The sequence below is a fragment of the Felis catus genome, chromosome B1 (genome assembly GCF_018350175.1).
Source record: "Felis catus isolate Fca126 chromosome B1, F.catus_Fca126_mat1.0, whole genome shotgun sequence".
NCBI classification, from domain to species: domain Eukaryota; kingdom Metazoa; phylum Chordata; class Mammalia; order Carnivora; family Felidae; genus Felis; species Felis catus.
The window spans coordinates 27,915,084-28,059,262 of record NC_058371.1 but is presented as its reverse complement, the minus strand read 5'-3'; the positions used below and the strand labels follow the sequence as shown (position 1 = coordinate 28,059,262).

General features: G+C 42.4%; 3 protein-coding genes, 1 long non-coding RNA gene and 2 pseudogenes across 6 annotated transcripts; 3 read left to right on the top strand and 3 right to left on the bottom strand.

Annotated features, from left to right (window-relative positions):
- Positions 1-524: 524 nt before the first annotated feature.
- On the top strand, positions 525-3,145 carry LOC123384803. Its single transcript, XR_006596400.1, has 2 exons — positions 525-646; positions 1,992-3,145. It is a non-coding gene; the product is annotated as an uncharacterized LOC123384803 (long non-coding RNA).
- A 57,145-nt stretch (positions 3,146-60,290) lies between these two features.
- LOC109499343 lies at positions 60,291-61,069 on the bottom strand (annotated as a pseudogene).
- Positions 61,070-65,182: 4,113 nt separating this feature from the next.
- LOC101093930 lies at positions 65,183-66,025 on the top strand (annotated as a pseudogene).
- Positions 66,026-70,822: 4,797 nt separating this feature from the next.
- On the bottom strand, positions 70,823-96,187 carry DCTN6 (dynactin subunit 6). Of its 3 annotated transcripts, XM_003984648.5 has the most exons (7): positions 96,042-96,187; positions 87,478-87,542; positions 77,982-78,087; positions 76,278-76,366; positions 74,960-75,007; positions 73,806-73,948; positions 70,923-71,395 (listed from the first exon to the last, which is right to left on the bottom strand). In XM_003984648.5, the coding sequence occupies exons 1-7, from the start codon at positions 96,062-96,064 to the stop codon at positions 71,297-71,299; spliced, it is 573 nt and encodes a 190-aa protein (XP_003984697.1). In that variant the 5' UTR covers positions 96,065-96,187; the 3' UTR covers positions 70,923-71,296. The 3 variants fall into 3 exon arrangements, with proteins under 3 accessions (XP_044911253.1, XP_003984697.1, XP_023108200.1); XM_023252432.2 differs by lacking the exons at positions 87,478-87,542; positions 96,042-96,187 and adding an exon at positions 84,952-85,124; XM_045055318.1 differs by lacking the exons at positions 76,278-76,366; positions 77,982-78,087; positions 96,042-96,187 and adding an exon at positions 95,478-95,986 and having other exon boundaries at positions 70,823-71,395.
- A 118-nt stretch (positions 96,188-96,305) lies between these two features.
- On the top strand, positions 96,306-108,080 carry MBOAT4 (membrane bound O-acyltransferase domain containing 4). The gene is made up of 3 exons (XM_003984661.4): positions 96,306-98,840; positions 102,389-102,613; positions 105,744-108,080. Exons 1-3 carry the CDS (start codon positions 98,722-98,724, stop codon positions 106,705-106,707), a joined length of 1,308 nt encoding a protein of 435 aa, XP_003984710.2. The 5' UTR covers positions 96,306-98,721; the 3' UTR covers positions 106,708-108,080.
- A 21,925-nt stretch (positions 108,081-130,005) lies between these two features.
- Positions 130,006-142,674, bottom strand: LEPROTL1 (leptin receptor overlapping transcript like 1). The gene is made up of 4 exons (XM_023252431.2): positions 142,520-142,674; positions 135,146-135,221; positions 133,256-133,442; positions 130,006-132,295 (listed from the first exon to the last, which is right to left on the bottom strand). Exons 1-4 carry the CDS (start codon positions 142,533-142,535, stop codon positions 132,179-132,181), a joined length of 396 nt encoding a protein of 131 aa, XP_023108199.1. The 5' UTR covers positions 142,536-142,674; the 3' UTR covers positions 130,006-132,178.
- Positions 142,675-144,179: the final 1,505 nt, after the last annotated feature.

The window sequence follows — 144,179 nt, the reverse complement described above, 5'->3', positions numbered from 1 at the left end:
CTCAGTCAGTTAAGCGTCCTACTCTTGGTTTCAGCTCACGTGATCTCATGGTTCGTGAGTTTGAGCCTCATGTTGGGCTCTGCGCTGAGAGTGTGGAGCCTGCTTGGGATTCTCTCTCCCCCTCTCTCTGCCCCTTCCCCACTCGCACTGTCTCTCTCTCTCTCTCTCGAAATAAATAAATAAACTTAAAACAAAAAAAGGATATCTATAGATGTTTCTAGAAGGGGGGGAGGGAGAGAGTAGGACACGTGAAGGCCATCCTAGACAGTGGTAGACAGGAAGGATTGGGAAAGGTGGACAGGCAGAATGGTGTGGACTTGCACAGGGCTCGCTGAGAGTCGATGAGGGAAGACAGAGTCAGGAAAGAGAGAGAAGGAGGGACAAGGAGAGGCACTTCACGGCCTGTCAGCTTGGAATGGGGAAGGCCGGAGACAGGAGGTATGTGTTGGAATGCAGCACAGGGCGGGGAGGACGGTGTCAGCCTGTAGATAAAGTCAGCTTTTGATTAAGGTGAGGTAATGAAAGGAGCATCTGAAACAAAGATGAAGGATCTGGGATGGTTGATTTCCGAGAGCTGGCTGGTCTCCCCGGGCGCCCTGAGGAGAGCTCAGGCCGAGCTGTGGAGGAACAAGAATGCAGAACGAAGGTGAGCTTGGTCGACAACAGTCCACCGTGAGTTTAACAAAGGGAGAGGTGGCTCAAGACTCACACTGATGACAAGGAAGCAGATACAGGAAGATGTATTCTCCCGAAATTCTTTTCAAGATTGTTTTCACTAGTGGGTACATATTCTCCCTCCCACCCTTGAGACCTTTATTTGCTTAGCAAATCCAAGCGTGTGCGTACCTGTGCCCGTGTGTGTGCGTCCGCGGGCATACGTGTGCATGTGTGTGCGTGTGTGCACAAGATAACAACGGCTTACTGCACCTTTGCTATGTTTGGAGATGGGGGCCGGTGTCTCCTTTGTGATCCCTGCAGTAGACAGTTGAGTGTAAAAGATTCCAGAGCAAAGAGATGCTTCCCTGACTCTCTTATTCAGCCTGCTGGAAAAGAAACAAAAAACCAAAGTAATGTCAGTTCTGACTGAGAGCTGAAAGTGGAAGCAAAGGTTATCTAAGGACCACCTTAGGAGATAAGCTCAAGTTCCCTTCATGGCATATTCTTTCCAAAGTCTCATGATCTGAAGATTTCTTGCTCCTTTTGTCTTCTCCCTACAGCGGGGGAGAAGGGAGAAGGTGACGGTCCCTCTTCTGGCCCCTTGCTGGGAAGGACACCAATACGAAAATAGAGGGGGACAGACCTTTTTTTTTAATGTTTATTCATTTTTGAGAAACAGAGAGAGACAACATAAGTGGGGGAGGGACAGAGAGAGACGGAGGCACAGAATCTGAAGCAGGCTCCAGGTTCTGAGCTGTCAGCGCAGAGACCAATGTGGGGCTCGAACTCACGAACTGCCAGATCATGACCTGAGCACAAGTTGGACACTTAACTGACTGAGCCCCCCCAGGCGCCCATGGACAGACCTTTTTGAACACCCAGCAGTGCCTTGTGATTTGAAGCCTCAGGAAAGCAGCTAAAACAGTAGGGAAGCAAATTAATGCAGTGAGAGGAGCAAAGGCATAAGAATGTAAGTGAGCCCCATAAAGGCTGTGTTTGCAAAGTATGTAGGGCTGTACTCACAGATGTGTGTGTGTGTGTGTGTGTGTGTGTGTGTGTGTGTATGCTCATGTGCATATGTGTGTGAACAATCCTCTGCAATAAAACACATGGTCAGGAAAAATGTCTGCTTTCTTTCATAAACAGAACCAATGTGCCCGGCATAAAAGGGAAGAGCATTTTATTAGGACCTCTTCTGAGAGTACAAAAACCTCTCTCCAAAGATAAGGAAGGGGTTTTCCTTTTTCGTGAAATATAACTGGTCTCCGGATCCAGCTGTCCCTTCACTTTGCCCTGGTCCCAACAGCTTTTCTTTCTGTTGTTATTTTTAACAGAGAACACAAGTTTCCAGTTGACAGAGTCCACGGTCAGCTCCTTCACTGAACATTGCACAAGTGACACAGGCCTCTGGCTGCCCCTGTAAATAAACAGGGCAGGGGACACCGGAGTGTCCCAGCACGTCCCTCCAAATGCCCCTGCTGGAGGCGCGGCCCTTCCTGGAGCCCCACTAGGGAGGCAAGACGCGGTGGGGCCCCTGTGCCTGAGGCGGCCCGGGTGCGGTCAGCAGAGACCTCTGTCCAGACCAGCACTCCTTCGGAATCTGTCCTGTGTTAGTCAGGAATGTTCTTCAGATAAGGAACTGAGCAGAATGCAGGCCCTCAATCAAAGTTATCCAAGGACAGCAGGGATCTTTATCATGTGGCAGGCAAGGGCAGGCATGCTTCTGAGACTCCTCAGCGAGAAACCCGAAAACGACGATGACACAGAACGCACAGACTGAATTGCGGAAGAATGTGGCCAGGGTACTTTCTCCAGGATACCTTTGACCTGGAACTGCAAACAACCGCTTATTTCCTTGCCTCGCTCCTCCTATAAGAATGACCCCAAGGGACTGCAGATTACTTAAAGTTATATTTAGCAAGTCATGGAGGCGACTAGTTAGCTCCAGTCAACTAGCCTTCCTTCAGAGGCCTGGATTCCTTCATCTTCTCCCTCTGCCTCCCCTCCTAGTCCTTCCTGCTGGCTGACCCTTAACCCCTTCGTGGCTTGAGGAATCCCCTGCTGGCCCCAAACATCCAGAACAAGTGCCCAGGTCCCCATACTTCTCTCTTGGCAGCCTGAAATTCCGCTCGACAGAGTTCTCTCTTGGAGCCCGAGTATTTTTTGCCATCCAGTGTTTCCTAATAAAATGATGCAAGGACCCTTGGGAAGAGACATGACTCAAGCTTTTATCAGCTCCCAGACGGAAGAATGGGCACAAGTCATGGCTTTGGAGGAGAGAAGACTGGCTGGAGACTGAAGAAGATGACTTCTGGCAAAAACGAGAAGACTGATGACTCCCCAGGATCCACTTTAGTGGAGCAGAAGGGATGAAAAAGAGCATAAACCCACAAGGACAAAGTGAGTGGAAGAGGGCCCAGAGGACAGAGTACATGACTTGGTCTCAGCTGTGAATAAAGGTCACAATCGGGGAAACCCTGAACATCGATGTAATCGAAATCTGTGACAGGGAGGAGGGGACACGGGCGGGAGGCAGTGGGGGTGAAGCCCCGGGTCTACATCTGCCATCTTAGAAAGGCATAGTCCACGGAAACACAGAGAGATGATCTCTGAGCAGGCCTGCATTTTAGAAACTCAGAATAAATGGGGGGGGGGGGGGGCTGAAAAGAGGGGGATTAGAAGCCAAAGGAATGCAGCAAGGACTCTCGCTTTCCTTTCAAATTCTAGAGGTGTTGGGGCGTGGGGCTGGCTCAACCGGTGGAGCATGTGACTTGCGATTTCAGGGTCAGGAGTTTGAGCCCCAGGTTGAGTGTAGAGATTACTTAAATAAGTAAGCATTTTTAAAAGTCTCAGATTCTAGCGGTGTTTAGTTTTTAGACCATGTGATGTGTTTCTTTTTCCATGAGAAAAATTAAAATGTAGAAACGTGACAGAAATGAGATGGAGTAAGAGGGAATGCCTGGGATTTCAAGTTCCTCCCCAGGGCTGGCTGGGCTGGCGTGTTCCTGACCCTGAGCCACGCAGAGACTGACTCCACCACACCCTTGAGAGGAGGGCAGGAGGCCCTGCCAGTGCTTTTCCGAAGTGTGACTTAGAATTCTCCGGAGTCCTTGTTTGGCTTGAAAGGGGGCAAAACTGGGGTGAACCCGGAGGACTGGAAAGCTGCAGGTCTGCGGGGCGGGAGAGAGAGAAAGAGGAACTTGCAAAAGTCCAGTTCCAGCCGAAGAATTTGCATCTTCTTTGCTTCCCAGGGATTTCTGTTTTCCAAGTTCGCTGAGGCCACAAACCAGGCCCACCCTGGCCTTCGGTGCCGGCTCCCGCGCTGCGACTGCACTTGGGGACTCAGTAGCACCTGCAGGGGGCACCGTGGGGAGGATGTGCCGGGGAGGGCGGGGCCTGGGCCGGCAGGGCCCAGGGGCTCCGAGCCTCTTCCAGAACCCCACGGGCCCCTGTGCTCCGGTGTCTGGGGAGCTTGGCCTGGGTGGGCGAGCAGGTCGTTGACTCTGCAAACCCAGCTCCCCGCTATAGCCCTCCCAATGCTTCTCCTTAAAGCTAAGAAGTGCAGTAAATAAACCCCGGGACCTGGCTGCCAGGATCCCCAGGCTGTAACTCACAAGCTACCACCCCTCAGCATCATCCCCCTGGCAGGAATGATGCCTAGGGGGAAAACAAATTGCAACACTGTGCATGGGTAGGACTTGCAAAATGCATCAAATGAGATAGTATAAGGAACTCAGCAAAGCCCCCCAATATCCAGCACTAAAGAATATCTTAGTTATGACTATAATTATTAGCACCTACTTTGGCCGCGAAATGTGCTAGAAAAGGTGATACTTTTACGCTGTATTCTCTTACCGCAATACACACTTTTCATCTTCTAACTAATTTTTAAAAGCTTAATAAATCCATTGTTTGATTATAAACAAATCCCTGGATTCCAGACCTTTCAGCTTTGTAATGCATGAGAAATGAAAGGGCCTATGTTGCCCAAACAAGCTGAAAGGAGAGTTGATAACCTTCTGGAACCACCTCTCTTTGTCCTACAGCTGACTAGACCTTCTGACTACCAGTCCTTGAAGACGATGTAATATTCTACTGAGCGAACCTGTCACTTTTTTTTATAATCATTCCCCAAGTGCTGAACATTTAGATTGTTTCTTACTTTTCAAAGTATTTATGATGCTGGATGAACATTTTTGTTCAAAAGGCTTTTTTCCCCCATATTTAAGATTATTTCCTGTGTTAGAGTCACTACAGGGAAATATTTAAGGGGAATGAAGAGTGTAAAGGGCTCTTGCATTTTATTCCCTAGGTGTTGTACTAATTTATAGTCTTACTGAGACTATTCCCATTTTATTGAACTCTTGCTAACATCAAATACTATCATTTTAATATTTAATATTTAGTATGTTAAAAATATTTATTTATTTGTTTGTTTGTTTATTTATTTATTTATAAATGCTTATTTATTTTAGAGAGAGAGAGGGACACAGCATGAGTGGGGGAGGGGCAGAGAGGGAGACACAGAATCTGAAGTAGGCTCCAGGCTCTGAGCTGTCAGCACAGACCCTGATGCGGGGCTCAAACTCAAGAATTGTGAGATCATGACGTGAGCTGAAGTCTCACACTTAACCGACTGAGCAACCCAGGTGCCCCCATTTCAAAAATAATTTAATTATTTTTAAAAGAAAATGGCATTTTCTTTTAATAATATTTCTTAGATTACTAGTGAGATTGAACATTTTCTTTTATGCCTGCTAATTCATTTTGAATCTTCTGTTCATATTCTTAAAGCAATTGTGCCTCGTTGGGACCAAATATGATAAATATAAATATTGATTATCCAGATCCTAAAACATCATACTGTTAATTACTTGACTTTTATTTTTTTATTTTTATTTTTTGCATTATTTTCCTACTTTGCCTCAACAAGCCCTTATGGCTTATTGGTCACAATTTTTAAAATTATGAAACAGTTCATGTATACAAAGGTATATGTTATCCATGTGAAGGGTTAAACATTAATTTTCAAATGAGATAATTAGGGGTGCCTGGGTGGCTCTTCGGTTAAGCATTGGAGTCTTCATTTTGGCTCAGGTCATGATCTCACAGTTCAAGAGTTTGGGCCCCACCTGGGGTTCTCTGCTGTCAGCGCAGAGCCTGCTTCAGATCCTCTGTCTCTCTCGCTCTCTGCCCCTCCCCCACTCTCGAAAAATAAACATTAAAAAAAATAAAATAAGATAATTAAAGTATTAAATAAAATACTTGTAAAAACATTAGACTTTCACTTATTGCTATGATGGAACCAGAGTTCAGAGTTCCCATCCTACCTTAACCAGTTAAAAACATGGGGGAAAATATATAGAAAAAAGCAAACCAGTTTTCGGGCACTAGACAGCAGACAGTGTCTTGACAGTGACCCCTGAGAGAATGCAAATGAATGAGATGAGCCCTAAAATCACCCTCTGTTACCTGGAGAATTTCCAGGCCAAACCATAGGGAGAAGGAATCTAAGCACAACCTGAGCTGAGGAGTCAGAACTGAGAATTTGGGGAGGCCAAGGCAGCTAGAATTTGTAGGGTGGAGGACTGTAGAGGACAGAGTTGCCTAGAGAGGGCGCTCTAGAACCTGCCATTGGTACTTTGGATTTCTGCTGCATGCCATTCACTGCAGGACACTAAATGAAGCTGGAGGAAGGTGTTGGGGGGAGTTCTTTTTGTTATTCTTTTTTCTTTTTTTCAAGATCTGCTTTATTAGTTTTTAAATGTTTATTTATTTTTGAGGAGGGGGAGGGGCAGAGAGAGAGGGAGACAAAGGATCTGAAGCAGGCTCTGTGCTAACAGCAGAGAACCCCAGGTGGGGCTCGAAATCATGATGACCGGAAATGATGAGCGGAAATCAGACGCTTAACTCACTGAGCCACCCAGGGGCCCTTCTTTTATTCTTGCAACTTCTTCCAAGTTTGAAATTGTTTCAAATTTCAAAATAGAAAGGTGTTTTAAGTGAAAGGATGTTAAATGGTGTATCATGCTAACATTTACCAAGAGAAAGGGGGAGTGTCTGTATTAATATCACACAAAGTAGATTTCAGAGCAAAGACTTGCCAGAGATAAAGAGTATCTTTTTATAATAGCAGTGGAGTCAATTCAACAAGAGCACATAACAATCCCAAGCATTTATGCCCCATGGATATTTATTTCCAGTATCTTTATATTATAAATATGGTGACAAAATTCACCATATGTGCAATAAGGCAATTTATTATAGGTAAATTTTGTGTCTCTCCTGAATCTCCATTCTCTGTGATATCAAGAGTCAGAATACTCAGCTGTAGACATTTTCAGTCATTTCAGGTTAAACTTGGCCATTTTGTATTTTCCTCACTCTCTACCTCTACAGAGATGATTCAAGTTTCAGGGCTTGATGTGGTGGCAGCAGTTGGTCCTTCATCATGGGCTCACCCAGGTCACTCCTGAGGTGCCGTTTCCCATCTGGTCTTGTTATCACATCTGTCTTCCGGGCATGCATCCTTGACATCCATATCTTAAGATGGTCTCTGGTTGTTTGTCCATGCACTCTATACTCTCATTGTAACGAACATGGGCTATTAGAACTGGAGAAAAATTGGAAGGTTACCTCGGCTGTTTCTGTCTAAGCCTACTCTGTTGGTTCACGGGGTTCCAGTAGAAAGTGGGGCATAAAATCTGTCCACTCTTGGACTCCAATAATGTATACGGAATTCTATTGTTGAGTGAGCATCAAAGAGGGAACAGGGTGCCAAGACCAAATTAAGAGGTGAGCAGCATCTTATTCTCTTATGGTCTCTTTAACTCTCTTCCTCTAGCCTGGGAATTCTTGTCTGGCCCTCCCAGGGAGCGATATAGTCCAGCTCTTTGTCTGCTCTCTTTCTAGTCAATTGTTTATGGCACAAATTTTAGATTCTTTCATAGTTTTGACACTTAAAAACTAAGTTTTTGAAACGAAAAACTCCTTTATGTCTCAAAATGTCCATTAAAAATTAGGTTTCCATTCTTTCCAAATACTTCAGGGGTAGATCACTGTTTAGTTTTCTTAGTGGCTTAAACCAATACGTGTTTATTTTCTTAATCAGAAGTTGAATGCAGGTCTCACTCGGCTAAAGTCAAGGTGTTGGTAGGGGTGTGTTTCTTCTGGAGGCTCTAGGGGACCATCTTGCCTTTGGCATCTTCTAGAGCAGCCCACATCCATTGGCATGTGGCCCCTTTCTCCCCCCAAAGTTACCGGCACAGAGCTGAGTCCTGCTCATGCCGCCATCTCTCTGGTTCTCTCTTCTGCCTCCCTCTTCCATTTATCAGGATCTTGGTGATTACATCGGGTGCAGCACGATAGTGTCATCTCAAGATCAACTCATTGGCAAACGTAATTCCATTTGAAACTTCATTTCCCCTTTGTCATATAACCTAGTATGTTTATAGGTTCCACGAACTAGGGCATGGACATCTTAAGGGGGGGGGGACATTATTATGCTCACCACAGGCAGGCCTAGCTTCAGCCAATTAACCCGATCCATTCCTCTGGCTACAGTCTTTGGTGTATAGTTACAGGCACACAGCCTTATCCTGGTATACAGTCATTGGTATAGCCATAGATGTATAGCCTGATCCAGTCCAATTAGACTGAATGTCAACTCTAGCTAAGAATGCTGGGACAGGAGGACTCTCCCTCTTCTTCTAGACCTGGCCTGCCCAGTACAGTAGCCAGTAGCTACTTGGGCACTTGAAAGGCAAGCAGTGTGACTGAGATGTTCTGTTAAGTGTAGAATACACACGGAGCATTCAAGGCTTAGTACAGAAGAAAACATATGTAAGATATGCTATCAATAATTTTTTTAAGTTTATTTATTTATTTTGAAAGACAGAGAGACTGTGCACACACTCCCCTGCGCGAGCAGGGGAGGGGCAGAGAAAGAGGGAGTGAGAGAGAATCCAAGCAGGCTCTGCACTGACAGTGTGGAGCTTGAACCCACAAACTAGGAGATCATGACCTGAGCCAAAACCAAGAGCCAGCTGCTTCACCGGCTGAGCCACCCAGATGCCCCTGTTATGAATCAGTTTTTTTTTAATTTTTTTCAATGTTTTTATTTATTTTTGGGACAGAGAGAGACAGAGCATGAACGGGGGAGGGGCAGAGAGAGAGGGAGACACAGAATCGGAAACAGGCTCCAGGCTCCGAGCCATCAGCCCAGAGCCTGACGCGGGGCTCGAACTCACGGACCACGAGATCGTGACCTGGCTGAAGTCGGACGCTTAACCGACTGCGCCACCCAGGCGCCCCTATCAATCACTTTTAAATGATTTCATGTTGAGATAATATTTTGTAGATATTAGGTTAAACAGAATATATTATTGGAATTAATTTCACTCTTTCCTTCTTGTTTTTTTAAACATGACTACCAGAAACTTAAATCACACACTATGGCTTGCGTTATATTTCTACTGGGCAAGGCTGTACTAGACGGTGTTGAGATTAGAAGTGAAGGCTGGGACTACCATAGCAATTTTTGTCTGTATGTGGGAAGTCAGCTTTGGATGAAGCTGCAAGTGAAGCAGGCAGAGCCGAGAGAGAAAGAAATTGGCTACTTGATAACATCACTGGGCCACTGGTTCAACCAACCGCGAGCCATCCAACCATAATCTTTCCTCTCTAAGGTCCCCACAGACTTTCTATCCCCTCCTCCTCAGCCCTACAAGTCAACACTCGCCCTTCCACTCAGAGACTGCCTGTGTTAATGTTTATTCTTCCTAACTGAAGCCAACATTCTATTCCGGAATGTGTAACTCAAATTGAGTTGAAGTCAAAAAGTACAACAATCTTACATCATCCTGTGAGCAGCGTCCAGGATGTGTTTGCTCGCAAGACAGAGCAGCGGGGAGGGGTGACTTCCCACTTCCTTCTTCTGGCACCTTCTTGATTTTACAGTCCCTCCGCTCATCTTCAAGACTTTGGAGGATTTGATCCCTCTCCTCAAACGGCCATTGCCAACTCATTCTCACGGCATATAGCTGCCAGCTCCTTGAAGATGAAGCCCCGTGGCTTCCCTTGTCATTTTGCACTTCCTGGCCTTTTTGACCCCTTCAGCTTTGGTCTGTTCTGCAACTTCCACTGTGTAGGATTCTTTTCAATGCTATAGGACTGAGCAAGTTCATGGTAAGCACCAGCAGCTCAAGTCGTTCTGTAAGCCTCCTGTTATTGCTGTCTCCTTCCGTTCCAATGGCCTTAAAGCTGTGTCTGTCTGCCCCTAAGCAAACTCTAGGATGCCTTAGAAAACTGTAGACAAGTTTTCAAAATTAGAATAAAGCTTTGCCAATAACAATACAGAAATCTCATAGGCGTAAGGTGAGAATGTCACAATAACAGAAACAGCATGAGGCTGAAAGCAAAAGCCCACCGGAGCAGCCATGTGCTCTTGCTTCAAAAGTCGTCCAAGCCTGGCAAGCTTTGTTTCCCCAAACATAACGCAAAATTTTCTGTGTCTCTAATGTTGTATTGTGCACCAGACTAACATTGACCCAGTTTACCTTTATTTCTAGGGAGGCTTTTGTTATGGGGGTGAGGGCAGGGAGGAATCACAGATCTGAGATAAGGATATTCTAGGATATTTTCTATGTAATTGCATGCTATTTTTTGCCAAAAAAAAATTAAATAGCTTTTTAACAATTCAGAGGTTATTTCATTTATGAATAGATGTAAGATTAAAATTATTCAAAGACCTTATAAAGACTCTATGACTAAAACAGGCTGTATTAGAAGTTAGAAGTGGGATTTTGCCATTGTTTGATTGCATTATGGCCAGGGGCACAGGACTTCCTCAAGCCTGTGGCTCACACCTCCAAGGGGCTGATCTGCTGGGAAGAAAAGTCGAATGGGAAACAAAGCATGACTTGGTAATCGTTGGCCAAGTCCTCCATACTCCCAAATTGGGTCGCGTTGGTGAACGTGGGTTGGAGAATGTGGCTGAGGCCAGGATGACACAGTGGGACTTTCTGTTCTCTGCCCTCTTGCCCCTAAGATGGCCTCAACAGAGCTGCCTTAAGCTAACAGACCCACCCCAGTGCAGGGAGAGAGGAGCAAGGACAGAGAGACTTAGCCAGACTTGACCACTCAGGGAAACTGAAATTGACCCTTTCTTCTGCTTATTATCTCAGCAGGCAGGAGGCAGAAAGGGCCTAACACTGCCTGGAGGAGGAAGCTGCTTCAGAGAATGCTTACCACAAGGGAGCAGAACGTGTGAGGGGGAGTGCCATGGTGCCATAAATGACAACTTTTAAAATGCCTCATGATGAATCATCAAATTTACCCTCCCTCTGCATAAAGCAGAGCTGGGGAGGGGCACAGAGAGGGGCCAAAATGTGAGTTGGGGGGAGTCTGCTCTCTGAAAGTCAATACTTAGCATGGAACCTCATACCTAGGAGTAAACTAGCAGCTATTTGCTACTTGTTTGTGGAATGAGTATCTTTATTCTTATTTATTATGGAGTTATCCACTTGTACCTTCATGCAATGCTTCATTGAGTGTGTGTAATTAAAAATACTTTTTTTAATGTTTTATTTATTTTTGAGTGAGTGCATGAGCAGGGGCGGGGCAAAGAGAGAGGGAGGGACAGAGGATCTGAAGTGGGTTCTGTCCTGACAACAGTGAGCCCAATACAGGGCTTGAATTCCCGAACTGTGAGATCATGGCCTGAGCTGAAGTCAGACACTCAACTGACTAAGCCACCCAGGAGCCCCTGTAATTCTTTTTAGATACTTTTTTTTTTTTTAATTTTTAGAGACAGAGTGCACGAGGGGGCAGAAGGGAGAGAGAAAGAGAATCTTAAGCAGGCTCCATATGGAGCCTGAGGCAGGGCTCAATCCCACAACCCTGGGATCATGACCTGAGCCAAAATCAAGAGTTGGACGCTCAACTCACTGAGCCACCCACGTGCCCCAAGCATTTGTAACTTTTAAGCTATAATATCTAGCTCCTCCCTTCAAAGAGGTTGTAATCTAATTGAGACGATACGTAAACACAAAAAATTTTATTTGTAAAGACTGACTTAAATGCTGAAGAGAATAATATAAGACATAAAGCAGCCAACGGCTGCTCTCCGGTAAGTTTTAAGGTCAATACTTACTGAAGCCTTTCCAAAGAAGGATGACCACTGAGTGAAGCTGGCCAGGGAGAGGCCGGGGGAAATGAGATTTCAGCTGGACCTTATAAGACAGTAGTTACAAGTCAGAAAGGAGAAGGGAAGTTGGGAGAATGTTCCAGGAAAGTATAGGGAGGACCAAGGTAGATTCCAGAGACTGTGAGTAAAATCATTTGACCAGAGCAGAGAGTTCTTCAGAAGAACTGTGGAAGGTTGGATTGACAGGTTATGTTGGCATCACATTTTGAAGGAGTTTACATGCCAGGCTAAGGGATTTGGACTTTATTTCTAGGCAATCAGAAGCCATTCAAGGCTTCTAAGCAGAGTTACAACAAGATCAAAGGGGAGTTAAAACCAAGCCTTTGGAAAATAAGGCTTAAAAGTAATGATATAGTAGTGTTAGGATCGTGGGTATGTTTTTCTTCTCTATTAACATTCTGCAATGATTTAGTTTTTATCATTCAAAATTATAATCAAGTCTTTTCTTGCTAAAAAGTAGAAGTAATTTTCTTCTTGGTCTCTCTATGCCGTGTCTCCTCTTTGAGAGCCTTCTTGGTTTTAAGCATTTGTTTTCAATTTGCAATAAGTTGAGGTGTCAGACTAACTTGCTGTCCCTCTTGTGATTCCTGTCCAATAGAGTGTGGGCATCCCCTTACCATAGGCATAATATCTCCACTTCACTTAGCTAGAGAGTCCCTTGCCATGGGAGATCATGAGTTGCTCCTACAAACACCTAATCAGAAAACTTTGTTTCTCTTCTTCCATAATCTCATCAGCAGAAAGGAGTAGATATTTCTAAGTCAGTTCATTTCCCCACCAAATACAGAGAGGACTCACTGGCTTTTTACTGGACTCCTGTCCCGGCATGTAGTACAAGGGTCTCTTCTAAGAAGTTATGCTGGGGGGCATCTGGGTGGCTCAGTTGGTTGAGCATCAGACTCTTGATTTCAGCTCAAGTCACGATCTCAGGGTCGTGGGACCCAGCCCTGTGTTGGGTGAGGAGCCTGCTTAAGATTCTCTCTCCCTCTCTCTCTCTCTCTCTGTCCCTTTCCCACTCGTGTGTGTACACGCGCGCGCTCTCTCTCTCTCTCTCTCAATAAATACATAAATAAATAAATAACCAGATAAATAAAAATCAGATGCTATGCTGGGAAGGTATCCATGCTGCCAACCACAGAGCTAACGGTGTGGTCGTGTGGTGGCTTTGCGACGTCAGCCTGGCTGAGCTGCCCTACGTACTCACTACTCTCCTTCCCGTATGTTTCTAGCTGGGGTTGGCCACAAAAGGGATCTGCGCAAGAACTGGAAGATGGGAGTGGAGCAGTAGCCATGTCTGCTCTCGGAAGGTCCAGGCAAGCCAGTCCCTCTCACGGCACACGCCAGTTTTTGTGGATCCAGTGGCTCCACTGTAGGGAGGGAAGCAGACTGGCAAATGCCGCAGCTCCCATGGGCTCTCTTTCTCAGCTCTTCCACATCCTAGACCTAGGCCAGGTCCCAGTGTGGCACCATTGCCAGAGCACCGGCCTCTCCTACAGGTCCTCCATGGTGACAGAGTCAGGGGCTTGGAGCCAGGGTTCCGGTGAGAGGCAGATATGCTTTCAGTTGCCCCTCCTGTCTGCCATTTTGCACTCGTCTTTTCTTCCCACCGCTCTGCCTAGCACTTGGCCCCAGGCACAGGAGGAACAGCTGGACTGAGACTGTTTCACCCGCTCTCTCAGTTGAGTTAAATCTCTACAATAAATCCCTTATTTGATGTCACTCCTAGTGGTTCTGCTTCTCGAGTTAGTGCTACCTCGTACATGAGGTTTTCCCCCAAACCAGTCATGATACCCCTAGATTATATGGAGACACTTAGTATGGTAAAAAGAGCACAAGTTGGGAAGTCAGATAAGTGTCACAATTTCATCTTTTCAACCAACTTGCTGTGTGACTTTAGTAATGTCACTTAACCCTCCAAATCTTGGTCTCATCGCTGTTTTTTTTTCCTATTTTTTTTTTAATGTTTATTTATTTTTGAGAGAGTGAGAGAGACAGACTGTGAGCAGGGAAGGGGCAGAGAGAGGGAGACACAGAATCCAAAGCAGGCTTCAGGCTCTGCGCTGTCAGCACAGAGGCCAACGCAGGGTTTGAACTCACAACCTGAGCCGAAGTTGGGTCGGAAGTTAACCGACTGAGCCACCCAGGTGGCCCCTCATCACTGGTTTCAAGGGGGTTTTGACTAGGTGGTCTCTAAAGAGGTTCCCAAGTTTAAACATACAAGTGAACATATGATATCAAAGTTTATTTTTAAGAGTTTCTGAACTCCTTAAAAGCAGTTGTGAAAATTACACTGTAACAGAACTATTACTGACTGGTTAATTCCAAATTTTATGATGATTCTTCTGCTACTCAGTTATGGTAAACACTTTCTGGGGCACATGCAAAATTCACAATTCCTCATTCTTTGGGAACTGCCCCTGGTGCATTAGGGTAGGTCCCGGGCAGCCATGTTACTATTATATGACCGCCTCCTCCCCTTGGCTGTTACTAACTAGAGCAGAGGTGGACACCTGGCCCAAGGTGGACCTCAGGTTCTCCCTCCTGGAATTGAGAATTGGGAGCAGAAAACTGCTGGTCAGCCTCTGTTGGTGCCCCAACCCCCAGAAACACTGGGGTGGCCATGTTCCCATATTCCTCCACGAGGTCCAGAGAGGCAGGAAAAATGTGTCTGAGTTGAGAAAGACAAAGAAAAGAGGCAAAGAAAAGAGGTATAGAGAAAGAGTCCTATTGGTTTCTGGTCCTAGCCTGGCTGCATTCCTGCCCTCGGTTCCTTGAGACAACCTGTGGTTTTATTTTTTCCTCCTTTCTGTTTATGCCGGCTCAGGTTCATCTTTATTAGCTGTCCTCAAAGAACTTTAACTGATAAGCCAGTAGGAATATCTGGGGTGTTTTTTTTTATAGAAATTAGTTTAAAACTGCTTATTGATTCTTATTATGCTTCTTCATTCAAAGCAGAAACTTTGGTTTTGAAAAATTACACAGCCCTGTTAGAAAATGGACATTTTTGAACTGCTAATGACATGTATCTGATAGCAACAGTAAAAACGACTTCCTTAGCATCAGCCTCTTGCTCTGTGGCAAACAGTCATTAACCCTCCAACTGAACATTCTCCTACAAACACATAATGAATCACTAACGGTCTCATATTGGAGCACTGGGCTTGGCACATAAAGGTAGGGTTCAGGTCCCAGTACTGCCATTCACTACCTGTGTGCTCTTGGGTAAGGGCTTAAGGTCTCTGGCCCTCAAATATTCCATCTACTGCATAGAAACAATCCCTTCTTTACAATGTTGCCGGGTCATTTAAATGAACTGCTACATGCCAAAACACTATAAATCATAAAGCTCTTTACTAATGTGAATTTGGAATACTGAATATTTGAACAACTGTGTTGACATATAGCAGAAAACACAAGCAAGAGAAGGAAGACAAAGGAAATACTGTCAGACAATGGGCTTTCAAGTGGAGTGCCAAAACCTCAATGGAAAATTCCCTTCTCCACCCAGTTTAGCTAAAATAAGAGTGACTGTAATAACAGAAATTAACTCCTTCTTCATGTTTACACTAAGGTAGAGAAGTAATGTTGTTCTTTCCTACAATCCAATCATGCAAACATGGGTATAAACAGAAATTCTAGCATACAGACTCAAAGACGTGTTTCTAGAGTTTTAGCTCAATGAGAGGTGACACATCATCTATATATACAAACACTTCTATGAATGTACATAACACCCTATATATGGTATACACATATTTACATGGATGGCGAAGATTCCAGAGTGAGAGGCTAACTGGGATAACCACTGGGAACCCAGACATGTTCAGGCACGCCTGAAGGGCCAGGATGTGAGACCACCCAGGATCTATTTACGTGAGGACCTGAGATGAGGTACACAAGGGACAATGATGGGACATGCTGGACACAGAGTAGACCCCCAAGAATAGGATCACCTGCCTTTGGGAAACAGAAATCTGTGAAGCCCTCCTTGCCCCAGACCAATGTGTCCATAGAGGAAGAGGGGCCATAGGTGCAAGCCTGTTGGCCCTAGAACTGCAGTTTAGGGTGCCAGGGACAGCCAGTTCCCTACAGTGTGCTGCACTGGTGTCACCCAGATGTCCTCAGTATCCCTCTCTTGTGACCAAGAACTAAGAAGACAGCTAGAACCATAGAGTCTGTGTGGGCCAAGTAAGAGTGTAAGAAAATACCGGTGAAGTCATTTCCTCCTCACTTCAACATGGTGCCTGTTTATTAAAAGCCAATAAGGTAGGGGCGCCAGGCTGGCTCAGTCGGAAGAGTCATGTGACTCTTGATCTTGGGGTTGTGAGTTCGAGCCCCACGTTGGGTGTAGAGATTGCATAAATAAATAAAATTTGAAAAAATAAATAAATACAATACAATAGAAGCCAAAAAGGCCTATGGAAACAAGAGATGATGAGGGGCGGCACCTGCCCTTTGTTCTCTGGCCCGCCGACCCCACCAGCTCACGTCCACCTATCTCCCTCCACTCTGCATCTGGCCATGCCCATGGCAACGCCCTCCCCACCCAAGGGTGAGGCTGCTGGTACTAACAAACCCCTCTGCCTCAATTCAAATGCAGAGGTTTGCATTCACTGTGCCATAGCAACCTGGCGCACCGTGACTCCTCGCCATGGTGATGTGGTCTTAACAGGGCAGACAGCGTGATCCTTTAATGCATAAATCATGTCACTTCTCTTCTCAAAACTCTCTAACGGCCTCTTGTCACACTCAGAGGAGAGTCCCTCCTGTCCTCATCTCCACTGACTTCTTCTTTCAGAGGGGATCCAGGTTTTGTGGGGCCTGAAGCTTATACAGTTTGGAGGGCTTTTTAAGAGATATCATACAAAATTATGTCTGGGCATGAATATTTATTTACAATGAGAAAACCAATCACAACAGATTAAAAATCTTCCCAACTCAGGGCTCCTGGGTGGCTCAGTCAGTTAAGCAACTGACTCTTGATCTCGGCTCAGATCACGATCTTGCGGTTCATGGCATCGAGCCCAGCATCAGGCTCTGTACTGACACTGTAGAGATGATCTCTCTCTCTCTACACTGCTGCTCTGCTGCTCCCCGACTCGTGCTTGCTCTCTCTCTCTCTGTCAAAATAAATAATTTTTAAAAATCTTCCCAGCTCAATTTTCCCTTACCTAGATCTCTAAAAAGCTGAATGTCAAGTATCCAACACTATCCAGCTTGGGGGGGAAGTGTGATGGAGGGGAAACAGAGGAAGACGGAGTCAGCAGTCATAATTAAGTGCAGTTGAAATATCTTATTTTTGTAAATTTTACAAAACGTGTGACCATGTGAACGCACCGCTAGGCTTCTCTCAGGGCTTGGAGGGGACCCAGGCAAGTGAGGGGCCCTGCCTGGGCCCTTTGCTGCTCTAGCCATGTTGGCCTCCTTTGTGTGAAATCAGCAAGTCGTTCCCTTTTCAAGCCTTTGCCCTTGCCGTTGGCTCAGCCTGAGATACCTGAATGCTTTCCTTGCTCATCTACATCAGGTCTCCGCTCAAATGCCATGCGTCAGAGGGTCCTTTGCAGACATTCTATATGAAAAATAACCCCCAATCCATTTCCATCCCTCTGCCCTGCTTTATTCCTCTCCCTGCACACATTAGCTCCAGATATGCTATCTAGTCCTCTGCTGGCTGTCTCCCCCCACTAGAATGTGAGAGCAGAGACTGTTTGCTTCACTGCTTTATCCCCAGCACCCACCACAGTGCCTCGATAATGGTAAAGGATCAGTAAATCCTTGCTGAATCGATAAATATATATATTTTAAGATTTTATTTTTTTTAAGTAATGTCTACACCCAACGTGGGGCTCAAACTCACAACCCTGAGATCAAGAGTCACATGCTCTACCCACTGAGCCAGCCAGGCGCTCCTGAATCAGTAAATATTTTGATAATTACAAGTATTACATTGCAAGTACTTGTTGACAGGCCTCTATTAGCCAGTATGATTCTTGAGAGCAAGGGACTTATCATCCCTGCATTTATTTATTCAACAAAGGTTTCTGAGCGCTCTTTGTGTATTATCAGTCTCCTAGAGCTGCCATAACAAAATATCACAGACAAGGTGGCTTAAACAACAGAAATTTATTTTCTCACATTTCTGGAGTCTGGAATTCCAAGATCAAGGTGCTGTGAGGCTGGGTTTCTGTTGAAACCTCTCCTTCCAGTTTGCAAATGGTGCCTTTTCACTGTGTGCTCACGTAGCCTTTCCTCTGTGTGCACCCATGTGAGAGATCTCTGTCTCTCACTGTGTCTCCTCTTCTTACAAGGATACCAGTCCCATCAGATCAGGGCCCCATCCTCATGACTTCGTTTATGACTCACCCTTAATTACCTTCCTAGAGATCCTGTCTCCAAATACAGTCACTTTGGGGGTTAGGGCTTCAACATGAATTTTGAAGGCACACAATTTACCCTGTAACACCATGTCAGGTGCTGGGGATGCAGTATGACCAAACCAGTCCTGACTCCAACCCCCATGGAATCTGTGGCACATACTCCAAAGAGTAGAACCTGATAAAAACGCTCAAGATGGGGATATGCTGAAGAGAGAGTCAGAAAGGACTACAGGAAGCAGGAGACACCCATAACAGCAGCAATAATATTAGCAACATTGATTTCATACTTCTATGCGCCAAGGACCATTGCAAATAAGAAACAACAGGTAGATACTATCATCCTCACTTTACAGCTGAGTTAGAGAGGATGTACCCCTTGCCAAGTTCGTACAACCAGTACATGGCAGACATGGGATTCAAACTCAGGCAGTCTGCTCCCACAGCCACTGTGCGATAGAAGGTTTGAGAACTGCCCCATTCCCCTCACCTTACAGACGAAGACCACATGACAGTAACAGCTATGTGGCAAGCTGATGTCAGGATTAGTGACAATGTCTGTAAAATTACAGATTATTACACTGATGACTCCCAGTGAGTCAGGATCCCTGGTAATCATGGTATTCATGCCTTTGGGTAGTCTCCTCCCATATTGGCTCTGGGCTTGGCCTTCTGACTTGCTTGGCCGATGAGACACAATGACACAAGCAGAGGCTTGATAAACACATTGGGGTTTACCCTATTGGAATCCCGATGCCATGTAAAGAAGTTTATCCTAGGGAAAAAGAGAGGTTGCAGTCTTCTAGGTATCCCTGCCAGGTGGGGCTATCTTAGACCTTCCAGCTCTAGCCAACCCACCAGCTAAATGCAGCTTCCTTTTTTTGTTTTTAAACCAAATCTTTATTTATTTTTAAAGTAAGTTCTATGCCTAATGTGGGGATTAAATTCACAACCTCAAGATCAAGAATCGTATGTCTACTGACTGAGCCAGTCAAGCGCCCCTAAATGCAGCTTCTTGAGTTAGCCCGAGCAAGACCAGCAGTAGAACCATCCAGCCAAACCACAAAATCATGAGAAATAATAAATGGTTTTGTTTTAAGCCACTAAGTTTTGGGATAGCTTGTTAAGCAGTGATACATATGGATACATTAATTCCTATTACTATGATCTGTTTTTACTTAGAATACTTCTGATACCAAATGTGTGGGCTCCCCCCCCTCATCAACCAGTTCTTTAGCTCTCTAGACACCGAGTTCTCTAAAATTTAATTCAATTCTGACACCAACTACCCAGAATTAGTACAGACCCCATAGGTTAAGGGCTCAGTCCCACAAGACTGCCCCAACTGCAGAGCCAATTGTAAATCCAGACCTCCCATTAATTGACTGATCAGCTGCAAAATTGGGGGTTTGTGGGGGATAGTTCCCACAACCTTGTTCTCAGTCTTAGTAATTTGCTAAATGGCTCACAGGACTGAGGAAAAATGGTTTATTACTATTACCAGTTTATTATAAAGGATACAACTCATAAATAGCCAATGGAAGAAATTCACTGGGAATGGAGTTGGAGGGCAGTTGGAGGGCAGCATCCATGCTGTCTCTAGTAAGGCCACCCTCCCAGCACCTTGTTGTGCTCACCAACCCAGAACTCCCCTAGCCTTGTAATTTAGGGGTTTTATGGAGGTTCTATCACATAGGCATGATTGATTAAGTCATGGCGATTAACTCAGTCTCCCCAGAAGTCAGAACTTTCAGCACCAAACCCTGTAATCACATGGTTGGTCCCTCTGGCAACCACCCCCAGCCTAAAGTTATCTAGGGCCAAGAGTCACCTCATCAGCATAAACCCAGGCATGGCCAAAGAGGCTTATTATGAAAAAGAAAGATATTTCTCTTACTTCTATCACTCAGGAAATTCCAAGGGTTTTTGAAACTCTTGAGCCAGGAACCAGGAACAAAGATCAAATATATATATATATATATTTCTCATTATATCACAATGTCACACTCCTCTTTTAAAAATACGTATGTGTGTCTCTGAGGTAAGCATTATGCTAGGCTTTAGGGATACTATGGTGAACAAGAACAAAATGGGCTGTTCTTTCACATTTGAATGAAGAAGACAAATTAAAACAACAACAACAACAATTAAAATCACTGTACATTGTTCTGTGTACTATGATGAACAAAATTTAGGAGGTAAGGTAGAGAATAACAGCAAATGAGATCTGCATTTGATAAGGTGACCAGTGAAAATCTCCCTGAGATGAAAGTTAAGTGGAAACTTAAAAAATGAGAAGAAAGAGGGGCCTGGGTGGCTCAGTCAGTTAAGTGTCCGACTTCAGCTCAGGTCATGATCTCGAAGTTCGTGAGTTCCAGCCCCGCATCAGGCTCTGTGCTGACAGCTCAGAGCCTGGAGCCTGCTTTGGATTCTGTTTCTCCCTCTCTCTCTGTTCCTCCCCCACTTGTACTTTGTCTCTCTCTCTCTCAAAAAAAAAAACATAAAAGAAAAAATTTTTAAATGAGAAGAAAGTAGCCATGTAGAGTTATATAACAGATCCTCAATAAGTGATATTTATTAATAGACATATAAAATTATCAATGGATATTTATTAATTATGCAATTGGTACATAGTAAAAGCTCAATATATATTAGTTCTCTGCCCTTCCCCTTCCTCTGTGTCACCATTATTATCACTCAGGGTCCAATCAAGAAAACAGAAATCACATGAGGTATATCAACAGTGAGGATTTAATATAGAGAATTTGTTATAGGTGTTGGAAGGCTGAACGAGCAAGAAGAAATACTGAGGTCATCTAGAGGGTTTCAGGAAGCAACTAACACTTCCTAGTGCTAAAATAACTAAAGGGAAGGGGTTGGGAGATACCAGAACCCAGATGTGTGGAGGAGTGGCTCATGGAGAGAGAGCGTCACTCAGGTGCTATTGATATCTCTGAGGGGGGCTTGATGAGGTTGGTTCTCAAGGAGCATCCAGTTAGATAGAGGCTGGAGCCAACAGCTGTTCCTGAAGCCAGTGCTGTTGTTGGGGGGAGGGGGGGGTTGACTGGAAGGCAAGTCATCAAGTTATCACAAGAAGGAAGACCCTTTCCCTAGTTCTACAACCTCCAAGTCTCCCCCTAAGCGCCCACTATTGGCAGGGCCAAGCAGGAAGCCAGGAAGCAAGACACACTATTAAAGGGACATTGCAGAGTCCAGACCCAGGATGATAGAGAGGAGTATTCAAGGGTGGATTTGGAGCTGAGAAACAACAGGCGAAGGACTAAGGTTGTCCAAGTTGGTCCTACCTTCCTCATGTGTTTTTTCCAGCATGTGATCCAGTATAGCATTTGTCCCGATTATCTGTTATTATTTTTTAAGAGAGGATTTTTATTTTTGAAAATAGTTTCTGAACATAACTGTTATTTATGTGTATCAATAAAACTGTGACTAGGTATGTATATGTAATATAATACCTAGAGCAACCACTAAAAAGCTAATTAAGAGATACACTAAAAAAACACAATAATAAATAGGTGGAATTCTAAAAAATGTTCAAGGAAAGGAAGATACAAAATTAAAATGGAAACATGAACAAATATTGTTAAAATGTCTATACTACTCAAAGCAACCTACACATTAATGCAATCCCTATCAAAATACCAGCAGCAATCCTAAAATTTGTACGGAACTACAATAGACTCCAAATAGCCAAAGCAATCTTGAAAAAGAAAAACAAAACTGGAGGTATCACAATTGCAGATTTCAAGTTATATTTCAAATCTGCAGTAATCAAAACAGTATGGTGCTGATACAAAAACAGATAAATAGCCCAATGGAACAGAAGAGAGAGCCCAGAAATAAACTCATGATTATATGATCAATTAATCTTTGAGAAATAAGGCAAGAATATACAATTGGAAAAAGACCCTCTCTTCAACAAATGATGCTGGGACAACTGGACAGCTGCATGTAAAAGAATGAAATTGGACCACTTTCTTACACCATACACAAAAATAAAATGGATTAAAGACCTAATGTGAGACCTGAAACCATAAAAATCGTAGAAGAGAGAACAGGCAGTAATTTCTCTGACATCAGCCCTAGCAATGTTTCTAGATACATCTCCTGAGGCAAGAGAAACAAAAGCAAAAATAAACTATTGGGACTATATCAAAATAAAAGTCTTCTGCATAGCAAAGGAAACAATCAACAAAACTAAAAGACAACCTACTGAACGGGAAAAGATATTTATGAATGACATATCTGATAAAGGGTTAGTATCCAAAATATATAAGAATGCATACAACTCAACACCAAAAGAACAAATAATCCAATTAAAAATGGGCAGAAGATATGAACAGACATTTCTCCAAAGAAGACATATAGATGCCCAACAGACACATGAAAAGATGCTCAACATCACTCATCATCCGGGAAATGCAAATCAAAACTACAGTGAGATATCACCTCATACCTGTCAGAATAGCTAAAACCAACAAGAAATAACGAGTGTTGGCAAGGATGTGGAGAAAAAGGAATTTTCATACACTGTTGGTGGGAATGCCAACTGACGCAGCGATTGTGGAAAACAGTTTGAAGGTTCTTCAAAAAGTTAAAAATAGGATGGCCATATGACAATAATTCCACTACTGAGTATTTACCCAAAGAATACAAAAACACAAAATTCAAAAAGACATGTGCACCCCTATGTTTACTACAAAATTATTTACAACAGCCAATTTATGGAAGCAGCCTAAGTATCCATGACAACATGGGTGGATCTAGAGATATAATGCTAAATGAAATAAGTCTGTTGGAGAAAGACAAGTACTATGTGAGTTCACTCATATGTGGAATTTAAGAAGCAAAACAAACAAACAAAGGAAAAAAGAGACAAACCAAAAATCAGACTCTTAGCTATGGAGAACAAACAGATGGTTACCAGAGGGGAGGTAGGTGGGGGGATGGGTGAAAGAGGAGATGGGGACTAAGAGTACACTCACCATGATGAGCATGGAGTAATGTGTAGGGTTGTTGAATCACTATATTGTACACCTGAGACTAACATGACACTGTATGTTAACTATACTGGAATTTAAATTAAAAAGATTATGGTGAATAAAGAAGCCAGTCACAAAATCATATATTGTATGATTCCATTTTTATGAAATGTCCAGAACAGGTAAATCTACTGAAACCAAAGAAGAGTATTGCTCTTCGGGGACTAGGGGGAGAAAGGAGACTGGAGAGTGACCGCCAGTGAGTATGAGATTTCTTTTTGGAGTAATGACAATGATCTGAAATTCAACAGTGATGATACGTGAATTTTATGGTATATAAATTACAACTCAATAAAGCTGTTTTTTTTTAAAAGAAAGCAGGAGTAGCTATGTTAATATTGGATAAGGAAGACTTCAGAGCAAAATAATAACCAGAGACAGAGAAGAACAGAAAGAAGAAAGAAAGAAAAGAATAGAAAAAGGAGGAAGAAGAAAGAAACAAACAAACAAAGAAAAAGAAATTGTAAAAACTTCTAAACGCAATTGTTTTTTATATGTACTGATGTGGTAAAACTAATTTACCATTAAAAATAATTATTTAAAATAGTTTTAAGGTTTTTTTGGTCTTCTACATTCTCAAAATTATTTGGGTTAGTTTCATTAATTTTCTTTATTGTTTGTTCTTTATTACTCTTATTTATGTTCTAATCTTCTAATCTTTATTGTTTCCTTCCATCTTCCTTTGTGTGTAATTTGCTCTGGGTCTTGTTTTGTTTTTTGTATTTCTTAAGGTGGAAGTTTAGGTTATTGGTTTTAGCTCTTTCTTTTTTTTTATTTAAAAAAATTTTTTTAATGTTTATTCATTTTTTGAAAGAGAGACAGTGCATAAATGGGGGAGAGGCACAGAGAGAGGGAGACACAGAATCCGAAGCAGGCTCCAGGCTCTGAGCTGTCAGCACAGAGCCCGACGCTGGTCTCGAGCTCACAAGCTGTGACATCATGACTGAGCCGAAGTCAGATGCTTAACCAACTGAGCCAAGTAGGTGCCCCATCTTTTCTCTTTAAAAAAAGAAAAATTTTTTTAACGTTTATTTATTTTTTTGAGAGAGAAAGAGACAGTGTGAGCCGGGAAGGGGCAGAGAGAGAGAGGGAGACACAGAATCCGAAGCAGGCTCCAGGCTCCGAGTTGTCAGCACAGAGCCTGTCACAGGGCTTGAACTCATGAACTGTGAGATCATGACCTGAGCCGAAGTTGGACGCCCAACCGACTGAGCCACCCAGGTGCCCCTCTCTTTTTTAATATAGGCGCTTACAGATTTTCCTCTAGACACTGGTTCAGCTTCATCCCATAAGTTTTGGTATGTCGCATCTTTGTTTTCATTCATCTCAAAGTATTTTTTAACTTTTGATTCCTTCTTTGATCCATTGGTTATTTAGGAGTGTGTTGTTTAATTTCTATGTATTTTTGCATGTTCCAAATTTCTTTCTGTTATTAATTTCTAATTTCATTCCATTTAATCAGAGAACACAAAGGTATATGGGTACCTTTACTGGTGTTGTTTCTATCTTGTGCAGATTGGAGTTACTGTCTAGTGTCCTTTCATTTCAACTTGAAGAGCCTTCTTGAGCATCTCTCTCTTTCCCTCTTTTTTAAGTTTACTTATTTATTTAGAGGGAGAGAGAGAGCATGAGCGGGGGCGGGCCAGAGAGAGGGAGTGAGAGAATCCCAAGCAGGCTCTGTGCTCTCAGCACAGAGCATGAGAACCCACAATGCATGAGATTATGATCTGAACCGAAACTAAGAGTTGGATGCCTAACCGACAGAGCGACCCAGGCACCCCTCCGTCTTTTTTTTTTTTTAAAGATTTTATTTAGAAGTAATCTCTACACCCAATGTGGAGCTCAAACCCACCACCCCAAGGTCAAGAATTGCATGCCTCACCCACTGAACCAACCAGGTACCCCAAGCATCTCTCTTAAGGCAGGTTTGCTAACAATGAATTCTTTTATTCACTTTTGAAAAAATTCTGAATGTCTTAATTTCTCCTTCCTTTTTAAAGGATAGCTGTGCTGAATATAGAATTCTTTGTTGACAGTCTTTTTTCCCCCAAGTACTTTGAATATGTCACTCCACTGTCTTCTGGTCTCCATGGTTTCTGATAAGAAATCATCTATTAATCTTTTTTTTATTTAAAAAAAATTTTTTTTAATGTTTATTCATTTTAGAGACAGAGACAGAGCATGAATGGGGGAAGGTCAGAGAGAGAGGGAGACACAGAATCGGAAACAGGCTCCAGGCTCTGAGCCATCAGCCCAGAGACCGATGTGGGGCTCGAACTCACGGACTGCGAGATCATGACCTGAGCTGATGGTCGCCCAACTGACTGAGCCACCCAGGTGCCCCAAAATCATCTATTAATCTTACTGAGGATTCCTTGTATGTGATAAGCCAGTTCTCTGGTGCTACTTTCAAGATTCTTTCTTTGATTTTTAGCTTTCAATTTGATTTTAGCATTCAATTATTATATGTCTAGGTGGTGATCTCTTTGTGTTTATATCACTTGGGGGTTGGTAAGGTTCTTGAATTTATAGATTAATGTTTTCCATCAAAGTTGGCAAAATTTTTGGTCATTACTTTAAATATTCTTTATGCCTCTTTCTGTCTCTCACCTCGCACCTTGGGATTTCCACTATGTGTATGTTGGTTAAAAAAATTTTTTTTAATGTTTATTTATTTTTGATAATTAGAGAGAGACAGAAAACAAGCAGAAGTTCAGAGAGAGAGGGAGACACAGACTTCGAAGCAGGTCCCAGGCTCTGAGCTGTCAGCACATAGCCCAATGTGGGGCTTAAACTCACAGACTGGGAGATCATGACCTGAGCCAAAGTCGGCCCCTTAACTGAGCCAACCAGGTGCCCCTATGTTAGTTTACTTGGTGGTAGCCCACAGATTTGTGAGGCTCTGTCCATTTTTCTTTTCTTTTTTTTTTTCTTTCTATTCCTCGGATTGGATGATCTCAATTCACCTACCCTCAAGGTTGCTAATTCTTCTACCTGCTCAAATCTACTGTTGTGCTTCCTGGTGGATTTTTTATTTCAGTTGCTGTACTTTTAAACTTCAGAATTTCTATTTGGTTTTTTATAATTTCTATATCTTAAGTTGCTATTGCCCATTCAGTTGCAGGGAGTATGGCCGGAGTCACCAAAGATGAGTCCGCAAACAAAATGCAGTTAAGTGAAGGTCCTCACACTCAGTCGGAATGAGGCCCCGACTCCAGAATGCAGCTTCTTTTTATTAGGATAATTGCTAAAGACTACGTGCATAAAGTCAGCTAAGCAAGTGTGTTAATCAGTCTAATGGTTTAGCTTTTCAAGGTTGAATTTTGAGTTAATGGTTTCTATAACACCAGGAAGTGTTAGGTGCGAAGGAGGATCCAGCCCTGGACAAATGTTAATGGCTCTAGATGGTCGTTACAAGCCTCAGCCTCGGTCAGCTGTGTAAACATGTCCTAAGGCCTTGCACCTTCTCCAGCCCTTCCCTTTTGAGGTCTTTTCCTTTGACGCTTCTCTCCTGCATCTCCCACACATACGGTGAGACATTGTTTTCACAGTTTTCGTTAGTTGGTTAGACATAGTTTCCTTTTTTTTTTTTTGAACGTATTTATAATAGCTGATTTAAAATCTTTGTCTAGTAAGTCCAGTGTCTACACTTCCTCAGGGACCGTTTTTATGAACTGCTTTTCTTTCTGTGTATGAGCCATATTTTTGTTTCTTTCATACGTCCTAATGTTTTGTTGAAAACTAGACATTTTAAAGAATATAATCAGCAACTCTAGCTATCACGCTCCCCCTCCCTAACATTTAGTTCTGTTGCAGTTTCTGTGTTGCTATTTGTTTTAGTGATTTTCTGAAATTAATTTTGCAAAGTCTCTATTTTTTGTCATGTGTGGCCCCTGACTTCTTTGCTCACTTAGCTTAGTGGTCAGGGGCGATTGGGTAGATATTAAATTCTCTAAACCAATATGTCTACCAGCCTGTGCTGAGGGGTTCTGTGTGCATGTTTGGGCTCACCATCAATGCTTCAGGAGTTTACAACTCTGCTTTAGCCTTCATTACCTGCTTGCAAAGAGCCTCAAGTTCAAAGTGAGAGATTAGAGCCTTCTTGGACATCTTGAAGATATGCACACAGCCCTGCATGTGCTTTTGGCCTTCTAGAGTCCTGTGAATATGTCAGAGCTTTTTTAATCTCCCTGTGGACATCTCATTCCACAGCTTTGCCTTTTAAGTTTTTGGTCAGCCTCTTGTGTGCCTCAACTGTTATCACCACTTCAGGCAGCTGTGATATTAAACAACCACTGCTAATTATTTTTGACAAATGCTCTGAATGGGAGAGCTCTGACTTCCAGGGAGCTGCCAGACAAGTCAAAGACAATTCTCTGGGAATGTGGCTTTTAGGAGGTCTCCAAACCCATTCTGCCCCATCCTCTTGTTATCAGGCTGCTGGTTTCCACAATTAAAAGTTACAAAAAAACAAACAAACAAACAAACAAAACCACACACAACAAAATAAAACAAAACACAACCAGTTACAAAGCTCTTTTTCAAGACTACTGCAGGGCTGTAAAGAAGGGATGGGCCTAGAGTGAGTTAAAATGCCATAAATTTCACTGTTATTACCAAGATTCAAATGTTTTTCTTGAATAAATGCTCTTAGGATTGTTGCAAGGTTTTGTTTCATTTCCAAACTGTGACGAAGTTTATTTTGACAATCCCCCCCGCCCCCCCCAGTGTTCTTGTTGCTTTTATGGGAAAGTAGATTTTCAGAGGTCCTTATTGCACCATTCCAAAAGCTGACTGGCATCATACCACTTTTTATGACCACTGTCATAAATCAAGTAACATCACTTTGTTGAGACAGTCACAGAGGCTTGCCCAGTTTTAAGTGAAATGTAATAAATTCTGTCACTTGATAGGGTAATGTCAAGGCTCTGGAAGAGCATGTGGGACTGGAAATGAGCCTTTTTTGGAAAATGTAATCTGCTATCCTTACTATTTTGGGAAATCAAGTCACCAATGGCAGTTCTGCACGTATTCAGGTCACCAGTTCAACACACTTGAATCAGTCTATACTTGTACTGTCACACTTATGGAGAGGATTTTTCCTTTGTTTAGCCACCCAGGCACCCCTGGGAGATGCTTTTTCTAAGTGTAAGCCTTCAATTACTCTTCTGGAATCGTAGTGGCCAATAATTTTTATGTCAAACTACTTTTCATAAATTATTTTCCTCTTATTTCCCTTTATATTGCAATAAGGGTATTACATTATTATTCTGCATTAAACTGATGGTTAAACTAAAAACTTTTCTTAAATTTTTTTTTTTTAACGTTTATTTATTTTTGAGACAGAGAGAGACAGAGCATGAACAGGGGAGGGTCAGAGAGAGAGGGAGACACAGAACTGAAACAGGCTCCAGGCTCTGAGCTGTCAGCATAGAGCCCGACGCGGGGCTCGAACTCACGGACCATGAGATCATGACCTGAGCCGAAGTCGGACGCTTAACCGACCGAGCCACCCAGGCGCCCCTAAACTAAAAACTTTTTAATTGAGGTATTCTTATGGTAAAGCATGCATATCTTCAGTGTTTAGCTCAGTGAATTTTTTTTTTAAGCAACAGTGCTCATTTAATATTTCTTGCAGTTTCTACCAGTCAAGAATTCATGAGCAGCTTGTTTGGTGTCTCTGTGTTCCTCATGAGGTTGTAGTCAGCAGTCACTTGGGACTTCAGTCATTTGCAAGATTCAGTGGGGCTAGGGGATTCACTTTTTTTTTTTTTAGCTTTATTGGGGTGTAATTGGTATACAAAAAACTGGACATAATGCATACAATTTGGTAATAGGATCACTTCTAACAGTCACTCCTAGCTGTGCTTTTGTTTGTGTCTTTAACAGCACTAAGAACCCTGTTTATAATTAGCCAAGCAGTAGCCCCTACTTCTGAGCTAAGTCCAAGCCTCATTTGCTTGCTTCTCTGGACGTTTTTATTTATTTATTTTTTTAAATTTTTCTTGTAACATTTATTTATTTTTGAGACAGAGAGAGACAGAGCATGAACAGGGGAGGGGCAGAGAGAGAGGGAGACACAGAATCTGAAACAGGCTCCAGGCTCTGAGCTGTCAGCACAGAGCCTGACGCGGGGCTCGAACTCACAGACCGTGAGATCATGACCTGAGCCAAAGTCGGACGCTTAACCGACCAAGCCACCCAGGCGCCCCTCTCTGGACGTTTTTAAATAGACAGGGATGTGTTAATGGCAGAGTACATTATCTGTCACTGTTGGGCGGGCAACATGGAAATGGGAATTAAAAAAGAAATTATATTTTTATTTTACTCTTAAACAACCAAATTACTCATCAATGGTATGAATGTACCTGTTGGGCACCACACCGTTTCTCAAACCATAGACTCAAATCAAACATTTCCAACCACATTTCCTGTTCCACGTTGACTTTTGCACAGTACTTGCTTTTCTAAAATTTATGTATGTATTTATTTATTTAGAGGGAGAGAAAGAGACAGTGTGTGTGTGTGTGTGTGTGTGTGTGTGTGTGTGTGTGTGTGTGAGCGGGGTTGATGAGTAGAGGAAGAGGGGGAGAGAATCTTAAGCATGCTCTCTGCTCAGCGTGGAGCTGATTCAGGGCTGGACTCAGGGCTTGACTTGGAGCTTGACTCAGGGCTTGATCTCACAACCCTGAGATCATGACTGGAGCCAAAATCAAGAGTCAGATGCTCAACCAACTGAGTGATCCATGCACCCCACTTGTTTTTTATTTTTAAATAAAAGAAGACACTAATGAACACTTTGTTTTCAATTTTGTACCATTACTAACAATACCCCACGAATGCCTCCTACACATATCCTTGTTCCTGCATGGCACTGTTTCTCAATAGTGTATTAGAACAGGAACTGCCGGCTCATAGGGCATTTACATTTCCAGTCTTACTAGGTGATACTGAATTGTTCTCCACAGTCAGTGTACTAACTTAAGCTCCTACAAGTGTCTAAGAATTTCCCTTCTCTCCACATCTTTGCCTGATTTCATATTATTAAACTTCTCAATTTTTGCCAATCTGATGTATATGAAACATACCTCATTTTTTAATGTTTTACTTTATTTTATTTTAAATAAACATTTTTATTAAAAAAATGTTTCTTTTTTATTTATTTTTGAGAGAGAGAGAGCGAGAGAGCAGGGGAAGGGCAGAGAAAGAGGGAGACACAGGCTCTGAAGCAGGCTCTTGCTGTCAGTGCAGAGCCCAATATGGGGCTCGAACCCATGATCTGTGAGATAATAACCTGAGCCGAAATCAGAAGCCCAAACAACTGAGCCACTCAGGCACCCCACATTTAATTTTTTAAAAGGACTTCCCTTTTTTAAAACTTTTATTTATATATTTTGAGAGAGAGAGAGAGAGAGAGAGAGAGAGAGAGAGAGAGAGAGAGAGAGAGAGAATCCTAAGCAGGTCTCACACTGTCAGCACAGAGCCAGATGTGGAGCTCGAACCCATGAACCGTGAGATTATGACCTGAGCTGAAACCCAGAGTCAGACGCTTAACCGACGGAGCCACTCAGGTGCCCCTGATACCTCATTTTTTAAAATCATGGCAAATACATGTAAAATGAAATTTCCCTGAACGCCATTTTTAACTGAAAATTTTATGGAGATAATTATAGACTCACATAAAGTTGTAAAAAATAACAGAGGGATCCCTTGCTCGATGAATTTTTATGTATGAATATAGCCATGGTACCACCACCCATATTAATATACAGAACATTTTCAACACCCCAGAAGGTTCCTTTATAACCCCTCCCAGTCAATACCCCAGCAAAGGTAAGTTACATTGATTTAAAATTGTATTTCATGACAGTAATAAATACAGAGTACTTATTATAAAAAAGGGAAGCTGGATCTGGTAAGGTTGAGAGCCACTGTGTCTATTGAGACCTCCTACAGCTGCTAGGTTAGAGGTATCAGAAGATGTTTTCCACCCCTCGCTTATTCCCACAGCCTGCCCCTGGCACTGCCCAGACAGGCGTCGCATTCAAATGGAACAATTACACATTTTTTAATAATAACTGATGATGGTCTTAGAACTGTCCCCACCCTGCTGGTTCGTATACACATAGCCTGTTGTGTTTTTACTGGGAGAGTCACGAGAGAAGGAGCGTGGTGGCCAGACGATGCCATCTTGGAGCACCAAGCAGTAGGCAGACACCTTGCGACTGCAGCCAGAGTGATGAGCCCAGGGCCAGGCCATGTTCTTTTTATTACGCCTTATGGGGGTTGGTCACTCTTAGTTGCAGGGAGAAGAGGGAAACTAAGAGTTTCTGAATACATAAGGCACATATTATGCACGGGGAGCCCGACTGGCCACTTCGTGTAGATTTTCATATGTAGATTCTCACAACCACCCCAGAGGGTAGATGTTGCTGCTCCCTTTCTCTGGATGAGAAAGTGGAGCATTACTTCGAAATCACCCAGACACGGATGTACATCCTAGCTCTGTTAGTCAACCAACCAGGCATGCAACCTCGGGCGGTCCCTCATCCCTTCTATGAGAGACGGCCCTTTCACACCTACAAATTGCTTCCCATCTGAAATCCAATAACCTACGTGAGGGGCTTTTACTCAGTGAAATAAACATACGTAATATTATCAATCACTCAAAAAGTCTCTGAAATACATCTTGCTGGAGGCCTAGCAAGGGAGTTTTGGCTTTTGGACTCAATAGGTGAGCAGAATCCTCGGCTCCAGAAACGAAAGGCTCCACAGATTGAGGCAGTGTGGGACCAAACTCAGTCCTGTCCTCTGTTTTGCCCTCCTCTTCACCAGCACAACCTGAACTACAAAGATAGACCTTCTCTGTTACACAGAACTGCCTACCTGGCAACCCTCCCTTGGTGGCCCATTGCAACGGGGGGGTGGGAAAGGCTGGGAGGAGGCTACTGCAAATCGGCTTATTAACATTCCAGGTTTAGCACAGCACAGCTGCACGGGCCTGGGTGCTCCCTGCCTGTGTGGGTTCACTTGTCCAGCTCTGCGTAGGTATCCCTGATGGGGAGAGGGCGTGGCCACAGTACATGTTCAAAGGCAAACCAGAGCGAACCGGTAAAATAAGCTTCTGGGCCTCCTTTCTTCTGTTAATGACTCTCCCTTCCTCCTCCTCTCTACCCACACTCCCTGGGTGTCCCTGGCGTCCTCAGGCCTCTTCTGAGACAGAACACCTGAGTCAAAGGACAATGTCCAGGGGCGCCTGGGTGGCTCAATTGGTTAAATGTCCGACTCTTGATTCTGGCTCAGGTCATGATCTCGCGGTTTGTGAGATCAAGCCCTGTGTTGGGCTCAGTGCTGACATTGCAGAGCCTGCTTGGGAGTCTCTTTCTCCCTCTCTCTCCATCCCTTCCCCTGCTTGTGCACATGCCCTCTCTCTCAAAATAAATAAACAAACACACACACACAAAGAATGTGTTCACCTTATTCCAGGGGTAAGTCTGGAATGAGTCTGGTAACTCATTCCCTCAGGTCCTGCTCAGCCCTCCACTGGTCTGTGTCACTCTTTCCTCTGTGCCCTCAGAGCCTTAATTACAGTGCTAACCTCACAGAGCATTCTTCGTCTCTCCCACGATTTGAAAAAACTGGCCCTTAACCAGGGCCTCAAACTTTTTCATATTGCCCCATTCAAATCACTGATAAAGTCACCCTCCAGGCACATTTAGCCTACCTGCTATGAGGCATGCCTGAGTTTCAGCTTATATGCTCCTCTCCTCACTGGCACCTTTATGCAGTGCACAACTTGTATAACTGTACAGAGAAGCCCCTGCCATCAGCTGCTGTTTTATTCGCCTCTGCGTTGCCCGTTGCCTACCATTCTGCCTGATATCAATGAATGTTTGTTGATTGAATGCACATGTACACGCATAAAAGGATGGATGAATCACATCTTCTCTGTAACTCTAGTGACTCACGGGCTAATAGGCAGCTGCCTATACCACCTAGATATAGCATAAGCCAAGACCACTGCGATCGCACACACACACAAGGATATGGGGTATCATTAAGGAAAGATTTGCGTTATTTATAGGTAAACCCACATTTTATGCAAAGGGGCTTAGAATCTACTAACCATTCCAGTTACAACCAGACATCAGCAATAGGCTAAGCCCTTTGTTTTTTTTTTTCCTTTTTTTTTTTTTTTTAATTTTTTTTTTTCAACGTTTATTTATTTTTAGGACAGAGAGAGACAGAGCATGAATGGGGGAGGGGCAGAGAGAGAGGGAGACACAGAATCGGAAACAGGCTCCAGGCTCTGAGCTGTCAGCCCAGAGCCCGACGCGGGGCTCAAACTCACGGACCACGAGATCGTGACCTGGCTGAAGTCGGACGCTTAACCGACTGCGCCACCCAGGCACCCCTAGGCTAAGCCCTTTGAAGGAGACTAATGAGTGTAAGATATGCCCCTGCCTTCACTGGTGGTTAACGCAGCTGAGGAAGAAAAGAACCACACAGGAAATGGAGCTGTCAATACAGGACATTAATCAACGAATCGCACAAACTAATGGAAGATTGCACCTGTGACAGCCGGAACTTGCAGGACGGTTACATACGTGAGTAATTACGGGCACAGACCCAGCCAGAGTTTAGGGCAGACTTTCCTGAGGAAGTAACATGTGAACACCCTCAAGGGTTCAACAGGTGAAACTGGCAGGGAAAGGGGTGTGACTCATGCCAGTGTTCTCTCCTGGAGGGCATCATGGCAGGTATGGAGTAATAAGAAGGGCTGGGGTGTCTGGGAGGAGTGTGGCATGTGAGGAGGCTGGAGAAGGAGGAGGCAGACCATGAAGATCCCTGCGGGCATTTAGGGAGGTGGCTGCTCTCTGTCCTAAGAGCGACAGGAAGCTAATGGAGAGTTGGAAGCAGGAGGGTGCCAAGCTCAGATTTGTGTTTGGAAACTCTCACTTTTGCTGTGTGTGCTGTTAAGAGTAAGGCAACAGGCACAAATGGAATCGTTTATGCTAAGCCAGTTAGGACTGAACCCCCGTTTCAGCTGTCCCGGGAATCACCTGGTCAGCATAGTTAGGTAATGTGCCTGATAGGCCCCTGCCATCGCCTAAAGGAAAGGAACTTCACAGATACCAACCAGCTCTTTCCTACCTGCTCCCTTCTGCCCACAAAAGACTTTGACTTTGCTCACTTTCTCTCTGCTGGTTGGAGGCTGCTCAATTAGAATCGATTTTTGCTCAAATAAACGCTTAAAAAGTTTTAATGTGCCTCCGTTTATCTTTTAACAGTTCTGGGGGCAGGAGGAGACCCCGAGAGCCCCCCAGAAGCAAAGAGCAACCAGATGTAGGTACCTGCTCAGCCCCTGGAGCTCTCTGCTGTGTCGCTGCCTCTGGAGGTGGCCGGGAAGTCCCTCGGCGTCCTGGCCCTGCAGGTCTGGCGTCGTGAGCTTTCAGACTTCATTTGAGCAGTTCTCTCTCCAGACTGGGTCCAGAAACGCACCAGAGTCAAACCAGGTCACACTTAGAAACCGGGCTGGGTCCGGGAACGGACTGGGTCTGACCTGGAAACTGGACTGGATCCAAATTAGAAACCGGCCTGGGTCTGGGATCAGGCTGGATTGGACCTAGAAGCCAGAATGGGTTTGGGGTCAGACTGGGTCCAACTTAAACACAATTTTCTTTTAAGGCTGAACAAGGAGGCAAACCTTATGAAGGATAATCTGGAACTAGTGGCCACTCTGGAGAACTTTCAACCTAAATGAGCTTATTCACTTACGAGGTGGCCTAGAGAAAAAGGGGTCTCAGCCAAGCACTCACCATAACAGGAAGAGGGGAAATTATTTTTCCTCCTCTACAGTTTCTGGCGATCAGGATGAGACCCGCAGGGGCCCCACACTCACTGCAGAGCCTGCAGATGGGATCCTGGGAAAACCTGCAGAGCCTGCAGAGGGTGAGAATTCTTACCGGAAGTCAGCTCTCCCAGATCTCTAGCTGCAGTGCCTGCTTGACACGGGAAGGTAGATTTTCACAGGATCCTTCCCTTTCCAAATTCAGATTGGCGGGCAAAAAACATCTATAAGGATTCAGTCTTTGAATTGTGACACGTGGATTTGCTTTGGGGCACCTACTGATGGTTGATCTTTTTCTTTTCAGGGACAGCTATTGCCTTCTTGTCGGTCTCCTTTTGTGTCCTGAGAACTTGGCTTGGCAGGTGAGGAGGCCCGAAGATAGGGCAGACAGAAATGTGGGTTGTAGTCCATGTGAAGCTGGGTGCTATCAACAGTTGGCAGCTCTCAGAGACATTGCCTAAGGCTTTCTTCTGCTTATCTTTGGGAGTGGCTCTGGATCCTGGGAGTGTAGTATCTTTGGTACTCTTTTTGGGTGCCCCACAGCATCTGCTCTGCAGGGAAAAATCCAAGTTCCTTAGTTTGGAGTGTAAGGCTCAGCATCATCTGATTCGACTCCATTTCTCCAATTGCTCCCCTGCCTTTCTTCCCCCGTATTATACACACCTGCTCCCCATAATGAGTGTGTGAATATACCTGACCTCGCCATGGCTACAGGCCTCTACACATGCTGTTCACATTTTGGAATGTTCTTCCTGTTTTCCCACCTGACCAGCTTCTACTCATGACTCAAGAAACTCATGCCACCTGAAACATCACATTCTCATGCGAAAAATAAACTTGAAAGTCGACTAAATTTCATATCGCTGGAATTTTATCAACTCGGCTGCCATTGTGATGATACTTGTCATCTCTGATGGGCAGTAAAATATGTCCCAGAATATGAACTGACACAGTAAACTGCTACAGGACATTCTCTTCCCCACAAGTTTCTGTGAACTGGCATCTCTCTACCCTGACAGTGCAATTACAATTGAGAGCGACGCTATAAGATACAAAACTATTTCATGGATCAATTAAAAATAAAGTTAGGCTGTGAGGGAAAAAAAAAGAGATGCTTTCTAGCCAGATTGTTAGTTGCAACTTATTATTACCTGGCCACAGTGCCGCCTAGCTAAGGACTACATTTCCCAGCCGTCCTTGCAGCTAAATGCAACCACATGACTAGGCCCACGCTCTAGAATGTAAACAAAAGGGTAGGTGCACCGGCTGTGTTTCTTGCTTGAAAGGAAATTGCTCACTCTCCCCTTTTTCTCTTCCTCTTTCCCAGGCTGAAGAGTGGATGTGGTTGTGACCCAGCTTTGACCATGCAACCAAGGACAACATCCTATGGATGATATGTAACCAGATGGGAAGAAGCCAGGTCTCCAGCTGACCTGATAGAACTGAGCGGCCCCTGCAGTCTGGACTACTCACCTCTGACAATGGTCTCTTGTGTGAAAAATAAAGTGAATCTTCTTTAAGCTGCTGTGTGTGCCTGTGTAGATGTCTCTTTGCTTTAGCGTAGCAGCTTAGCCTGTTCCTAGGCGGACTAGGCAACGGGCTTCTCCAGAGCAGAGATGAAAGCTCATCTTTTCGTCTCCACACCCAGCATTGCACTTTATTGAAAAAATATTCAGGATACCTCTCTGATTAAGTGGGTGCTTGAATTAGTAAGAACTAAGGCCATAAAAAGTGAGTTGGATCAAATCGGAAAGGCCGGGGATGTCCCAGCTAGGAGCTGGGATTTTACACCTGCCGCGTTTTGGTTCTGTGGAAAGTTGGAAGGCAGGGAAAAAGAACTTTGCATATCCAGGCTTCTCTGATTGTTGTTAGCTGGCTGCACCTGCTGGCAAATTGCAACACTGTTGCTGAACTTGGCCTGTAGCTCCTCAGACAAGTGAAAAGAAGGAGGAAGCAGCAGTTAAATACTGCAAGTTACAAACAGGAGATGCTCACCACATGGGATAAATGACAACAGTTTGGAATTCCTCTGGGCCCAGCACGGGGATGGGTGCTATAGAGCGGATCCGGCAAACTTTAGACGTGGTTCCGGTGTGGGAGTTGTAGGTTTTGTGTTTTTTTTGCAGCCATGTTTCTGTCCTTTGATCTTGATAAACTGTAAAATGCCTCTCCCACCCTTTACCTCTTCCTGTGATTCTTTCTTGTCCATTTGCACCACTTACAGTTTTCTCCTTTCTACCAAAGGAGTTAGTCACCATGGCAATGTTAAGTGATTGGAATCAACTTGTGACTTTGAGTTAAAAAAAAAAAAAAAAAAGGCCGCGTTTGGCAGGGAGGGGCGGTAAACCACAACCATACAAACCAATCCAAACCAAACCAAATCCAAAACCCCAACCTATCATGAAAAATCAGCAGTCTTCCCAAATGAGATGGTGTAGCAGGACTCTGGCTGGGCCCACTGGGGAGATTTTTCTCAGTTCTCAAAAATTTTTCTGATGTTTATTTATTTTTGAGAGAGAGTGCACACGTGCGCGGGGGAGGGGCAAGAAGTGGGGGGGGACACAGAATTCGAAGCAGGCTGCAGGTTCTGAGATGTCAGCACAGAGCCGGATGCAGGGCTCAAACCCATGAACGGTGAGATCATGACCTGAGCTGAAGTCGGATGCTTAACCGACAGAGCCACCCAGGCGCCCCCCACCCCAGTCCTCAGTTTTAAGAGAAGACATTCTATTCCTAAAACCCAGTCTGCTCACACCTAAGGGCCCTGTGTGCCCCCTGCAATGATTGTTTGCCCTTTAGCTTGGGCTTCCAGGAGACAGAAAATTCTGGTCCCCTTCTTGCGTCTGTATAGGAGTGTGCTTTTCTCTGTGCCTATACTATACCTGAGCTATTAATCTTTCTTTGTGCTTTTGTAAGCAACCTCCAGTCTCTAATACAGCTTATGACTAAACATTAGAATGAATGACCCAGGGAAAAACCATAGAAAGGGGTGCTCCAAATGAGTGCTGGCCCTTAGTGAAGGGTCTGTACACAGGGTCTGTCACCCTTTCCTTAGATCTCTTGCCTGGGTCTGGAAATGACAAAAGGACTATTTTTTGAGTTGGCTGTCAAAGTATCTGGTGACCTCTCCTGGTAGCTAGCCACACCGCCACCCTACAGGGCACCAGCACCCCTACTGCAGACGTCACACCAGCAGGAAGCCCGACTGTGTGAATGTCTAAAATAAAGGCACCCGGCACCCTGGAATCCACTGCATGGCTTGTGCAGAACTTTTTGGGGGTGGGGGGACGTCTGCAGTGAATTAAGTTATGAATAGCAGGCGGATGCAGCAGGAAGGGGCCAGAGTTTTCTGCCAAAATGTTGACGTGTGGGGGCGCCTGGGTGGCTCAGTCGGTTAAGCGTCCGACTTCGGCTCAGGTCACGATCTCATGGTCCGTGAGTTCGAGCCCCGCGTGGGGCTCTGTGCTGACAGTTCAGAGCCTGGAGTCTGCTTCGGATTCTGTGTCTCCCTCTCTCTCTCTGCTCCTCCCCCGTTCATGCTCTGTCTCTCTCTGTCTCAAAAATAAATAAACATTAAAAACAAAACAAAATGTTGACATGTGTTGTGATCACCTCACACCTCTGTGCACTGAAAGGTAATTTTCTGATTCCCTGCTTCCAACTGCTAGACAGGGAAGCAGACGGAGCTGCTGTCACTTGTTTGTGAGGCCAGGCTTTCCGACGTGGGCTTAAGGCTAGAATGGAGTCTTCCAAGGAAACATCCGGCTCCTTTTGCAGACTCCGGGGCTGTTACACCTCGGCGGGCAGGGCTCACAGACTCATGCAGAAGGGAAGCTGCTCTAGCAGATCGGCCGGGCCTCCAGTGTGCCGCTGGCTCTGTGAATTCCACTCGTGGCCTTGTCCCTCACCTCCCTCTCAGCTGCAGCCAGAGGCCCAGCACTGCATGTTGGCAATGCCCTGATGCAGGGGACTGCAGCAGAACCCTACCTAAATATTTAGAACTGACCAATCATGAGAATGATCAATTACTGCCTGAGGCAAGGTGTGTTATCTCTGCCCTGAGGCCAAGTGAGCAGTGAGGTTGGGAGGGACAGCTGGGGCTCTGGGGTTGAGTACGAGCCCCCATTAGTTTGCCAAGGGTGCAGAGCAATGCTGCCAAGCTGAGGGGCTGTGGCTGTGCCTGGATGGGGCTCGGTAGCTCCCGCCTCACCCTGATGGAGACTCAGAGGGTTGGGCTGGTGGTGGGGAGAATCAGACCCAAGTGTGAGGCTGCTGGTGTAGTGTATGCGCATGTACGTGTGCGTGTTAGAAAGATGTGTTTACTCCTAGCCCCGGGAAACTTTCCTGTGCCTTGTTGTTGGGGGAGGGGACTGAGAGGAGGGAAGTTTATTTAAGCAGTGAGACTCAAACATCAAAAAATGAGGAGGGAGGATTATTTCCCAGCATCTATGTTACCTCGAGGAATGTCCATCACAGAAGTTGATCCCTGGGGAGGGGTGCATGTAAGCATGTGGGGTGCACTGAGGAGGGCTTGACCACCCAAGGGAGGGAAAGAGAGTTCCTATAAATAGGGCTGAAGTAAACTGCCCAGGAAAGCTGAGTACTACCCAAGACAGGGCTTAGGACACACTGGATGGCCATGGAGAAGTGAGGGGGAAAGAAAGAAGATGAAGTGTCAAGGTCAAGACAGCTGACCCTCTATTCCCAGATCTCACCACATGTCCTAAGACTTGGGCCTGCTCTCCTCTAAGCAGAATGAAAGAGATTGAATATGGACTGTATGTTGGATAATATTATTGTATCAATGTCCAATGTCTTGGCCATGACAATGGTTTTGTGATAATGTAGAATGTCTTTGTTCTAAGGAGCACATGCTGAAGTATTTAGGGATGAAGTTTTCTGATACCTGCAATTTTCAAGGGGTTCAGTAAAAAAGAAAGGACAGGAAATAGAAAGTATTCAAGCAAATATGGCAAGACATTAACAATTGGTGGATCTAGGTCAAGGATATATAGGGGTTCATTGTATTAACTTTCAGTTCTTCTGTAGATTTGAAATTTTAAAAAATGATGCTAGGGGAAATGAATCACTGGTGCATGACAACATGAATGAATCAACATACTGATTAAAGACAAAACTAGACTCAGAAGAATACATACTATGTGATTCTATTTATTTGAAATTCTAGAACATGTAAAACTACAGTGGAAAGGTATCACGACAGTAGTTGCTTGAGTGTGTGTGTGTGTGTGTGTGTGTGGTGGGTGGGATGACTGGGAAGGATCATGAAGGAATTTTCTATATTTCTGTAGGGGTTTGGGTTACGCAGGAATGAGGCATTATACAAAACTGGGACATTGTACACCTAAGATTTGTGCATTTAACGATATATAAAATTCATATGAAAAAGGAAAAAAAGTGGTTAAAAAGAGTTGGGGGAAAATGAGTAAGGGTAGAGTGAGGTTTGTCTTGGAATTCTGACCTTTTGGGGATAATCCTTAGCATCTTTCCCAGGTTCCCAATGTGGCTGGACATATTCTGAATGCTTCACTTTGAGGGTTCAGAAAGAATATACCGTTGCTCAGGTTTTGGAAGTTACCAGCACTCGGGCTCTCAGTCAGCCATGGATCCAATGATGTGGCTAGACTGGTGGCTTAGCTCTGGGTACAGCATGGCAGCCAGTCTCCAAGACGGCACCCAACGATCCTCACCTTCTGGTTTTGTAGTTCTCTTTCCCACTGAGTAGGGCCAACAGTACAATCAATAGGACATGGTGGATACAATGTGTAACTTCTGAGACTGTGACATAAAAGACACTGCAGCATCTGCCTTGCTCTCTCTTGGATCACTTTCTCTGGGCACAACCAACCCTATGGTGGCCGGCAAGGAACTGAGGCTTCCTGCCAACCACTAGGACCAGTTCACCTGCTGTATGAGTGAGCTTTTCAGGAAGCGGATCTCCAGTCCCAGTCAATTGTTTGCATGATTGCAGCCCTGGTGGTCATCTTCACTGCAACCTCATGAGAGATCCTAAGCCAGAATTATGTTAATTCACTCCTGAATTCCTTACCCACAGAAACTCTGAGGTAATAAATGTTTACCATTGTGTGAAGCCACTAAGTTTCGAGGTTATGCACCAATAGATAACCTACATAGAAAGTGACACTGGGATCGTCAGAGGACACAAAGGTGCCTCTAGGCAGGGATGGCCTGCCTTCCTGTGGCGAACCACGGGAGCTTCCCCTTGTGCCCACAAACCTCACCCTCCCTCCTGTTTTCATTTACAGCAGCCCAGAGAGAGAAGCATTTTCTCTTGCCATTCTGACCCCACAGTTGTACTAATAGTCACTAAACTTCTTCAAGGCTCTGCTCTCTAACACCGTCTCCACCCCCACCCCCACAAGAGTAATTCATCACCACACAGTCGCCTCAGGACCTCATAGTACCTCATAGCACCACCAAGATTACCTTTTGGACCTCAAAGGTCCCCGGTTCTCACCATTGAAAAGTTATTGCCAGGGCGCCTGAGTGTCTCAGTCGGTTGGGCGTCCAACTTCGGTTCAGGTCATGATCTCGTGGTTTGCAGGTTCGAGCCCTGAGTCGGGCTCTGTTCTGACAGCTTGGAGCCTGGAGCTTCAGATTCTGTATGTCCCTCTCTCTCTCTGCTCCTCCCCCACTTGTGCTCTCCCTCCCTCTCTCTCTTTCAAAAGTAAATAAACATTAAAAAAAAAAAAAAGAGAGAGAAAAATTATTGCCAACGTCCCACCTGCGTTTTCCTTACCAACCTCGAGCCTCTCATCTGAGGAGAATCTCTGCAACCACAATCAATTTTTGTAGCAGATGCAGCACCCTCTTTTAAAGGAAATTTTATTAAAATATTTTCTTCATAAAATGTATATAAGGTCATTTTAGAAAAATTATAAAATACATATAGCAATCACTGTTAAGAGGGGTGTGTGTGTGTGTTCTCAAAGCACATTCACAATAAATAATTTAAAAGAAATGAAGTGCTGGGGCGCCTGGGTGGCTCATTCGGTTAAGCATCTGACTCTTGATCTCGGCTCCGGTCATGACCTCATGTGAGTTCGAGCCCTGCATCAGGCTCTGCGCCGATGGCGTGATGGTGCAGAGCTTCCTTGGGATTTTGTGTTTCCTCTCTGCCCTTCCCCTTCTTGTGCACGTGCACTCTCTCTCAAAATAAATAAATGAACTTGAAAAAAAACAAAAGAAATGAAGTGCTAAAGTAATTTATTTCGTCACAGCCAAATTAAATTAACACATGTCAACCTGGAGGCTTTGTGTATTAAAGGCAAACTCTGGCAAACAACAACTTAAACCTTCTGGAAATAATACGGACACAGATCAAAGGGGGAGAAAGTGATCTTTGTGGTCTGCGTTCTGTCCGACCTGTCTGTCTGATTGGACTTTTGCCGACTGCCATTACATGCGATGTTGGTGGATACCACTGGACACCTCCTTGCCCTCTCACAGTGAGAACGATCGCCCCTTTCCTCTCACAAGTGCTTAGACCCAGGTTCCTCCGAGGCCACGGCCCCCTGTACGTAGTGTACAAGGCCGGCCATAACAAAATGCTACAAACTGGGCGACTTAAAACAACAGACATGTGTTCTCTTGCAGCTCTGGAGACGGGGAGTCCCAAATCAAGGCGTTGGCAGGATGGGTTCCTTCTTAGGGCCTTGGTGGGAGAGTCTGCTCCATGCCTGTCTCTGAGCTGCTGGTGGTTGCCAGCAATCCTGAATGTTCCTTGGCTTGTAGATGCGTTCCTCCAATTCCTGTGTGCATCTTCTCATGGTGTTCTCCATCTGTGTCTCTGTGTCTTCTCATGGCCTTCTTAGAAGGACACCCGTCATTGGATTTGGGGTCCACCCTAATCTAGTGTGGCTTCATTTTCCTGTATTATATCTGCAAAGACCTGTTTTGAAATAAGGTCTCATTCTAAGGTTCTGGGTGGATATGAATTTGCGGGGGGACATCATTCAATCCCATGCATGAAACATCACACATTTTAGCCATCAGCAATGACAGTTATCCCCAGTGAATTATAAATCCCTCCATCATGAGAAATAAAGGCAAAGGAAGAGATCAAGAAAAGAAAGGCTTTAAATTTTCTAAAATGTTTATTTTTGAGAGAGAGAGAGAGAGAGAGAGAGAGAACGCACCAGCAGGGGAGGGGCAGAGAGAGGGAGACACAGAATCTAAAGCAGGCTCCAGGCTCTGGGCTGTCAGCACAGAGGCTGATGTGGGGCTCGAACTCACAAACCGTGAGATCATGACCTGAGCTGAAGTCGGACGCTTAACTGAGCCACCCAGGTGCCCCAAGAAAAGAAAGGCTTTAAATTCGATCTCTGTTGAAACATTAAGCAAGTTTTATGGAGGTCCCGGGAGAGCGTGGATGAAGCCATTGCTTGCTGTCTCCCTTGTTGCTTGGAGAAAGCAAAGGAGCGGCTTTCTGCAGGAGAAGACATTCTAAGACATGGGTAATGAAAGCGAATCTTCAGGAAACATAAGGGCTAGATCACAGCTAATTTAGGCAAGAAGACAGTGCCTTGAATATCACAAAACCTATAAAATCGTCTTTAAGAAGAGTCCTTCAGGACACGGGGAAAGGCTCATGCTGTAAAGCTGACGAAGAAAGCCAGCATTCAAAACCACATTGGCAGCGTGAGCTCAACTATGCCATAAAGAGGAAGCATTTCCGGAAAATAAGGCTGGTGCCAGACGTGAGGTGGAGAGGTGGACGCAGAGGGCGATTGCCTTTTATTCCACACAATTCTGCATTTGTCCGAATTCTTTTCCCCAGTGATCATGTACTTCTTTGAAAAATAAACTTTAAATCTGAAAATAGGTTTAGATCTACATAAAAACTGCAAGGATAATACAGAACATTCCCATATATCCAGTATCTTGTTTCCCCTATTGTTAACATCTTACGTTCGTCACCAATAATGAACCGATACTGACACATGATTATTAACTAATGTCCGTTATTTAATGGGATTTCAAAAGTTGTTTTGTAACGTCCCTTTCCTGTTCCAAGATTATATTTAGCGATCACGTCTTCTTAGTCTCCTCTAGACTGTAACGTTTTGTCAGACTTGTTTTTGATGACCTTGACAGTTTTGAGGAGTTCTGGTCAGATATTTTATAGTGTCCCTCAGTTTGGGTTTGTCTGATGTTTTTCTCATTAGACGGGGGTTTTAAATTCGGGGGAACAAGAAACACACAGAAGTGAAGTGCCATTCTTATCGCATCACATCAAGAGATATATTACTTTTTTAATAAAACACACAATAAAATATATTTTCAATAAGGATTATTCCAGGAAAAAAAAAAACAGTGCTTAACTCTGAGTGTGGATTATGAGGGTTTTCTTAATATTTTTCTTTATAGTCTTCCAGGAAATGTACAAAATACATTTTATAATTAGAAAAAGAATTAACTAAAAATCTGCCTGTAGATAACTAGGAAGATCCGCAGTGGCTGTGGGGACAGGGGATGGAGGGAGGGGTCCAGGGCCCGTCTGGCGCGGGAACAGAGAGTGTCAGCGTGATGGGGAACACACCAGGGCCTGGCTGCATGCTGGGAGCAGTCAAGATTACTAATGGCAGGACAGAAAGTAACAGCAACAAAAGCAAAGCGAGGGCCAGGGCTAGGAAGACAGCACTAATGAGAACATTGAGATGCATTCCAGGCGAAAGGGTAACCCAAAAATGTAAGCAAGCCTGGAGCTGAGATTAGTTATAGCCAAATAAGTCATGCAGGATTCAGAGGGTGCAGGCAGCTGGGTGGAAACCCGGGCACCTCTGTGTCTCTGAATCCGGCAACGTAATGCTTTGTATAAATACTGACTTTTTAGGGAAGACAGAGAGGAGCCTCTCTCTTTTTCCACTGCAGGGATTAAGAAAAGTTTATTGATTTTTAAACAGGCTGTTTCTAATCAGGTCTTTTTTTAGATCTAATAAGGCTGTTATCGTTATTTTTTTTTTAATTGGGCGCAGAGAAGGGAATTCAATGTCAATCTGGGTAAAGTATTTTTAATTGCTTTGGAAGATGTTACATGAAACTAAGATTGTAGCTCACACATGTAAGCCCCAGGGCACTGGTCCCGTAGGGACATTCTAGAATCCATACTTTGCCCCCGCTGTTGGTCCAGCATTAAAATGGCTGGGCTTAGGGCACCTGGCTGGCTCCATTGGAGGAGCACGCGACTCTAGATCTCAGGGTTGTGAGTTCGAGCCCCAGGTTGGATGTAGAAATGGCTTAAAAATAAAATCTTTAAAAAATAACAAAGATAGATAAATAAAATGGCTGGGCAGACGGGTTGGAGTCCATATAATGGGATATATAGCCGTAACTTCCAAAGAAAGCAATCTCTCAGTCATGACTGGCAAACTGCTATTCATGTTTCCAGACCCAAATCAAGTGTTCTGTGAAGTCTTCTCAAATTCTCTCAGGCATAACAGTGACTTTGTCCTCTGTTTCCTTCTATGGAATGTTGTAGCAATTTTCACCATTGTGTTTATCACATTGCACTAAATCATTAGTTTCTGCTTGTGGTCCCCCAGTAGACGGTGCTGCACAGAGAGCAGAGACGTGACGTATTCTCATTTTGTATTCTTTTCTCTTTCGAAATAACTCACTTACTAGAGTATAGCAGGCACTCAAATCCATTTTTCTTTTTTTTTTTCCTGAGTAACAGACTGGCTCTATCTCTCTCTAGGTCTGGTTTGTCTCGATCCACCTTCATATGGAACTGATTCTTGAGTTACTAATCTGCGGTGCTTGTTTGTTGAGCACTTCCTGTGGGCTTAAGTTCTGTCCCAGGATATACAAGGTTATAAAAGAACTATATGATGTACTCTTGCTGCTGTGTAGCCCTTACTCTTTAAAGAGATCCAATAGACAAAAACATTGCACAGAGAACACCAGGAGGATATGTAATTATGGAAAAGTAATCCTAAGTGGCCTAATGCGCACGGCCTCAAGGTAGCTCCTGGTATGGGGGTGAGGAAGAAAAGGAAGATGGAAGAAATGAGGGTGCATGCTTCAGACTTACAACACAGCTGCCTGGGTGGGGTGGAACTCCAAGGAGAGCAGACAGTAAGGAGACCAGCCTGGAACTTCCCATTCGATTTTGGAGCCTTTGGGGTGAGTGCACTCCTGACCCACCAAGAAGCCAAGTGCTGAAACCAGAAGCTGGGCACGAACCAAGTCAAACTGGGGTGAAGAATGGAGCCTCAGTGGGCAGGCTGGGGGTGGCCTCAGAAGCAGGATCTGGGTAAACAAAGGGCATGGGCCCAGGGCCATGTGCCTCGGGGGATCTGGCAGCACAGGTACCAGATCCCCTGAGAGCCATGGAATGTTATAGATTGATGTGTCCTTGCCTCACTGGCCTTTATTCCTGCTCCCTTCTCAGAGAAAGAGTTCTCCCCAAAATGCTTAAAGGCCCCATGGCCATTCCTGATGAGTAGGGGGCAGTAGGAGAGGAAAGGAGAAATATTCTGAATGGAGGGGATTAAGGCAGCAACATGCACTTGGAGAAGACTTGGATGAAAGCTACGATGTTGCTACCTGCTAGCACTGTGCCCTTAGGCAAGTTGCCTGATGTCCCTGAGCCCTAATCTCATTTGTAAGACTCGATGACCATCTGTATCTTGCAGCTGTCATTAGGACATACAGCACATGAGGCACTTTGGGCTGCAAGAAATCCAGAGCCTGGGATTCACCTCAAGGATGTGGAGGGTGGTGGCCAAGTTTATTGTAAACATTTGTGTGGCAACAGGCAGATGGGATCTTAGGGTGGCCCTTCCCGGCCTCATGGCAACCCAAGGGCAGACACGGCTAGGACTCACTCAGAGAACCCAGAAGTGAGCCTGGGACCAAGACCAAGGGGCACCTCTGCCCACTCAAGAGAGGTTCAGTGCTTGCCTCTCTGCCGTTTTATTTGCTCAGTCCCTCTTGAACACCGACTGTGTGCCAGTGTGGGTGCTGGGGAGGCAGCCTTCCCACACATCGCTTGGCTCTGTCTCTGTGTGTCTTTTGGTTTCTGCCCCTGAATGGAGATATTTACACATTAGTCAGTATTCTTTATGTGTAAGTGACCGAAACCCAACTCAAAGTAGCTGAAAGAAAGGGAGCCTTTAGTGGCTCACAGTTTACACAAACCACAGAAAGGCAGGGAGGGGAGGGGAGGAGAGGGGAAGGAGAAGTAGGGGGAGAAGGAGCTGGCCTCAGGGTTAACTGATCAAGTTCACCAGAGAGAAGGCTGGGATTTAAAAAGAGCTGCAGGGGTGCCTGGGTGGCTCAGTTCATTAAGCATGAGAGAGAGAGAGAGTGTGGGCGAGCCGGGGAGGTGATGGTCAGAGAGAGAGGGAGAGAGAGAACCCCAACCAGGCTCTGCGCTGTCAGCATGGAGCCCGACACGGCGCTCTGACTCGCAAACCATGAGATCATGACCTGAGCCGAAACCAAGAGTCAGACACTTAACCGACTGAGCCACCCAGGTACCCAGGATTCCTTTTTTCTTTCTTTTAATGTCTCTTTTCTTTTCCAGTTTCATTGAGGTATGATTGACAAATACAAATTGTATATATTTAGGTCGTACAATGTGATTTTTTTAAAGGAGTATAACATGATGATTTAATATACTGTATGAATGCATTATGAGATGATTACCACAATCAAGTTAATGAACACATCCATCACTCCCATAGTTACCTTTTGTGTGTGGGGGGTGAGAACACTGAAGATTTACTTCCTTAGCAAATTTCAAGCATACGGTACAGTATTATTAACTATTATCACTATGCTGTCCAGTAGATTCCCATCTTATAACTGAAAGTTCGTAAACTGGACCATCATCTCCCTATTCCCCCACCCCCAGCCGCTGGCAGCCACCATTCTGTTCCTCTATTCTAGGAGTTTGACTTTTCCAGATTTCACGTATAAGTGAGAGCGTACGTATTCATCCTTCTGTGTCTGGCTTATCTCACTTAGCATAACGTCCTCCCGGTTCATTCCTGCTGTTGCCAATGACAGGATTTCCTTCTTTTTACGGCTGAATAATATTCCATTGCATATATGCCACATTCTTTATCCACTTATCCTTTGAAGAGGATTCCTTTTTCAACTCCCAGATCTGCCACTTATTAACTGCCTGCTAGCATTTATAATCTTGCTAGGGCTTCATCTGGAAAATGGGCATAACAATCACCTCCCTTTTTACCATATAAATGCCAGATGATATTATTATAAAAATATCTGCACGTTAACAGTATGTGCCTATCTGCATGCTAAGTGCCTCTGCACAAAGACTCGCATGGGAAGAAAAACATTGACCAACACCGACAATTGATAATTCAACCTACTGAATTCAGGATGTGTGGTTTCCATCCCGTGTTCTTGACTTTCTCCACCAACTGCTCGTAGCTGGGACCACTGACTTCACTGACCTCTATCCCTCAATGCAGGTTCCTGAGCAGGGCTCAAGCAATAGGTAATTAAAGAGTTTAGGGGTGGTCACCTGGGTGGCTCAGTCGGTTAAGTATCTGACTTCAGCTCAGGTCATGATCTCACAGTTTGTGAGTTTCAGCCCCGTATCAGCCTCCATGATGCCAGTGTGGAGTCAGCTTGGGATTCTCTCTCTCTGCCCCTCCCCTACTTGTGCTTTCTCTCTCTCTCTCTGAAAATAAATAAATAAACTTAAGAAAAAAAGAGCTTTACGGGTGTCTGGGTGGCTCAGTCTGTTGACTGATTCTTGATCTCAGCTCAGGTCATGATCCCAAGGTTGTAGGATCAAGCCTCATGGAAAAAAAAAATTAGCAGTCCCCCCACTTCCTGTGGGAAGCTGTGCTTGGTAGCCTATGGGGTGGGGTGGGGAAGAGCCTCAGAAGCCCAGAGCTCCATCACCTCAGAACAAGGCTTCTGAGTGGTTCTCGATCTCTCTTCTCAGGAGCCAGAACTCTAGACAGGGCATCTAACATCCAGACTCTGGATCACTGGATGCCTAGATTTCTGGGCTGCTTCCTCCTCTCCAGGTGGGAACCTGCTGCCACCTAGAACCTAAATGATGGTTGAGAGCTGACCCCCTGTTCGTTTCCCTCTCCTGTTTCACATGGTGGGCTGAGCCTAGACCCTCTCCTCCCCACCTGCCAGTTTTCCAAAAAAAAAAAAGTCCTGCCTAGGTGTTGCCAGTCTTAGGTTTTAACATGCTGCTTTACTAATTTGTTTTTGTTGGTACCTATTTCTCCATTGTACCTTGCCAAACTGCCAGATCCATTAATATTTCAATAGTGTTCTACCCTAATGTAGAATCTCGGCTCTCATCTCAAATTTACTGAAGACCCACATAACGATAAAAACAATAAAATAGACCACATCCGTGGGGCGCCTGGCTGGCTCAGTTGGTGGAGTATACAACTCTTGATTTCAGGATTGTAAGTTCAAACCCCACGTTGGGTGTAGTGATTACTTAAAAATAAAATCTTGGGGCGCCTGGGTGGCGCAGTCGGTTAAGCGTCCGACTTCAGCCAGGTCACGATCTCGCGGTCCGTGAGTCCGAGCCCCGCGTCGGGCTCTGGGCTGATGGCTCAGAGCCTGGAGCCTGTTTCCGATTCTGTGTCTCCCTCTCTCTCTGCCCCTCCCCCGTTCATGCTCTGTCTCTCGCTGTCCCAAAAATAAATAAACGTTGAAAAAAAAAATTAAAAAAAATTAAAAAATAAAATCTTAAAAAACAATAGGGGCACCTGAGTGGCTCAGTTGGTTGAGCATCTGACTTCGGCTCAGGTCATAATGTCATGGTTCACAAGTTTGAACCTTGCATCGGGCTCTGTGCTGACAGCTCAGAGCCTGAAGCCTGCTTTGGATTCTGTGTCTCCCTCTTACTCTGCCCCTCCCCCACTTGCACTCAGTCTCTCTCAAGAATAAACATTACTTTTTTTTTTTTTTTTTTAAATATAGACTACATCCCATGTGCCCAGCACTGAGCCAAGTGCTTGACACCCTTCCTGTGAGGTCCCTGCTGTATTCCTCTTGACAGGTGAGGACACAGAAACTCAAAAGGTTAACCCAGGATGGACAGCCAAAGTTGCATGCTTAAGTGACTGAGCCACCCAGGCAACCCAGGAATACACGATTTTTTGTGTGTTTTAAGGTGATAAGACTTGGAGAATGGGTGATGCTGTTACTATCACTTTCCATGAAACATTGCAATCTCATCCCTGCCCAGGGATTTAGGGGAGAATAAATTTTAGATTTGGTCACTGTAGAAGCCATTCTACTTTCTAGTCCTTCTGGTCTGCCTTGGAGCTATTGTTAGGTTCACTTTGGCAAACCTTTATTTTTGGCCCACCAGGGACCCGGTAGGATGTGAGGAAAGGGGGGCGTGGGTGTGGGGTTAAAGTTGCAAAGGGCATGGCCTCTGACCTTGAAGGATTTGTCACTGAGATAGGAGGACGGATTTGTCAGTAAAAGCTGGTCAAGTGTCTTCGTCTGAACACCACGCAGGTTCACTCACTCTTTGCAGTTCTCTCAGCCCAGTTACCGCTGTAGTTTGACGGACCTACATGCTTAGACACGTATGAGGGGTTAGGCTATGCTGTTAGGCGGTGAGGGTCCTAACTCTGGGAGGTTTTACAACACCATTTATTTTTTTTAAAGATTTTATTTTGGGGTGCCTGGGGGCTCAATCAGTTAAGCGTTCAACTTCAGCTCAGGTCATGATCTTGCAGTTTGTGAGTTCAAGCCGCTTGTCGGGCTCTGTGCTGACACTTTGGAGCCTGGAGCCTGCTTTGGATTCTGGGTCTCCTTCTCTCTGCCCCTCCTCCACTCACTCTCTCTCTCTCAAAAATAAACATTAAAAAAATTTTTTTAAGATTTTATTTTTAAGTAATCTCTACACCCAACGTGGGGCTTGAACTCACATCCCCAAGATCAAGAGTCACACGCTCCACTGACTAAGCCAGCCAGGTGCCCCACAACACCACTTCTTTTTCCTTTTAATGGAAACACATTTTCCTCCCCTCTCTCCCACCCACCCTTCTCCTGCTGGACTCCAGGTTGTCCAGGTGAAGACAGTGTGCCCACTCGATGGGGCATTCCTGTTACCTCAGGAACAGGCTTCCACTGGGAGAGTTTCCTTATAAGGGCTTATTCTTTGCTTCTAGAAGTCATTTCAATAAATATGTCAGAGTAGACTCTCATTTAAACATTATCTGTGGTGGGGAGAGGAGCAATTAAAATGTAATGAGACTGTTAGGAAGTGGATCTGGGACTTTTCAGCTTTCTTATTCTGGTGAAATCAAAACCAACAGGCAGTTTTGAGCACCTGACCTCCCAATGCATCGCACGAGGAAGTGGGGCCTGTATGTGGATGTGTAAGATAACAGCCCAGGCCTGTCCTCCCGGAGGTACGTCCACAGGCCCAGGGGAGCACAGGGGAGAATGGCTGAGTGTGTCCAAGGGAGTCGGGGGTGCTTATGTCTGAACTGGGTTTTGTTGTTGTTGTTGTTGTTGATGATGTTTAGAGAGACAGAGAGGCTGAGTGTGAGCAGGGGCAGGCCGGGCAGAGGGAGACAAAGAATCCGAAGCAGGCTCCAGGCTCTGAGCTGTCAGCAAAGAACCTGACACAGGACTCGAACCCACGAACCTTGCAATCATGACCTGAACCGAAGTTGGATGCTTAACCGAGACACCCAAGTGCTCCCAGCTGGGTTTTTGATTAAGTGGATGTTTGACTGGCAAAAGCAAGGACACTCAGAGCTGAAGAGACAGCTAAGGAGACAGTGTGGCCAGTAGTGGCATGGGGCACGGGAAGAGGTGGCTCTGGGACCAGAAGTTAGGGGTGTCTCAAGGACGGGGTCCTTGGGGAGCGATCAGGAGAGGCAGCTGATAAGGTGGCCTGAGGGCACCAGGCACCAGAACTGAGCTGTGCTTACAAGCACCCAGAAGCCACCAAATGTGCACAGGCCTGATGCCGTTCATGTCTTAGGAAGTCAACTCAATGAACGAGAGAGGAAATAGTGACAATCAATCTGGAGATGGTTAGAAGATAAAGATGATGAAGGCCGCTTTAGGCAGAGGGATGGAGAGAGAGGGAGATGTCAAGAGAGATTTCAGAGGTAGAGCCGAGCTGAGCTGAGCTTTCCGAGGTAGAGCTGATGGTACAGGAAGGAGTCAGGTCTGCTAGAAGGCTTGCTGGTTTGGGAAAATAGGTGCTTACCACGCACTATGCTAGGATACATGAGGAGAGCTAACGCTTTTATATAAACTGCCTTCTGGTATCATCTCACGCGAATCTAAGAATGGAATCGCCTAACGACGCGGCAGAAGGCAAAATGAAGAGCTGAGGGAGGACGTACGAACAGAGGTTTGTTCTTTGTGCCCAGATAGAATCTGCCAGTTTGTGTAAGGTCTGCAATTGTGCCATTGGTGCCAACCACTATCTGCTGTGTGAAGTGGGACTCACTCCGGACTCCCACGTGAAACATTTCTGGGAGACCCCATCAGATGAAAGCACATGACAAATGCAATGCTAGAAGGGCATGGAAGGGGGACTCTCTAGAAAGCATCTGGGGCCTGGATAGGGGAAGCTAGATGCGCTGGGAATCCAGGCTGCACGGAATTAGCATACCGGAGGCAGTTGAAGCTGGGGGCGCAGGTGAAATCACCCAAGGAGGGCCCAGGACAGACACTCAAGCAGCACTGGCATTCAGAGGGCAGCTGAGGTCGGTGGCAGTGGAAACTGAGGCATGAAGAGAACAAGGAGAGGGCAGAGGCTGGGAATCTGCCATGTGACGGACCAGGCTGGTTAACGGCAAGTGGAACGTGTGAGGGGGGGAAGCAGGCACAGTGGGAACAAGGGGAATCGGCAAAAATGGTGTGTGGGCCTCTATTGCAAGTCAGGCGCTTACATCTGGACCGTTGTGCCTCTGTGTACTAACTTCTCTCAGTCCAGACCCAGCTAAGTTTGCTCTTGGCCCATAGCTTATGGCTCTCAGGGAGGCTGCCGCCTTGACCTTTTAGAGCTCAGGCCCCTGGGATCATAGGTCAAGAAAGAAGGGGCTCATAACTTCCCTTCACTCATCTCTGTGATAAGAGCTTTTGAACCACCAGGCCAACGCACTCTCTCGTTTTGCACCGAGAAAAACAATCAGTGTAGATACTATGCAAAGATATTTCTGAGTGTGGCTTTGATCTCGCGGTAGCAGCATTCCAGGAGAAAAATAAGAAAAAAGCTTCTTAAGAATCTGCTGCTTGTTGGCTGAGAGATTGGGTGTTGTGCTGATTGATGAAGGTCCCAACGCTCAGCAGTTCAGGGGAGAGAGCAGGCCTTCGCTATTGGAAGAACTGCACACGTGCTCTCGTCCTGGAGGGACAGCTGCTATCTTCGTGGTTAAGCACTTCCAATGGCTACCATGTGTCAGCTGGAAATTTTCCTTAACTAAAGGAATTAATCAACAATATGTCACAGCGTCACGAAGGGTTTTCTGCACCTGTGTGCCATCATGAGCGAATCACATCTGTTAGAATTCTATGTGCAAACAGATTTTTTAAATAATTTTTTAAACTTTATTTATTTACTTGAGAGAGAGACAGAGAGCAGAGAGAGACAGAGAGAGACAGAGAGAGAGAGAGAGAGAGAGAGAGAAACAGAGAACATGAGCAGGGGAGGGAAAGAGAGAATCCCAAGCAGGCTCCACACTGTCAGTGCAGAGCCCAAAGTGGGACGTGAACTCATGAACTCTGAGGTCATGACCTAAGCCAAAACCAAGAGTCAGATGCTTAACTGACTGAGCCACCCAGGTGCCCCACCTCTGAAGAGGAATGTGATGGAACAGAGTTGAAGAACATAATGATGATGTAAATGTTCTACAAGTCAAACCGTTCTCGTAATCACACATTCTCGTAATCTCGTAATGTATATTAATACATTAGTATTAATATATACATATGTTATTATGCTGATTTCTTTGGTTAAATAAAAATTCCAACGGACAGGAGGTAGATTTTAGAAGGTTTTAACCATGAACGAAGCAAGATAGGGTAGTACCTGGCCGGAGATAAATCCAAGATTACATTCGTTTTGGTGGATTGGGACCAAATGCAGATTTTTCAAGGAAAAGTAAAGTGGCATTTAACCTATAATTTCTCTTTTCTGAAAATTAGTGTTTTTTATTTGATTACTGATAGAAATTGATCATGTCCACATTTCTTCCTTGCCTTTCGTCTTAATTCAGAAAATAGAATGTATTCTGTCTGCTGTCACTCTCCTCACCCCACATCTTCTCATTCTCATTAAGGCAGAGTTGCTAAATAGTTGATATAGTTTCTGATGAGAATTGGATGATCATAGAGATTGAGGAACATGCCACACGCGTGATCAAAGGAGGAGACTGTGTATAGGTGAAATCTGTGAAGTCTCATTTTGACAATTTTATTTTGACAAGTTATTCCCCTTAAAAAAAATTTTTTTTTTCTGGCCTGAACTTGAACCATTAGGGTCATTACTGTTCTGGATGTTTTTTGTTCTCATCTACTTATTTACTAGCACCTAAGGTCTGCAGCTGTCCTCTGGTGCCGACCACTGCTGTATATGCGGGACTCTCACCCAGCCCTCCACGCAGGTGCCATTTCTGGGAGGCTCTTGGGGACTGTACTGGGCGTTGGGCTCTACAAGTGGGCTCTTGAAGGCAGGGATCTCAGATCCAGAAAAGGGTAAGAGGAGAATCCTGTCTGGTTAGATTCTCCAGTCTCTCTGACCTGCGCCAGAAGTACATCTTGAGAATCTTCCAGTTGAAAGTGTCTATTCTATGTAATGAGAACAATGTAACTTATTCTCTTTTTTATTTGTCATGACTCCCAAGAATAATAGAGATTTTTTCAGGCCAAAATGTTGGGGACCCTATTGCCTCAAATTTTCCAGTCAGAGATGAAGGAGCTAAACATATGGCAAAAGCTCATCGCTAGTTTAATCCTCCTTTTCTATTTCCTAAAACACAAGACTCAAGTGATTCTGAGTTGGAAGAGCAAGCTGACACACAGTCCAGTAGAGCTTGTGCTGGAATGTACTAGAAGATTCTGATCCATTGGCATCTTGTTACAATATGAAAGCCTTAAATATCGATGCAGCTGCAAATTCAGGTGGTGAAAAACATGGGTATTTGAGAAATGTGAAACTATGAATTATAACATTAACCACCATTTATTAGCCCTTCCATTGCTTTCGGGTTTTCTATTTCCTGATTTGTATACCTGCTCTCAAAGTCAAATCCAATGATCAATCGCGGTAGTCAGCGGTTCCTCAGGGTCAGCACATCTGCTTCTCCTCATGTCCCGGCTTGCTATGTTCATTTCTATTTTGTTAGCCTGTATACATACACATTCTTTATCTTCAAGTTTCTTTTGGAAAGAGGCAGCATTCTGCATACAGTTTTGGAATTAGTTTCTAAAGAGTAATTAATTGCGAAGGCTTTAGTTTGTCTTAAATCCTAAATAATCAATGGATTACCTGGCAGGAAGACAACAGCCATTCTTGTTAAATTATCCTGCTAATGTTTACTTTGTAAGCAGTGGTATTTTATGCAAACAAAATTGGAAAGCCTTGCTTTGGGCCCTGTAGGGGCAAAGGCCTTTCTTCTATTACTAAGTATTGTCTGGTAGGCCTTCCTGAGGGAGGCTTTGTCATTTCCACACCTCCCTGGAAGGTGGATCGGAAAGGACATGTGGGGCTGGGCTGTCTTCTAGAATGAAGTCTGACTTACTCTCCTTTTCAGTACAGATCATTTGTATTCATAGATGCATAATTTTTACACTTGTACTTTAGGAACAGTTTATACGCCTGCATATACAGTACATATGTGATCATTTCTCTAAGCTGTTTCATTTCTACCTGAGTGGCCCTCCATAATTAATCCAATCTACTTTTGCCCAGTGACCCGAATGAAATGTAAACTGTTCAAAAAGAATTTAGATTTCAAGAGAGGACAGTTGTTCATTGACAAGGACTCCGACCCTTGGCAAGCGGACTCCGAGGGAGCTGTCAGAAAGCTGAGAGGGAGAATGAACTCAAGGGCAGCATAAGTCACCTCCAGGTGGCAGCTCACTGCTATCAGTTGGTGGTGTTAAATCAGGTGGCAGCCTCCTCTGGGGCTGGGGTCCCATTATTTAAAAAAAATTCTTTTTCAATGTTTATGCATTCTTGAGAGAGAGGGCAACAGAGCGTGGGCAGGGGAGGGGCAGAGAGAGAGGGAGGCAGCATCCCAAGCAGTCTCTGCGTGGTCAGAACAGAGCCCGGTGTGAGGAGCAAACTCACGAACCATGAGATCATGACCTGAGCCAAAGTTGGATGCTTAACTGACCAAGCCACTCAGGCAGCCCCATTTTTCTTTTTCTAATGTGTATTTATATTTGAGGGGGAGGAGGGGTAGAGAGAGAGGGAGACAGAATCCGAAGCAGGCTCCTGGCTCCAAGCTGTCAGCGCAGAGGCTGACGTGGGGCTTAAACTCACGAACCGTGGGATTATGACCTGAGCTGGAGTCCCATGCTTAACTGACTGAACCACTCAGGCACCCCTAAATTCATTTTTCAAAAAATGGCAGATCTCATAGCACTCCTGGAGAAGGGAGAGGGTTTGTGAAATAAAATACATATGGGACACTACAGGTTGGGATTCACCTCTTCAGATGACTGATATTAACCAATATACCAACCATGATGACTTTTAAGCTAAATATTGAGGAAGGCATCTATCTTTTCAGCTAATGTGTGTATGGGTGGGTGGATGATGATCGGGACCAGGATCTGAAACTGTAACATGAGAAAGTGACAGAAATTCCACAAGTTTGCAATACAGATAAAAGACCTAAATCAACATGATGGAGATTTCAATCTAAAAGTAAGATCATGGTTTTATGTAAAGTCTTCTCTCTTAATGCTCTCCATAGGAAAAGAGAATATTTTAAGATTATAGAGACTATTATAAATGAAAACTTCTTGAAATTCAGGCATACAGACAAGCAAATTCACTTTCAATGGAGTGGACTAGGAGACACAGATGGGGTGCCTCTCAGCCTCTGCTCCCCTTTCTGGGACTTGCCCATGGTCACACCCAGCAGCCGCACTCACACTTGCCTTCCTGCCTGTGGCTGACGAGACCAGCAGTGGGTCCAGCAGAGACTCCGTCCTGAGAGTTCCGAACGGGGCACTGTGAGATGCTGTGTCATCATTTCCGCAGGCCAGTCAACAGAGCACGAGCAAACCAGGGAGTGAGGGCAACCGTGGTGGGTCACATGCACGTATAAGCAGTGATCGCTGGTCTGCTGAGAAGCCAACAGAGGGGACAATGTGAGAGAGAACTTGAGTAAGGGAAGCTAAGCTGACTGCCAGCTTCCTGGTCCAGTCCTCTGTGGGTCCCAGTTCTGCTTGATGCCCTTGGATTCCATTAACTATCGAGAACCTTCCATGAAGGCCTTTTTGCTTAAATTAGTTTTAAGTAATGTCTTTACCTTGTGACCCAAAAAGCTCTGACTAGAAAATATGGTAACCAAAGCAAACTGTGTAATGTAACCAGTAATTAACATTGAGAAAGAAATGTAAATGGAAGCAAAATTAGGGATGTATTAGTCATTTTCCCCTGCTGAAAATTTCAGAGCAGTCATTCTTAGCTTTTTGTGGGGGGTGGTAACAGAATTCTTTAAGAAGTTGATGGAAGTTACAGACACTTTTTTTTAGGGAAAAAAACCCACTTTTTGCATATAAGCCATGTACCACAGGGTAAGTACTTAGGTAATTTGTGTTTTTATTAAAAAAAATTTTTTTTAATCTTTATTTTTGAGAGAGAGACAGAGTGCAAGCAGGGGAGGAGAAGAGAAAGAGGGAGAAACAGAATCTGAAGCAGGCTCCAGGCTCTGAGCTGTCAGCACGGAGCCAGACATGGGGCTCGAACTCATAAACAGCAAGATCACGACCCGAGCTGAAGTCATACACTTAACCAACTGAGTCACCCAGGCTCCCTGATTAGTGTTCTGATTTGAGCCTTAATGAATGTACGTATACACCTATCATCCTCATTGTGTCACCCTTATAAGCTTCTTTCTGAAGGATAAAACCAGTTTTCTCTGTAAATTTCCTTCAGTTCCTTTAACTTGATGGCTCAATCAGAATTATTCAATTCTGTTGAATAACTGTTGAATTCAACAGTTATTATCTGTTAAATTATGGGATATATATTGTACCAAAAACCTTTTTTTAAAAAGTTTATTTATTTTTGAGGGGGTTGGGGGGGGGAGAGAGGGAGAGAGGGGGGGGGAGAGAGAGAGAGAGAGAGAGGGAGAGAGGGAGAGAGAGAGAGAGAGAGAGAGAGAGAGAGAGAGAGAGAGAATCCCAAGCAGGCTCCATGCTGTCAGCGCAGAGCCTGATAACAGGGCTCGATCTCACAAACCATGAGATCATGACCTGAGCCAAAATCAAAAGTCAGACACTCAGCTGACTAAGCCACCCTATCCAAATACTTTTTCATAATATTTAAAATACTTTTGAATGCAAATCCTGATCGATGCCTGAAACATAAATTGTCTTATTAAGGTGGATTAGATATACTTCACATTGAAATTGAATGCCCTCTTCTGTAGGCTATGCTTTTCTTCCCTATGTTAAACTTGTAATTTATCAAAGGTTCCAAGTAGCTATTAAGTCAGATGGTCTGTATTTGAATCCATCCTCTGCTGCTTACCACATAACCTTGGGCAAATTATTTAGCCCTTTGAGAGTAAATTTCCTCATTGGCAAATGATGCCAAGAGTGGTACCTAATCATAAGGTTTTTGTGAGGTTTTAGTAAAACCCATTTAAAGCACTTAGCAAAGCTTAACACAAGGCAAGTAACTAATAAATATTAATTTCTTATCTAGATGAATTGACATAAAAACTTAATCACGATATACTGTTAACTTGCTTCTCTTGAAAGCCTTTTCTCCTGATTTGTCCTGCATACTTACACGGATAGAGTAAGTGCCAGGATTGAGTCAGGGTCAGGTCTGTTCAAGGCTTTTCTCCTCTGGGAACCTCCCTCCCTCTTCTAGACAGAACGAGTGTAGCTGAGTTCCACCCCCAGACTCTGGGACAGGAATTGTATTATTCTCCTCCTCTGTATGCCATGACACAATTTGTTGAATAGATAATATGAGTAAAGAAGCACAGAGCCTGCATTGAAGGAGATTCCTGCCCTTTCCCTCTCATTGATCAGACCCTGAGGGAGAGAATGGAAGAGGTTACAGACATGGAAGAGGTTGGTATGAGAAAAAGAAGGCTCCTACCAAGTTAGGGAAAGATGGATTGTTCTGTAGCCATGGTAACAAGAAGCCACCATAACTGGTTGTTAGGTCTCTTCAATCTATCTGTGACAATTAGCTGAACTGAACATACTTTTGCAAACCAACCAGTGTTCACTCTTGCTTTTGAAAATCAGTCAATAAATAAGAATGGACCCGCTGTGGTAAAAGTGCACCTGAGCACCTGCAAATCAGTATGTCTCACCTGAGCAACCACACTTCCACAGATGATGTCAACCCATTCACACTTCTGAAAGGCCATCAATCCATGAATTCCACACTTCTCAAAAACCCTACAGGAGATCAGCAGTCTGTTCTGCTCTTGGAGACCATGCCTGACAAGCAGTTCTCCCTTACTAGAGACTGCCATAAATCCAGTTTTGTCCTTTAATATCAGATATGGGGAAATAGTCTCATCATCCTTTCCCATTTCTGAAACAGAAAATTCTTCTATTTAGATAAATTTCATGTAACATAATTCACCACCTTAAACATTTGAGAGTATACAATTCAGTGATTTTTGGTATATTCGCAATGCTATGCAACCACCATCCCTGTTTAATTCTAGAATATTTCTACTTTAACCTAACAGGAAACCTGTAGTCCCCAATTGCCCTTCTCTTCATCACCCATCAACTACCACTCTACTTTTTGTCTCTGTAGGTTTGCCTATTCTTGACAGATCATATGAATGGAATCACACTGTGTGTGTGGCCTTTTGGGTCTGGCTTCTTTTACTCAGCATGTTTCAAGGTTCATCCATGTTGTAGGATGGATCCATACTTCATTCCTTTTTTTATGACCAAATAATATTCCACTGTATGGACACACTACACATTTTTTATCCATTCTTCTATAAATGAATACTTGGGTTGTTTCTACCTTTTGTGAATAATGCTATGAACGTTGGTGAACATTGTTGGTGTGCAAATACCTGTTTGTAAGTACCTCTTTTCAATTGGTTGACAATTTTTTTTTCAGGACTTTAAGTATATCACCCTAAGGGCACCTGGCTGGCCCAGTTGGAGAAGCGTGCAACTCTTGATCTCAGGGTTGTGAGTTCAAGCCCCACACTGGGTGTGGAGATTACTTTAAGATAAAATCATAAAATCACAAAATCAAAAAATACATACATACATACATACATACATACGTCACCTACTGCCTTCTAGCCTCTGTGATTTTAAAAATTTTTTTATTACTCAAAAAAACTTCACTTTTTTAGTTAGCTTTCTGACGCTGTGCTTGTGCCTTCAACACTTTCAAAACAATTTTCTGCTCATCAACAAGGAAAACACAATTGGTCCTATCACAAACACACTTAGCTCACACAGAACCACCATAGGCCCTGATGATATGTTTTTTCGTTTTAGACAACCTCAGAAGAACTCTAGGTCTCATAGCATGAACTCCTCAAAGTCGGCCTGGGCACACCCCACAAGCGGAATTGGATGCTTTCCCAATCTTCTTGGTATAAAGGTAAACGATTCTATTACCAGGGGTTCAGGACAGCCTGGTTTTGTTAGAGGCTGTATCGTAGGACAGCCAACGATGGTATGTCAAACACTAGACCATTCTGAGTGCCTATGGACGCCATCCTGAGAAGAAAAAACTAGCCTCCATGATTTCTAATGAGAAACCCAGCCATTAACTTTATCATCACATTTTATGTGATGAGTTGCTTATCCAGAACAGGCAAATCCAGACACTGAAAGTAGATCAGCAGTTGCCAGGGTTTGGAGGAAGAAGGAATGAGAAAACTGCTCATGGGTATGGGGTTTTGGAGTGAAAATGTTAAAAAAAGAAATTAGTAATGATGATTGCATAGCTCTATGAATGTATTAGAATCCTCAAAACTGTAGATTTTAAAAGGATAAATTATGTCTCGAGCTGCTATAGAAAAATCTACATTGGATATCTCAAAGGCATCTCAAAATCAATGTTTCCAACATCAAATTCTTGTTAATATCAACCTGTCTTCTTCCTGTGCTCTCTCGAGCTCAGTGAGTAGACCACCACCCATCTACTTACACAAAATAGAAACCCTAGGTCATGCTTGCCACCTTGTCTCTCCCTTCCCCCAATATTTAGTCAATCGCTGAATCTTATCAATTCTACCTCCTAAATGTCTAAGTGTTCCACTTGTCCCTATCTTTAACAGTCCATCCCAAAGCCACCACAAAACTTCTTATCTGGTCTCCTTGCATATGCACACTTGCCCCTGTTCAATTTGCCATCCCTGCAGCACCTGGCAGTGCTGGACTGCACAATAGTTAGACCAGGCATGTACTGACTACATCAGCAAAGCAGGCCACTTAAAAATTGAGGCAGGGGTGGGGCGCCTGGGTGGCTCAGTCGGTTGAGTGACCGACTTCAGCTCAAGTCATGATCTCACAGTCTGGGAGTTCGAGCCCCTCATTGGGCTCTGTGCTGACAGCTCAGAGCCTGGAGCCTGCTTCGAATTCTGTGTCTCCCTCTCTCTCTGCCCCTCCCCCACTCATGCTCCATCTCTGTCCCTCAAAAACAAGTAAACATTAAAAAAAAATTGAGGTAGGGGTGCGTGGGTCCATCAGTCAGTTAAGCATCTGACTCTTGGCTTCGGCTCAGGTCACAATCTCACAATTCGTGAGTTTGAGGCCCGAGTCGGGTTCTGAGCTGACAATGCCAAGCCCACTTGAGGCTCTCCCCTCCTCTCTGTCCCTATCCCACTAGAACACCCCCACCCCCTCTCTCAAAAATCAATAAATAAACTTAAAAAAATTGAGGCAAAATTTCTTGAAAATTTTTGGTATTTTGTATTAGGATATAAAATTTCTGTAACAGAAAACCCAGCTCACACTTGCTGAGATAATGGGAAAATGTATTATCTCACCTAACAAGTCCAGAGTGAAGCAGGCTCTAAGGTTAAGCTCAGCCACGTCTTAAAGCACCTCCATTTTTTCTATATTGTCATTCTGCTACCTCTCCTCGTGGTGGTAAGGTGGCTGCCAGCAGCAAATAGGCAGTATGTCCCCTTATTCACATCCAGTGGTAGAAGGAAAACCTCCCTCAATGACAAGTTAGTTCGTCCTTCAGCTTGTATTAGGCAAATTTAAGTTACAGGCACATTGTGGACCAGGGAAAGGCCCAACACTCATTGGCATGGACTGATTAAGGTTCACCTGTGGACTGGACGGACAGCTGAGTAAAATTTGAGGCTCTGCTGAGGAGGAAGAAGAGGGGGATGGATGCTTGCCCTTGATCTAATAACATGGCTTTTCTTTTGGGCAAGGGTTGAAATATAGGGAGGGGCCCTAACACATTGTAGAAAGAGGAAGTCAACTTTAGCAGAGTACCATTTACAGTACAAGTTTTCCCCTTTCATATTTCAGTATTCAAAACTCAAATGCATTTGATTTTCTGTCATCTGGCACAAATTTAACAATTTATCTGCAACCGGTAAAAAGCTTTCCAATTTTTTTTACTGCATTATAATAAAGTTCAAATGTAAAGATTATCATACGGGACCAAGTGTGGGTCATTCTTTTTCTAATTATAAAATATACTGAGCACGATGGCAGAAGTTCACTAACTACAGGGGTAAACACAAAGTCAAAGACTTCTCTTTTGGGGGCTCTACGCATTTAAGCGATATATATGACACATCTACAATTGTGCCAGTGAGGCTTAAGTAAAAAAAAAAAATGTATTTTAGGCAGTTACAGGATAAGTTGAAGGACCTGAAACCATTCTTTCAGCTAATAGGTCTAGATATATTATAGGTAATTAAGTTCTAAAAATCTGCTGTATTAAAAATCAAGTGCACTTAACCCAGAGATAAAGAGTTCTGTGTGTTAGGTTATTCATGGGGTGCCTGGGTGACTCAGTGGGTTATATGCCCAACTTAGGCTCAAGTCTTGATCTCACGGTTCGTGAGAATCAGGCTCTCTACTGTCAGTGCAGAGCCCACTTTGGATCCTCTGTCCCCTTGCACTCCTGCCCCTCCCCGACTCATGCTCTCTCAAAAATAAATAAACATTAAAAAAAAAAAAGAGGTTATTCATTCAACAGTATACGTAAGTCACTAACAAGCATTGAGGTCAATCGTTCCGCTACCTATGTGTGGTTGGCCAGCTCCTACAAGTCTACGGTAGAAGCTCTCTTCCCTAGGTCGTCAGGATCTGCTGATCAGAGTGGAGAATCACAAAATTATAATAAACATAAAAATGTTATTTATTTTGTTTATTTATTTTTGAGACAGAGAGACAGAGCACGAACGGGGGAGGGTCAGAGAGAGGGAGACACAGAATCCTAAGCAGGCTCCAGGCTCTGAGCCGTCAGCCCAGAGTCCGACGCAGGGCTCGAACTCACGGACCGCGAGATCATGACCTGAGCCGAAGTCGGACGCTCAACCGACTGAGCCACCCAGGCGCCCCTTAAAATGTTATTTTTAATTAAAAACATACAATTCCATTCATCCACCATTCCTCTGATATCGGGCTAAAAGGCCTTTTCTGATTGGAGTCTATGGACCAGGGCTGTACAAAAGACATACATTAATGTGAGCAAGCAGCACTATCAATTTTAGTTTCATTGGACTGAGGACTCAAGACACTTGTAGAGAAAACTGAGGGCAGAATTCTGCTGGATTTTGACCTTTCCTCCACCCGAACTTACACATTTGTTTGCCCATACCTAATCCCACAGCATTTTTTTCTTGAGAAAGACAATCCTTTAGAGCTACTTCTGGGTATCCGATAGGTCTTTGCCAGGACTTTCTAAGTATTCAACTTATTTTCATGGACATCACAACTCTCTTCTTGCTCCTATTTGTTTCATTTGGGTAATATTAAATTAAATTATATGATTACCAAGTACAACTTGCATAAACAAGTTTGGGAACAAATGACTGACTTTTGGAGAGCATACGCGTCAGGAAGAAGTGACTAGCCCGTCAGGGACTAGCCTACTTACTAGTTGTAAAAATTGTGTGGGTCTTCAGCATCAGGAGTATTTTTCACACAGAACAGGGACTGGTTCAAAGGTATGAACCACAGGAAAGCTGAGCTGGTTTTAGAAACAGAAAATCTCAATTCAGAAACTTAGCATTCAAATTTATATGAAGCTGTGAAACTCTTTTGAGGGGAATGCTAACGAATACGATTTGACCAAACCCTTCTTTGCTAAGCTGCCAGGAGGGCCAGTAATGCTTCTCTGCAGCAGGGCATAATGCCGGGGTCTCCCATTGGATGTGTTTGGCGTCACCGGGTCCAACATGGTGAATGCTCTGAAATATTAAAATACATCTCTTTGAAGAAGGCAGGAAAGGAACTGTTCCTAGTTTATGTTTAAGAAAATATTGAAGGGGCGCCTGGGTGGCTCAGTCGGTTGAGCGGCCGACTTCGGCTCAGGTCATGATCTCGTGGTCTGTGAGTTCGAGCCCCACGTTGGGCTCTGTGCTGACAGCCTAGAGCCTGGAGCCTGCTTCAGATTCTGGGTCTCTCCATCTCTCTCTCTCTGCCCCTCCCCCGTTCATGCTCTGTCTTTCTCTGTCTCAAAAATAAATAAAACATTAAAAAAAGACAAAAATTAAAAAAAAAAAAGAAAATATTGCAGTCAAGCTTTCGGCTTTCGGCTCAGAAGAGGCCAAGGTGCGACTGTCTTCGGTCGTCCCGAATCCAGGTTCACCTGACACCAGCTGCCTCCGACATGGCGCCTAAATTTGACCCCGGCGAGATCAAAGTCGCACACCTGAGGTGCACTGGTGAGGAGGTTGGCACCACATCTGTCCTGGCCCCGAAGATTGGCCCCCTGCGTTTGTCTACAAAAAAAGTTGGTGATAACATCACCAAGGCAACTGGTGATTGGAAGAGTCTGAGGATTACAGCGAAGCGGACCATTCAGAACAGACAGGCCCAGATTGAAGTGGTACCTTCTGCCTCCACCGGGATTACCAGAGTCCTCAAGGAACCACCAACAGACAGAAAGAAGCACAAGAACAGGAAGCACAGCAGAAATATCACTTTAAAATTTCTAAAAATTTTGTTTTATTTTGAGAGACAGTGTGTGCACACACACAGGCACAGGCAGAGGCAGAGGCAGAGGGAGAGGGAGAAAGAGAAAAAATCATCAACAGGCTCCACGCTCAGCACAGAGCCTGACTCGGGGCTCAATCCCATGACCCTGGGATTGTGACCTCACCCAAAATCAAGAGTCAGAGGCTCAACCAACTGAGCCATTCGGCACCCCAGAAATCTCACTTTTGATGAGATTGTCAATATTGCCTGATAAATGTGGCACGGATCTTTAGCCTGAGAACTCTCTGGAACCGTTAAAGAGATCCTGGAGACTGCCCAGTCTGTGGGATGCAATGTTGATGGCCACCACCCTCATGACATCACAGATGACATCAATAGTGGTACAATGGAATGCCCAGCTAGTTAAGAACTACTAATAAGGAAAATTATTTCAATAAAGGATCATTTGACAACGAAAATAGAAGAAAAAGAAAGGAGGTAGGGAAGAAAGAAGGAAAGAAAGAAAGAAAGAAAGAAAGAAAGAAAGAAAGAAAGAAAGAAAGAAAGAAAGAAAGAAAGAAAGAAAGAAGGAAGAGGCAGGAAGGCAGGAAGGCAGGAAGGCAGGAAGGCAGGAAGGAAGGAAAAAGGAAGAAAATATTGGTAGCTTTAATAGTGGGTCAGATTATGGGGCGCCTGGGTGGCTCAGTCGGTTGAGTGTCCAACTTTGGCTCAGATCATAATCTCATGGTTTGGGGGTTCGAGTCCTGTGTCAGGCTCTGTGCTGACAGCTCAGAGCAGCTCAGAGCCTGGAGCCTGCTTCCAATTCTGTGTCTCCCTCTCTCTCTGCCCCTACCCTGCTTGTGCTCTGTCTCTCTCAAAAATAAATGTAAAAAAAATTTTTTTAAATAAAAAAAAATATGGGTCAGATTACTAAGGATAATAAAATTCTCAGGGCGCGTGGGTGGTTGAGTCAGTTAAGTGTCAGACTTCAGCTTGGGTCATCTTGCGGTTCATGAGTTCGAGAGCACTGCATTAGGCCCTCTCCTCTGCACCGCCCCGCCTTCCCCATTCTCTGTCCCTCCCCTGCTTGATCTGCCTCTCTCAAAACTAAATAAACATTAAAAAATAAAATTCTTCAAGGGAACCTATTTGCTAATCACTAGGGACAAAACTATCCTGTTTCCTGGTGCCCTCTTGTGATAAAACAGCAGGTCTACAGGGTGGATTATGAAGCTTTAAGATTGAAGTATCTGAAAGAGATCTTCATTTACCTTCATTAACGGTTGGACTGCATACTGAGAACTAGCTACCAAAATGATATAAGGAGTTCAAGCAGTGGTGTTTAAGGGTGGGCCACAGAATTATAAGTATTTCCTTCCCACCCCCTAAATCATCTAAAATGAAATTATATTACGTTTATTAGTAAAAACAACAAAAACACCACCATGATTTACTACCACGGTTAATTAATAATCAGCAGAACCAATTTAAAGTTTTTGGATAGAATGTCCTATAGCCTCAACATGATGACCCCTCTTAGTAATTCTTTTTTTTTTTTTCCAAGATTTTATTTTTAAGTGATCTTTACACCCAATGTGGGGCTTGAACTCACAACCCAGAGATCAAGAGTTGCATGTTCTACTGACTGAACCAGGCAAGCATCCCCCTTTCTAGTAATTTTTACTGAATTCAGGGGGAAGACCAAATAATTCTTTTTAGGTTTTCCTATTGTTTCATCTCACGCTATCGAAGAACTTTAAAAAAAAAAAAGATTAATAAGCAAGGCAAGTCTACAACTGTTTTTCTAACTAGCATTTAGGAAGCCCGCTGAATTATGGAATCTCTAAAAAGGTTTAACAGGTCTTCTAAAAGGCAGTATTGAATGGGGTTAAGATCATGAACTCTGGGGTACCTGGGTGGCTCAGTCGGTTAAGTGTCCGACTTCAGCTCAGGTCACGATCTCGCAGTCCGTGAGTTTGAGCCTTGTGTCGGACTCTGGGCTGACAGCTTAGAGCCTGGAGCCTGCTTCCGATTCTGTGTCTCCCTCTCTCTCTGCCCCTCCCCCATTCATGCTCTGTCTCTGTCTCAAAAATAAATAAACGTTAAAAAAATAAATTAAAAAAAAAAATCATGAACTCTGGAGCCAAATGCCATTTACTCAGTGACCTTGGACAGTTACTTAGCCTGTCTGTGCTTCAACTTCCACATCTGTAAAACAGTGATAATATCACCTGATTATCAAGAGAATTAAATGACTTAGTGTGTAACTAACCAGTTAAGTGTAAACTGCTTTTAACAGTGCCTGTCACGTAGTCGGTTGTATACACATTTAATAAGTTAATGCCTAAGTATATGTTAAGAATAGTTTTTGTAAGGATGCCTGGCTGGCTTAGTTGGTAGAGCGTGTGTCTAACATGTGACTCTTGATCATGGGGACATGAGTTTGAGCCCCACATTGGGTGGAGAGGTTACTTAAAAAATTTAAAAGAAGAAGAGGAGGAGGGGGACGAGAGGGAGGAGGAAGAAGAAGAAGAAGAAGAAGAAGAGTTTTTGTATTGTTTTCATTCTCTTACTCAACAGTCTTACCCTTCAGGATTTTTATTAATAATAATTTCTACTAGGCCTAGAGAAGTTAAACTTATGGTTAATGAAATATATATTTAGGGATGAGTAATCTAAATTTCTAAGAAGATGATGTTTAGAGAAGTTTATAAGCTGAAGAACTCTGATGAGGTCATGTGGCATGCCCATTAAGAAAGAGTTCTTCCTGAACCCATCTTCCCTGATGTGGAGAGCCTTGAGATGCTGACTGCGCACTAGTAAGGAACCCAGGTATAAAGGGATGTGTGTATGGTTTTAGAATATGAACGTGAATTCTTGGATGCTCCTCCCTTCAAAAGCTGGATCTTAATCCTCTCTCCATTGAGTGAGAGACGGACTTAATGACTTGCTTCTAAGTAGAAGTGATGGTATGCAACTCTAGAGACAAGGTCCTTCCTCACCTGGATCTGAAGGAAGCTGAGGGAAACTGGCTGCCATTTCATGGATACCCACCAGCCCTATGGCAAGGCTCACGTGCTCCATCTTGTAAGTGGACCATCCAGCCCCAGTCAAGTCTTCAGATGACTGCAGGTCTGACTGACTGGCTGAGAAACATCATGAGGCACACTGAGCCAGAAGCACCAGTTGAAGTGCTCCTAGATTTGACCTGCAGAAAGCATGTAAGATATGTTCACTGGATCTCGTTGCTACATCTCAAGGTAACTTTCTACATAGCATAAGTATTATAGTGTGTATTCATGGATGAGTAAGACAGCAGTGTAGAGTACCCCTTTCTGGACCTGATACTATCCAACTGGTGAAAATCTATCATCCTGACCCAACAGCTATCACCACATTGCAGTAAGATGCTGTGATAAGATGGTTTCTTTCTTCTCTCTGCCCAACTGCTACCATTTTTGTCACAAGCTTGTCAGGGTTTGTCCTACCATTAGCATAATTGCCTAGAATGTCTGTGATGAAGCTGGAGTGCAGTCTCAGTGAGAGAGACTATTAGAGAAAGTGGCAACCTGGCTATGGAGAAGCCCCAAAGAGCGAAGTTTCATAATACATTGTCCAGGCTTTGGTTCTTTGTCCTAAAGGATCAGAAACTGTGTTTTATCAGAATATTCAGAATTCATAGACTAAATGGACAGACTTGGGGGCTGAACTATACAAATTAAATTCACATGAGACTAATGTATAAATCAGAAAGCTTCTCTAAATTTGCCACGTGTAAGGGTGCCTGGATGGCTCAGTTAAGCATCCGATGTGATTTCAGCTCAGGTCATAATCTCATAGTTCGTGAATTGGAGCCCCACCTCAGGCTCTTTGCTGACAGTGCGGAGCCTGCTTGGGATTCTCTCTTTTCCTCTCTCTCTACTCCTCCCCCATTTGTGTGTGCACTCTCTCTCTCAAAATAAATAAACTTAAAAAAAAAAATTTGCTATGTGTTGAATGGAATTCTGGTGCTCTGAGCCAGAGTTCTTCCCTTTCTTGAATGATAGCTTGGAGGTCATATTAGCAAATCGGAAGATGGTTCAGTTAAGCTTGTAATTAGAGCCCAAAGCTGTGAGTCTCAGGTATGTTCTTCTCAAGCCATGGCAAGTCTTGATAAACTGATACTAGCTGAACAAGAGAACACTTCCGGTCACTAAACTGCTCACATGTCTTGGGTTCAGTACCTCCCTTCCAGGGAGAACACTGTATGTACACAGTCATATTTTGCTTCTCCAAACTCTTGACAAATTGACCATTTCTGATATTTTCTTTCCTCAAATGAGATAATATCACTTAAAAACCACAGAGTACCTAGGAAACAGAGGCTTACCTTCCCACAAACTGACTTAATTAGTTTAACTCTCTGGGGGTATCTTATTACCGAGTCCTTGGGAAATGTCTCACTGTTGCTTTCACATATTACCTGTACAGTTAGGAACAGAGGACATTTATTAGCATGTCAGAGCTTGTCCAGAGATAATATTTTAAAACTGGCATAGCCTACATGAAAGGCAGTTTTGTAATTTTTTATCTTTCATCTAGAAAAATTTTCCATGATCAACAAAATCCTAAGTTGAGACCACCAGGGGTGGAAAAATGAATAAATCGGTTATCAAAAATAGGGCATTTATGTGATGTTATTTTCCTTTTTTCAATCCACCATATGTGGTAGTATAGTTTTCTAACTTGAGTCATGAGTGTTCTTACCAAAATTTAACCATTTGAATTTGGAACAAAGGCTAATTTGCACCTGTTCCATTTCAGAACTTCAAAAATAGTTTTTAGTATACAATTATTTAATTTCAATAGGAAATATTTTGGTATTTAATGTCTTAATATTAACCAACAGCTACTGACTCAGAAAAAAGTATGTTCCATCAAATGTACACATTTGAATTATTAAAAAAAAACTTAGGATTACAATAAAATCCTCAATATGTTGCCATTATGTGATTAAGATAAATAATATGTAATTAAGATAAATAATAATAAGATCAACAGTCACTGGTAATGTGCCAAAGTAATTTCATAAATTTATAAATATATCAAAATCTCTTTTAGTTTTATTATCCTCAGAAACTCAGGACTACTCAAGGGCCATTTACTTGTCATTTCCATCAGAGATCATTCTTACTGATTTTGTTTGTATGCTACAGAATACATCTTTTTCTAATACCTGTTTTACTAAAATGAAAATAGATTTTTTTTCTTGGAAATAAGATGAAGTCAAATTAGTTCAACAGCTGCTGAAATTTCACCTGAAATATCAAACCGCTCCAAAGTAACAAAAGGAAAAGATAAACACATTAGCTTTAATATGGCTAGTACACAGTAAAAATTAAAAGAGCTATTTTAGCGAAGTCAACACAAGTAAAAAACTTGATCAAAGTCTGTTCACTGAAAGTCCCGTCACTAGCATTTTTATTGAATACAACATATGCTAGAATATAAATACATAGTAATATGCCCTTTCTTATCACAGGGAATCTTTTACACAACTAAAATCATGGCCAACATATGACAAAAGAAAAATAAACCAAACCTGCAAATTCTCAGAAAAGGAGTAAGGATATAGGAAAATAATGCATTTTATGTAATTACAGAGGACAGTTATAATGAAAATCCATTACTTTCCTCTCTGACTCAATTTTATAAAATAAAGTCAACATGTATTAATCTGTGAATTGCTAAGAGTGCATAAACACTGTGGCCCTCTCAAAAGACAGTGGTCAAAGACAAACTGTTATCTTGATGTTGTATATTGTTCTTAGTTCTTAACTGGAGTTGAGCTTCCTTTCATAGTCTTCTTTAGGTGGTGGTAATTTGGCAAGATTTTCATCAGGAAATCCAGCTGTAGTGTCTGGGGCTAAAAAGATAAGAGAATTAAGAACTGACAAGCAAAAAGCAAGAGTACCAGGCAGCTCAGGGTCAGGGAAGTATAGGTGATTTCCACTGGCTGATTTTTGCTTACCTGTTTTTTGTGGGTTTTTTTGGTTACTTATTTATTTATTTTTGTTAATTTACAATGAATATACATTAAGTTTGGAAATACGAAAAAGCCAAAAGATTTTACATATAAAAATATACATGAGGGCACCTGGGTGACTAAGTATCTGACTCTTGATTTCAGCTCAGGTCACGATCTGCCCTGCGTCGGGCTCTGCGCTGACGACAAGGAGTCTGCTTGGGTTTCTCTCTCCCCCTTTCTCTCTGCTCCTCCCCTGCTCCAACTCACACTCTCTCACACACTCTCTCTCTAAATAAATAAACTTTAAAAAAAAAATTAAAAATATACATGACTCAATTTTCAACCCTGCTGTTACAGGCTTTACGCTGCCCTTGAAAAAGTTAAAAAGTTCTAATCATAGACAACAACCTAAGTAGAATTCTTGGAACGCAGTTTTCCACAGGCTCTACAAGTACACAGCTGTACTCTCTGCTCTTCACTCACCAGTGCCGCCCAAACTTCCCTCGTTGCAAAACTCACTAGGGGTACTTGTGACAAATATGGATGATTATTAGGTCCTTGCCCGAGACATTTTGATTCAGTAAGTTCTTTAATAAGGACTGGTGATGAGTGAGATGTGGAAAACTGTATTCAACTTCAGATATTCTTACTCACTGAATTCTAATCTCTTTTAACCCAACTCCAGTTTCTTTTCTCCTTCTTCAATCATTTTTGCTGTTATGCAGAAAGATAGTGAAAACAACCCTGGTTTGTTTTACTGCCTTTTTGGTCTATAGAAGTAATACTTGCTTATAATAATAACAAAATCCAAACATTACAGAAACAGAATAACCCAAAGACAGCTGGAGTTTTAACATCTGATAAAATATGGCTAAGAATCAGATGCAAAATGATAGATGTCTTGAAAAATATTTTCTTTTGGAGGAGGGGAAAGAGGCTGGGTAACTAAAGAAATATATTGTGTGCCAAACAATGAAGTTCAAAACTTCAATCAGAATGTCTTCTGTCCAAAGGAAGCCCCAAATGCCCTATTTTATCTCCTGTATGAAACTCTAAATACATATTCTTAATTATTCTTGGTTCTTAGTAGGAAGAGATAATTTCTCATAAGCCAGGAAAATATCAAAACACACTTGCATATTCACAAACTGTGTTTATTTTCAAGTCAGCTATGTTGGTAAACTAACAGACGGACCAAAGTTGGTTGGCCAGTATAAATTTGGTAGGATCATTCCTTACCCTTGAGGATTGGTATTTTCAGAGTGAATCAACAGTTTATAAAGTTTGGTGACACATTTTCAGTGAAAATACATTAAGATCAGGAGCAACATCTCTGGATTTTCTTTGCTCATTATCAATTTGTCATTGTCATCTTTGTACATATTTTTGATAATAACTTAAAGACCGAATAATTTCAATGCAAATAAATTCTAGTTTTAGGAATGTTTCTCTGATTTTAATCATTTGCTTTTTATTTTTTTTTTAAGTTTATTTATTTATTTTGAGACAGAGAGAGGGAGGGGGAAAGAGAGTAGGAGAGAGAGAATCCCAAGCAGGCTCCACGCTCAGTGCAGATCTTGTGACCTACGACCCCACAACCATAGATCATGACCTGAGTCAGACACTTAACTGGCTGAGCCACCCAGGCGTCCCTCTCATCTGCTCTTTAAATGGCAAACTTGCTGTCCCATTAAAAAAATTATGTGGTAGTTTTTTGAAAATTAGTAGCGCCAGAATTTTTTTTCTAATTGAAGTATATTTAACATTATTCAAGTGTTATATTAGTTTCAAGTGTACAACTTATCAATTCAATGATTCTATACATCACTTGGTGCTCATTATGATAAATGTAGTCACCATGACAACCATACATTATTACAATTTACTGACTATATTGCCTGTGCTGTACGTTTCATCTCTGTGACTTACTTATTTTAAACTGGAGGTATGTACCTCTTAATCCTCTTTATCTGTTTCACCCATCTCTCTCTCCCCCACTCCACCTCCCCTGTGGCAACCACCAGTTTGTTCTCTGTATTTAAGTTTTTCTTTGTTTCTTTCAGAAAGAACTCCTTTTTGGGGCGCCAGGGTGGCTCAGTCAGTTAAGCACCTGACTTTGGCTCAGGTCATGTTCTTGCAGTTCATGGGTTCGAGCCCTACATCAGGTTCTGTGCTGACAGCTCAGAGCCTGGAGCCTGCTTCTGATTCTGTGTCTCCCTCTCTCTCTGCCCCACCCCTACTCCTGCTATGTCTCTGTCAAACATTAAAAAAAAAAAAAAGAACTCCTTTTAAAGACAGGTTCCAGTACCTGTGGTCGCTCAGTCTGCACCCTACGAAGGCAGTCTGCACCATAGATCACTGTATTCTCAGGGATGACCTCAAATGTATTCAGGTTACAGCAAGCCCCAATGATGCAACCACTTGTCAGGATTACGTTTCTGCCCACATATGCTGCAATAAAAACATAGAAAGAACTGTAATTTAAGACAAATGATTAGAAAGTTACATTTTTCCAAAATGTCTTAAGTATGAAAAAGTAAACTAGCTTTAAGAAAAAAATTAAAGAAAATACTTCAATTCAGAGTTGGTAAAGCATAGAGGCAGGCACCAGACTAGTATTAGATGGATTAAACACAGAGCTCTGCTGCTGACTAGTTGTGTGACCTTGGACAAGTCACTATAAATTCTGAGAAGCTTACCTATGAAATGAAAGATCAACCTACTTACAGTTTGTTGTAAGGAATAAGTGAGATATTAAATGGGAAGTGCCGAGCCCAGGTTTGACACATAGTAAGTATATAATAAGCAGAAAATAACAACGATAATAATTGGTAATCAAATTAAAACAAAAACCATTAAGTAGATTAACAACAAGTCTAACTTTAGTATTTAAAAAAAGAAGCATTATTATTTCATGTCAGTTAGGACCACCAAAGATAAATTATTATTCTAAAGATATCTTATTGTTCAGGTTCTTTCTGGACTTCAGTGGGGCAAGCTCTTGGGAGCTGCTTTCCCGTAGTGGTGACTTTACATGACCTCCTGCCCAGCTCCACTTATGATAAGTTGCTTATATTTGTTCCTGACTGGCTAGATAAAGTAGTCCTGAAATTAAAGAAAGCAAACTGATACAGAAAATGATTTTTTTCTTTAATTCTGCAATTATATTAATCAACTAAATTATCACTGACACTAGTATTTAGCAGAAATCTTTTCAAATCTTTCATCTGAACGTTATGGTTTAATCCAATCCCAACTTATGTACACAGCTGAATTTCTAGTTCAATGTATTAAACACATTATTAGGTTCCTTAAAGGCAAAGATTTAATCTCCTATTTTAGTCCACTTCCAACCATGCCTTCCTTCCACTTTGCCAGAGGTTATACTTGGGTTGTTTTCTAGGACACCACAAAGAAAAAGGAGGTAATCATTTTCACAATAAAATTCTGAATACAGCTTACCTTTTGATTCAATAACATTATTATCTCCCATTTTCATGGCTTGGGAATCTGTAAGCCAGAGTTAAGTAAACATTGTAAACATGTGCATCTTTTCCCCCTACCAATTCACTATATCCTTATCCTGCCCTGGGACAGAGGGTAGGAGCATGGGCAGGGCCACACAGGCTCAGCCTGGTGAGAGCTCCTTTGCTCAGGGCAGCCTGAAAGTAAAGGTTTAATCTTTAAATGTAAGCATCTCTAAGTAGATATAAATGCCTTCTATGTTTTTTAAGGAAATGAGCATCTTTTACCCCCATTCTATAAGTAACATATTTTCACGACTGTTTTAAGAAAATTAAATTTATCACCCAATCACTTAAAGATAACACTGCTAACAGTTTGATATATCTTTAGGTAAATACATGCAATTCCCTTAACATAACTGGGAATCAAACTGTATAAACTTTTACAGCTCACTTTATTTGGTTCAATTAAATTTGCAGGCATTATTCCATACGATTAAAGTCTTTAAAACCATAATTTAAGATGACTGCTTAATGATCCGAATCGTCCATCTTGTGCCTGTAGCTTAATTTATTTAAATATTTTGCTATCACTAAATAGATTTTATTTTCCTCCAAGTTTTTCTGTCATAAAATTATATCTTGCTGACAACATGAAGAGTTTACTAGCTTTTTAGAGTACAAAAATCAAGGAAAGAACTAGTAGCACTCTGGGGAAAAAAAAAACAAAGAATGAAATATTTCCAGGGGTGCCTGGGTGGCTCAGCTGGTTAAGTGTCCGACTCTTGATTTCAGCTCAGGTCATGATCTCATGGTTTGTGAGCTCAAGCCCTGACATCAGGATCCGCTGTTAGCTTGGGATTCCTTCTCTCACTCTCTCTCTCTCCCTCCCTCTCTCTCCCCATCTCTCTTGTTGCCCCTCTCCCCCTTAAAATAAATAAAATAAACTTAAAAAAAAAAAGAAATATTTCCATCCCTTTCTACCATTTCTTTGCAGCAGACAACATACTGTTAACCTAAACTATATAGGAATTGAATGGACAGAGCTGTGGTTCTTAAAGCAGGACAGAAGCCAGGATTCTTCTGTTTCTATGTCTACTGCCATTCAGTCATTGTTACCTATTGTTACCTGTGAACAAGCTGTAACACTAGGAGCAGTGTGTGTGTGTGTGTGTGTGTGTGTGTGTGTGTGAATGCATACTTATAATATACTTGATATATTTGACAGGTAAAATATGATGATTTCTATGGAATAGATTTTGGATATTAAAAACAGCTGGGAAGAATGTTTTACTTTAAACTATTGTAAAGGATACAACAGCCAACTTCAAACACATTATTGGTGCCAATGATCATAGGTTTTGGTTCTGGATCTTCAGCATCAGGGGTGATATTATCAGGGTGACTATAAAAAGAAGAGACAAATCATCAAAGTCAATAATGCAATAAGCAATTCTCTTGTTTTAGAATTTGGGTTCATTCTGTCAATTTGATCTCCATCAAGCTTAAAATATGTAACTATATAAGTAATTTCTTATTCCAAGTGAATTATTTATCATCTATGCTGAAGACTTGATTCTGAGTTGAAAAAGAACTACTAAAAGGTAAAGAAGTCACAGGTAAGTTTAGAAGGTCAGCCTTCCTTTGCTGATTTTTATTTATTTTTTTTATTTTTAATTTTTCCTTTGCTTATTTTTAAAGCTCATAGCCCAGAGAGCCTTTTCCAGGACAAGGTAAAAATGATGCTGGCTATAATTTTTAGCTTATTAAACTGGAATCAAAATCATGCCTGGCTCGAAAAATTTCCATTCTCAATAATCATTCGAGATTGTGAAATATAAACAGAAATTCACGTAATTATTTTATATGCTCTTAGGTAGTTTGAAATATTTGGAACATAAAATGTTTGTGGTCTAAGAGGAAGCCATTTTTTAAATGGTGCATTATCTCTGACAGCTGAGTTACTGCAGAATATAGCTGTTACTAACTTACTTACAATAAAGGTGCCAAAATAAGACTTTAAAAAGAAACTGCTTAATATAGTAAGAAACTCCCAAATCCTAAGTAAGTGTTATGACAAATCAATCTCTTTATCACAGTCAAATATTTTCCCAAGGTCTTTTTTACAAATTCCATACATTGTTGCTATAAATTAGGTATAAGCTTGAATTTCCTGCCAAAATTTTATCTAGAAAGCTTTATTAAATGCTTATGAAAATTTCATAGGTGTTATAGTCTAGCTCACTAAGATCATGTACATGTTTGAATATTTTATTACTTTTTATTCTTGAAAGTTAAAAATTGCCAGGGAGCCTGGGTGGCTCAGTCAGTTGGGCATCCGGCTTCGGCTCAGGTCATGATTTCACGGTCTGTGGGTTCGAGCCTGGCGTCGGGCTCTGTGCTGACAGCTCGGAGCCTGGAGCCTGCTTCAGATTCTGTGTCTCCCTCTTTCTCTGCCCCCCCCCCCACTCATGCTCTGTCTCTGTCTCAACAATAAAAATAAACATTAAAAAAATTTTTTTTAAAAATTGCCTCTAAGGCCCCCAAATTTTCAAATATAATTCTGGGTGCTACCCCCACAAAGCATATGAAAATATATATCAGAGTAAAGCTCATGTGTCTGGGCAGGAGTAATAACAATTCAGCCAGAAGTGAGAAATCTAACCAAAAGACTCTCTTCAAGGGTGGTCAGCACAGCACTTGGTCGCTGGAGTCAGGAAATGTTTGCTTAGCGCACAGAGGAGGTAGTGATACGTAAGGGGAAGATTATCAGACTGAGAGGAGGAGATTCTAGTCAGTCACCAACAAGTTATCTCATCTTGGACGAGTCTCTTCACCCATCTGGTCTCTGGTTTCCTTATTTACTAACCACTTGTGTTGAAAAGATCCTTAATGTTTCTCTAGTTCTAAAATAGTAGGCTTTCCAGATGTCTACCGTAAAAGGTTCCTATAGATAGCTGAATTAATAAAAACACAACCCGAGGTACTTAGTTCAAGGTATCTGAAAGTGTCTTACTCACGCATTTATGATAAGCGCCTGTTCTTCTATTAGGTTACCTTCCCCAATCACTATTGGCCCGGCTTCCGCAATAATCCGTGCTTTAGGGTGGATCACTGTCCTAGGTCCTGTTAAAAATACGGTGAAAAGAAATTATTGGTGGAGGCTACACTTCCAATAGGAGGGGAGAAGGTGACCAAGAGGGGGCCGAGGCTATTGGGAGGAACATTTTCTAAAGTATGTGCCAGGCACCACACTAGGTGCACTTTACAAATGTTATCTCCTCAGCTGTTATCAATAGTAGTTAGAGCCAAATCTCAAGGCAAGGTGAGTGGAGACAGCACAGGCTTTGGAGCCAGACAGCCCTGGCTAACCAACTATTTGGAAGCCTCTGTTATCTCAGCAGTGAAATGGGGGTGGGGAGAATACCATCTTACAGAGGCACTGTAAGGATTAGATGAGATCATGTTTGTAGACACGGTATTCTGGCACATTGTTGGCAATAATATTAATTCCCTTCCCTGCTTTCTCTCATAAAAGTAAGGCTCCCTTTGCTTATAATGTTGGGCTTTCTCATGCTAGTGAACCACATTAACACTTTCTCATGCTTGTGTACTATATAGAGTTAGTCTTCCTATTAAGTGGCTAAGAGGAAACATGGGTGGAATGGGAGAAGGGAAACATGGAAACCTTATCTTTGTTACTTTGTCACCATCCCAATAACAAGCCTAACCACTGGAAGGAGGCAGAGATACTGTTGTGTCTGGTCTAGGACATGATTTTAACCAGTTAAAGGTTGAAAAGGTTACAGGGAGGCAGTGGAAGGAGCCAATATAATTACTGTAATCCTAAGGCTCTTAAATAGGCAGACTGAGGGGACGCCTCCTACCTCAAATTGAAAGGAGCGGGAAGGGGTCTTACCACAACCATTTCACCACCAGGGTGGAGGTGGCCGGCATTGCTTAAACAGGGACACGATTCTGGACAGCTAACACATTCCCTCCCCTGGTTCTTAATTTCCCAAAGGCCTAGCATTTTGGTGATAATGAAATCACTCCTGAGAAAATATAACCTCATTACTGCCACTCCCTGCAACACTAGTCCCACCCACCCCCAATGCCATGGCTATTTTTATTGGTAAATAAGTGGACATAAAGTAACCAACTCTGAAAGTAAGACAGCGTGGGTAGAAGTGTTGACAGGAGGTGGGAAGGTAGTCAGGAAGATGCACTGTCCCTGTAATTCAGTACTCAACTACGTAAGTTAATTTATTCAATAATCATTAGCTGCGTGTGACAAGCAAGATCCAGGGCTATATGTTAGAGGGAAATAAAAAGAAATATAAGCTACTTTTGCCCTTTTGAGCTTGCATTTCTTCTTTATTTTGTTTTGTTATCTTGAAAACTGGAAATACGTAACATACTCACACACGAATGTATTAAATAAGAAGGTGTTCCTGGTGCCCAGAGAACTGGAAGGAACCTCAGTGCAACTTTATTTTTTCCCCCTAACAATGAAGAGCTGGGGATTGATAAGGAGGGTGGGGTCCAAGACAGGATGCACAGTCAAAAGACGCACAGTCTGATAAGAAATAACGTGAGAGTGGCTTTGTTATTTCTGTCACCCCTGGCTCCCCAAATCCTGAGCTGCCCAAGTAAAATTGCTTTGGCAAATTCTCCTATTCAGGATAAAAGATGGGATCTCTTGGGTCCCTGGGAAGATTCTCAAGTTGACCATGATTGTGAACACATGTGCCTTTTTTTCTGTTAAGAAATACACATATTTACAAAGGTAATACATACTCATTATAAAAATTCAAACAAAGAAAAAGTGAAAGATCCTCTCTTTGCGCTAATCCTGTTCCCTAGAGGTGACTATTCTTAAAAGTTTGGGGTATATTATTCCAGACTTAAGTTCCACTATACCCTTAAGACCCGTAAATATCATTGTATATAAATATCTTTTACCATGAAGTTAAAAAATAAATAGAATATAATTTGAAGGTGGAAAAATATGGATTATAAACACATAGTTGATTTTTTTTTTAATCAAGGAATGGTACTTATTATTGTGCAATTTTCTTAATTCACCTAAAAAGTCATGGTGATTTTTCCATAAAAGTACATTTAGCTAGCTCTTCTTTTTAATGGCTGAATAGTACTTCATATCATATTAACATATCATAATTTATTTAACCAAGCCCTTACTGACGGGCATTTAGATGTTACCACTTTTGAGGGACAGGTGCTAAATAATACTGAAACAAACACTGGATTCCTCCAAAATGAGAAATTTCTTACAGGTCTTCCAGCTGTGTGAACCAATTTCCATCTGTAGTTTGCACAATACCAGATTCACACTTTACTTAAAAATGTTCTGTGATAAAAGGGACAAATCATTCTATTTTAGATTCTTTGTAATTAAAGCCCCTACCAGCACCCCACTCCTTGTCTAGAAAGTCTAGACTCTGGTCTCTACCACTTAAAGGCTATATGCTTAATCTCTCAAATGCCTGTTCTCTCATCTATAAAAAGATGAGATCCAGAATAACCTACTTCATTGTGTTGAAGTGTGGATTATACGAAATAATGTCTGAAAGGGAGATCACAGGGTCTGGCCCATAGGTGTTAAAAATGGGAAGTTCATCACTATCTGACACTAAAAGCTAACAAATAACTACCAATAAGCAAAACAACTCCTTCTGGTCTGAGAAACAGAAAAACTCCTCTCCTCCACTCAGGTTATTAGGGTGGTAACTCCTTTTAAACAGTGGGGGAAAATTCACATATTACTGTAAGATAGTAAAAGAAAAGAATAAATGTATTTTCTGTACTGGCATTAAAATCTTAGACGGGGAAGAGATCACCATGCTGTGATAGAAAGCAGATCGTCTGCCGTGGCTAGATAAGTCAGAGGCACTAGGTATTCTGCTGGCCCCTAAACTGCACCTTTGACGACAAGCAGACGTGTAAGAAGTTACTGGAGAATGAACTAGTATGATAAGGTTGTCAATGAAACCTGTCTTTCTTTAAAAATTCCTCTGAAATAGCTTTGAAAATAATTAATATTTTCATTTTTCCCTTTCAAAAATGATCTAATATATGTTAACTATACAAACACAAATTTTAAAAATGAAACTAAACCCAAGTCCCATGTCTTATAGAATTTTTAAATATAATGCCTGAGCTATTTTTTTTTTTAAATGTTTATCTATTTTTGAAAGGGAGAGACAGAGCACGAGCAGGGGAGGAGCAGAGACAGGGAGACACAGAATCCAAAGCAGGTCCAGGCTCTGAGCTGTCAGCACAGAGCCTAATGCAGGGCTTGAACCTCCCAACCCCAAGATTATGACCTGAACCAAAGTCAGACGCTTAACCGACTGAGCCACCCAGGTGCCCCTAATGCCTGAGCTATTTTAAGCAGGTTTTTTATTATTGTTGTTTTCATTTTTATCATAATTAATAAGTTAGCAAGAAGATAACTGGATATCTGTTTATAAATCCGAGGGCCCTGGGATATAATGCAGGATCACCAGCTTACATGAGACACCGCCTCCACCTGGTGGCAGCACTGCCAAACTACAAGTCCTTGTGTTTCAGGACTGAAATAACTTAGAAGGTTCAAGTATCAACTCTGAATTGTGGTTTAACAGAAGTCATGGCTGATAATAAACCGAACAGTTCCCCTAAACCTCTTGTAGGTCTTTTGGGGCAGAGAGTAGAGGGGTTAGTATTCATGTACTTCAGTATATGTGACTGCTAAAATTTTGGTTTCTAGAACTTGCTAAAGGGACATTCTGACTCAGGTGTGTAACCTGCAGTGTGGGCTTTGTCTCTGCACAGTTTTGTGCTGGACATTGGCACCAGTGGGCCCAGGAATCCGAGTGGTATTCCAAGACCTGGGCAGCCACGGCACAGCACACTGAAGTCTGGACACAGACTGCTCCACACTCTTCTACATGTAAGAAGCACTTTTACCTAGAACGAGTCTGATTTCAAACCAAGTTTAAGGGTCTTGAGGTTAAAATGCTTTAAAAATAAAAATGTGTCACTATAGAAAGTTGCTTTTTTTTTTTTTTAAAGGCTGTTGTGAACTTTTTTGGAGCTCTTAACTGGCAGGGTAGTTTGTATGTTTGCTTACCAAATGTGCTGAAATCCTATTTGGCTTATCTCCCTGTTTGGATAAATGTGTCTAGAGCTGATGTTGCCTTACTGGCTGATGAATTATTTTTCTAAATGGTTGGCTGGGCTTGATGCAACACAGCCAGAAAGGCATTCCTTGCATCAAACTTCCATTCCCCTCATTTGGTAAAGGACATTTTTCCTGTCTATCTTTGCCACAGGAAGCTATCTTTGCGTACATTTTCATATGTCAATAAATAGTTCAAAAAGCCACAAGCTCTCTTTGGAAAGTTAAAACAATTCCTTTGAGCTGTAAGCTTAAGTACCTGTAAGAACTGCTTTATATTTGATGAATTTCAAGTCAAGGTCACTGTTCTGCCTTATTAAAAAAGACTTCCACAGTAAAGGGAAGCTTTTGATCTGTATTAAAAACTCTAATGGAGAGAAAGAATAAAAGGGACAAAGGGGTTCCATCTCCGTTTTCCCACTATGTGGAGGTCTGCCTTCCTACCTAGTACCTTGTCCCAACCGAGCCCTGTCCTGAGACCAGGAGACTGACTTTCACCCTATAATGGGACTACAGAAAAGGGGCTTAGAAGTAACTTTCTGAAATGCTTTTCAGCTTTCAAAACAAAATTTAAGGAAATAATGCGCGGTCCAAAAATCAAGGCAGCCTAATTAAAAACAGGCTGGACGCTATGAAACCTTGTTTACCCACATTGTAATTAACAAGAGAGCTGTTATTTTTCCCAAGGTCTGTTTCCTGGCAGCCTCTAAGGAAAGAGGTCAGGCTCCAGCAGTGCCTCAAGTCCTAGGGTTTCTGCTTAAGGACAATGCTTCAAAGCTTCAGACTAGTTTCTTTGATAAACCAAATACCTGATTTTCTAGGAGAACAGATCAGGTTTAAAGTTCTATTACACTACTGAAACAAAGAGAAGGAAAAATTACTTTCTTTCTGAAATATTTCAGAATAGAATAATTTGGTAAAAGTATAACCAACTGGGGGATGTAAAGTTCTGCATAACATTCTGAAAAATCTATTAAACTCAACTACACTTAAGTTTATTGCTACTTGACTGAGAAAACAAAGCGTATTAGGTATTCAAATCTCTATATCCCTAATATAATAGAAAAAGACTTTGGTCTGGTAAATTAAGCAAAAACAAAAACAATAAAAGCCATAAATTGGGGAAAAAGAAAAAAACATGGTGGGGAGAGTGAGTTTTTTTTTTTAATTTTTTACATTTGTTTTTGAAAGAGTGAGACAGAGCACAAGTGGAGGAGGGGCAGAGAAAGAAGGAGACACAATCTGAAGCAGGCTCCAGGCTCTGAGCAAGTGTCCAGCACAGAGCCGAATGCGGGGCTGGAACCCATGAACTGTGAGATCATGACCTGAGACGAAGTCCAACACTTAACCGACTGAGCCACCCAGGTGCCCGGGAGAGTAAGTTTTAATCACATAACTTATCTCTACTCTCTCATTTGATTTAACTTCAGATCTCCCTGGTGCTTTTTAATCTCATGTATTACATCAGAAAAATGAATTAATAGCAGTCAGAAGATTAGGGATATCTTATTCCAAATATAACAATGATAGAAATGGCTATCTAAATACTGATTCTGGAAATTTTCCATTCTTATATATACAGTTAAAGATAAACACAAACAAATAAAACAAAATGATAAGAAACATACATAATGAAAATGAGAGAAGAATTATAAAAGACTGAGCACTGGATAACTATTATCACTTCTGAATCTTTTCCTTAGTTTTAAAAATTGAGATGTTTCTATAAAGAGAGCAAATTTTCCTTGTTTTAAAACACTGGGTCAAAAATAGGCATAAAAACATTAATTTATATCCATTCTATGATAAACTTCAAATCACTAGTTAAAAATTACGACTACTTCTTATGCTAAAAAATCTGTGTTGAACTGTCATTTACATTTTAGCCATCTCTACTATCAGCTACTGGAAAAAAAGTAGATTTAAACACTGTATTCCTTACATAATTTCAACATTTAGGGAAGGTTGGTGATTAAAAGGATAAGGTAAGGGGAGGAGCAAAAAGTAGTGAAAGACAGCAGGAGAAACTGGAAAGTGAGTGCTGACTCCTGATACTCCCACGTCCCAATCCTATGCTGTGGTCCCTGGTCCACCTTTTCTTTTCATAGGAGAAAAGGAGAAAAGTAACAGGAGTTTTTTTTTTTTTTGTTTTTTTTTTCAAATCTGAAATATACCTACAGACAAACATGTACCTACACCTGTGTGTACATTTTTGCCAGCAGAGGTTTCTATACTATCTATCTATTATATAATAGGTATACCATACTTCGTTAAAAATGAGGAAGAAGTAGAAATGAAAGGGCAAGTTTGTGTAATTAGCTACATTATTTTAGCCTTACTTTCCTTCTAATTAAAAATACTTGGGGGTGGTTCAGTTGGTTAAGCTTCTGACTTTAGCTCAGTTCAGGACCTTGCAGTTCCAGAGTTCCAGCCCCATGTCAGGCTCTGTGCTGACAGCTCAGAGCCTGGAGCTTGCTTCGGATTCTGTGTCTTCCTCTCTCTCTGCCCTTCCCCTGCTCACACTCTGTCTCTCTCTCTCAAGAATAAATAAACATTAAAAAAAAAAAAAAAAAAAGAATACCTTGTGAGTGGGGTGCCTAGGTGGCTCAGTTGGTTAAGCGCCTGACTCTGGATTTCAGATGAGGTCATGATCTCACAGTTCATGAGTTTGAGCCCTGCATCAGGCTCTGCACTGACTGCTTGGGATTCTTTTCCTTTCTCTCTCCCTCCCTTTGCCTGTCTCTCTTTCTCTCTCAAAATAAATCATTAAACTTTAAAAACAAGAAAAAAGAAAAAAACAATACCTTGTGAGCTAATGAGAGGGTTATTCCTCGAATCATGATGAAAACCATAAAAATACCAGATTAAAGGGACTTCTGGGCGGCTTAGTTGATTAAGCATCTGACTTCAGCTCAGGTCATGATTTCACCGTTCAGGAGTTCAAGCCACGACGGCTCTGTGCTGACAGATCAGAGCCTAGAGCCTGCTTCAGATTCTGTGTCTCTCTGTCTCTCTCTCTCTCAAAAATAAATAAACATTAAAAATTTTTTTAAAAATACCAGATTAAAAATAATGCAGAACAACATCTTTGATAAACATGTGGCCATCATGATTTCTCCTCATAAAAAGTTTGCAAATGGTTTTAAGAATTAACAAAAAGTTAACATAGCACTGAAAAGAAACTGTGTCACCTTCTAAACTCTGAAATACTGTCAATCTAAAATAAAATCCAACCTAGAAAATTCCTAATGATATTCCATAATACTGGTACAATCTTTACTTGTTTTATAAGACATGATGTCTAAATTGGTTGGAGGCTTAGACTTACTAAAATTCACAATTTTTTTTTTCCTATTAAAGATAGTGTTAGCAGCGCCCGGGTGGCTCAGGCAGTTAAGCGTCTGACTCTTGATCTCGGCTCAGGTCACGATCTCACAGTTCATGAGATGGAGCCCCGCATCAGGCTCTGCGCTGACAGTATGGAGCCTGCTTGGGATTCTCTCTCACCTCTCTCTCCAAATAAATAAATAATACAACAACAACGGAAGATACTGTTAGCATAAGGGACCAGGGCATATTTTCTCTCTGAAATTGTACTTAACTCACTGAAAGCTCTACTCTGGTAACATGCAGCTGCTAGTAAGGATGGACTCATGTTAGCTCGTAAAGCTACAAAGGCACAATATGCAGTGAAAACGTACGTAAAAGAACTAGTGGCTAAAATGTAAGTTCAGGGGAACTTAATCATGTCCATAGAAGCAAGTTACCACATGTTAAACTGTTAATTTGATTTCAGTGCTGGACCTCACCTCCAGCAAGGCTACATACTGCTAAGATTTAACAATGTGGTCAGCTAGTGTTAGGTTTCGGGCAATGACTTTCACAAATATTCTCTTACTTAATCCTTCAAAAAGTGCCTGTAAAAGTGGGCACTCCTATTTTGCATGTCGAAAAACCTGCTCCTTGCCACTAGATATCCGTTCTTCCCTTTCCCTGGTAGCTGAATCCCACTGGATTGGGGGCAGCAATGCAGCCAGTTCAGACTGTATCTCCCAGCTTTCCAAGGCTGAGACTAAGTCCAAGGCATCAGACATACAAAGACAGAACGTGTGAAACTTTCAGGAAGACTATGTAAAGGAAGCTGATCCAACTTGGAAGTACACCCTTTTGTTTCCACTCCTCCCCTTTCTTCTTCTTTTTTTTAGTATTTACTTGTGAGAGAGAGAGCGAGCGAGCGCATGAGCTGGGGAGGATCAGAGAGGAGAGGGAGACACAGAATCCGAAGCAGGCTCCAAGCTCTGAGCTGTTAACACAGAGCCTGACTTGGGGCTCAAACTCATGAACTGCGATATCATGACCTAAGCCTAAGTCGGATGCTTAACGGACTGAGCTACCCAGGTGCCCCAAATCCTCCCCCTTCTTATCAAAGATCACTCTTGGTGCTTTAGCTATCGCATTCGGGCCTACAAGGCTGGAGCTCCTGGACAATCAACTGACCAGCCCTGAACTGCCTACCTCTAGACTTATTTATATAAGAGAATAAACTTTTGTGTGTTTAAGCCACCACTATATGCAGCTGAACCTAATTCTAATACACACACTTACACAGATGGGGAAAATGAAGGCTGGTGAGGTTATGTATAATAATATGTGCAAGGTAAACCAGCAGGTAAAGAGCAAGGATGCTAACCCAGGTCTGTCCGACTCCATGGTCCACCTCGTACTAACTACCTAGTAGTGTATAAGCTCCATGAAGGCAACACCTTTGTCTGCTGTGTTCATCGCTGTGTCTCTAGTGCTAGCACAGCACACACTGTAGTACATAATAGATGTTTCTCAAATAAATTAATGACTCTATTACATCGCCTCATTCCTTTATCAGAGAGGAGTTTTCAAAATAGAGAGTCCATCCAGGTGCCTGGCTGGCTCAGTCAGTGGAGCATGTGACTCTTGATTTTGGGGCTTTGAGTTTGAGCCCTACATTGGGTGTAGAGATTACTTAAAAATAAAATCTTGGGGTGCCTGGATGGCTCAGTCAGGAGATGTGACTCGATCTTTGGGTCGTGGGTTTAAGCCCCATGTTGGGTGTAGAGATTAGTTAAAATAAATAAATTTTTAATTAAAAATAAAATAAAATAAAATCTTTAACAAGTGCCCATCACACTTACTTCTTTTAGAAATACTAAACATGGGAGAAATACATCATTTTCTCAATAAAATTAGGACGTCAATGAAACAAATATATAACACCTAATTAATTGTAAAGCATTGAAATAAATTAAATTACATCAATTTTTGAGGAAAAAACCACTAATAAACAATTTCCTTACCTATGGTTACATCACCCCGGATTTCACTTTCTACACATACAACTGCTCCAGGAGCAATCTTCACACTGTAGGAAGAAAAAGGTAACATTCACCGTGGATAAGTTTAAAAAATATTGATATAGGGGCGCCTGGGTGGCTCAGTCGGTTAAGCGGCCGACTTCGGCTCAGGTCATGATCTCGCGGTCCGTGAGTTTGAGCCCCGTGTCGGGCTCTGTGCTGACAGCTCAGAGCCTGGAGCCTGTTTCAGATTCTGTGTCTCCCTCTCTCTGACCCTCTCCCGTTCATGCTGTCTCTCTCTGTCTCAAAAATAAATAAACGTTAAAAAAAATTAAAAAAAAAAAGTTTTACTTGAAAGACGTAAACAAACATAAGTCTAGTTCCCCATCAACCCTCAGTTTGTTCTCAGTATTTAAGGGTCTCTTATGGTTTGCCTCCCTCCCTCTCTGTAATCCAACCTATCTTAAGTCAAAAAAAGTAAAAGCCAGAAAATGGACAGTATACAATACACCACTATTTTTGTAAAAAGAATGAATATTCACAATACATAACAACTGGCAAGGTAATATTAATATAGAAATCAACATAGAGAATCAAAATTTACAAATATTCTCTATTTATATTATAAATCAGCTTATCAAGTGATATAAACTGGAGTGCAAGCTGTTCAAAATTACTAAATTCCAAATAATTTGATGCTTTTTGATATTCTGTGATGTCCTGTTTGACACAGCTGAATCTAGCTGAATGCAGCTGTAGCTGAGCCATGAGCTGACGTGAAGAACTGTACCAAACGACTTCCCCATTAAATTGACAATCATTTGGTAACTTGTTCTAAGTATTTTTCTTAGTAGGAATGATATTATTCATGGTTAAATGTGCACTCGCTTCTATAAAACAACAATACCATTTTAGATATTTTGACTTCAGAATTCTATTTGGATTTTTCAAAAATTTTGATTTCCAGTCGTTCACTGCAAGTACACAGAAATACAATATAATTTTGTATATTGACTTTGTATCCTGAAACTTTGCTAAACCCACTGAGTTCAAGTAGATTCTCTGGGATTTCTCACATAAATAATTTTGCTGTCTGTGAATACGCAGTTTTTCTTCTTTTCCAATTATTTATTTTTCTTGCCTTATTGCCCTAAGATTTCTAGTATAATGTTTAATATCCTTAACCTGTTCTAGTTCTACGAGATCAACAAAACCTATCAAACTACTTTTCTAAGCCATGAATTTTGCATTTTAATGTTTATTTTTGAGAGAGAGCAGGGGAGGGGCAGAGAGAGAGGGAGACACAGAATCTGATGCAGGCTCCAGGCTCTGAGCTGTCAGCACAGAGCCCATGCAGGGCTCGAACCCACCAATGGTGAGATCATGACCCAAGCTGAAGTTGGACGTTTAACTGACTGAGCCAACCAGGTGGCCCGATTATGCATTTTAAATAAACTATTAAAACCTGATATATAAAACAGCTGAAACTTTCTTGACCAAAATGTTAATATCTTGACTGATTTGTTAAGTTTTCTAAAAACTTGTTTTCAGAACTTTAGCAAATGTTTTTCAACCAGTAAGAACCAGAAATGTAGAGTGCAGTAATCACTCGTATTAAGTTCTATAAATATTCATGTATGAAAATACTGATTTTTAACTGATAGTAGATAGTATAAAAATGTCAATGATACTTTCTATTTGTTTTTCATGCCTTTTTTTGACATTGCTTTGATAAAAAAAAAATTGTTACTGCCAGGTTTTATTTTTCCAAATGTTTTACTGTGAGATGGGTTCATTCACTTTTTAAGTCTGTCCTCTTTGATGAATGCAAATCTTCATTACATGTAACATGAACTTAAATAGGACATGCTTGCCATTCTAATAAAATACTTGTGTTTAGCACAGTTTCTTTGATATAACTTTTGAGCATCATTTACAACTGATGCAACCAATATAGCTGTTCTAGTGTGTAACTGCTGAATATTTGTATTTGCTTCAATATTTCCAAACTATCTCTGGAGGGACACAGAAGATACTAATAATATTCACTGCCTTCTGAGAGAGGAGCTGGATAGCAAGGACACAATGGTAGATGGAAAATGTTTTTCTTTACATCCCCATTTTTTAACTGTTTGCATTTTGAAGTCCACAAATGATTACCTATTCAATATATAACTAAATAAAACAAGACAGAAAAGAGATTGATAAAATTTTCTTAACAGCAGGTGCCAAGGGGATCCTGGATTCATTTCTATAACTAGGCTGAAAATTTATCCTTATTTCCTTAAAAAAAGTCTCCCTCAAATCATGATCCTTATATGCCCTCCCCTACCTATAAATACTTTCTTGTAACTCGTATCATTTAATGAATTTTAGACTCCTAGTTTCCCTTTTTAAGACCAGTTTTTTTGTTGTTGTTCTTTAAATCACTGTTCTCACTAATTCAGCAACAATCTTTCTTAACCCAGGATAAAATTATTATTCATTAGTAACACTCTCATTACTTCCAATCTTCAAATAAACAATCAGCTATCATAAATATAACCCTATCATGCCGATTCACAATGGCATTGGTTATAGTATTTCTAGGCCACTGTCTGTCACTGTTCTGTGTTGTATTACATGAAGGATGGTTGATACTGTATTAGTAGAAACATGACACAAGTCAATGTAAGTAAGAAATAAAAGGCTATGTTATGAAATAAATGCAAATAATTGGAATATTCAGTATAATCACACTCCAGTCCATTTCCTGTATTAGTTTGTTCAGGATAATGAGGTGTTTTTGCTTTTTCATTTATTTTGGCTATCAGATGATGTATCTGTAATTTAACTGAGACATTTGGACACTTTTGATGATAATTATCAGGATACTTCTTAGAAAATACTGTACCAATATGCATCAGGAATCAACGTAGTCACAATGTTTGACCTAGGAAATCTATTTCTGGAGTTCTACCATCAAGAATTCAACAGGAGGAAAATATATGCACAAATTGGCAATGTTATTTAGAATAATGAAACCATAAAAGGAGAGAAGTAATGAAATAAAATGTAATCAACTTACTGGAATACTATACAATCCTAACAATAAAAACAAGGTAAAACTACCTTTTTATAGAAAAAGTTTGCCCCTCCCTGCGGTACTGCACCCAAGAAATCAGGCCCAGACGTAGGTGATGAGGACTGGCTGAGCAACAGTGAGCCCACCATCTCCCCTTCCCCTGTGTGCCTCCCTATCCTCATACAGAATTTTAGGCAACAGGGGAATAGAAGAGGATTCGTTTCCAAAGAAACTACCAGACAACATGAGTTCTTCAATGAGAAGTTCAGCTTCCTGCCTGATTTGCTCCACCCTGAAGCACATCAGAAGGTAAGCCTAAGGCGTATACCTGGAGCTTCCAGTTGTTTAAGTTCTCATCCTTAATAATGGACAGAGAGCCAGAGATGATTAGATAAATCAGGAAAGCTTCCAACTAAAAAGGAAAAAAAGCAAAACAAAGGAAAAAATAGTCTGAAGAAACACAGACAATTCAGGTAGTAAAAGTAAACTTAAAAAAAACCAAACATATAATTCACGAGAAATAAAGGACTACTGCATTAAACAAGACAGAAGTCTATGAAAAATAAACAGTCTAAGAAAGAGTTCCTAAAAATTAAAAACATAACCAAAATGTGAAATCACTAGGAATGTTAAAAAAAGAGCTCTTCCAGAAAGTAGAACAAAATGCAAAATAAAATAAAATTGATAATAGGACAGAAAAAGTGAGAAAATTAGAGTACCAACATATGAGGTACAGAATCCAAATAAATCTTAGGGCACCTGAGTGGCTCAGTTGGTTAAGCATCCAACTTTGGCTTAGGTCATGATCTCACAGTCCATGGGTCCAAGCACCACGGTGGGCTCTGTGCTGACAGTTCAGAGCCTGGAGCCTGCTTCCGATTCTGTGTCTCCCTCTCTCTCTGTCCCTCCCCTGCTTGCACTCTGTCTCTCTTTTTCAAAAACAGAAACAAAAACAAAAACAAAAGAATCCAAATAAAAAGGAGAAAATAATTTATGGAAAAAACTATTAAAGAATAATACAAGAAAATTTCCCACAGACTAAAGAATATTAATCTCAACCCTAAAAGGATGTGAATGCAAAAGGCCCATGCCAAGTAATATCATCTTAAAATTTCTGAATGCTATGAAAAAGATCCTTAAAGTTTTCAGAACAAAAACCCCAAACATCAAGAGAGGTTAAAATAATCAGAATGGCATCAGAGTCCTCAGTAGCAATACTAGAATTTAGAAGACCACAGACAATCCCTACAGAATTCTAAGTGAAAACTATGTTCAAACCAGAGCTATCCACACAGCCAAACTAGCGATCAAGTTTGGACAGAGAATAAAGACATCTTCAGACTTGCAAAAACTTTAAAAAAGTACTCTTTATTGGGAAGTTGCCGAAGGATGTACTAAGCTAAATAAAAGTAAGCCAATAGATAAGATAGAGTCTAGAAACAGAGGCTCCAGTGTGTTAGTACAAAGGGAATATCAGGACAACAGCCATGCATCAGCCTCAGAGAGCAAAGATGATAGAGGGTTTCATGGGAAGATCTCCAAAGGGGAAAAAAAAAAAAGACAGATTATGTGATAATTACTAGATATTTGATATATCTGCTATATCTGTTAGAAGATTTGAAAATCATCAGTACATAGAAAAGTAAGGCAATGAAAAAAGTGAAGTCATTTTGTTAAATTTTATATTAATTCAGGTTGAGGGTCCACAGAAAATTCAGGAGAAAGACTCAGTAAGAAAGTAAAAACACAGAGCTCATGAGAGTTCTAGATCAGAAAGATAGCTCTGACAAAAATGAACTATTAGGACTTCATCAAGATAAAAAGCTTCTGCATAGCAAAGGAAATAAATCAACAAAACTAAAAGGCAACCGGCAGGAACAGGAGAAGATATATGCAAATGACATATCAGATAAAGAGTTAGTATCCAAAATCTATAAAGAACTTACCAAACTCAACACCCAAAAAACAAATAATCCAGTGAAGAAATGGGCAAAAGACATGAACAGACACTTTTCCAAGTAAGACATCCAGATGGCTAACAGATGCTCAACATCACTCATCAGGGAAATACAAATCAAAACCACAGCGAGATACCACCTTACACCTGCACCTCACACCTGTCAGAATGACTAAAACCAACAGCTCAGTCAACAACACATGTTGGTGAGGATACGGACAAAGAGGAACTCTTTTGCACTGCTGGTGGGAAGGCAAACTGGTGCAACCACTCTGGAAAACAACATGGAAGTTCCTCAAAAAATTAAAAATAGAACTACCCCATGACCCAGCAGTTGCACTCCTAGGTATTTACCCAAAGGATACAAAAATACTGATTTGAAGGGGCACATGTACCCCAATGTTTATAGCAGCACTATTAACAATAGCCAAATTATGGAAAGATACCAACATCCATCAACTGGAGAATGGATAAAGATGTGGTGCACACACACACACACACACACACACACACACACACACACACAATGGGCTATTATTTAGCAATCAAAAAGAATGAAATCTTGCCATTTGCAACAATGTGGATAGAACTAGAGTGTATTATGCTAAACAAAATAAGTCAGTCAGAGAAAGATAAATATATGATTTCACTCATGTGGAACTTAAGAAACAAAACAGATGAACATAGCGGAAAGGAAGGAAAAATAGAGAGGGAGGCAAACCATAAGAAATTCTTAAATATAGAGAACTGAGGGTTGCGAGAGGGGTGGGGGGTGGGCTAAACGGGTGATGGGCATTAAGGAGAGCTCTTGTTGGGATGAGCACTGGGTGTAATATGTTAAGTGATGAATCACTAAATTCTCCTGAAATAATTAAAAAGAGAGAGAAATATAGCTCTGAAAGTCAGCAGAGTACAAACTCTTTAACATGTCTCTCCATCATTTACATTCTAGAACCCCCCTAAATATTCCCTGATACAAGTGCAAAGTGACAGCAAAAAAATATATATATATATATATTTTTTTAACGTTCATTTATTTTTGAGACAGAGAGAAACAGAGCATGAACGGGGGAGGGTCAGAGAGAGGGAGACACAGAATCCGAAACAGGCTCCAGGCTCTGAGCTGTCAGCACAGAGCCCGATGCGGGGCTCGAACTCACGGACTGTGAGATCGTGACCTGAGCCGAAGTCGGCCACTCAACCGACTGAGCCACCCAGGCACCCCAAAAATATATTTCTTAAATCACACCCACTTCCTTACTGATAGGGAAAACTAAAAAAAAGGAGACACAATTTTTTCTTCTACAAATTTCAGCAAACAAACCTTCCTACCACAAAGCATTTTTTAAAGCTCTAAGTAAAAAGTATATCAAACAAAAACTAGTAATTCCTGAGTCTATCTAAGAAATACTTGTGAGATCAGACACAGCTATATCTGTTTGCATCATTTTGACATACACTGACTTTCTACAAGGCACAAGTTAATGAAATTCTAAAAACGATGCATCGGGGTTACGTGTCTGACTCTGCTGAAGTCACAGCAAAAAATACAATCTTTCTACCAAGTACAAGAAAAACTTCAGTAACATGGAACAGAAAGCAGAAAATGGCCTGACCTTCTCATCTTATAGATGAGGAAACTGAAGCCCAGAGACTAGAAATTTCCTGAAGCAGTTTGTCCCTGAAGCATCATTATCCTAACACCAATCATTTCTTTTCTGTTAGTTGAAAGTTTCTTGGAAACTTCCTGACATGTTGGGTATTTTTCCTGTGAAAACTGAATGATGCTATCCTTGAATGGATCACCATTTGAAAATGCTATTCCAGGGGCGCCTGGGTGGCTCAGTCGGTTAAGCGCCCGACTTCAGCAGGTCACGATCTCACGGTCCGTGAGTTCGAGCCCCGCGACAGGCTCTGGGCTGATGGCTCCGAGCCTGGAGCCTGTTTCCGATTCTGTGTCTCCCTCTCTCTCTGCCCCTCCCCCGTTCATGCTCTGTCTCTGTCTCAAAAATAAAATAAACGTTACGAAAGGTTTTTCAAAAAAAAAAAAAAATGCTATTCCTCTGATGTTTTTCATTTAGAGTGGGTTTGTGTGTTAAAATAATGCAATCTTATTAAAATGCCTCTTGTTTTAGACCTTATTTCCCATTTCAAGTTTCCATTCCCTCAGCCTCCCTCTATGATTTTTTTTTTTATGAAAACAGCACTAACATATAACTTGTCCTAGACAAGTGAGGATAGGAAAGATTCCCAAGTGTCCCTCTGTCCAGTTTTATGTCTAAGGGAGAGGACCCAGGCAGAGTTTGTGGTCCCATCAGCATACTTCTCCATGAGGCAGAAAACAATTAAATTCATCACTAGACCAACTACAACGTGGTCCAATCATCTCTGTGTAGACTCCACTGCACCTCCGAGTGATGAGGCTGAGGGGGCTCAGGCAGCTGAGATGAAAGGCTTAGCTGAGCACCTATTTACATAACAAGCCATCTGGGGAGCCTGGGTAGCTCTTGATTTCTGCTCAGGTCACGATCTCACAGTTTGTGAGTTCAAGTCCCACATAAGCTGTGCTGGCTTGGGATTCTCTCTCTCCCACTCTCTGCCCTTCCCCAGCTCTCTCTAAATAAATAAATACACGAAAAAAACCCCAAAACACTCCACTATACATGGCTATATACTGCACACAATTTTCAGAGTATACCTGGTTCTCTTTAGCTTATGAAAAAAGATTATAGTTACCTGCCTCCATAGAAAAAAAAAAAAAAACCTAAATTTTAATTTACTGCAACAGAAACAAGGTGTGTCGGTTTCCCGTTCAAAGAGAGGCAGCAGAGGGTGCTCAACGCCGCTGCTTTCCGAAATCGTTAACTTAAGCAATTCTCCCACCCAAGCTGTTCGCAGCAGTGAAGGCTGTTGGGAGGAGCCCCCACTGCTGTCCTCACACATTTACAAAGTAGCTTAGCCACGCCGAGCAGAATGTCTCACACTGTTCCAGCCCAGGCGCAGTACCCCTTGTGACGAGCGACAGCGATGGGTTTACACACACTGCACCCACAATGGGCAAGAGGGTTCTGGGGTGCGGCCAGCACTACCGTGGGTGTCTCAGAACGCACAGCAGAGAATACTGCTACAAGCCGCCCTCCTTGAACAGCTGCATCAAACAGCGCCGAACTGGGGGACAGGGGGTGAGGGTCGGAGTGGGGGGGAGGGGTCCCTCCGGGTCCCGAGGAAGCGGGCGACGCCATTCTCGCCGCGCAACGCCTCTCGGAGACCCTTTCCGCGCAGGCGCGTTCTGGAGGAGGGCGGCGCGGTGGCGGTGGGATCGAAGAACAAAAACCTTCCAGGCACCGATTCCTCATCCCTTCCCAATCCTCCCTTACGCCCGCTTCGTCGTTTTCTCCCTCAGCGGCCGCCAAGGCTGGGCTTTAAGAGCCATCCAGGCCGAGCGCCCGGGATAAGACATCATCTTAGTCCCTACCGTTGGCGACCAGGATCAGATTCCACTCATGTGGAGTCTAGAAATAGACTTTTCTCAAACAACCGACTCACCTCTTTTGAGCCTTCTCCGCCATGGTTTGGACCCTGTCTCCAGTTGGAGCGGAGATCGACACAGCCGCCTGGGTCCAGCGATGGTCTCTACAAGCGATTGGAGCGCCTGGCAGGATCGGGATAGGGCAGGGGCGGGCCTGCCCGGGGGCGGGGCCTGCCGGGGCTGGTGGTTGCGCCACTCCCTGCCTGAGGAGGTTTGTGCGAGGCGACCTCGCGTGGCAGCTGGCTTATTTTTAGCGCAGTCCAGAGATGGATAGACTCGGATTTAAAGCAGCCGTTTAGTCTAATCCAGCGCACATCATGATGACCTCATTGTACTCCATCATTCTTTTTCAGTCTGCTTTTCGGTCTCTGCCTGGGCCCTTTTCGTTCAGTGTGAGCTCAGCTCTTGCTGGGTGAGCTCAACATTCCCATAAGTACCCTCCTACCTGCTGACTTTCTCGGGTTAATATCTCTAGTTCTGTCCTCTTACCGAGCTTCATACATGGTTATTTCATTGCATCCTCCACTTGGATGCCTCAAAGTCGTATCAAACCTAAAACGTCCGGGGCAGAGCTTTTGATTTATACCCCTTAGTTGATGCTTTGCTCTCCACCTCAGTAAAGAGATCCACCATTCACTTAAAATTGCTCAAGCTAGAAACTCAATAGGCATCTTAGACTTTCCTCACCTCCCCGTATATAATTCGTATATAATTCACCGGCAAGACTTCCACCTCCCTAATGCAATCTCAGCCGCCATCTCTCCCGGGGTGTCCCCCATCCCCTTCCCACCGCCTTCCCACCTCCCTCATTCTCCTGTCGCCAGAATCATCCTTTATCTTATTTTTAATTTTTTTCAATGTTTTTATTTTTGAGAGAGACAGAGTGTGAGCAGAGTAGGGGCAGAGAGAGGAAGACACAGAATCCAAAGCAGACTCCAGGCTCTGAGCTGTCAGCACAGAGCCCGACGCAGGGCTTGAACTCACCAACCGGAGATCATAACCTGAGTCGAAGTCATACGCTTAAGCGACTGAACCTCCAACAAAATCATCCTTTAAAAACGAATCCAATTATTGTACTTTCCATTCTTTTCGTTTTTCTTCCTAACTCCTTTCTGTAACCTACCTCTGGACTAGATCCAGCCCCTGACTACTTCTCTTGTTCAGTTCTTCTGACTACTTCTTCATGTTCAGTTTCTCTTCCTCTTTCTCTAATCACGCGTTCATTCTCTATGAAGCCAAGCTGACTGCCCCAGACCGCTTGCACCTGACCCTGCTCTCCACCCTGCCTTCCTATGATGGTTTAAGGCTCAGATGTCACATACTCTGTGTATTGGTCAGGGTTCAACCAGAGAAACAGAACTGCTAGGAGTTATAAATTAAGAGGTTTATTGCAAGGAATTGGCTTACACAATTGTGGGGGCTGGCTAGGCAAGTCAGAAGTCTGTGGGGCAGGCTGGAACTCTCAGGCATGTGGTGTAGCTGCTGTCTGTAGGTGGAGTATCTGCAGAGAAGCTCCAGGCCTGCTCTTAAAGCCTTTTAACTGATTGGATCAGTTCCACCCAGATAATCTGGGATACTCTCCCTTCTTTAAAGTCAACTGGTTATGGACTTCAATCACATCTACAAAACACCTTCACAACATCACCTAGATTGGTGTTTGGTTGAATAGCTGGGAACTGTAGCCTAGTCTAGCTAAACTGATACAAAAAACTAACCATCACACTCAGAGACACCCTCTCTGGCCACCCAATCAGAAATAGGTCATTCTTGCTCTACTGCTGGTTTTCTCCATGGAATAAGAAGAGGACCCATCATCCAGGTGCCTGGCTGGCTCAGTTGGTACTACATGGGACTCTTGATCTTGGTTGGGGTTGTAAGTTTGAACCCCATCTTGGGGGTAGAGTTTAAAAAAAAAAACGCAAAAAAAGGACCCATCGGCAGCTGTAATTGTTTATCTTATTATTTCCCCCAAAGACTTAGTTCCTTGAAAGTAGCCACATGAATTTGTCCCCATTTACCCAGCACTGACCACAGTACCTGACACATAATAGATACTAAAAAAAGAAAATTGTTGAATAAATATATGGATGAATTTAAAACATTCTATTGTCCCCAAGCATATAAGCACCTGTTTTCAAACAATGTCTGTCTAAATTAATTTGAAAGGCTTCCATGGTGTATGTATTAATCACAGTTCTCCAGAGAAACAAAACCACGGGAGATTATACACACACAGACACACACACGCACATGCATTTATTTTAGGAATTGGCTCATGTGATTATGGTGGCTCCTTTCCTCGTTCACATCCTTGCTTCTCCTTCCCAGCCAGCCAGTTGTCTGTCCACAACTGGAAAATGACATTTTTCTTTAACTTAGTGAAGAAAATATGACAGACAGATGACTGGAAAGGCAAATAACACAGTATGTAAACTAAACGAGAATTGTGAAAGCAATGTTTTTTGTACGTTCTTAATATCACACCAAAACGCATTTTGGTTTCTATAGTGCAGTTCCCTTTATCAGAAAGCCAACTTTTATGCTGCTTCTCGCCAGTGCTTTTGTTTGCTCTTTACTCACCCACGCCTTCCTGAGCCATATAAGCAGATCAAAGAGAACCTGGTTGAGATTTCTCTTCCTGAAGGAAGGCACCTGTTAAGGACTCTGGAAAGGACAGTATCTTTGTCCCAGTTCACAATGGATTGGCTTCAGCTGTTCTTCCTCCCTCCTGTATCACTTTATCAAGGGGCCGCTTTTCCTTTTGCACTTCTGTTTAATTATCTCTGCACTGTGGATTCATTTTCCACCCCTGCCAGGTAGGTTTAAAGGCTAATTTTGCTCTTACATCTATGAGTACCATAGTAGGTCAAAAAGCATGGATTGGCCTGAAGACATGAAGATTAAATAATTAATTATACAGGGGCGCCTGGGTGGCTCAGTCGGTTAAGTGACTGACTTCAGCTTGGGTCATGATCTCACGGTTCACGGGTTCCAGTCCCGCATCAGGCTCTGTGCTGACAGCTCAGAGCCTGGAGCCTGTTATGGATTCTGTGTCTCCCTCTCTCTGCCCCTCCCCAGCTCATGCTCTGTCTCTCTCTGTCTCTCAAAAAATGAATAAATGTTAAAAAAAATTTTTTAAATAAATAATTATACGGTTGTTTTTAAGTAATTATCACTACCACTGATTATTGATTGCACAATCATTGATATCTCTATTAGAGTGAAATGGTAGTGGAAATTGACATCATGTCTGCATTGACTCAAAGTTTGACAGGTTTACATTAAAGGGGAAAATGGTGAAAATAAACTCTGGGGAGAGATGGATGTTGAGTTAGTACAGGAGTTCCCCAAACAGATATGTCTATACCCCCACCATATGTCCTGTACTCTTGACCAGTCCTAATTTCGTGGAATTTTATCATTTTCAATAAAATTAAATTTTATTAAATATATAACTGATTTTTAAAATGCCTTTGTATGATTTCTCAGAGAAATGGAATAAGTCTAAATAAATTATGTTAGATTGGCTGGATCTCAATCTGGGGTCCAAAAATTATTATCATTAGAGACTTGATAACTTGATTGAAATGATTTTTGTGTAGTTAGTAAGTTATTATTATTTTTTATTTGAGAGAGAGCACAAGCAGGGGAGGGGGGAGAGAGAGAGAGAGAGAGAGAGAGAGAGAGAGAGAGAGAGAGAGAGAGAGAGAATCTCAAGCAGGATCCATGCTCAGTGCAAAGGCTGATATGGGGCTCCATCCCACAACCCTGGGATCATGACCTGAGCCAAAACGAAGAGTCAGACTCTCAACCAACTGAGCCACCCAGGCGCCCCTGTATAGTTAATACATTATATACATTAAAGGCAGCCCGTGTTTTTAAAGAAGTTTGTGGAATATCCTTGTGTCACATGAAAATCCATTGCCCGAGGGCTACCTCCTAATGATTCACTTATTTTGGAAATTAAGATTTTCATACACTGGGGATTTTTAAGTAAGATCTAGTTGAATCTAATTAAAAAAACTACTGAGTTTGACGAATCTGTGGTATATTACATGTTCACAACTGGTTGATGCCCTTACCCTCACTTCGGAGGGGAGCAATTGTAAAAAAGTTTCCTATTGAGAAAGAATCACAAATAATAAAGCAAAGCAAGTGCAAAAACAAGGGTTAATTCCCATAGGGTTAAGATTGCCAGCTTTGGGGGGCGCCTGGGTAGCTTAGTAGGTTAAGCGTCCAACTGTTGATTTCAGCTCAGGTCATGATCTCATGGTTTGGTTTGTGACTTTGAGCCCACGTGGGGCTCTGGACTCTGTGCTGACAGCATGGAGCTTGCTTGGGATTCTCTCTTTCTGCCCCTCCCCTGCTTGTGTGCGCATATGCGTGCACGTGTGCTGCCTCTCTCTTGCAGAGAGAGGGACTATCTCAAATAAACTTAAAAAAGAGAAAGAGAGATGGCTGGCTTCGGAGTCAGCCTGGCGGATCCTGGGTCTTTCCCTTCCTGAGTGTCCTGTGTATGTGAATAAATTCTCAAGTTGATCTGTGAAATGGAAATAATAATGCCTATCTCATGGAGTTATTTTAAGGATTAAATAAAGCTATTTCTTACAAAGAGATTATTAGCACAATGCCTATAATAAAATAAGTACTCAATACATCATGTAGCCTACATTGAACACGTGTAGACATTTTAATGTTTACAAAGCCTGAGGGCAGTTGCCACTTCAGTCTTCTACTTCTGCTGTGTAAGGAATACATGTTCCCCTTATTTTTCCGTGGCAGGGAAGCACGGGAATGGCCCAGGCCCTGTGTGATAGAGCAACTTACACAGGGACCACCTATCAGTCCCCCCACAAGAAAGACATTCTTACTAATGTGTGTGTGTCGCTGAGCCATGATACATACCCTGCAGTGGTCAAGAAAATGTAGGCCTCTTTTTAATCTTTTTGTTTGTTTGTTTTAATGTTTATTTAGGTTGAAGGGAGGGAGGGGCAAAGAGGGAGGGAGAGAGAATCCCAAGCAGGCTCCGTGCTGTCAGCCCCGAGCCAGATGTGGGGCTCGAACTCACGAACCATGAGACCATGACTTGAACTGAAATCAAGAGTTGGACGCTTAACTGGCTGAGCCACCCAGGTGCCCCAAAAGCATAGGCCTCTTTGACTCAATTTTCCTATCCCTGACCAGTCAGGACCTATTTTCACACCTCTTCATTCAGATTTATTAATTTGGCACCAATTAAAACAAACAAACAGGGGCACCTGGCTGGCTCAATTGGGAGAGCATGTGACTCTTGACCTCGGGGTCATGAGTCGAAGCCCCACAATGGGTGTAGAGATTAATTAAAAAAAAAAAAAAAAACTTCAAAAAGTAAACAAACAAACTAACCTCCATACACTGTGGAAAGAAGAACTGAGTCCTCAAAATGTGAAATTTCCCAGGTCTCTGCACATCCTCTGGGCATCTATCAGCTTCTGAGGGAGGCAGTTTGCATAAACCACTTCACTGACGTGGGTCTTTAACAACATTAAGAAAAACCATCAACTCCTAAGATCTTTAAAGTGCAATAGGGAAGATTAAGAGCACCTATAAAGATTTTCTAATTGAGTTTTTTTTTTTTTTTTTTTTTTCTAATTGAGTTTTCAAACAGTGGAGAGAGGCACAGAGTCCCCTTTCCCACTCTCTCTGGAATGGTTCAGGGCAGTGCAACCCAGTGAAAAGGAAAGAGGCTCATCTCAATGAGACAATGTCTAGAGAGCTGTCCTAGATCCTCGACACTAGCTTCCCATCACTTTTCAGTCAGGCAGCAAACCACTAGATTAAAAAAATTTTTTTTCTTAATGTTTATTTTTTAGAAACAGAGAGACAGAGACAGAGTATAAGTGGGGAAGGGCAGAGAGAGAGAGAGAGAGGGAGACACAGAATCCAAAGCAGGGTCTGTGCTCTGAGCTGTCAGTACAGAGCCTGATGCAGGGCTTGAACTCACAGACTGCAAGATCATGACCTGAGCCAAAGTTAGATGCTCAACCTACCGAGCCACCCAGGTGCCCCAGCAAACCACTAGATTTTTTTAAGATGTCCCCACCAGGGAACCTTCCAGAGCTGTCACCCACAGGATTGTCAGGGGAGGGTGTTGTTCCCACTTGAATGGTGGGTATCAAAATTTGTTTCCTGAGGTAGGTGTTTTCAAATGGACTCTGGCTTTTTCTCGCAGGGTTCTTTCCCTCAGAAAAACAAAAAGAAGACTTTGGAGTGATAACAGTATGGCTCCCTTAGGTGTTACACGGGATTCTCCAGAATGACATCTGAAGTGACTCATCTGTCACACTGTTCCAAGTCAGTCTCACACTTGTCCTTTTTCTTCCAGGTACCTCTTTCTCCTGGCTGGAGGCGGGGCCCTGGCCTGGGCTGCTATGGGTTCCTTCGCCGCGCTTGTCCTCATCCCTGCTCTGTGCGCTGGGGTTCTGATTTCCTCTCTCGGCCCCCGGGATGTCCACAGGTGGGCTTTCTTCTTTCAGATGAGCTGGCAGACGCTGTGTCACCTGGGTCTGCACTATACTGAATATTACCTGCAAGAACGTCCTTCCATGAGGTAAAGCGGCCTGTTCCCTTGGCTGTATTAAACCAGCCAAGGCTTTGCTTGTGCCTGGGGGACATGGAGAGACCCTGAGTGTGGAGTTTGAATCTCAGTTCTTGCACATCTGAGCAGTGTGACCTTAAGCAAGTCATTTAACCTCTCAGCCTCCATTTCTTTTCCTAAAAAAAAAAAGTGTGCGTGTATGTGTATATGTGTGTTTATGTCTCTGAATGCAAATCTTTGATGTTAGAGATAGTGTATATAAATGTAATGATGTGAGTATAAATAACTACCATGTGTTGCCTGTGCAGCACAGTATCTGGCACTTAGCTGTACTTAACATTGTGCCTGAAAGGGCGTTGAACCAGGGGTCCCAGGGCCCCTGGATGAGGCCTGTCTTGAAGTGACTAAGCACTATTTGCTGAACTCAGAGTTGGTGGTTTAGACACGTGGCCAGCGGGCTCTCCTCCCCTTTAATAGGACCAGGAAGGTATCAATCCACTGTAAACCTTTGCTACCTTCCCATGGAAGCTGCTGTGCAAGAGTTTTGCTGCTTCTTCTTCTTCTTTTTTTTTTAATGTTTATTTAATTATTCTGAGAGAGAGAGAGAGAGCGAGCGAGCAAGCAGGAGCAAGGGAGGGGCAAAGAGAGGGAGAGAGAAAATCCCAAGCAGGCCCCACACAGTCAGTGCAGAGCTCAACGCAGGGCTCGAACTCACAAACTGTGACATCACGACCTGAGCTGAAATTAAGAGTCAGATGCTGGGGTGCCTGAGTGGCGCAGTTGGTTAAGCGTCCAACTTCAGCTCAGGTCATGAACTCACGGTTCATGAGTCCAAGCCTCGTGTCAGGCTCTGTGCCGACAGCTTGGAGCCTGGAGCCTGCTTCAGATTCTGTGTCTCCCTCTCTCTCTCTTCCTCCCCTGCTCGCACTCTGTCTCTCTCTCTCTCTCTCAAAAATAAATAATGATTAAAAAAACAAAACAAAAAAAAAGGAGTTGGATGCTTAACTGACTGAGACTCACAGGTGCCCCAAGAGTTTTGCTTTCATTGAGACTCAGCTATTCCATCGTCCCAGAAAGGGTGGTCACCCAGTGTAGGAAAACGAATCAGTCTAAAGAAATGTTTTCATGAGTCCCTGAGATCACCAAGATTAGAGGTATCTAATACAGGTATGTCTGTATTCTTGAGGCCTGTGGTCCCTGGCTCCCTCTGTTATCACAATTGGCGTGGGTCCATGGTCACTCACAGAACAGGGGCTGTGACCTGTCGAGGTGGGTCACTGGTCTGATTCTAGCTTGCCATTGCTTCACTCATTTTGCCATCCCTGCCACACCCAGAATCCTTTTCTTTATCCTCACTGTCTTCACCAAAGGCTTTAGGGTTTGCTTCTCAGAAGAAGAGGCAATATGGCAGCCGGTAGGGAATGGGGAGTACTGACTAGGTGTGGTGAATTAGCATTTCAGTGGGAAGCCAGGACCTGATAGGGGCTGGAGGAGCAAGTTAAACGGGATCTGGTTGACAGAAGGAAGGCTGAGCCAGAGCTGAAATGGGAAGATGTGCTGATTTGCTCTGGTTGTCGTAACAAAGTAATGAAGACTGGGTGGCTCACACAACAGAAACTTACTTCCTCTGGGGGCTGGAAGTTCAAGATCAAGGTGTTGGCAGGTTCAGCTTCTTCTGAGGCCTCTCTCCTTGGCTTGTAGATGGCTCTTTCCCCCTGTGTCCTCATCTGGTCTTTCCTCTGTGTGTGTCTGTGCCCTAATATCCTCTTCTCATAAGGACACCAGTCATATTCGTTTAGGGTTTACCCCAATGACCTCATTAAAAAAATTTTTTTTAATGTTTATTTATTTTTGAGAGAGAGAGAGAGAGAGAGACAGAGTGTGAGCAGAGAGAGAGGGAGACACAGAATCGGAAGCAGGCTCCAGGCTCTGAGCTGTCAGCCCAGAGCCTGATGCGGGGCTCGGACCCATGAACCACAAGATCATGACCTGAGCTAAAGTCAGACACTTAACCAACTGAGCCACCCAGGCGCCCCTGATGACCTCATTTTAACTTAATCAACTCATCTCCAAATACAGTCACATTCTGAGGGACTGGGAGATAGGGCTTCAAAATACGAATTTACGGGGAACACATTCCACCCCAACAGAAGGAGTGTGAACAGGGGTTGGTGGCATTTGGAGGCAATTTTACTTACTGTTTGGATAAGTCAGATGAGGTCAGTTGTCCTTAAATCCTCAGACTCACAGAATGAAACAGCAGCATTTGGGAAACAGTGCCATTTTCTCTCCACAGGACAGCAACCCTGATTGTAGAGTGCACCATATAATTTTCCTTAATTTTCTCCACAATAACTTTGCCAGTAGTATCTTCTCTACCTTGTGACACTGAAGCCAGAGCAGTTCAGGTGATTGGTTAAGAACACCCCTCAAATTGCTAATGACTCAGTGCACACCCTGAACCCCTAGCTTGACTCACATTCCTCAGCACAGAAACCACAGCCTGCAAAATCTTACTATCAGGGACTGGTTCATATTCAAAACCTCTGCTTTACTATAGTCTCTTCAGTACTAAATTTTTGTTTCTTCCATGGCAAATTTCTTCCAGGTCCCTGATCCTAATCTGTATAGGCCATTCTTAGAAATATTATAATCAATATTTCCCCACAATATTCCTTGTCAGTCTTTTAGTTGCCTCTCGGATTCATGATTAATTTCCCCATTACCTTAAAAAAAATTTTTTTTAATGTTTATTTTTGAGGGAGAGAGAGAGTGCAAGTGGGGGAGGGGCAGAGAGCGAGGGAGACACAGAATCCAAGGCAGGCTCCAGGCTCTGAGCTGTCAGCATGGAGCCCAACGCGGGGCTTGAACTCCTGAACAATGAGATCATGACCAGAGCTGAAGTCAGACACTTAACCGATTGAGCCACCCAGGTGCCCCGATTTCCCCATTTACCTCTTGATCCTGCCCAGAGTAGCTTGTGGTCTGAACTAATCTAAGAGTCTTTGTGGGGGCACTGTAGGCCAGGACATCGGTCTTGATCATTCAGAGCTATTATCTGCTGTGGGGTCATGTGTGAGGGACTGGACTGGGATGAAATAAATATGGGGAGCGTTTTCACATTTAAATAAATCTCTTTCAGGTTCTGCATCACTCTTTCCTCCCTCATGCTCTTGACCCAGAGGGTCACATCCCTCTCTCTGGACCTTTGTGAGGGAAAAGTGAAGGCAGAAGCAAGAGGCATCAGGGGCAGAAGCTCTGTTCTTGAACATCTGTGGAAGACATTGCCCTATTTCAGCTACTTGCTCTTTTTCCCTGCTCTCCTAGGAGGCTCCCTGTGTTCCTTCCAGAGATTTCAGGCTCGTGTTCAAGGGTCCAGCAGTTTGGGTCCCAGGCGCTCTGTCTGGGCTCTGACCCGGATGGGTCTGCAGATTCTGGGCCTCGAGTGCCTAAAGGTGGTCCTGAGGAAGGTGGTGGGTGCAGGAGCAGGTCTGACTGACTGCCGGCAACTCCAGTGCATCCGTGTCATGTGGTCCACAGCCGAGCTCTTCAAACTCACCTACTATTCCTGCTGGATCCTGGATGATGCGCTCCTCCATGCAGCAGGCTTTGGACCTGAATTTGGTCAGAGCCCTGCTGGGGAGGGATACGTCCCTGATGCGGACATTTGGACACTGGAAACAACCCACAGGATATCCCTGTTCACGAGAAAGTGGAACCAAAGCACAGCTGGGTGGCTCAGACGCCTCATATTCCAGCACGGCAGGGCCTGGCCGTTGCTGCAGACATTTGCCTTCTCTGCCTGGTGGCACGGGCTCCATCCAGGACAGGTGTTTGGTTTCCTCTGCTGGGCTCTGATGGTGGAAGCTGATTACCTAATCCACACCTTTGCCAACTTGTCTATCAGATCCTGGCCGATGCAGCTGCTCTATAGAACTGTCACCTGGGCCCACACCCAGCTCATCATGGCCTATATAATGCTGGCGGTGGAGGTCAGGAGCCTCTCCTCTCTCTGGCTGCTGTGTAATTCTTACAACAGTGTCTTTCCCATGGTGTATTGTGTTTTGCTTTTTCTATTAGCGAAGAGAAAGCATAAATTGACCTGATATCTTTCCCCAGCCTTCATCTTATACATCCATGAAATAGAGTTTAAAAAGTGCCAGATGGTGTGTTGATGATGCATATGCTTGAACTTTTCCATACTAGAAGGTTTTTTTTTTTTTTTTCCCAAGTATTGGATGTGTATACCTCATGTCTTGCCATAGAAATTTGGGCATCTACTTTAACAAGCTATTATACTGGTACCAAAGTCCCGCCCCCCCCCCCAAAAAGAGACAAAGACATGGTTTCTTCCCTTGGGGCTTACAGTGTAGGTGTGGAAACAACATTTAGGTAAGGGGATAGATAAAAACATTAGGTATTGTGAACCAAATGACAAACAGTATATACATGGACACCTAAACATTGAGTGTCCAATTGGTCCACTTGATCCTGGACTGTGAGTTCAGCAAGACAAAAACAACAAAAACAAAAACTTAAGTCAGGGGCACCTGGTTGGCTCAGTCACTAGAGCATGTGACTCTTGATCGCGAGGTCGTGAGTTCTAGTCCCGTGTTGGGTGTAGAGATTACTTTAAAAACAACAACAACAAAAACCCTCTAAATCATATAATTGTGTGGGTTTGTTACATGAACTAGAGGCTCGTGATCCGTAAGTAATTTGAAAAATTTGGTCTCAGAATGGAAAGGCTGATATTATCTCAGAATATGTTAATAAATTGAAAATCTGGCTGAGGCTTGATAAGCACTTACATAATTGTTAAGTACAAAACTGACCCATGAAATATGTCACACAAAGAGACCAAGAACAAGAGGTAAATCCTATTTTAGTACAACGTTGAGGGTCCAGTTCCCTTTTCTTGGCACATCCTAAATAATTGTCTCCGTTTCTTCCTCTGTTAGGACTTAAAATACCCCAAGAGAAAGCTGTCAAGACCTCCAGTGGTAGTGAAGCCACAGTCACATAACGATCGTTTTCACATCTGTGGGCCACCTGGCATGTTACAGAATTACAAGTTCTCTTCAAATCAATTTTAGCTCAGCTTACTTTAAAAACTTACCCTCTTTCTAAGCAATGGCATCGGTGAAAATCGAGTTTAGTGCATTAATTATATTTTATTCTCACATTCACTAAAAGGAATACATACAAATCATTTGTGTCCCACGTAAAATCATCTGCTGACTCCATTTATTGCACCATGGGAAGCACTGCACAGCATCTAATCTTCCCAAACCAACCATTTTCATTCTTTACAAAATTTAAACTTGCAAGTGAGCTTCTAATTTTTAAAACCTGACGAAGACAGTCAGAAGTTATAGATCGTTTAGAAAGTTGTGTCGGGGCTCCTGGGTGGCTCAGCTGGTGAAGCATCTGACTCTTGATTTCGGCTCAGGTCATGATCTCACAGTTTGTGAGTTCAAGCCCCACGTCAGGCTCTGTGCTGTGTCAGCATGGAGCCTGCTTGAAATTCTCTCTCCCTCTCTCTCTGCTCCCACCCCACTCAAGCTCTCTCTCTCTCTCAAAATAAATAAATAAACTTAAAAAAAAAAAGCTGTGTCAATATCACTCACTAACAGACAGCAAACAAACAGCCCGATCTTCACACACAGAATATAGCACAACAAGCAGTGAGGGCCCTGACCAGATGGCAGGAATTTGTAGTGGCCTTAACCCTCCGGCACTGCACTCAATAGCCCAGAGGAGACAATGTGGACAAACAGGATTTTCCAAGGTTGGGGATAGTCAAGGGGAAGCAGTAGGTTGTCAAGGGGATGTTAAAGTACTCTAAGACCATTACAAGCACGTTGCTGGAAGGACATCCCTAGAATCCGACCCAGACGGGCAAGTGGGATGGTAGTGGTGGTGTTATAGGTTGGGAGGAAAGATAAATAACCATTGCAGCATTATTTATCATTAAAAAAAAAAAGTCAGCATTAGGAGAATGGTTAAGCAATTACGATGGGCTATGATAGAGCTATTAAAAATGAATGGTTGAGGGCGCCTGGGTGGCTCAGTCGGTTGAGCGTCCGACTTCGGCTCAGGTCATTATCTCAAGGTTTGTGAGTTTGAGCCCCACGTGGGGCTCTCTGCTGTCAGCTGGGAGCCTGCTTTGGATCCTCTGTCTTCCTCTCTCTCTGCCCCTCCCCCACTCACACTTGCACTCTCTCTCTCTCTCTCTCTCTCAAAAAATAAATTTAAAAAATAATAAAACCATTAAAAAAATGAATGCTTGTATACAGGCACGTCTGAGGAGCTAGCTACATGGATGTATGTGTTCAGTTTATGAAAACCCTTCAAATTGTACACTTAAGATACGTGCAAGTTTATGTAGGTACATTACACTTGAATAAATTTTTTACATGAATGCCTTTAATGATTAGGAAAATGCTTATGATAGATTATTCAATTTTAAAAAGTAGTTGGTTAATAAAGTGTTTTTTTTTTTTATTTTTTTTTCAACGTTTATTTATTTATTTGGGACAGAGAGAGACAGAGCATGAACGGGGGAGGGGCAGAGAGAGAGGGAGACACAGAATCGGAAACAGGCTCCAGGCTCCGAGCCATCAGCCCAGAGCCTGAGGCGGGGCTGGAACTCAGGGACCGCGAGATCGTGACCCGGCTGAAGTCGGACGCTCAACCGACTGCGCCACCCAGGCGCCCCTAATAAAGTTTTTTAAAGGGCAATTTGGTCTCCAAATCTATCTCTCTATTGATGGCCAGGGGTAATTTCTGCTCCTCCGATTGGTTAAAACCAGGACATCTACTTCCTTCGCTTTCTATTTGCATCCTATAGAAATGCTTCATTTATATTGGACAGTATAAAGAACAATGTGATTTGAAGGACTTAATCTAAGGAAAAAAGTCTGAGCCAGACATGTAGATCCAGAAGCCATCTGTCTGCACAGAGGAGATTCCGGGATCCAAGAGCAGAGAGCAGAGAATGTATCTTCTTCCAATCTTCATTTTCTTTGTTAGGACTTAATTTTTGAGTTCCTGACTCCTGCTTCAGCTGCTCCCTCAGCATTTGACAACTTTAGTTTCCCTTTCCTTCAGTTACTGATTATCACTCCCAAGACCCCGCCTATTGCCTCCCAAATTCCCTTTGACATATCACCGATAGCACCTGCTTTTCCATCTCTGTCATTATTAATCTCGTGGCTCTGACCTTGCTTTCGGAACTGGATATGACATTTTTCTTCTTTTGTTTGATCTAGAAAGTGGCCTTCAGGCCACCCCTGATTTCTGTCTTATTCTGTCCTACTTATAGGCCCAACCAGAATAGTATTTTGATAAATTATGTTTATCCTCTATAAATGCAAGGAAAGGGCCAGCAGCTGCTGTCCTGTAGGTGGTACCCTGGACAAGTGAATTAGATTCTCGGGGCCAAGTACTAGAGCTAAGTAACCCATAGAAACAGCCCCCCAATGGGGCTGAACCCCCTGGCTTCTGGCATCCTACCTTTTTTTTTTTAAATTTTTTTTCAATGTTTTTATTTATTTTTGGGACAGAGAGAGACAGAGCATGAACGGGGGAGGGGCAGAGAGAGAGGGAGACACAGAATCGGAAACAGGCTCCAGGCTCTGAGCCATCAGCCCAGAGCCTGACGCGGGGCTCGAACTCACGGACCGCGAGATCGTGACCTGGCTGAAGTCGGACACTTAACCGACTGCGCCACCCAGGTGCCCCTGGCATCCTACCTTTTATCAGCCAATTTACTCTAAAGAGTTTGGTAGGAGGCTTCACAGATCCCCCCATGGGACCTCATCCAAATTTTGAAAAATATCATTGTATGAGATTCTGTTGATTAAGAAATTTCTAAAAATGGGATAAGCCATTAACAGACATATGAAAAAAATGCTCAGCATCACTCATCATCAGGGACATATGAAACAAAACCACAATGAGATACCACCTCACGCCTGTTAGAATGGCTAAAATTAACAACGCAGCCAACAACAGATGTTGGTGAGGATGCAGAGAAAGGGGAGCCGTTTTGCACTGTCGGTGAGGATGCAAACTGGTGCAGCCACTCTGGGAAACAGTATGGAGGTTCCTCAAAAAACTAAAAATAGAACTATGACCCAGCAATTGCACCACTAGGCATTTATCCACGGGCTACAAGTGTGCTGTTTTGAAGGGGCACATGCACCCCAATGTTTATAGCAGCACTATTGACAAAAGCCAAAGTATGGAAAGAATCCAAATGTCCATTGATGGATGAATGGATGAAGAAGATGTGGTATACATATACAATGGAGTATTGTTACTTGGCAATCAAAAAGAATGAGGTCTTGCCATTTGGAAAAACGTGGATGGAACTAGAGGGTATTACGCTAAGTGAAATGAGTCAGTCAGAGAAAGACAAATATCATATGACTTCACTTATATGTGGAATTTAAGATACAGAACAGATGAACATAAGGGAAGGGAAACAAAAGTAATATAAAAATGGGGGGGACAAAACATAAGAGACTATTAAATACAGAGACCTGAGGGTTGCTGGAGGGGGGTTGGGTGCGGGATGGGCTAAATGGGCAAGGGGAGTTAAGGAAGACACCTGTTGGAATCAGCATTGGGTGTTATGTGTAGGGGATGAATCACTGGATTCTATTCCTGAAATCATTATTGCACTATATGCTAACTTAGACGTAAATTAAAAATAAATAAAATAAAATAAAATAAAATAAATAACAATGGGATAAGCCATGATAACTGAAAAGCTCAGAATACTAGCAAAGCTTAATTAGAAAATATTTAACAAAAAACTGCAAAATTTGCCTTCCTAAGAGGACCAAGGAGCTATAGGGACCATCAGTTGTCTGTTGAGATGGCATTGCCCGGGAGATGTTCCATGAGAACTTCAATTCACCTTTCAATTTTAGGTAAGGTAGGCTCACAGCCTTGTCCCCCTGATGCACATGTAGCCACTCACCCACGCTGGCCTCTTTCTTCATCTGTTGGCAGCTGCCGTGACAAACAGGCAGCCAGTGGCTCTAAATGGGTAACTCAGGTTTAGTGATCCATCTCAATTGTTAAACTTCTCTGAAGGACACAATCCAATCTTGATTTTTTTTCTATCCATGTAGTTTTATAAAGCAAACCATAGGGAGACATCACTGACACACAGTTAATTCATCAACCCTTGATTCATCAATTTCATGAGAACATGGAAAAGGAGGCCCAGGTGGAGAGTTTTGAGGAGTTCGTCCTGGCAAGCATTAGTAGATATTTCAATCCAGAAAAGTACTAAGAAAGCCAAATTTTATCTCTGCCCAAAGGATGCTACTCTGCCAACGTGACTGATCTCTTACAGGCAATGAACTCTCTCTCAGGTCGCTTGAGAGGCTCTGGCAGCCAGCCTGCCGAGCCTGGGTGAAGGCGAAAGGATCAAACAATGAGGCACAGATTGATGGTGAATAAGGTTCAGTAGGTGTGAAAGAACAGATTGGACCAATGTATTCCTATAAGCACTATAGGGACCACTAGATTATGAACATTGCAATGCTCAATTGCTATCAAAGAATAAATAGCAATCATTAGTAACAACCCTGATTAAAATGCCAACTATTAGACTGTAGATTCAAATCACTTCCAATAGATTCTTTTCTACACGTTTTAACATAGCAGAAACTTGGTGGGGTTCAGCACTAAGAAGTAAAGGGTTAGTGGTTATATTTTATGTGAACTTTGTCAATGGCACCTATTTCCAAAACAATAAAAATGTGCAAAAATGTTGAACAGACACTTCACAAAAAACCCAGATACTTCACTCTTTGGCTATCATGAATAATGCTATTATGAACATTTGTGTTCAAATTTTTGTGTACGTATGTTTTTTTTTAATTTTTTATTTTCTTAACGTTTTATTTATTTTTGAGACAGGGAGAGACAGAGCATGAACAGGGGAGGGTCAGAGAGAGGGAGACACAGAATCTGAAACAGGCTCCAGGCTCTGAGCTGTCAGCACAGAGCCCAATGCGGGGCTCGAGCTCACGGACTGCGAGATCATGACCTGAGACGAAGTCGGCCGCTCAACCAACTGAGCCACCCAGGCGCCCCTGTGTACATATGTTTTTAATGGTCTTATGTATATACATATGAGTGGAATTTCTGGGTCATATGGTAACTATGTTTAGCCTCTTGAGGAACTGCCAAACTCTTTTCCACATCAGCTGTACCGTTTTACATCCCTGCTCACAATTTTTCCATATCCTCGTAAACACTTGTTATAGATGTCTTTTTCATTCTAGTCATTGTAGTGGATATGAAGTAGTGTCTCACTGTGGTTTTGATTTGCATTTCCCTAAATGACTAATAATGTTGAGTACTTTTTCATGTAATTATTAGCATTTGTATCTCTCTCTTTTTTTTTTTTTTTTGGAGAAATGTCTATTTCGATGCTTTGCCCATTTTTATTAAATTTTTTTTAATGTTTATTTACTTATTTTGAGAGAGAGAGAGAGAGACAGTCAGGCAGGGGCAGAGAGGGAGAGGGAGAGAGAATCCCAAGCAGGCTCTGCGCTGACAGCCCAGAGCTGGACATGGGGCTCAGTCCTACAAGCCCTGAGATTATGACTTGAGCAGAAATCAAGAATCAGACCTTTAACTGATTGAGCCACCCAGGTGCCCTGCTCTGCCCATTTTTAAACTGGGTTATTTGGGGCTTTCTGCTGTTGAGTTGTTAAGAGTTATTTAAATATTTTGGATACTTGATCCTTATCGGATATGTAATTTGCAAATATTTTCTTCCATTCTGTGGGTTGTATTTTCACTACTTTCTTGATAGTGTCCTTGATAGTGTCCTTTGAAGCACAAAAATTTTTAATTTTAATGAGCACAAATTATACATTTCCCTCGGTTGCTTTTTGCTTGTCATATCTCTGAAACCATTGCCAAACCAAGGTCATGAAGATTTGCTCTTATGTAAATCTTAGACTTAGCTTTTACATTAGGTCTATGATATATTGAGTTAACATTTGAAAGTAGAGTGAGGTAGGGGTCCAATTTCATTCCTCTGCATGTGGATATCCAGTTGTTCCAGCACCATCTCTGAAGAGACTAGTGTTTCCCCTTTGAATTAATTGCCTTGGCACCTAAAGTTGATTTTTTTTCTTTTAAGATAAGAACTGAAAGAAAAAAAGAAAGAAAGACACAAAATCACTGAGAAACTTGGGGGAGCAAAATCTTAGATCTCCACTAGAAATTCCATATTTTAATCCGAAGGTCAGAAAGTTTCCAGTAAAACCCACAGGTCAGGAACTCATACATTCGGCTTCAGAGCAGTGGAGTACAGTCTTGTCAACCCTTGAGAAAACTCTCATCTGCTTAAGCCTGCACACCACTGTTGGCAGAGGAAAAGCATCTTTTGGTCTCTTTGGGTTTTCGAAAAGCATGGTGAGTGTATTTAATTAGCAAAACAGATTAAACTCGGGAGCCTGGAGGCAGAGGGATCTGGAAAATCTAGTTCCAAGACTTCTGTAATAGTGGGGATGAATGCTGGTTGTCACTAAGCAGTGTGCAGCTTATCAGCCAGTCACAGAAGGACAAATACTGCATGATTCCACTTACACGAGGTATCTAAAGTAGACACACTCATGGAGACAGAAGGCAGAACAGTGGTTGCCAGTGGCTGGAGGAGCGGGGGAAATGAGTTGCTATTCAACAGGTGTAGAGTTGCAGTCATGCACGATGAAAACGTTCTAGACATCTGCTATATAATGTATGTACAAGCTAACAATACTAACTGCACTCTTAAAAATATGTTGACAGTAAATCTCATGTTTTTTTAAATATCTATGTATGTACGTATGTACATAAGTATGTACGTAAGTATGTATGTATGCTTGTATGTATGTATGTATCTATCATCTTATTGAGGGCCCATTCAAAGGGTTATTTTGCTCTCCTTATATTCTACAACCAATATAATATCACATAACCTCTGTTGCGGTGTGTTGACATTTCTTATTCTTCTATTTTTTCCCAAATGTCCGGGGAGATCTGGATGCACCCTATTCGTTTTTGTTTTCATAGAGTGGGCATCTATTAACAGATTTTTCCCTCACTCAGAATCTGCTTCAAAGGGGTGAACTCTTTGGACCCTTTTTATAACCTTGCCTGGGGCAAATATAATTGGTAATAATGACAATTATCTATAATTTTATTATTTCATTTGAGGTGGCTTCATATGCAACATTAAAAGTAAATTGGCATAATTCCCTCAAGAAATTTGCAAGGATTACATATTTGCAACAATGCAAAATTTAATTTTTTGAAAAAGTTGCACATATATCTTACTTATGAACAGCAATTAACAGTCATCCCTTTTCAAAACTGCTTCTGTTGTGGTAAAATATGCATAACATAAAAGTTACCATTTTGACCAGTTTTAAGTATACACTTCAGTGGTATTAAGAACATTCACATACTTGGGGTACCATCACCACCATCCATTTCCAGAATGTTTTCATCATGCTAAATAGAAAGCCACTAGAGAGTAACTCCCTATTTCCCAACCCCCCAGTTCCTGGTCACCACTGTTCTATCTCTCATCTCTGTGTGTTTCCCCCTATTCCAGGTACTTCATATAAGTGGAATCATACAGTATTTGCCATTTGTGTCTGGCTTATTCCATTGAGCATAATGTCTTCAAGATTCATCCATGTTGTAGCACGTATTAGAATTTCATCCTTTTTTAAAGCTGAGCATTTGAGTTGTTTCCACTTTTTGGCTGTTGTGAATAATGATGCTATGAACACTGGTGTAAAAATATCTGTTTGAGTTCCTCCTTTTAGTTCTTTGGGTCATATACCTAGAAGTGTAATTGCTGGATCATAGTCAACGTTTCAGTTTTTTGAGGAACTGCCATACCATTTTCCACAGTGGCTGCACCATTCAACATTCCTACCAACAGGGCACAAGCATTTCAATTTCTCCACGTCCTTGTAAACACTTGTTTATTCTGGTTTTGTTTTATTTAAATACAATAGTCATTCTAGAGGTGCCTGGCTGGCTTAGTTAGTAGAGCATGTGACTCCTAATCTCAGGGTCATGAGTTCAAGCCCCATGCTGAGTATGGAGCTTACTTAAAAAAGTATATATACATATATATGTGTGTGTGTATGTATATATATACATATATATATACACACATATATATGTGTAGGTAAATACATATATACATATGTTAGTGTATGTGTGTGTTCTAATGGGTGTGAAGTGATATTTCATTTTTTTTTTTAAGATTTTTATTTTTAAGTAATCTCTACATTCAACATGGGGCTTGAACTCACTACCCTGAGACCAAGAGCCACATGTTCTGCTGACTGAGCCAGCCAGGCTCCCCTCATTGTGGTTTTGATTTGCATTTCCCTTCTGATTATTGATGTTGAGCATCTTTCCATATGCTTATCGACATTTTGTATATCTTCTTTGGAAAAATGTTAGTTCAAGTCTTTTGCCCATTTTCAAATTGGGCCTTTTTTTTTTTATTGTTGAATATAGGAGTTCTTAACTCATTTCTTATTTTAATCTTTTTTCCTGAGAGAGAAAAATAATGAAAGGTATAGTCAATACCAGGGGCTTTAGTCCTATATTGGGCAATTTGACAAAGATCTCTTCAACCAGTCTTACCCTGGAATTATTGATCTGCAAGGAAAAAGAAAGATCTTTTTTTAAGGTGTTTAGGTTAAATTCGGAAGTCATTCTCTAAACCATTATGATTCATTCCCTATAACTGTTCACATAGCCACAAACAAAATATGTTCCTTTTTTTTTTAATGTTTATTTATTTTTGAGAGAGAGAGAGAGAGATTGCACATGCAGGGGAGGGGCGGGGGGGGGATGGGACAGGGGATCTGAAGCAGGCTCTGTACTGACAGCAGAGAGCCCCATGTGGGGCTTGAACTCAGGAACTGAGAGATCAAGACCTGAGCTGAAGTCTGGTGCTTAACCACCTGAGCCACGCAGGTGCCCCAAAATGTGTTTCTGCTAGCAATTGTTAAGAGAGAAAGAGCTGTGGGGTAAAGAAACAAGTGTCTGCCTCCTGTAGTTTGTCTTCTTTGTTAAACTTTTTTTTTTTTAAGGTAAGAATTTAAGTCTTGAGTATAAGAACATAATGAAAAATACCTGGGGCCTATTTATCCGATCATCAGCGCTCCCAAATACTGCCAATGCATCTGGCTCTGTTCCGCAGACTCTGGCTGCTGCCCAAGTTCTTGTCCTTTTCAAGACCAGATTTGCAGCTTCTCCACAGATTCTGTGAACGAGTCCAGAGTCTTCCTATATACTCCTGTTGTTGTCGTCATTGCTTAAAGAATGGAGAGTTTTGTTTTATTGTACAAAACCGTCCATAGATAGATGACAGTCACCTAATGTTAATATTGGTTATTTCTGGGTGGTAAATGAGGATGGGAATGATTGCGTTCTTTGAATTCTTTAAGAGACTGCTTTATTTGAAGAGTTTTCTCAATAGGGTTTAGATGTAAGCAGAAAGATTTAGGGGTCCCCTGAAAAAAAAAAAGACAAAACACAGCTTTTGTGACCCAAGAGAAGTCATTTTAGATCCCAGCTATTTACTGTGATCTGTGCCCAGGCACACTGCTGGCAGAGCTTCCTAGGTGTCAGAATCACAAAGAAATGCAAAACCTAGTAGTTACAGATTTTAAGGGAACAAAGGGAATTGCGGGGGTGGGGGGGTGGGGGGGGGAAGTCTCTACCAGGTCAAGAAATAGCCTAACAAATTCAAAGACAATAAATCAATGGTAAAACTCCCAAAAGTAAAGATTGACCTAATGCCCATTCTTGAGTTGTTTCTGCAGGTATGAAACCGTGACCCATAGGGTTAATGAGTTTAAACTAGCAGAAAATTTAAAGCTTGTTTTTCAGAGAACTGTTTCTCCCTAATCAACTATTGTCTTTTCAGACCCACCAACAAATAGTCTGTCTCTGCAGAAGCCTGGACTCCCGGTCAACTGATTGATTTCAGCCTATGAACAAGCAAGGCCCTGCATTCCTTACCTTAGGAGCCCAAGACCCCATCCAGGTTACATCTGCTCTCAGAGCACAGCCATAGTCCCTTCCCCTAGTCTGATATTTACCTCTGCTTCTTTGAAGTCTCCACCCTAGAAGGAACACAAGCTTCATTAACATAACATAGGATGTGTGTATAGGCGTTTGTGATGGCAAAGCTTCCTTTTCTGAATATTTATCCCAAAACTTAAATTAAAACCATCTGCTCACCCCTGCAAGGCGGGGGGGGGGGGGGACATTGTGAGAAATAAGGGAGAGGATTCATTTTCAGAAATACCAAATAAAAGCTGTGATGTGTAGTTAATAGTAGGTTTACAACTTATTGGAAATATGTACTAACCCCCACCCCCCTCCACCAATGGAGTCCCAAACCTTTAGACACCTCACTTCCTGGTTCTTCTTCCCCTCCGCATTTCGAGGGCTTATTTTAGTGGGCTTTGCAATGAGCATGCGCCAAAGAAGAAAAGGAGGAGGGACTGGAAGTCTCGTCACCTCAGGGAATGTATATTTGTTCCAATCAGACTATTTTTTGTCTTACATGGGCACAGATGTGGCCCTGCAAGGCTGTTACCTCTATAGTACTCAGCCAATGAGGAACCGGGGAAGGGACTTGCACACTAGGAGATAAATTGTCTGCTGTAACTGCCCAGAGTGTGCCTGTCTCTCAGACGCCTGCTCTTGCAAGAATGTTGATTAAAGTCTCCCTTGACTCTGCTCCAAGTTTCCGCGGCCCTCCTTTGATTGGGTTGGTGGGCTTAGTCCTCACATGGTGGCTTTGTAAATTATTCCCCATGATCTCCTTACTTGCTGCAAATGAAGTTTCCTTTGTGTGACAACTTAACTGGCATAATCTCTATCTGAAACTCACCAAGGAGTGAACTTACCTTAGTTCAGTTACTACATAGATAGTCCCCATGTTCTGGCATTTAAAAGCCTAGTCTTTTGAGCACCTAGATGGTTTAGTTGGTTAAGCATCTGAATTTAGATATTGGCTCAGGTCATGGTCTCACAGTTTGTGAGTTCCAGCCCCGCGTTGGGCTCCGTGCTGACAGCGCGGAGCCTGCATGGGATTCTGTTTCCTGTCTCTTTGCTGCTCCCCCACTTATTCTCTCTCTCTCTGAATGAATAAATGAATGAATGAATGAATAAATAAATAAATAAATAAATAAATAAATGCCTAGTCTGATGTGGGAAACAAAAGCAAAAGGAAAAAATTAAGTTTCCTTGCTACTTAGAGCCCATTGACAAGTCCTTGAAACAGACAGAGACCTTCCTCTGAGAAGGTGCATAGATACGTCCCCACCTTTGCCATTAGAAATGCATTCAGCTTTCTTTCTTTCTTCTTTCTTTTTTTTTTTTTAACATTTATTTATTTTTGAGACAGAGAGAGACAGAGCATGAACGGCGGAGGGTCAGAGAGACAGGGAGACACAGAATCTGAAACAGGCTCCAGGCCGTGAGATCATGACCTGAGCTGAAGTCGGACACTTAACCAACTGAGCCACCCAGGCGCCCCTCAGCTCATTTTCTATGCAGCCCTGATGATCTCTCCCTCTGCTTTTCTAGCCCAGGATGATCTAGCCAAATTTCTCATTCTAGTACTCATGCCATCCAAGCTCAGGGAATACATGCCAAGTTCCCTGAGTGGCTCCCTTAAACTGCTTCTCCCTTGGCTTGAAGGAGGAGGAAGCAGCTTCTTTTCACACTCTTGGAGGGGGAAATGCCAAAGTGCTCCAGTGACTCTCTTCAAAGTGTTACCGTCTCTACTCTTTGATCTTCCATGTTTTACTTCTACAGGTAGGAAGTGGGTACGTGTTTAATAGATGTGACTTGGCACCACATTTAGGACAAGGGGACAGAAATTGGCACCTATAGTATTATTCTTGGTTTTGGGGACTTCAACTGAGATTGAAAGAGTCCCATTTATCATTAGTGTAGGAAGATCTCATTTTTACAAAAAAACATTTTTAAAATTACTTAGATACATCTAGTTAATATTTTGATATATAGGTATAATGGGCTGAATTTTGTTCCATCAAAATTCATATGTTAAAGTCCTAACTCCCAGTACCTAAGAATGTAACTGTATTTAGAGATGGGGCCTTTAAAGAAGTAATCAAGATTGGGGCGCCTGGGTGGCGCAGTCGGTTAAGCGTCCGACTTCAGCCAGGTCACGATCTCGCGGTCCGTGAGTTCGAGCCCCGCGTCAGGCTCTGGGCTGATGGCTCAGAGCCTGGAGCCTGTTTCCGATTCTGTGTCTCCTCTCTCTCTGCCCCTCCCCCGTTCATGCTCTGTCTCTCTCTGTCCCAAAAATAAATAAAAACGTTGAAAAAAAAATTAAAAAAAAAAAAAAAGAAGTAATCAAGATTAAGTGAGGTCATGGCATAGGTCATAGTCCAATATGACTAGTATTCTTACAAGATGAGGTGATTGGGACAGAGAGAACACAGACTGAGGGATGACACAGTGAGGAAGAAGGTGGCTTTCTGCAAGCCAAGGAGAGGCCTCAGAAGAAATCAGCCTCCAGAACTGTGAGAAAATAAATTTCTGTTGTTTTAATCTTATTTTTTGAAAGTAAGCTTTATGCCCAACGTGGGGCTTGAACTCATGACCCCGAGATCAAGAGTCACATGCTCTGGGGCACCTGGGTGGCACAGTCGGCTGAGCATCCAACTTCGGCTCAGGTCGTGATCTTGGGGTCCATGAGTTCGAGCCCCACATCGGGCTCACTGATGTCAGCCTGTCAGTGCACAGCCCACTTCAGATCCTCGGCCCCGCTCTCTCTGCCTCTCTCCTGCTTGTGCTCTTCCCCAAATAAATATTAAAAAAAAAAAAAAAAAAAAAAAGAGTTGTATGCTCTGCTGAGCCAGACAGGCAACCAGAAGTTTCTGTTGTTCAAGCCACCCAATCTCTGGTACTTTGTTATGGCGGTCTGAGCAAACTAACACAAACACCTCCCAACTTTCTCTACATATACATACATATGTATTTATGTACATGTACTTACATATCTCAGAAAATTAGGATCATACTCATTTTCTAGCCTGCTAATGATTAACAATATGTTGTAAAATGTTCTTATGTCTGCATTTTTTACAAGGTGATTTTTAATAACTGCCTAATACATTCATGACTTAATCTTCTGCGATGCAACTTTAACATTTTTAAACTTTTTACTGCTATAAATAATAAGGTGATGACTATCTTCTATCTCTGATTAATTCCCTAGGATTACTATTCAAGGACTTAATAGGTTAAATAGTATGCATACTTGGAGGCTTTTAATATTTATCACCAAATTACATTTGAGTATGTTTTTTAGTTTTTTCTTTTAATGTTCTTTTAAAAAATTTTTAATGTTTATTTATTTTTGAGAGAGAGAGAGAACACGAGCAGGTAGAGAGAGAGAGAGGGAGAGAGAGAGGAGAAACAGAATCTGAAGCAGGCTGTGAGCTGTCAGCAAAGAGCCTGACATGGGGCTCAAATTCGGTGAGATCATGACCTGAGCCGAAGTCGGATGCTTAACCAACTGAGCCACCCAGGTGCCCCTTAATATTTTTTTAAAGTATTTATTTATTTATTTATTTATTTATTTATTTATTTATTTATTTATTTATTTATTTATTTATTTATTTATTTTGAGGGGGACAGAGAGTATGAGCAGGGGAGGGGTAGAGAGTATGAGGAGGGGAGGGGTACAGAAAGAGCGAGAATCCCAAGCAGGATCCACTCTGTATGTCAGGACAGAGCCCCATGCAGGGCCCAAACTTACCTCACAAACCTCAAGATTATGACCTAAGCTGAAGTCAGAAGCTTAAATGACTGAGCACCCAGGTGCCCCCCCCTCTTTTTTTTTTTTTTAATGTAAACTCCACACCTGACATCAGGCTTGAACTCATGACTCTGAGATCAAGTGTCACATGCTCTACCAACTGAGCCAGCCAGGTGCCCCACATTTGAGAATGTTTGTACCAATTTATACTCCTACCAAAAATCATGACCTGAGCTGAAATCAAGAGTCAGATCATTCACCAACTGAGTCACCCAGGTGTCCCCATTTTCCTGTCTTTAAAATAAATATCAGTTGGTTAAGCATCTGACTTAGGCTCATGTCATTATCTCGTGGTTCATGAGTCCGAACCCTGAGTCAGGCTCTGTGCTGACAGCTCAGAGCCTGGAGCCTGCTTCAGATTCTGTGTCTCCCTCTCTCCCTGTCCCTCCCCTACTCACGCTCTGTCTCTGTCTCTCAAAAATAAACATTGAAAAAAATAGGGGCGCCTGGGTGGCGCAGTCGGTTAAGCATCCAACTTCAGCCAGGTCACGATCTCGCGGTCCGTGAGTTCGAGCCCCGCGTCGGGCTCTGGGCTGATGGCTCAGAGCCTGGAGCCTGTTTCCGATTCTGTGTCTCCCTCTCTCTCTGCCCCTCCCCCGTTCATGCTCTGTCTCTCTCTGTCCCAAAAATAAATAAACGTTGAAAAAAAATTAAAAAAAAAAATAAAGAAAAAAATAAAAATAGGGGCATCTGGGTGGCTCAGTTGGTTAAGCGCCGACTTCGGCTCAGGTCACGATCTCGTGGTCTGTGAGTTCGAGCCCCGCGTCGGGCTCTGTGCTGACAGCTCAGAGCCTGGAGCCTGTTTCAGATTCTGTGTTTCCCTCTTTCTCTCTCCTCCCCCGCTCATGCTCTGTCTCTCTCTTCTCAAAAATAAATAAATGTTAAAAAAAAAAATAAAAAAAAAGTGTAAAGTATAACAAAGTGTCTGTGTATGTACCATGAAAATTTTAAAAAGTGAAACATTGAGAATACTGTTGAAGTCCTTTTTGTATCCTTCCTTGATTACTTCTCTCCACTTTATCACTTCAGGAGAGATTTTTAATTTTCTTTTAAGATTTTTTTTTTCTTAATGTTTATTTATTTTTGAGAGAGCAAGAGAGCAGGGGAGGGGCAGAGAGAGAGGGAGACACAGAATCCAAAGCAGGCTTCAGGCTCTGAGCTGTCAGCACAGAGCCCGACGCGAGGCTTGAACTCACAAACCTCGAGATCATGATCTGAGCTGAAGTTGGATGCTCAACAAAGTGAGCCACCCAGGCGCCCCAAGATTTTGTATTTTAATGTCACAGTTTATTTATTCCAAAACAGTACGTTGTATTTGGGGCATGTTTTAAAACTTTACAACAGTGGGTGTTATTGTCTAGTATTCTTTTGTAACCTGAATTTTCATTCACAAATCCTTGTCAAGTTCATCCATGCTGGATGTCCTAGTCCCTTCTTTTTTGCTGCTGTATAGTGTCCCCTTGTGTGAATGTACTACAATTTATTTACCCAGTCTCCTTCCCTCCCTCCCCCCCAGTATTTGTCATTAAAATAGTGATGGGCATTCATACGTGTGTAAACATGTTTCCTTGAGTGCATGTATGAGGGTTCCCTACGATATGTTCACAGAGTCGTTTGGTTATGTTTATGTATCTCCATCTTTGCTAGGGGTTGTCAAATATTCCTATATATTCTCCAAAATGGTTGTACCAGTGGACACTTACACTAGCAGTATTTGAGGGTTTAATTTGCTCCCTGTCCTTTCCAGTTATGGAGACTGTCAAGACTTAAAATTTTTCTGATCTGATGGGTGGTAACAGTACTTTAAAAAACTTATTTTGAAATAGTCTGACTTACAGAACATTGCAAAAACTAGTATAGAGAATTCATACATACCTTTTACCCAGCTTTCCCTAATGTTAACAAATAACATAACCATAGCACAATTACAAAACCAAGGAATTAATATCAGTACGGTGTTATTAACTACTAAACTATGACCTTATTCAGATTTCACCGATTCTCCCCCCTATGTCATTGTTCTGCTCCAGATCTCATGCAGGATCCCCTTTACATTTAATTGTTGTGTCTCCATAGTCTCTTTCCATCTGTGACAGTTCCTCAGTTTTTCCTTGTCTTTCATGACCTTGAGGACTCTTGCCTTCCATGATTTTTGAGGAGTACCAGTTGTTTCATAGAATGTCTCTCAAATTGGGTTTATCTGACGTTCTATGATTCGATGGAGGCTAAAATGATACCTTCATTCTAGATTAAAATGGTTGAAAGGATAATGTGCTTACTTAAGAAGAACCCTGTCTTCTGTGGGCAGGGTTGCATTTACTGCAGATGATGCCGTTTTGGAGCAGGGGGCCTGGACTCATGTGAGGGGACCTCATAAGTCCCCTCACAAGGGCTTCAAGAATCCCTACTGTCCAGAGGAGGTAAAGTGCTACCTGCAACCTGGCACAGTCAGAGCTAGAGACTTGAGGCAAGCGCATGGCCAAGATTGTAGAAGACAGTGAATACAACATTCAGTTTTGTTTTTCTTTTTTTTTGGAGGGCGGTGAGGGTTGTGTAGTAATTTCTCTCTTTTCCTCAGGTCTTTGGTAAATGATTTGTTTAAAGTTATAACCTGATTTTATTTTTATCTTTAAGTTTTTTTAAAAATGTTTATTTTTGAGAGAGAGAGAGAGAGAGAGAGAGAGAGGCAGAGAGAGAGAGGGAGACACAGAATCTGAAGCAGGCTCCAGGCTCCGAGCTGTTAGCACAGAGCGCGACTTGGGGCTCAAACTCACAAACAGCAAGATCATGACCTGAGCCGAAGTAGGATGCTTAACGGACTCAGCTACCCAGGCGCCCCTACCCTGATTTTAGACGTGCTTTGCAGGATCAAGAGAGAGGGTCTTATCCATGGTTGGGTGCAGGCTATAGGGAGAAAAGGAAAAGTAATTAGAAAGTGGTAAAAGGTGGCTGCAGAGAAGTGGAAGTCAGTCCAGTGCCAGAGTTTGGCTGAGGTACAAGCATTCCCGGGATTCCCAGAAATACTTTGGAAGACAAACGTGAAAATAAGAACATTAACTGTCACACAGGTTGGGGGCTGGAATGGTTCATTACTGTCCCAGACCAAGATCGATCACCATTTTCTTTCTTTTCCTTTTTTTTTTTTTTTTTTTTTTTTAAGTAATCTCTATACTCAACCTGGGGCTCAAATGCACAACTCCAAGATCAAGAGTCACACGCTCTACTGACTGAGCCAGCCAGGTGCCCCAACACCATTTTTTTTTTGTGAAGCATTCCTATCCTCCCTTCCCTTTGTAGGGAAGTCACACAGCTACTCGGTAGACATAATGTAGTACGGACCTCCAAGAATCCTTTATTTGTTCTCATCTCACCTTGTATTTTTATTTTGTAGTCCTGGTGTCTGATTCCAAAAATGTCTGTGGAATTAATAAATGCCTATAGTGGGCTATGCAATATTTCAGGTGGGAATCCAAATCATCATGTAAGATGTGTGATACCAGCTATGGCTTTTGCCTTCCTTCCCATCCAAGCAGACAGCAGGTTTCAGGTTCATTGTCATAGGTCAGGATGTCACAGGGAGAATATGCTGTGGGGAAAGGTTCATCTATAGTAAGAGGTTCATCTATAGTAAGTTATACTATGTGTCTCTGAATCAAATCTGGTGTGATATGAGGTAGAGCCTCTGAGGAAAAGCAAAATAGTGGTCTTGGGTAATCTAATTGGACTTGGGTGCAAAAAATGTAAAATGTTCTGTAACGTAATTTCATCAGCCTGATTTTGTACACCACTTGGTATGGTCTTTTGGATGGTTTCAATTCTCAAAATGGAACCCTGGAGCTTCTTTTTGTTACCTGTTTCCTCGCTGGTAAATTCTGTCAGTTTGTTTTCTTCCAGTCGGTACTCCTGAACTGTTTGGTTTTTCCCTGCCTGGGAACTCATCTTTGCTACTGAGAACCCCTGGGCTAAACCATCAGCTGCTCCTGCTCGTGCAGCCTGACTAAAGGGAGAGGCATGTTTCCAGCGAGTAAGGGATAAAAAAAGATGTGCAACTGAGTAGGGTTCCTTGGTGACTGGTCTCCTGGACTCGGTGTTTCCATTTCCGCTACTTCAGGAAACACGTCCTCCTCCCCAGACGGGAAGGTGTGAGACGGGGACGGGAGTGTATGCAGAGATGCTTAACGATCTGCTGGCTTGGCTGCTCCCACCGCAGCGCCCTCGGGGATCCCTCAGGAAGTTGCCCGAGCCCCCTCCTGCCTCTGGACGCCTCCACTTGCGATGAAGGCCTCCTTGGCATGGCTCCCGTATTTTATGCGGAATCTTCCCATGTGCTTGCCGCCTGCGTTTCAGGCTGCTGTTTCTTCTTCAATTTGATCACGTTTTCATTCTCTCGGGATTTCTTAGTTTCAGATCCACCTAAACTCTTCCCTTCTTGTTTCAAGTTTGGTGATGTAGCTTCCTGTTCTTTAAAAAAAAGTGTGTCATTTTCCAGGTTTGGTGCAAGGGTGGGGGTAAGGAGGATCACGGACACTTAACCCACCGGAGGCACATGTCAGGGCACCCTGCAGTGTTTATTAGATAGTCAACAGGTCTTCATGACTACCTCGAACTACTGCAGTGAATGCCTGGAATCCAGGTAGGTAGAGAATTTCCAAGAGATATTATAAGGCTGACAGGGGGGACTCCTGTTGGCAATATATTCTATTAAGATTGGATTATTAAAATTTTTTTTGTCTGTCTACTTACGTAAGAGGGAACTGCTTAGCGGTACAGAGAACTGGTAAGAAACAGTAACAGTACCTAACATCAGCTGTGAGCCCTCTGCACGTCACATTTCAACATCACAGCCACTCTTTGAGGTAGCTACTATTTTTATTCTCATTTTGCAGCTGTGGGATTGAGACACAGATTAAATAACTCACTTATGGTTGCACATCTAGTCCAAGAGCAAGTTAGCAGTACGGGCTGGGTGTACCCCAGAGCCCCCGGTGTAACTGCTATGCCACGACGCGTGCCACAATGTCGACCCTCAGGAGTTTGTAAAGTAGTTACAAGGTTCAAGCGTCAATAGTACTGTTTTGTCTGGTAAAGGTTTGAAACAAGGCAAGTGCCGTCACTTCGAGGTAACAAACGGGTATGACGAACTAGTAGTTCGGACATACGGTCCGGACTTTGCTGTTTTCGACTCTCCCTACTTCCCCCTCCATCCCGACAGGACTATCAAAACCTTGTTAGTCACCCTTGACTCCTCTCTTTTTCCCACACAGTTCATCAGCAAATCTTGGTTATCACTTTAAAATTAAATCTCCACCCCTCTTACATCTCCATTGTATCTGGGATCCAGAGTGAGGGTGTCAGAATCAAGAAGCGCCCGCCATGATTTCTGCTGCCCCTGAATCCCAGGAAGCTTAAGAGCCAACACCACAATGCTGCTCCAGAGAAATGCTCATCTCGCCAATACCCTGCCTGCCAGCAGAAGATGGGCCAAAGCAGAGCAGGAAATTACCCTCTACCTCCCTTTTGCTTCCCAAATCTTTTCCTCCTGTGAACCCCCATACTTCCCTTTTGGCATGGATAGGAATCGGATAGGAATCAGCTTCCTTTGAAACCTTCTTGAGTGTCTAACTACATTACTGGTTCAAAGAGGGACTGTATTCCTATTTTTTTTCCTATCCCCCAATATTACCTAAATGCTGTCAATGTAGTATAAAACTGCCATTGGAAAAAAAGACCCTTTCTAGATAAAAAACTTGAACCTAACAGAGTTTCAGCATAAGTGTCTCAGTGACATAGCCAAGGTGGAGTGTAGACCATTTCTACCTAATCAGCTGGACACTTTAAAGTGTCTGGAAGGTGTTTTTGTGAAACACACACACATACACACACACATGTGTGTATGTGTGTGTGTCCCCCCTCCCTCTCTCTATATGTATACATTTTTTAAGTAGGCTCTATGCCCAACATGGGCTCAAATTTACAACCTTGGGATCAAGAGTCACAGTTATCTACCAACTAAGCCAGCCAGGAGCCTCTGTAGTAGTATCTTTTTTAAAACACTTTTTAAAGCACTGGATTGTGAGCAGAATCACTAAGCTATTTATGCTTGTAAATGACAAATGTCACTTCTAGCATGGAGTATGGCTCAAAACCGTTTTTGTTTTAATCCCTGGGACACCACTACTCTTTTCTTCACTGCTATACTCATTAACTAGGTATTGGAGCTGATTCTTATCTACATTTTGGAAGTTGATGATTTAGACCATGACAAAAGTGAATTAAAATCCATCCATCTTCATTTAGATCTAGGGAGTTTTCCAACTGTGAACACTTTGAGACAATCCTCAAATGTTCTATGTAAGTGTATCCAGCTTTCAGGAAAATATCTATTTTGGAGGTTTGCAAATCTATACAAGTTCGCTGACTTCTAGGTCATAACTGTATTTACATATTACAGAATACGCTGATCAGCCAAAAGAGAAAAAGATACATGTGACATTAAATGCCACACTATAAATCAAGATAACTAAATTGTTAAACAGTAATGCTCTTACAAAGAGATATGGAAATACTGTTTCATTCTATATTATTCTATTTGATGGTTTCTATGGCTGTGAACTGCAACACTTCCTCTTTCACGGTATTAGCCATTCTACTGGCTTCTAAAACAAAAATTCCTGATTTTTCCGTCAGTACCGCAAGGAATACAAACAAGGAAACAACTAGAATCAAAAAAGGAACGTTTCATGGTCACATGGTTTTAATTTCTTGTGACTTGTGGAAACACCTTGGGAGTTTGATGGTTTTATTCCCTCTGATGGGAATTTACAAGCTTAACAACATCTGAGTTGTTGTGACTGCAGGGCATGGTCCTAAACCCAAGGATGGATTCACACAATCTTCAAGCGACTGGAAGTAAAATATACAGTACAGAGCGTCCAGTAAAAGTGAACTGTAAAATTGTCTTTATATCTAGACTTTCTGCCACTGAAAACAAATGGTGAAGAGAGATATAAGCTCTCAGAAATCAGTTAGGGGCTTACTCAAGTACAAGGAACTCCTCAAGTTCGGGAAGTGGAACTGGAAGGCTTCTCTTGCGGCACAGCAAGTCACACCTCCGTGTTCTCTGTCACAACCCCCCGTGTCTGGTGTACAGTTTACCAGCTAGTTTTTTAAAGAGCCTTTTCAACAGGAAGAAGACTCGTCACACAGCCTTTCCTTTGTATAAGAGGTGGGAGCACCTCGCTAGGTCCACTGAGGTACCGTGTGCAGAAACGTTAACATTATTGGTTCAGTCCACCTGGTTACCTCATTTTTCTTCCCTGGCAACTTTCCACTCTTCCTAATGTACTACAGATTTAGAAAACTAGAAACAAAGTCAGTTAAGGAGTGCTAGGCACAGACTCAGTTCTAAGAAAAGCCAGCAAAAACACAGTTCTAAGGGGAAATAATTTATGACAACCCTAAATTACCAAGGAAAACGCAAAATGCCTTAATATATTCGAAGGAAGTACAAGAGTGTATGACCCATTTAATACTTTCACCAAAATAAATAAACAACTGTCAGTTCTTTTTGAGATAAGCTTCAGTTATCTGGAATATTTATTTTACAGGATGTATTCTCTTCCCTGGGAGTGCCAGAAAATTGGGAGGCATTAAAATAAGAGCTCCTTAATCTTCACGAAGAGAAAGGATAACACAGGCTTAACGGAAGAAACAGGATTTTGAATTTTCCACCTATTTTATAAATTATAAAGCATCCTGAGCTGTAAAACGTACACATCACTTAACGGTAATGTTGCATGGCTGCTTGTTAAATTTGACGTGCTGATTTAAAGTGACCTGAAACTTCTGAATCTTGTCACATTCAACGTAAATGTTCCAGAGTCTCCTCTAGAAATATGGATCATCTTGACAACACCCCCCCCCCCATCATGTTAGAGCAAACACTAAGAAACTATGGTTTAAACTTTTTAAAACATATAATGAGATTATATAATTAGGACAACTTGGGACAAGATTCACGTTTGATAAAAGAGAACAGTACTTTTCTCCAATCACACTGTGCCACACAGATTTCTTGCCCTTAACTATTTGAAAGGTTTGCAAAAAGCCAAATGCTCCAATAATGAATGGTAATAAATACACAATAAAACATACGGTCATAAAAAAGGTTCTGAAAATTTAAGAACAGGTACAACCTTGACTTTTGATTATCAACAGTCTTTTCAGGTCAACAGAATCCTCTATGGCTTTTTTGTAAAGGGCTAGTTAAAAATCCTACTTCCCCAACCTACTTCTACCAATCTATAGCTCAAAATCACAGGGCTTCCTTGTAATATTTACTACTACAGTTTCAATTCTGTTTTGGAAGTGAAACTTCTGCAAGTCTAACATTCATGACTAATATATTGCATTATTAAAATGAGTAACACACTTCAGGAGCTGAAGTGTGCAGCATATTTGCATTTCAAAAACACCCACAAAGTAACATAGATATTGAAAATCTTTATTGTTTCATCATCAAAAGTTTTCTTTCCGTAGAAGAATGGCAATGCGGTATCAGTGCATGTTCTATGGCAAATTCACAGCTCAAAGAACTAGCCTAGAGATCAGACAGCACTATGTCAAGCTCGTGAACAAGACGAGAGACACGATGCTGCCAAACGCAACCAGGACACAGAAATATGCGGCTGCTAGAGAAAGAGTCTATGGCCAAGTGAATAGAATAGTCGCAGTGCACTGCACTGATATTCTAGAACAGAAAACGGGAAGGGTCAGAGAGTGTACTTCCTGCAAAAAAAAAAAAAAATCAAGTAGATCCCACGCACTCAGTTCCCAACTATATAGCCAGCTAATTCATGCACGCCTGTACCATCCCCTTTAGGGCTACATCACTGTAACACTGCAAGCCGTCTTCAGCCTGCTGTAGAGGCGGGACAGCCACACGCAGATACCTCACTCTGCTTCCCATCTCACAGCTAGAGTCACCACCTGGGCCTGGCAATAAAACCTGTGGACTTTAGGCATCTTTAGTAAAAAGCTGAACAAACCCAAAATGGGTTCCCATTTTCTTCAGAAATAAATTTTATATAAAAGCTGTCATGATCACTCAGTTTTGTCTGAAGGCAAAACAATTTTTATGTAAGTATAGTGAAAAATCACACAAATATCCCAACAAAATACTGTCGGACCAACTTGAACATCTTCGTTACTAACTCTTGCAAAAGGTACTGATAATTGTTGAGATGCAAATGACCACAACGATTTGATCATGCCTGGTTACTGGGAACTTTTTGGTCAGGTCTTCTGTGTCTGAAGCTGCTATACAGCTGGATTTGGCTACCTTGCATTAATTCACACAATAAGTGCCATTTAAAAGGAAACAGCAGATCTATCATGATGAAATAAAAATCAAAAAAGTTGAGAGGTATACAGGAAACTTGTCTTAAATATTTTTAAATTACATATGATATAACCTTAGAGAGTAAGAACTACAATTACCATGGTCTAAATCTTAAATTGTTAATGCATGACTTATGTGCAAGACTAACAAGTCACTTGTTAATCATGTCAAGGCCTTGCGGGGCAGGGCACTCAGCATGTAGAGCATAGCAAGTACTTTCCAGGTGAGATCAACACCTCTAATTTAAAGTGTTATCAAACTATATTTGGAAAGTTAATTTACTTAATATATACAATGTAGAAAATAAGTTAAAAGGAGGAAGCAGGGAAAGGTTTTCTGGTCTAAATGATGCACACTACAACTTTTCCTTATCAGTAGTATGTTCCACTTCACCCACAGTAAAATATGAAAAGGCTGATAGAAGATCAAACATTTCACTTATAAATAGAAAGAGGATTAAAAAAATGGAATTTCAACATCGTTTCTTCCCATAATGCAACTCACTCTATCTATAATAGACATAAATAAAAACCATCTCAAAAATCTGGTTTTACACGCTTACCTTTGAGTTTACCAACAAATTCCTCTAACGACTGAGAAGAAAAGCACTCCTTTGTGGCAATTCCGTAAAATAATTTTCAATCCACAAAACACCTGCTTACTGGCAAAACCAGCAACCTTTACGGAGGGCATGGGCATTAATACTTGGCCCCTCTGAGGTATAAATGCAGCTATATGCGTACTGAGTGTACAGTCTATAAGGTATGCCAATGGTCTGCATAAAATTGGGAGTGATGTCATCCTGACTGATTGAAAACTTGTTTTTTTAACTTTTTGCAATGGAGGTTAAATAATTTTAAGACAAAAGATGTCCTTTAGCCCAGTAATAGCCAGCAGAAATCTAATTCCTAACCAATGCAAATGGTTATTACATTTTAAAAATGCTTAACATTGCATGTTGATTAAAAAAAAAAATAACTAAACAGGGACACATAAATACTCAAATTCAGCAGGACACCACAGAAAGCATACTAGAGATAAGTGTGAAATCAGTCAAGCTTTTCCAAAAGAGAAAATCCTTTTAATCCTTCAGCAAGTCTCTGTGAAAATAGTATGCTTACAATAAAAGTGAGAGGGGAGCACTGAGAACACCCCCAAGAGGCTTGCTGTGCCACTCAGCATCCCTGCCCCATCTGTGCGCGCGGATGGCCGACAAATGACAAGAAGTCCATTTGACAATAGTTCAGTAGTTCCTTCACCACTGCTGCCAGCTGAAGTCATCATTGCTTCCAAAGACCAAGAAAAAGCCCAGGATAGTTGCAAATATGACTGTGTTTCCTGTGAGAACAAGTGCACAAGCTCCCCACTCAATCTAGAGAAATAAGACAGATAAACACTTAAGTTAACAGATGTAGGAAAAACAGAAAGAAAATGAAAAGCAAATCTAGATTCTAGTTCTATGCCAATCATGATATAAAAACAAGCAAGATCTGTGATAGTAACTTTCACTCTATTCAACACTTAACGGTCCTTCTATATTGCTGTTTTTAATTTGCTTCCTTTAAAAAGACAGGAAGTCATGAAAATGATCATTATTCAAAAGTTAGACTTCTGGATTCTGAGGAGGCAGCAGAGACTTCTACAACTTAATGCTCATGAAGAAATTTGCTCCAACTCTTCTTCAGTGAATCTAAAATCTTATCTAGACAGCAGATTAAATTTAAAGTACAAGAAACGAAAACACACCCATGTACATTCTTTTAAAGGAGTAGGGGGAGTAATCGCCCCCTCCATGTGGAAGGGTGGTCAGTCCCTGGCATCTCTAAGTCCCCAGAGATGGGGGAGTGAATCTGACTGGTGAGTCTGGGAGGAAAGACCAGGTATACAGAGCTCAGGCCCTTCTCCTCTTTCACACTTTCCCATGCAAAGAACACACTATCTCCTCAGGCCTTTAAAGAGTTACAGAGGGCGGCCTGTGGTTGTTAAGCACTGGGTGAGAGGATGTGCCCACTTCTGAGAGTGAAGAACTGGTAAGCCAACTGTTGCCGCAGACCCCAGCCATGCTCTTCAGTATCATTCTTCCTCTTTTTTTAAAAGTAGGGTTCACACCCAGCGTGGCGCCTAATGTGGGGCCTGACTCATGACCCTGAGATCAACACCTGAGCTGAGATCAAGAGTTGGGACGCTTACCCGACCGAGACACCCAGGCGGCCCTCTCCAATATCATTTTTATCAGTTAACAACAAAAGTAAGATTATCTCTATCCTTTTTCCTCAGACAATTTTAACCTAGTCTGATGTAAAATCGTTCATAGAAAAATATATACACTTACCAGATGTGCTCTGGCAAATACAATAGGGAGCCCAAAAGCTGAGACAACAATGCCTGTTGTAAGAAATATGGCAAGTTCCTTACAAGCATTACTCATAGCATCTGTATCATCCACTAATCTTCTTGCTATGCAGTATGGAATAGGTGAAAGGATGTAAAAAAACAGAACAAAGAGAGGCCAGTATTGGCTAGAAAAAAAAAATAAGTTAATGTAGTTTTTGCTATCTATGTCATTTTCCTACACATAACATACGCTTTTAAAAAATAAAGACCAAAGAAATATTGCAAGGTTCAAAACAAGACATAGTTTAAAAATAAACAATAACCTGAACACTGAAAATAGTAATAATTAGAATCATAGTATTCCTAAAGTGAATTATGACACAATGATTAAATATTCCTTATGTTAAGAAAATGCTTTATAAATTATAGCAGTTGGAATCAAGGCCCAAAATTATTTTTCTTATTTTAGGCTATAAATAAAGAGGCATATGGAAAATATAAATAGTAACAGTAATTTTTAAAATTCAAGATTCATGCCCTTGACTTCTTGATGAATGACAGCCTTCTCAGGGTAAAGCTGCAACATCCCTAAACTCTCGTTAGGTCACTATGAACTCCCAAAATACTGAAATAAAAATGTAGAAAATGAACTGAAAGTAATATTGAAGACTTTAAGTTAGAATATAGAAAATAGATGGCTTTGAATCAACAGTCTAGCTATTGTACTGTGCCAGTGTAATTTCCTGGTTTGGATAATACAACTACAGTTATGTACGACAGCCACTGGGGGAAGCCTGTGTGAAGGATACAGGGGACCTCTCTGTACTATTTTGTTGCAACTTCTTGATAATACATAATCATTTCAACATAAAAAGTCAATTAAAAAAAAAAAAAGCACAAAAAGTGAAAACTGCAAGCTGCCCATGTCTCCCTACTTTCTCTCTCTTGCTCTCCTAACAACCTTCTTGTGGATCCTTCATATTTCCACACGGATAAATTTTAACAATATGAATCATTGCACTTTTTCATTTAACAATGTATCTTGAACACCTTTATATATCAGCACTCACAGCTCTTGGCTCCTCCTCATTGTTTTTAAGATTGCCTACTATTTCCATTGATGGACATATTATAATTTAACCATTCCTCTTTTGACAGGCCTTTAGGATACTTCCAGGTTTTTTTGTTATTACAGACAAGATTGTCATGAACATCCATACTCTCCCCTCACTACACATACCTTTGGAAACATCTGCCGGGAGACCTGTATGAGAAATTCTAAGTGGAAGGGCTAGTTCAAGGAATATATAGACTTCAAGAGCTGCAAGGAAACTGGCTTCCAAGATGACAGACTACATGAAGCTATACCTCTCCCTTCTCATACACGACAGTGCCTGTTTGCCCCAGCTTTTACCTTCACCAAAGGATTTCATTTAATTTTGAGAGAGGCTGAGTATGTTTTCATGCGCTTATTAGTAACTGGCAGTTCTTTTTTCATATTTATTATTGATTTTTCTATTTAGTTTTATTTTTCTTACTAATCTATCCTATTAATTTTTAAAAGTTCTTTCTATCCTATGGAAAATAATTGCTTACGTGACTTTATTTTCTTAGTCAACTGTCTCTTGACCCTGCTTCTGGTATTTTTTTGCTGAAAAGATATTTTAAATTTTCTTGTCTTTAATTTTATTAAGAGATGCTCAAAACTGAGCAGAAGTGCAATAACCAAAAAGTGATTTTTGCACTTTTAAAAAGATTTGTCCTTGGTAAATGAACATTTCTTAGGATTACTTCTACAGTAGAAGCTTTCATTTAAAAAAAAATTTAAAGCTTTAAAAGTAGAAAAAATTTACCCTAAAACACTAAAAAAGACAAAAATTTTACATACTTGTATATTGGAAGGGCACATCCAAGCATCAAAAACATCAGCCCAATTGCTCCTCCAAAGGATAAACTAATCAAAGCTGCAAAGTAAATAAAGAATCAAATACACATATTAATTATATTAAATTAATATTATTTTTATTAATATTAATATTAGCAATCTGAACATTACCTGTGATCCCAGAAGCAAAAAGCAAAACACAAAAAACGAATGCACCAAAAGTGATTTATCTTCAAGGGTGCCTGGGTGGCTCAGTTGGTTAAGCATCCTCGGATCATGATCTCATGGTTTATGAGATCGAGCTCCACGTGGGCTGGATTCTCTCCCTCTGCCCCTCCCCCACTCATACTCCTGTGTGCATGCACACTCTCTCGAAATAAACACTAAAAAAAAAGTGAGTTATTTTCAAAAGTGTAAGTTATCCATAGTTTCAAAATAAGTTTTTTGGGGTCATCTTCAAAGCAACATAAAGCAACACTGATTTTCAAGGCCCTGACCTATTGTGGGCACACCACCACATTCCCTCATTACTGTCTCCATTTCTTCTTTCTTTTCTTTTTTTAAATTTATTTTTGAGAGAAAGAGAGACAGAGCGTAAGCAGGGAAGGAGCAGAGAGAGAGGGAGACAAAATCTGAAGCAGGCTCCAGGCTCTGAGCTGCCAGCAGAGAGCCGGACGCGGGGTCTCAAACCCGCGAACCATGAGATCATGACCTCAGCCGAAGTCGAATGCTTAACAGCCTGCCACCCAGGTGCCCCACTGTCTCCAATTCTAATGAATATCCTAGCCTCCCAGATCAATGCTCTTCCAGTCATTAGTGTTATATTTACTCCACAGATCATTACAGTTTGAAAAACAGGATGTGGAGAAACTCTGCTTTCTCAGCTTTACTAGACTTTAGAAACCTTATCAAATGGGAAAGTCTCTCACGATCAGCTCCTGCTTCTTGCACATGCACCCTCACTGTGCTCAAAACTAGTAAGAAAAAAGTATCCAAGGATACTCGTAGTTAATAATTTTAGTCAACTAATTTTGGTCTACCCATGTTTCTGGAGGCACTTGAGACCATAACACTGTTTCCACTGTATTGCAAAGACTACCTGCAGAATTCTTTGGGATGCTTCCTAAAAATGCCAATTTGTGGGCCAGAGCCCAGGACTCTGAAATTTTATCAAGCACCCTGAAGATTTCCTAAGACAATGAAAGCTTGAAAATAACTGTCTGAAAAAGGTGGAATGTCAGGGGTTTTCTTAATCAGTTTGCCAAGTGAATCCTAAACATGAGTTCATGTTATATCCTTTAATGTCCTCTACATATCTTTATAAAACAGTTAATCTGTGTTACCTTACATGGTTTCAAAAGTTACTCAGATGGCTTCTTACCCTCCAAAGTTGACTCACAAAGACTGGGATGGGGGTGAGCGGAAGCGAGAGCTGCTGTCGGTTGAGCAGCCGGTATGTACCTGGTGCTTTAAATATCTGATTTCATCCTCTCCACAGTTTTATATATTTGCAATTACTAACTCTTACAGATCAAGTCAGAGAAATTTCGGGGGAGTATTTAGTTATTATTATTTTTTTGTTAATGTTTATTTATTTGAGAGAGAGAGAGCACGTGCAAGCAGGGAAGGGGCAGAGAGAGAGAGAGAGAGAATCCCAGGGAGATTTTGCACTGTCAGTGCACAGCTCGACGCAGGGCTCAACCCCATGAGCACGAGATCATGACTTCAGCCAAAATCAAGAGTTGGACACTTAGCCAACTGAGCCATCCAGGAACCCCTAGTTTTAGTTTTTAAAAAATGTTATCATGGGGGTGTCTGGGTGGCTCAGTCGATTGAGTGAGTGACTTCGGCTCAGGTCATGATGTGGCAGTGTGTGAGTTTGAGCCCTGCGTCGGGCCCTGTGCTGACAGCTCGGAGCCTGGAGCCTGCTTCAGATTCTGTCTCCCTCTTTCTGTCCCTCCCCTGCTCATGCTCTGTCTCTCTCTCTCAAAGATAAATAAAAACCCTAAAACAATTTTTAAAAATGTTACACAGTTTACACAACTATAGCTGGGTTTCCTCCCCTAATTTCCTACATGTTACAAAATGTGCAGGATAATGGGTACAAGCCTTCTTTGGTATCACTTTTTAAGATATCACAAGCTACAGACACATTCTATAGGTGAAACACAGGTACTAAAATTAAACACACACACACACACACACACACACACACACACAAAGCGATGTGTTTTATAACTTTTTTTTACCATATATTAGTGAGTAGAAACAACTTTCTTGAATAGGCAGTTTATTAGTGGCTTAGAATTAAGCAAAGATATAAATGATCAATTTATTTTGAGTTCTATATAACCTATATTTCTGCAACTGCACTGGCTAAAAGAATAACTTAGGCGTTTTTTGTTTTTAATGCAGTCTATTAACCTTAACAGAAACATTAAAATCCAAAAGAGCTGTAGAAGGCCTAAAAGTTACCAGGACAAAAGCTAACATATATAAACCAAAATTAACAGTAAAGGGGTTAAATGCTGCCCAGTACTACTGACAGCTTTCTCTGAATTAAAATGGTAATAATTGGGGTGCCTGGGTGGCTCAGTCAGTTAAGCGTCTGGCTCTTGATTTCAGCTCATGTTTTGTGAGACTGAGCCCCGTGTCAGTTCTGCGCTGACAGTGCAGAGAGCCTGCTTGAGACTCTCTCTCCCTTTCTCTTTCTCAAAATAAATAAATAAACATTAAAAAATAAATAAATAAAATGGTCATAATCAAGGACATCCACTTACATGGTAGGTCGGCAGATTTAGTTTTCCCTTAGATCACCGATGCAGGTCATGTAAAACCTGAACACATTTACTTAGTCCATAATACCATTATATTTTCAATTACAGAAAAAAGAAAAGAAAAAAACCTGCACTTTTATTTTATAGCAAGTGAGGAACCTCAAATTTACAATGGAGTGAAATGTAAACTGTGAGGAAAATATTGAGTTTGCCATTTGTTTTGTTCAATTCAAAATAGGTCCTCAAAATCTGGCCCTGCTTACTCTCCTGACACACTCACACCAGGCTATTAGCCCTTGTACTCTGCACCTCAATGACACTGGCCTTTCCTCTCCTGGCAATCAGCAGGCTCCTTCCCCCACAGGGCCCTTGTACCTATTGTCCTTCTACCTCAGATACGTTTTCATTCATTCATTTCATTCAAGAAATATTTACTGCAAACCAACTATGTAACAGGTGCTGGAGATTATTTATGTAAATAAACCAGACAAGGCCCTTCCACACTCATGTAGCTTGTATTCTGGTTCCATTCCCTTCCTCTTTCCTCCAAGTGAACTCGTCTATGTCCTTAAGATCTCAGCCCAGGGGCGCCTGGGTGGCACAGTCGGTTAAGCGTCCGACTTCAGCCAGGTCATGATCTCGCGGTCCGTGAGTTCGAGCCCCGGGTCAGGCTCTGGGCTGATGGCTCAGAGCCCGGAGCCTGTTTCTGATTTTGTGTCTCCCTCTCTCTCTGCCCCTCCCCCGTTCATGCTCTGTCTCTCTCTGTCCCAAAAATAAATAAACGTTGAAAAAAAAAATTTTTTTTTAAGATCTCAGCTCAATCGTTTCTTTCTCGGTGAAGTTATTCCAAACCTCCTGACTTGACCAATTCCCCTTATCATATTCATTCATTCATTCATTCATTCAACAAGTATCTACTGGGCACCTAACATGTGTCACACACTGTTCTTGATACTAGAGATAAAGCAATGAAAAAAAAAAAAAGCTCTTGCTCCATGAAGCTTACATTCTAACAGGAGAACAAAATGATAAAAAACCAAAAGTAAGCAAAGGAATGTCAAGTGCTATGAAAGAAACCAGGTAGAGTAAGAAGGTGGAGTGCTTTTCGAGACACAGTGGCCTGGAAAGGCATCGCTGATGAGGTGACATCTGAGCAGAGACTTGTATGAACTGAGGAACTGAATCATGAGGATTTCTGGGGGGAGCATTCCAGGCAGAGCGCCATGCATGTGCAGAGGCTCTCTAGCCCTGTACACATCCCCTTTGCTCAGTTATCACAGCTATAATTTTATATCAATTTGTATCTGTCTTTCCTTGCAAGCTGTTAGCGCCACCACAGCAGGGAAAGAGTTTTTCTGTTGTTGATGCTCACACCCCAGCTCTCAACACTGAATAATAAATATTTGTAGAATGCATAAAAGGAAACCAAGGGGGAAAAAAGAGAGAAAAGGACAAAAGGGAAGAGGAGGGGAAGATCACACCAGAGTAAAAACAGCACATAACTGAAAGTCAGAAGACAATGGGTCCCTAGACCCTACTAGCCATTTACTGCCTACATAATTATATCTGAATGTCAGTTCTTCCTTCTATGAGACCTGGATTAGATCTAAAATGCAAATAATTCTCAGAACACTAAAGATATTTGTTATAAGGCATGCTAAAAAAGTAAAAACCATCTTCATTTTTAAATAAATTTTAATTCCAATATAATTAACATACAGCGTCACAGGAGTTTCAGGGAACCATCTCCACTTTTTCAATGTAGTTGCCAAACAGCTAAATTCACCACTACAAATACTATATAGTAACAACTTATTTATCCAGAATATAATTTAGAATCCTGGAGGAAACAAGGGTCACTGAAGAGACAAAGCAGATGTCACAAAGCCCATACACTAAATCTACCATTCTTTATAAATAGACCCTTAGGCTCCTATTCAGCTGACATTGATTTATTCATTTTTGTGATTCAACTGTTGTGTGTGAATTTCAGCAGAATAAAAAAAGAATTTTAAGAGTCATATATGTTCATTTATAGTATTTTTTCAATAGCAATTCATATAGCCAGAACAAAATTAAGTGAAAAGTAACTTTCCCCACCCAGAAATGATCACTGTTACATGTAACCTGTGACATAAAATTTTCTAAGTTTGAAGATCTTGTTTCCCATATTGAAACAAATGAGAAAGAGGAGGCAGAACTGCACATAAGCAAGATCTGCCCTCTGACAAGAGAAAGGAGACTGAAAAACAATTTAAATCAGGCAGAAAAACCTCAAAAAGCATACTGGTTTATGGCAATCTTGGCCAAAAGGCAAGTAGCTTTACTACTTGATGGTCTCTGGGGGGTAACTCTTTTATGACAAAGAACAATTATTTATGTTCTTATCAAAAAAGGAAGTCTAAATTTTTTTGAGTACACTCTTAGAAAGTTAATGAAAGATTTCTTTTAAATAAATAGAAAATGAAAACAAGGTAAGATTCGAGTATCAAAAAACTTCATGTGACATCTCACTGCCCAGTCATACTGGATGTAATAAAACAAAAACAATGGGGTTAAATAAATTGCTCAAAAGAGTTCTCAAAACTTGTGAAGTTTCTCCAATCTTATGAAATCAGCAACTAGGCTGATTTATACATAAATTTCATCATTTGTGTATAAATGGATGCCCCAGATGACACATCAATAAGGCAAGAACTTATACTGTAAATGAGTGATGAAACATTGGAGGGCAAAACTTAGATGAGTCTAGTTTCTACTCCCAAAGCCTCTAGGCTAGGGATGATGGAACAGTCCAATTATTTAAACCCTCTCGAGACAGGGTGCTGATTCTGTGATTACAAAGAAATTAGAGTAGCAGGGACCAGTTCCCTAACCTGGGAGTTGCTAGAAAAATCTAATACATAACCGAATAATATGGCTTAAGAAATCGGGGCGCCTGGGTGGCGCAGTCCGTTAAGCGTCCGACTTCAGCCAGGTCACGATCTCGCGGTCCGTGAGTTCGAGCCCCGCGTCGGGCTCTGGGCTGATGGCTCAGAGCCTGGAGCCTGTTTCCGATTCTGTGTCTCCCTCTCTCTCTGCCCCTCCCCCGTTCATGCTCTGTCTCTCTCTGTCCCAAAAATAAATAAACGTTGAAAAAAAAAAAAAAAGTAATGGTCTCCAATGATAGCAACACGTGCTTAATATAAAGATAGCCCAACAGAAAGAAAATATCCTGATAAACAATCATAACAATCAAAAAATCTTATTGAAACCAAAAGTGTAAGTACAATTCCATCTGTGGCACTTTCACCTGATTAATATTTTCCTAGATTCGGAGAAGGAAATTACAGTTATTTTCCTACAACAGAGACTCCCTACGTTTATGACACTGAGCAAATGGGGAAGAACTAGGAAACTGGCCACATCCTTAAAACCACAGCATTCTACCCTAAATGCCTTTCCATACAAGGATTCAAAAAGGTCTATTACAGTTCAAAAAACAGATCGAAAAATTATCTTTGTTGCTCAAATTACCAAGTTTTATGTCGGAAATGAAATGTTCTCAGACATTAAAAATACACCAGAAAGAGTAAGAATGTGACTCTGGGAAAGCAGTTCAATAAAAGTTGTCCTGAAGGAAATAAATTATGCAGAAAAAAACACTATCAAAGTTCTTCATTTCCTGCATGCCTGCCCCTTCTACAATTCGCAGGTCAGGAAACCAACGTAATTCGTGGTCAAAAAGTTGAAAACGTTGTCAATGGTATTTCTAATCACACTGACAAAATTACCAAACAACTGGAAAGATTGCAACCTTCCTTATTTGTAAAGGAAATATACGAATAAACCAGTAATTTTCCATGAAGTTTTAAACTATTTTACTAAAAAAAAAAAAAAAAACAACTGAAACTTTGAAATGTAAAAGCCTCAACGTGCAACTTGTGGAGAACAGGAGCACCTCGGGGTCGCTCACACGGTCTAACACTATCGGAAAAACAAAACACAATCAAAACGCATCAGCTTTTGGAGTCTGTGAAGCTTCGAGCACAGGTCCTGAGAGTGGATATGCTGCCCAAGGCTCCGGAAAGAACCGTCCCCAAGTCCTTCCAAGGCTTTCCGGAGGGACTCGGTTCGGCTCAGCACCCCAAGATCGCACTTGTGCCTTTAAGCGGCAAATGACACTGATTTCACGTAACTGGCATCTCTAGCGGCCTCATCCCCCTCAAAAGCACTCTCCGCTCGCCTCTCTCGCGGATGCAAACTCCTGCAAAACGTGTGGGATGGCCCGAGGCGCTGCGGGACTCTCGCAGACCGCGGACCACTTCATTCTTTGTACGGGGGCCGATGGGTGGGACAGAGGCTGCCGAGATCAGCAGAAAGCGGGCGCCGACGGTGAAGCCGCCGCGCCCGCCGGCCTTTCCCGGAGAGCGCCGCGCCCAGCTCTGCTACGAGGCTGCGAGGGCGGAGGCGGGGGTCCAGGGGCCGGGGGGCGGCCGCCAGCGCGGGGACCCCGCGGCGCGCGCCGGGGCCGGGAAGGCGGCAGGCGGGGGCCGCGTGGGACCCCCTCCCCCCCTCGGGCGGCCACCCAGACCTCCGGCGCCCTGCGCCCCAGGCCCACCTTTGATGCCGGCCATGGCGGTGACGTCGCTCCTGGCTCCAGGATCTGAGGCGGCGGCGGCGGCGGCGGCGGTAGCGGCGGCCGGGAGATCCGAGACGCGCGGCGGCGGCGGCGGCGGCGGCGGCGGCGGCTGCCAGACAACACCCGGAAGTGCACGACGCAGCACTTCCGCCGGCGACTCGCGCCCGCGCGGGGGCGCGGGGGGCGCGCCGGGCTGGGGGCGGTCGGGCAGGCCGCCACCTTCCCTGCTTCGCTGCCGTGCGGCTCGCCGCGGTCGCGGGCGTTCAGTCCTCGCCTCGGTTCCATGCCCATGTTCCCCTCAGGCTCGGGGGAGCTCCACTCCGAAGCCTTCGTCGCGGATTCCGCAGCCTCCCAGATTCTTGGAGGATAAAGGAGCGGGAGTAGCCGCCGTGCTTTGGGAGGCATGGGGGGATGTCCTTGGAGGATCATCATTTAAATGTGATCTTTAAAGCGCACCCTTTTCTCTCTTCTCCCTTGCTTTGCAGTAGGAGAAATAAGGCTAGTTAGAACGTCTGCACTTGGCTCCCCAATTTGCGACACAACTAGGGTTCTGTTGAGACCCACCTCCAGAGATTAGGAGCAGCAGGACCCACTACAAACAAATACAAATTTAAATACAAATCCGATCTCTTAGGAGTCTGTGAGAATCGCTGTTTTTGTTTTTAGTAGTAGCAGGGCTAGAGGAAAAAGGAGAAAGCAGAGGTACAAATACATTTATTTAAGTCATCCTACAAATGTATTGAACGTTTACTATGTGTGGGGAACAGGGCTAGGCCCTGCGGTGAGCAAACCTGGATGCGGTTTCTGTCCTGAAGGAGCTTGCAGTTTGTAGAGAGACACAGCCCCCCTGCCCGCCCCCCCCCTCCCCCCCGCAAAAGGTAAAATTGGGACTGATAATTCCTAGGAAGAAGGGTAGATCGTCCTTTGAAAGCCTTTATTTAGACAAGAGAGATTTCCCCAAGGGAGGGACAAGGGAAGTATGAACGGGTGCATAACTAGAAGACAAAAGGGAAAAACCGTTATGGGGAAGAGAAAATATGTTGGGGGTGCAGGTTGGGGGAGCGGTTGGATGGTGAACTTGGGAGGCAAACTGGGCCCCAGGAGCCTGGTCTGTTGGAGAGAGGACAGAAGGCCAGGGGGACTGCTCTGTGTCAGAGTAGGACAGCAGCATCCTATATTAGATTTCCCCCCCTTTCCTGAGCAATAAGAATCTTTCGAAAGTTTTTTTTTTTTTTAATGTTTATTTTTTAGAGAGACAGAGTGTGAGCGGGGGAGGGGCAGAGAGAGAGGCACAGAATCTGAAGCAGGATCTAGGCTCTGAGCTGCCAGCACAGAGCCCGATGGGGGCTTGAACCAGGGGCCCATGAGATCGTGACCTGAACCGGTCAGATGCTTAAGGGACAGCCACCCAGGCGCCCCTTTTGACGAGTTTTTAAAAGTTACAGGTGGAGGTGCTTGACATAAGATTTGAATTTTTCAATCTTTTCAGTCACTGGAGTAAGAAAAAATGGCATGTACAACTTTGTTGAGTGAATGGTTAAAGAGATTTTTCCAAAATGCTTTAAGATGAGAGGTACTGGGAGCTAAAGGTATTGCCCTACCCTGATTCTCTCCATTACTTTCAGGGTTGAATTACAAT

Excerpts from the sequence above, each read along its gene's own strand:
- DCTN6 (XM_045055318.1), bottom strand. The coding sequence starts at position 95,851 with ATGAGGAATCGGTGCCTGGAAGGTTTTTGTTCTTCGATCCCACCGCCA. Across the intron at positions 73,949-74,959 it reads TAATGTTATTGAATCAAAAG|CATATGTGGGCAGAAACGTA; the intron begins GTAAGCTGTATT and ends TTTTTATTGCAG. Across the intron at positions 71,396-73,805 it reads TGCAGACTGAGCGACCACAG|CCCCAGACACTACAGCTGGA; the intron begins GTACTGGAACCT and ends TTATCTTTTTAG.
- MBOAT4 (XM_003984661.4), top strand. The coding sequence starts at position 98,722 with ATGGATTGGCTTCAGCTGTTCTTCCTCCCTCCTGTATCACTTTATCAA. Across the intron at positions 98,841-102,388 it reads TCATTTTCCACCCCTGCCAG|GTACCTCTTTCTCCTGGCTG; the intron begins GTAGGTTTAAAG and ends TTTTTCTTCCAG. Across the intron at positions 102,614-105,743 it reads CAAGAACGTCCTTCCATGAG|GTTCTGCATCACTCTTTCCT; the intron begins GTAAAGCGGCCT and ends AATCTCTTTCAG.
- LEPROTL1 (XM_023252431.2), bottom strand. Across the intron at positions 133,443-135,145 it reads TGTGCCCTTCCAATATACAA|CCAATACTGGCCTCTCTTTG; the intron begins GTATGTAAAATT and ends TTTTTTTTCTAG. Across the intron at positions 132,296-133,255 it reads TATTTGCCAGAGCACATCTG|ATTGAGTGGGGAGCTTGTGC; the intron begins GTAAGTGTATAT and ends TTATTTCTCTAG.